The sequence below is a fragment of the Embiotoca jacksoni genome, unplaced genomic scaffold (assembly GCF_022577435.1).
Source record: "Embiotoca jacksoni isolate LCO1_2020_lvr unplaced genomic scaffold, fEmbJac1.0.p SCAF_9, whole genome shotgun sequence".
Classification (NCBI taxonomy): Eukaryota; Metazoa; Chordata; class Actinopteri; family Embiotocidae; genus Embiotoca; species Embiotoca jacksoni.
The window spans coordinates 4,110,170-4,254,348 of NW_027185447.1; the positions used below are offsets into that span (position 1 = coordinate 4,110,170).

Below are 144,179 nucleotides of genomic sequence, written 5' to 3' on the forward strand. Positions count from 1 at the left end.
GAAGGATTATTACTGCCAAAATTGTATACCTACCTATCAGGCCGTCTATTACGTCACGACACACCCCTATATGGTAGGGAGACAGCTGGAAACCGAGCGCGAGACCGACTTGCTTTTTGGCCAATGGGAGCAGACACTGTTCCAGAGCGGAGAGCTCTGATTGGTCACTGGTGGGATTATATATATGTATAGATATGCCTGCCTGCTAAACCGTGGGGGCGGGATTAGAGAGAAACGCTGTCCATCTATGTTGATACAGATCTAAAAAACTGGACTAACGGAGTGCGTGCGCGCGTTGCTCTTCGCGTGGACTAATGTAAGTTTATTTTTTTGCACTTTCCTGTAGCTTTGAAGGTGTCCCGCGTAGTCAGGTGTGTTGTAACACTGTTGTGGCATTAGACTTGTGCTCTTTCTCGTTTCATTTTTTTTTTTTTTTTTTTTTTTTTTTGCTGAGAAGTGCTCCCGGGCCGAGTGGCACACGCGCTCTCCGGGCCAGAAAAGAGTGCTTGCTGTTAACGTAGCGTTAGCTGTTGTTATTGCTCTCCAGCGGGCTGCGATATTTTTGGACATGCCGCTGACACAAACAATGTACCCAGTCAGCCCGGGCGTAATGTCATTGTGGCGAGGCCATTTCGCGGCCGTCCCGCTTCTGTAAGCACAATAACATCCACAATATTATGCACAGCGTGTGGACATTAAAGGCCATGTTATACGCGCTGGCGCCGCCGCTGTCTTTCGCTACCCTGCGTCAGAGCCGCGTTTACCGATCTGTCCGATCGTGTGTGGAGAAAGGAGACTGTAAAACTCCTGGGGTTTTTTGTTTTGTTTTGTTTTTGTTTTTTTTAAAGTGTTGCAGTTGAATATGGCCGTGTGTATTTGGCACGCGGACAAACCTTGTAACATAAGTGGGTGATGGCAGCAAGCGGTGGACAATTATTAAACTCCAAAGTTTTGGTTGAATGAAGTATTACATCATGTTTTAACTCGTGTGCCGATGGCCCCGCACCGCCTTAATGATTCCGGACAAGCTCTGGCGCTTTGAGCGTTGGAGGTGTTTACCTCCGCTTTAGCGAGGGCACTAGTAATTTGCCAGATTTATTCAATGACGTTTGGCGTAACAGTGTGTCCATGCGAGAAATAACGGGACGTCACCGGTGCTCTAACGTCAACCCCCCCACCCCCCACTCCCACCCCCCTTTTTTTTTTTATTTTTTTTTTTATTTTTTTTTTTTACTGACCGTTAGATAGCCCTTCCTAATTCAGCCCTCTTTTCTTCTCTGTTGACAGTTTTGTTTTATACAGAGGGAAAAGTTTTTCTGCGTGGGGGAATTGTTAAGAAGCCGCCTTCAACTCCACTGGTTCGGAAAATCCGGCGACCTGGCTCCCAACATTTGGGCCCCGCTCTGCTACTGCACAAAGTGAAGGTTGATATGCCACATCAGGTAAGGGACAATTCACTGGCTTGGGTTTTTTTTTTTTTTTGGAGGGGGGGGGGGGGGACTCAAACACACCCAAAGACCCCGCTGAGCATGCGATGTAATGAGCTAACCGCTGCACATGAGCAAAAAAACCCCAACAACAAATAATAATAATAATAATTATAATAATAATTTAAAAAAAAATCTATGCAGCTCTTTTCTTTGTTTCCCCGCTGTACCCTGTTTACGTGCGTTGGGACCACATGGCGTTGCACATTGCAGGTTAATGTCGCATTTCAGGGCAACTTCTCCACTCGCCTCGTCCCGGTTATGTTGTGTGTGTGTGTGTGTGTGTGTGTGTGTGTGTGTGTGTGTGTGTGTGTGTGTGTGTGTGTGGTGTTGTTGTTATAGGCGGGTGCTTCCCTCCACATTCCACATGTGTGTGTCCGCCTGCCTCGCAGCGCGGCCGGTGCGAACATCCCGGTAAATCTAAAACCGCCAACAGGGAGGGGAAGGAAAAAAAAAAAAAAAAAAAAAAATGCAGCGGAGGTTGTTCCGTTGTTTTAAATAAACACGTGTTTATGGCTTGGTGTGTAAACTAACAAGGCGGATGGATGCAGTGGCGTGGTTTCAGTAAATGCACGGAGGTGTTGCATGCCTTCCTCCGAGGTTGTCAGTCTCTGATGTGGAGGAGACTGCGGGGGAAGACAAAAGGCACACTATTAGCATGGAGGAGAACAGACACGCATGGACTTCACTCAGTTACTACAATTAGATAGCAGGTTGTGTGAGTCTGCAGGAGCAACTGGCACACCATGTTTTCATATTCTACATGATGTCGTACTTGTGCATTAACAGGTAATAGTAGCTATACAGATGTTGGTGTTCAATGTCCAGTGATGGAAGATGTTCTCTTCTATTTTATGCTTCATACTTGAATCATTTTGTTGTCGTGTAATCTGCAGATCTGATCATGTTCCTCCTCAGTCATCCATTGCCCAACAATAAATGTTATTTGTGGCGTTTATCCATTTCACTTTGATGCTCAAGACCAAACCATTATATCAATAGAAATCGTGTTATTTTGTCAGATGATGTGTTGTGTTGCACCCTTTGTGTGTTTACTTGTTTTTGCCTTGTTCTGGGACATTGTAATCTTAATGTGGTTGCTGCTCCCCTACGTTGTGAGTAAACACACCAGGCTACCCGCTACAATAACACGATTCTTTGACCACATACATCCCATTGCTGTTACCGAATCAGCGTTGACTTTTTACACTTTTATAAATATGGAAAAAGCTGGAAGTTGAGAGCTACTGGCATAAAAGGAACAATCACTCTGTCATGTTGCTGTGTTGACTCCATCATCTAAAGGGTCCTCCCTCCCACCTATTACCTCAGTGGGATACAGAGGGCCTTTTTCTGTAATGAGGTGCTTAGTGGAGCACATTGTGCTCGAGAGGTTTGTACTCTGCTGAGTTACAGGCAGGTTGTAAAATGATAACAGATGCATGGGGGCCTTCAAGGTGCCGGGCACTATTTTGAAATGTAAGTGAATTCCTGGCAATATGGATACACACACACACACACACACACACACACACACACACACACACACACACACACACACACACACACACATTTGCACATCTACGTACAGGGCGACACACACTTTGTTACTACAAGTTATTCTTTTCCAGGGACTTTGTGCTGTTCACGGAGTCTGAAGTCGGCTCTGCTTCTTATTTTAGTGTTGAAGAGATTTGTGAAGTCACTTTACAGCACAGACACAACAATTGTTAAACTGTTCGGCCTTTTTTTTTCTTTCTGCGATCCACCGTGTTGACGGTGATCTCGCGAGCAGGCATTTAAGATTTAAGATGTGCGGTCGTATGTCAGTTGAGCCTTTGCCCTTATATGGAGGAAACTAGTTGAGCTGCCCTCTGAAAGTTGTTCAATCGAGTCGCTTGTCAGACACCCCCTCAGTCCACGGAGATTCTTCAAGTCGGGCCGTGTTATTTTGTTTGTTAGTTGTTGTTCTTTTCAATCTGAGCCCGCTGCCCGATCCTTCCCCACCTCCGCCTCTCTCTGCGGTGGCCGTGCAGCCCGCTCCTCGCTGCCCCGCCGCTCATGTTCGACGGTCGGGCATAACACCAGCCTGCACCTGATCCAACTCGACCCTCGAGCGTCCTCGCGAGCAGGGACGGCAGTAATGGGACATGAGGGAACGTGTGCTTTTCCAGAGTCCGCGGTGAACAACAGCTCTCAATAAAGAAGCCGTTTTCTAACAATCGGTTTGCTTTTCTGTCCTCGGAGTGTTTTGCAACTGTTTCTGCTCACACACACGTTCCCTACACATATGTTGACTCGACTACACTCCGTGTCAGCTGTCGAGTCAGGCTTTTCTTCCCCCTTCATTGTCGTGAGTGAGTTTCCCTCCCCCCCAAAATTAATATATATATAAATATATATATATATATATATATTTATATATATATAATATACGAAAGAAAAAAAAAGGATGGGAGAGTTAAATGTTTGTATTGAAAAGCCAAATTCAATTCGACAGACAAAGTCTTGGGTACAGCCTTAGAAACCAAGGTAGCAACTTTAATGTGAAACTTTGGTCTACTGATGAAAGCTGCAGAGGCGTTATCATTTTAATAATCATACCTGGTAACCAGAATCTTTGGGTTGAAATGCGTCCTGTAAGCATCAGGTGCAGGAATTGGGGATGGAGTACGAGACACATATTATAGTATTACAATGCCGCGGTAGGAATATGGTGGGTTCAACAATTGTTAGTGATTGTTTGGAAGTAAAATAATGTCAATGATTGATTTATTTGTTGCATAGATGGTTTATTTGGCACATTTTGATGGTGATTTTTTTTTTTAAAATTTTTTTTATATTTGGTGTCTTTTGATTCTAATCTGATAGTTCTGTTTACCTAAACTTTGATTAAATACGCATCTCCCACATTGAATTAATAGCTGTAGCTACACTTTGGTTTTCTTTAGCGCCACATACTGATTAAGCTGCTTGAAAAAAAATCTATTTGATGGGACTGGAAGTCTAACTTGGAGAATGTGAATTTCAGAATTTATCTGAATCGATTTGCTCCGCTCTGTTTGAGTTGAGAACTACAAAAACCACTCAGTCCACCCACATTGTACCGTGGTGTCACAGAGAAGGTCCCCCCCCCCCCACAGAAGATTTGCTGAGGGTACTTTAACCAGACAATAGTGTGCCAATTTAACAGCTGCTGCCGTGTCCTGTCTGTCATTTTAACTGGTCAAAGTTAAAAATGATAAGCTAGTGCCCGTGCCATCATTTGTACACAGTTTTTTTTTTTTTTTTTACAAACAAGAACGAAGGAGAAGAGACTGGCCAGCTTCTGAGATCAATGTATCTGTGAATTTTCCCCCCCAGCGCTCGCTCTCACTGCTGCGACCAAATTATTTTTAATATATGCAGCAAAGTGCTCGCAGCACTGTGGAGCCCGGCTGTCATAAAAGAGAGGAGCACTGCAGCACGAGCAGGCCGAGGGACACAAAATACAGTCCGTCAAACATTCGTCATCTTCAGTTCATCTGACGGCAATCCATGAAAATGTGATGAAATCGGCTCCGATAGAGATTCTTAGGATCGACACATCTCTAATAACGTCCACCGTAGAACTCGACAGACAGCGATCAGCATCATCTTTCAAAGATTTCAAACTGAGCACATTTTTTAACCAAAACCTTCTGTCCTCCGCTATTGCAGAAACTGCATGGAGACCGATCCGCGTGTCGGCCGCAATAATCTCACTCTTTCGCATTTCATTTTTTGTCCCCCAACTTTTGTTGTGTGCGGTAATTGCCTTAGTGTTTTGTCTCTGCTCTTCTCTGTAGTGCTGTCAATCAACACAACTGGATAGTCTGTTGTCTTGTCTCTTGATATTTCCCTGCGCCTGTTCCCCGTTGGAGTAGACCGAACAGACGCGGGCTGTTTTTAGTAGCTTCGTGTAAAAGCTTCTGTGAGCCGGCCAGAGGTTGAATCACTGCTGTTGAAAAATATATCGGAAAAGAGGGCTGAGAAAAACAGCTTTGTGTGGCATTCCCATGTAACGGGCTATTCCATTTATTTTTTTTTATTTTTCCTTTATTCCCACAGCCACGGTGTCCTTCTCTCCTCCTCCCTCCTTAATGTGAATGTGCTAAACAGGGGCTAATGGGTTCCTTATGAGAGGTAATTGTGTAGCTACAACATAAATGTAGTTGAGGCTCTGGTGTTGTGGCTGCTGTGATTAGGTCTTGTTTGAAGCCCCTAAGGGGCTTGGCGAGATAAACGTCAATAGTGGCTCACCTCACAGTTTAAGGTCACATGCTACCATACAAGCGGCGCTTACAGAATTGCAGGTTCTCAGGGTTCTACATCTGAAACACTCGTGGTGGTGAACAATGGGCGTAGGCCACAGGGTCCGCGCGCCGTGTTGTGGTCCGGGGCATCTTAGCATAACACTGCTGGGGTTATAGGTTCTATTCCCACAAGGCAGAACTGCATTCACCATTTGAAAATAAAAGGCTTTTTGGATAATAGAGTGCCGCGCAAGATACAGCACAGTGCCTCTGTGTTCAGGGAAACGGGCTCTCGCTTTCGTTTGTTTCTTGTTGAAATCCGTTGCGTGTGATTATGAAGGGCTTCTTCGGGAACCATTTTATCTTTTTGCTTGACCTAATTCTCATGAACAGAGGATGGGTTGAAAATGGAATGTGTAGGACATGTGTAACATGTATGCACTTTGACTTTAAAAAAAAAAAATTAAACCTTGGATTGCATTAATCCATGCAATGAGTCTGGGGATAGGGAAATACTAAATAGCACGGATTTAGTGAAATATTTGGAATATTTCCTCTGACAGTCGAGCTTTACCTTCAGGGATAGGTCTAAGATCAGTCAGCCATTCGTTTAATGCTCATCAGCATCCATTTACCCGTCAGGCTGATTTAAGCTTAAACTCAGACCCACTTCTTTTTTAGCAGGGCCATGCAGGGTTTAACCTGGCCAGGGAACAGCTTAAACGCTTAACAGGGGACTAAAATCATAATCGGCCCATCTTTGCAGAGGTAACTCAAACGGCAGATCTGCATTAGCGTTAAAGTGACGGAAACGTACGCCAGTACCTAAAATGATAAATGCACCGCAAAATTCTGATACAAGAAGCATCATGTATATTATTACAAGAGATAGTTCTTTACCTCTTTAAATACAGAAAAAGAACTTGCTGCCTCATAAGATTAGACAACACGCTGGAGGTAACTAAACACAGAACGAAGCTTTGCAGCGAGATCTGTTTCTCTGAATTAGAGAAAGTGAGCTTTTTCATGCGGTGTTCTCTGTTGTGCTGCTATAGGCTGTTAGAATCAAGCCCGTAATTGCTGGTTCCCCAACACTCCTGATGCCACACAAATTACGCTGTAAGGGCTTCATTATTTGTGTCACTTTTTATGCTTTGAATGCTGATGAGGCTTGAATATGTGCATTAGCTATTTAAATTGGCAGAAAAGCAGTCCATACATTGAGCCTGTTGCAGGTATATTCCTTCTATAAACCAGCTGTCGTCCACGAGGTGTAAAAACATCAGGATATTTCAGAATGGTTCTGTAAAAGTCAAACATTTTTTTTTGTTGCCTCTTTTGTCTCCCAGTGAGAGAAGTGCAATTAGTAATTTGGACACAAGTTGGCAAAAACAACACTGTCAAATTGTATTCATGCAGCTTCCTCTGTACATGATGGAATATTCAGGGCACTGTAACTTGAAATTGTATTGTTGAAAACAAGCAGGAAGCCCAACATTTCCCATGTCACATAAACACAGCACCCCCCCCCAAAAAAAAAAACCAAAAAAACAACAACAACAAAAAACCCCAAAATGAAGCAAAGTCTGCCTGCGTTTCCTGAAATACACTGCTCAATCACTGACTTTGATTTGGTTTAATTAGAATCAGACTACCAAACTCCATGCTGCGGATATTTTCCTAAGCAGCCAAAAGCCTTTTGTAACCGTCACTGCCTTCTGTGTGGATGATTAGACTCACTTTCCATTGATTTAAACTTAGGCTTTTTAATTAGACTGATGTGAGAGTTCACTTGGACGTGTTTTACTGCCAGACTAAAAGCACGACTGGCTCATTACTGTAGCCACTCATTAAACCTGGGAGCATGTGTGTGTTTTTGTGTGTGCGTGTGAGGGTACGTATACCTGGACTTACTCTGTGGGCCATCCAAGAGGAGAGATGGGGAGAGTGACGGACCGCTCTTTACGCCGAGCTTTCAGCCAACAAAGTGGAGCATTAAATTGCCAGAAGACAGATATTTTTCTCGGGAGTTGGTGAAGACCAGAAGAGCTAAAAGAGGCATGAATGTTGAAGTTAACGTCCATCAGGGGGCCAAAAGCACAATCTCCGTTTGATCCGTGTTTCATAACAACAAAATGTGGGATTCTGGTGGCATTTTAGAATTGAATTAATGATAAATATGTTGGGATTTGTAGCCTTTTGACACGTATATTGTCTCACATGTGCCATCATTGGGAGAGAACATCAATTCAGTTCTTAGTGAGTTGTCAAGAAATTGTTACAGCATGTACAATTTTGTGTGTGTGGAGATTTAACAACACAAGATGCATCTTCTTTTTTTTTTTTTTTTTCCAATCTTTCATTTGGCAAGGAAATAACATATGATATGATGCTCCATAAAGATGGTGTTAACCTTTGTGGCTATTGCAGAGAATTGCCCTGTTTGAGTAGGATACTCCAAACACTCTGAAATGGGCTTCAGCTTCTGTCTGCGTTCTTGCTCGCTCGCTCTTTCTGTGTCCGTCTTTGGAGGCCCACCCGAAGGGGCTTTCAGTGAGCGGCTAACCCTCCTTCTCAACCTTTATTTTTTTTTTTTTTCTGCCTCATTCCTTATTTTCACTTTCCTGATGCTACTGTAGCACAGAGAGGGAGAGACAAGCCCTCTGAGGGGGATTGGTTGGAGCTCAACAGGCCCCCCACAGGAGGCTCCACCCACCTTATCCTGTTTGTGGGACAATTAGTCATCCAAAAGTGTAGTGAATGACTGGGGACCGTGCTGCATGCACACACATGCTCCAAATACTCCAAATGCAGTTAAAGTCAATATCCTTTATTACTATTGGCATGAACGTTTCATGCCTCACTGTCTGTCTCTCGTTTCTCCTTCCTGCCTGCATGTTTTTGACACGTGTACATACACACTATGTATCCAGTGTGGATTCACAAGAGCAGGCCGAGGCCAGCAGACAGGGCCAAGCATGTTTTGGCTTAGAGCTATAGCACTTTCACTGTCTAACCTCACAGATACAGACACAGATACAGGACACAATTGCTTACGTGGTATATTTCTTTATCTTCAATTATGACCCCTTTCAAATTGGATACTGTTTTGTCATGTAATTTCTCTTTTTGTCTCTGACAATTTTTAATTCTCTAAAAAAAAAAAAAAAAAAAAGTGACAAAAGGGGGGCAGTCTGGAAATCTGTTAACTTTTCTCATCATGCACAAGCTGGACTTGACAACTTTATGTCTGATTTTGGATTTATTTAATGGTTTTTAAGTCTGGTTCCGGTAGGATTACATATATTTTGGAAAGTCTTCAAACTAGCTTCCTGAAACCTTGTTTCTGTATCCTCTCTTTACATCTCTTTAAATAGAAGACAGCTTGATGTCACCATTCCTGTTTTTATGTATTTCATATCTTACTCTGTTGGACCTCACTCCATCCTTGCAAATACAGAACTAATAAATCATCAGAGATTCACAAGTTTCCCGGATGGCAGATCGATGAAATGATATATCTGATATCAGAGATAACATTGATTCATTGCTTCAGTGTCTAATTGAAGCCATCGCAGTGTGATTTGGATTTTTATTTTGTAACTTTGAAGCTACTTCAGGGGAAATTTTATCTCGATATTCCTTTTTCTTGTCTCTGATTTTCTCAATATGCTTATTAAAGCGATGTCTTGCGCTGATGTCCTCTTTACCTTATCAGGGATCACAGAAACCGTTTGATAAATGCAGAAAAACAAAGCTTTTAAAAAAAATTTTTTTACAGTATGTTAGGTGTTATAATAAAGATTCTGCATTTGGGTCCTTGATGATCCTTGCTGATTTAGTTTGTATTGTGTTGTGTACATTATATACAGTACTATTTCTTAATTGGGGAGCTCACTAAAAATGATTTTAAATAATATGCAATGTTTTAAAAATAAAAACACATCAATTGTGACATTCATAGATATTTATTTAAAGCTAAAGGAAAATTGAATAAGACAGAATTTGAACAAACAGATGAGAAATGGACATGTAGAAATGTAAAGTTTATTTTCCTATGGTGATGTTTCCTCAGTTGGTCGGAAAAATATATTTGCATTCTTGTCCACCGGCAAATGATATGTTAAAAAAAAAAAAAGGGTTTAATGCAATGCAGCTTTCCCCCGTTTTTCCCTGTGGCGTTTTTGGTTTGGTCACAAAGCTGGTCCTGAATCCGATCCCTTGTAGCAGTGAAGTCTTAATTTGCCCTTAAACATGCTCCGTCTCGTTCTTCTTTCAGTCACTCGTTTCCTCGTGTTGTCGTCTTCTTCTTTTCCTTCACCACCCGCATTTTACACTTGTTGTTCTCTTGCTATGCCCCGTTCGCTCTCTCTGTCCCTTGTTTTGCATACTGTTTTTTTTTTTTTTGTGTGTGTTTTTTTGCCTTGTTATGGATTTTCTGTGTTGCTCTGTCCCATTTTTCGTCCTGCTGTGTGCTGCATTATGTACCATTTAAGACTCTGGTTGCTTTTGGCAGCAGCTGGAGTCGGCTTGGGTCAGATTTGTTTTAGTGCTACACTCACCGAAGCTTGTAGTATACGCCCCAGAGTTTAGAGTAGAGGAAAAAACATCGCCACATACACACATACTCGTACGTAGTTCGTTTCTCTCTAACATTTGCACACATTCGGGAGAATGACGCAACTTGAAGACCAGAAACGAGATTAAAATGTGTGTGTGTGTTTGCGCCTTTCTCTTTCTTTAGACTAAACTTACTTCTCGGATTTGTTTCACACATTGTACAAGTATGTGTTCTAGATTTCAATACAATATTCTCCAAATGTTCACCAGATCAATTGAAAACATTGTGAATTTGGCCACAATAAGGTAGAGAAATTACTAAATTTTTTTTTTTTTTTTTTTTTTTTTAATGATGCATAGAAAATTGTATTAATGTCGGATGTTTTAACACAGTAATTTCTTTGAGAGATTAATTGTGTGGTTGGGTTGTATAGCTTCAGAATCTCTAGTTCTATTTTATGGAATTACAATAATACATAACAATCTACTGGATTTTGATGAAAGCCTGTTTTTGTTGAACAAAAGAGCAGTTTAATAACATGTTTTATTTATGCCTGTGTATTTCAGACGTCTGTGCACGAAATTCAAAAATGAAACGAGTGATTCAAATTGAAGGCTGCTCACTGATATCAGGTCGTAGTTCAATATTTCCACAATAAAAGTGAAAGCTATTTTGAATGGCGCATCTGAAATAAGTGCATTTAATAAATGTTTAGCGAGGTTGGACAGAGAACACGACGGAGGAACACGTACAGCAAAGGGAACCAGTGTTATTGACACGAGGGGTAAAAGAACTACAGAACTAAAAACTCATATTGCCCATAATTATCACACTCAATGAAATGCTCTTATGCAGACAAGCATGTCAGTGTGTGTAGCTGGCAGTCTTGTGACTCCAGCCACACCGAACGGAAACACCGCCATCATCCCTAATTTACTTATTACTTGCAGCTGTGGCCGGGCATCGTCACAGGCACTTGTTGTGACCCACACAGACAAAGACCAACAAAACAAACAAACAAATGCAAAGAATTGATCGAAATGTAAATATTTTGTATTTGTATTTATTTCTTTTCTACGTGTAGCCAGCGGCCCCGCAGGTAAAACCGCAGGCCCTGCTGTCACCGAATCAACCCGCACACCTCTTTAGCGATGGCACTGTTGCATTCTTTGACACGACCAGCAGTTACTGGTTTAACTTTCGGGCCAAACGGCAATAACGTGTCGGACATTCGAATAGGTTGTGCAGGCTATTGCTGATATTTGCATTATGCTAACAGCATTTTGGACCTTTTATGAAGCAGAAAACTGTAGCTGATATGTTCCAACCCAGTAAGTGGAGTGTGGCGGAGCTTCCTTCCAACTAGTATTTGTCAGGTCGTATATATCTGCTCCACATACCTGCTTCTCGTCCCGGCTACTCATCTGCTGGTGTCAAAACTCGTCATTTTCACATTTCCACCGAGTTGTCAAAACACAGCTACAGTGTTCGCATTGAATTCTATGTGGGTGACAATTGTGTCGATGTCGGTGGCTGCGGGTGTGTGCAACATGCCACATGCATCTGGCAGCTGTGCTACAGTGTGACAATGTGTGTTTCAGGCACTCTCTGCCCATAACTTTAACAGAATATCTCCGCGAGTACATACGCGTTTGATTTTGTCCGTGCTGCGTGTGCGCGAGGTGTCCAGTAAGTATGCTGAAAGCTGACACAGCTGTTTCACGGTAACCAAACAGTTTCTCCACACTATCTACAGTTACACTCCCTGGTTTTTCCTCCAATCACCTTCTGCCGCTGCCCTCTATCACTGTTGTTCCCCGTTTCATATTTTTCTCTCACTCCGTTTCGCAGATTCACTTCCAGAGTATGTGTGTTGGTGAGTTTTCACATGACCGTCATTGTGTTACTTTGGTCAGTTTGTGTAATGCATTTACAGCTCTGGATGTCAATGCAAATTATTGGCGCATTGGAGCTTCCGGATTCAATATTGCATATCTGAGGTCTTGCTTTCAGGAGGATCACTAAAATGAATAACTTAAACCGTAGAAAACATATCAGACCTGGTGATGTAAAATAATATGAAATTTAGTGGCACAGTTTGTTTCAGGATTCTTTTCAATGGATGGTTTTGTTTGAGAGCGATGAAAAGTAGCTTGTTCCTAGCAAAAAAAAAAAAAATTATATTTCACACTTCTATTTTCAAATATTTGTATTTGGAAGCAGCTTTGAAACAAACATGTCAGTGGTTTGAACATGCGAGCGTGACAAAGACTGGACATTGTGAAGACACTGTTGGCGTCACAATGATGTGGAAGGAAAAAGTTATCAAAATTGCACCGCTCATCAGTTCCAGGGTGCCAGAAGACGATGTTATTACCAGTAAAACATCCTGTTGAGTCTAAAACAACAGCATTCATTTTCTTTACCACACATTTGAAATGGTGCAACAACAAGAATTTCCGGGTGGGATTAATAAAGTCTTATGTTAACTGTTTGAGGCCTTTTACTGCCATACTGGGTGAATAGTGTAGAGACTTGTAGCACTTTTATTATATGTATATTTCTAAATTTTAGGAGAACGCAACTGAACAGTGATATTCAAAATGCAGCAAAAAAGACGTGTTTTTCTTTCTGTTTTGGCCAAACAGAGGAATGTTTTTGACTGGTGAAGTTAGGCTGCCTGACCTCAGTCCCACTGAACATGTTGTTCACTTGCTGGAAACCAGAATGAAGAAAAAAGCAAGCAGGGAGTAGCGATGCCTGACATGGCATCAGCTGGAAGGATTAACGCATTTCTGAGAGGATGTATTATACAGACTACTTTACATCATTACTTATTTCACAAATGTTCTCTATTCACAAAAACTATACTTAAAGCAAGCATAAAAATATAGTCATGGAAGGTTTGACAATATTGCCATGCCTATATTACTTTTCCTAATGCACCAGAAATGTCAGAAAGATCCTTAGAAGGAAACCTAATGATACTCAATCTGGTTTAGGTAGAAGCTTTCAGCCTGAGAGGCCCCTCAGCTGGCTGGGAGCCAGAGGCAGCAAGGAGGTGAGGTATTTTAATTCACCTTAGACAGGAACGGAAATTATTTGCACCAGAGTGAGGCAAACAATGGAAACGACTTTTGTGTCAATTCATATGACATCAGACAAGCTAATCTTAACCGTGGACAGTTCAGGTTGTCTCATAAAACCTGTGAGGCCTTAGAACTGGCAAGGTACTTGTACAAAAATAGATTTAAAGTTGCAAAGTAACAGTACTATGAATGAGAAATTTGATATTGACACAGATGAAATTGGAGATTGAGTGAACACAGAAACAAGTTTACTGTTGATAATGTTAATTTCATTACCCACTAATTGGAAACTGAAGTGAGCGTAGTTAATAGTAGCACATGGAAGAAAGTGCTGCAAATAATCCTCCACAGTGCATGACTATAAGGGACTATATTGGACTGTAAACAGTAACAATATTGATTTTCTTACACAGTGTCGCCCTCCTGTCTGATATTTTGTGCCATCGGCCTGCCGAGGTACTTACTGTATTTGCTCTGCACACTGTTGCACTTGTATGTTTGGTGAAAAAGCCCAATAACAGATGAATTACTGTAGCTACTGCATAGTTTTCCCTGTGGTGCTGCTTTGCAACAGCTGTCATGTTCAGCATCTGCGTCTCACGTGGCTCTGACATCAAATTCAATGCAAAAAAACAAGGAATTCAAGTATGATTTGGTAGTAAGAGGTTAGAAAACCAGTATTTCCTGAGTTCTCGTTGGCTCTTGAATTAAGCAGTGAGGCCAGACATGTTGGTCATCATTTTACATAATCACTGTATATTTATGTTAACAGTGTTGTTATCTCCTCACAGCTGCTGCACTGATTTTAAGGTTTAATGGTTGAGGGTTGCTGTTACTATGGGTGTTGTATGAAAACAACAGTATGGATGCAGTTGCACATTTTTTTCTGTCTCGCTATGTAATAAAACAGTGGGGTAGCACTGGGTGGGGGACATGTTTTTTTTTTTTTAAATAAAAAAATATGCCAATACTTTGTTTGGCCATTTGTACACGTGTAATATGTATTTGTATGATGCTGATGATTTAAAGTAAGCTTATTTTAATTCTACACCCATGGCTAGAAAAAAATGAAAACATTTAAAGGACACAAATTTCACTTGGCCTCATATTTCTTTTCAATCCAGCTTCCTGATGGCAGCTTTAACTGGACTCTCCAACAGTTACATAACACTGTCATTCCGTGAATACTTTAGCTGATCTTTCACACATTGTTTTTTGACTCAAAAGTTTAGTACTTTATTTTGAAAAGACAAGGTATGAAATATGTTGTTGTTCTGATGAATTGGCTCGTTGTTTGTATTGGTTTATAAGAGTTCATTGTGGCCCTCCTGCCGAATGTGTAAAAATAATTGCTTATTACTTAGGATGTTCCTTAGCCTTGAAGGTTTTGCAGTGTGATCAATCAGTCGGACCATCTCTGACGGGCATGACTTTCTGGTTTGTCAGCTTGTATTCTTTAAATATTTGCACTAACTGCCAGCTCATATGATAAACAACACTTTGCTAACTGGTAAACAATGAAGTGGCTTAGCAAATAAAATATTTATCATTTATGATATACATCTCTTTCATGGTGATCCCAATTACTTATTCTTGTGCGGAGCTGAATCTTGTTTGGTCATGAATCTGAGATAAATGCTGTCCGTGTTAATTGGTGGTTTGAGTCATTAACACAAGTGCTGTGTCCCAGATTGTCCTCTCGTCCACTACAGTGGATGTTCGGATTGCCTACTTGTTCACTAGATAGTCCAATGTATAGTGGACAGGTGGGCAATTTGAACACGGCATGGCAGTGATACATATGAGACACCTGGTGATGCATACTGAGTTCTCCTAGCCAAAGGCAGACAAAACCTTCCAGCCAGTTTGAAGTATAAACAGCTTCAGTGTGTAGGATTTAGGTGGGCTTTATTGGCAGAAATGGAGTATAATTGTTATAATCATGTTTTCATCAATATACAATCACATGAATCCAAGATTTGTGTCGTCGTAGGGACAAACCAGAGGCTGGCTTCAGAGAAGGTTTTTTTTTTTAGTTTGTCGCGAGCTTCTTGGCCACCATAGATTCTTAAGCACTAAATCAAGCCCTCCCGGATGCATAACACATAATTAAGTAAAGTCTGATATTACCTTACACATTACAGAAGGATCCATGTCTCTTCCATAATGTGAGGCACTTTGATTATCAAGCAAACACTGGTCTCGGATTAGGCACTCTGCATCTGCAAATACCAAAAATACAGATATCAGTATTGGTATCGGGACTGAAAGTCGAAGCGGTGAATCCGTACCAGACAAACAACAGCCACAGCATGTCTGACTGAGGGAATGGTTTGTCCTCCTTCGGTCCCGCCATCTTGTTTTCTCGGCTCTCCATATGCTGTCGGTTGGTTGTGGTTTTTGTATTCTGCAGTACTGTGTGCATGTAATGGTTTTTTGAAGGCCTCACGCCTGGCTGAGAAATGCGGAGCGTTCAGCTTCTGTGATCCACGCAAGTACAGCAAACATTTCGCATTTGTACGCACACTTATGTATATCCATTAATTCAGGTACAATAGCAGGAGAAAACGGATGAAAGCAGGACTAAATGTCTGCACACGCACTTCTTTGCTGGGCTTGATCGCTCCCTTATTCCACTTGTTTACAGTTGTGCTGGTCACCACAGAGTTGAGGCTGTCACTCACAATCAGATTCTGCTTTCACATGTGGTGATTCAAACCGCCTGTTTGAAAAACAGTCATCATGTTTGACAGACGTGCACTTTATAGTTTCACCAGAGACTTGATTCGTAGATCCTATTTTGACAGCCGCTGGTACTTTGGGTTATGTGTTTCTGTTGTAATTGTGAAAATGTGAACATTTGTGTTGGTGAGGCGTCTTTGTGAGTGCAACCTGACGGACCCTGGGCTATTTTCAATGTCATTTCACTACATTTACTTTTTTATCTTGATCATATATGCTGTATCCTGCTTTTATCAGAACATTCCAGGCTATCTTCCACCATTTGATGTAACAATACTTTTTTATTTTTTTAATTTTTTTATATAAGAAAAAACATTATATCTAATGAAATTGTTGTGGTTTACATGAATCTCGCCATAACATTTTGATAGTAGAGATTCATTTCCATAATTGTGTAGGGGAGATTGTCTAAAATCTGACAATGTCAGAACCGTAGTAGTGAGATACTCTTTGACTCTTAGCAATTTAAAGAAAATATGTGCATAAATGTCATTGTTTTATTCACCGAAGTCCTGTTCCTGTATCATCAAATGAAGAATGGACTTCATTTGAAAAATAATAATTAATATTTATATAAAGTAATTAATATTTATATACATCTTACGAAATTGAAAACAAGTAAATATTGTAGTTGTACAAGTGTGCAAATATGATCTAAAGAACAGAGAACAGGGAATTACTGCCCATGCAAAATACATATTCAAGCCTGGCAGAGAATGCAGAAATGAACTCATTTCAAAACTGGATTACTCGACGACGCTTTGTTGCACATAGAAACAACTAGTATCATCAGCGAAGTCAAGTACTTCTGTTTATTTTGTCATGCAACATGTTGTGAAACGATCAGGACTTTGTGACTTGTACAACTGAGAAGCAGTGCGCGCAATTATGTCTGTCTTCATAACAATGTTACTGCGGTGAACAAATATGTGACCAGTATCGCCACAAAGCTCCCATTCTGCCTTTTCTTGTAATGTCTGTGTGTGTGTGTGCAGACACACAGGGAGGAGGCAGGTCGGGACTCTGGATGTGTTTTGGCTGGTAGCAGCAGGCAGGTGAGCTGTCTGTGGGAGTGTGGGAGGTGTCAACGAACTTATGATGGTGAATCTAAGTTTAGGACAGAACGTTTTGTGAGCAGGACTTAACCGTTTTAGACACCACTCCTAGTGTAGCCGCACTGCCGACTAACGTTAAACTAACAAGAGCGAGTCAATAGCCAAAGCAAGAGCGAGAGAGCAGCAGCGTGGCGGCTATCAGGGCAGACGGAGACCAGGGTGCTGATCGGAGCAGATCTGTGTTTGCAGTACAAACAGTGGATGTATCTGTACATGTCCATTATTAGCCACAGTTTGCGATGAATTATGCCGCCCTTGTAGCAAAGGAGAGTTCATGAGTTTGTGTAGATACATTTTGATGATTATTGTGACACAAATGAACAGCAGTGAGTCCCTTCCAGTCAGCCGGAGATACAGACTAAAAAACAATCTCGCCACATTAAAAGGCTTTGTCACTTTGCATGGCAAGTGTTGCATGTTTTTAGCCTGCTGTATGTACACACTGGCTGAACATGTAGTTTCCAGTACTCTTAAGGTACTTAGTGTATATTAACTAATAACAAAACTTATATCATGAAAATATAACTTATTTTCTGTTGAGAAGCATTGCTGTCATTGTAGGAGTCAAATTTTCAAGGTATTTATAAACTATTTTCGCTTTCAGCGACAAATACCTTCATGTTGGTTTCATCTCTTAATAAGCTCCTGGGCATTTATACATAAATCAGGATGGCAACTTTAGTCAAATGAACCCAGTAACATTTTTCATTCACTGTCACATAAACGTGAGACATGAAGAGACAACTAAAGTAAAAGTAAGTAAAACTAAAGAATAAACATTGTGACTTCATAAACAAGTTCCTTGTAATATCTGACCTGTCTAGAAAACCCGGTTTCCCCTTGTGAAACAGAATTATTGTAAACGCCTTTATTACCACCCCAGTAATCATTGGACCAGCAGCCTCCCCCGATAGCTTGTTTCCATTCATGCCACCTGCATGGATGTTTAGGAATAGGACCATAACATCCTGTCCCTGAATGCTTGTGCACAGGCAGCAGAATCCTTCGTCTAATAACAGTACTGATCAAACGAATGCAGTAGTAGTTCCACTGCTGGAAGCAGCCATGATAGACCTTCGAGCTCATGACAGTCGTTCACACTTCACCAGCAAAATAGGTTTAAAAGTCTTACCAGTGGCGCAGCTCGTGACAGAACGAAAGCAAGGTTCAGTACTATTGTCGTATTTTCTTTCTCTCGCTCTCCCAGCTGACTCTTGCTAACGAGGTGCCAAATGTCACATGAGCATGAGGCTCTTCCTGAATCACAATAAGATATCACTTTCACTTTTCCTTCTATCATGTTCACTTTAATTTCTTCTTAGCTGTACTGTACAACTTTTCACAATGTCTTCACCGAGGGAAGACAATTCTCTCTCTCTCTCTCTTGGAAACCAAAAGCTGCACGTTAGTTGTCCAACACGAAGGAGCGCTGACATGGATGAAGTTATAAAAACTGCCGAGGCTGGAGTCTTGTTGCTGAGGAGCTTTCTCTGCAGAGGCCTCTCACACATAGTGCAGGTGCTAGTGAACACACACACACACACACACACACACACACACACACACACACACACACACACACACACACACGGTGATATTCTGCCGTTTGCAATTTGGAACTCCTCTAATCTATGTGGTGATCAAGATAAACAAACATTTCGCAAGAATCCTTTGTAGACGCTCTTTAAAATGTGTGCACACTCATACGTTTTCTTTTCTCCGAGGAGCGATGTACCATTTTGTAACGGTGGGAATTGAACAATTTGCTTTTATTCTAACTCCTCAAGTCACAGTTTGATTCAGACCCCTTTCTTGATTCAAAACATTTTTCCTGCCCAAAAAACACACGTGGTACTATGTTTTGGCCTCTTTCTCCAGTTCACCGTGTGCCAAATTGTTCACTCCTGTCCTTTGCCCTCTGAGCTGCAAGTGAAATTGACAGTAGAGCTAATTGGGTGTGATGATGGGGCTGCTTTTTTTTTTTTTTTGGAAGCTATTTTTTAAAAGTTATTTATGTAAGTTATGGGCATGAACTTGGAAGCATTTAAGCAGGGGGTGCTGTAATATTCTAAAGTTTATTTCTGCAGCAGTGGAAGACATCAAACAGACATTCCCAACAAAACTATGAACATATTTAGGTATTTTGTTTTCTCTTATTTGTTCTTATTTATCCATTTTGAAGCTCAGTGCAACTTGAAAATAACAAGCAAACACAGCCATACATTTGTGGCTTCTGTTTCTGTTAAATACTAAAAATATGTACGAAAGGAAAATCTTAATTCTCGAGAACTTGATAGATGGGAAAAAGTGAATATAGCATCCGGCACAAATTTATGTAAAACCTGCTGAATAGAAAGTTTTAATGTATGGATGGGCAGACTGATGGCCTTCAGATCTGTTAGCACTATGGTGCTATTTGTATGGAAATGGTCAAATATGCAGTAGTGTACCAGCAATGTTTGCAATTTAGATTCTTGTTGTTCACATAATATCATCAGGGACGTGTCTGATTGATCCCATTTCTCCTTCCCCTGGATAAGAGGTAGAGTTGGAGCTTAAGCTTTATCTCCCTCGGTAGCTTTATTAGAGTAGCCCTCTGTCCTTCTTTGTTGCAATCCCACAGCAATAAACTCTCGTGTATGTTTTGACTCCATATATAATTCTTTTTTTTTTTTTTTTTTTAACGCAAATTGTGGTTAAAGTTTAGCAGTAGTCTGGCCTTCACTTTTGCCCCCAAAGCTCACGAGAGAGAAGAAACTCAATCTCATCTCAGTCAAACTCTCTCAGTAGTTCCTCCATCATCAATTATTCATGACAGAAGAAATCAGTTGATGGTGGAAACAAGCTTCCTACAGCTACATGGAAAACCTTGGCAAGTAATGTGGACACTATAGATATGCCACCTCTATGACTGGTGCATTGAAATAAGATTGAGTACTTCATTCTTATCTTTTTCTCTTCCTGTCCATATTTTTTTTTTTTTTTTTTTTTTTTCCCCCTTTTTTGTTAATTTCAAAATATTAAAAGAACTTGGAAGTGTTTGTGCGTGTGCTGTGTTGCATATCTCATTTGTACACCGTGTTATTTCTTTGACTTTGGTCTGTCTGCCACATCAATTCTGGGAACAGAGTGTGAGCTTGTTGTACAGAGTATTTTCTTTCTATGTTCCCGTTTGAGTTCATCTTTGTTTTTACGTACAGGATGTGCTGGAGCTCGTAACTAGAAAAGAGGAAAGCAGAGATGGAGCGAGAGATGAGTCATTTTCCCTGTCAGACATTGTTGTTTTCCACCAAGCCCTGTTATTTTCGCTCATAAATGGATGCCAGGTAGTGGGTGGAAAAAGACTCTCTTTTTTTGTTTTGTTTTCACTTTTGGTGTAATTTTATAATGGCACAGACTGTGGTTAGACTTGAAACATTTGCATGGACATGTCCCAATGTAACCTTCATCTCACTCTTTATATAGACCTGTAAACATGAATTATGAAATTGTTTGGCATGGAATTAAAATGCATGGTTTGTCATATTTAAATGCACATAGTTTGTACAATACTTCAGTGTGCTGTGAGTTCAGAAAAGTTTGTTCACTTCCAAGAAAACAGACAAATCTCTTGTTTTTCTTCTGAAAACCTGCAACAGCTGATTCTCAGGACAGCCGAGATATTATGACCTTATTAAGTTGATATGGCAAATGTCTTACCAAAGAGTGAAGAGAATGAAACGACGATAATGCTCTATGTCATAAAACCAAAACATTGAGCTCAAAGACGTTAAAGTTCTGTGAGGAGAATTATTCTCCACATAACTGTTTGTAGGTGATTGATTGTTCTTATAACATTGATTACAGCAAACTTTAAGTCTTATTTTCTGAGCACTTGGCTCACCCTAATAACCAGGTTTGACATAAAGATTTGTCGATGAAGGTATTGAGGCTGACTCTAGCAACACATCAGTTGCATTATTAGTCACTTTGCAAAAAGGCATCAGTTTAATATCTAAATGTAAAAAAATTATGTATAAAGTAAAAAAAACAAAAAAAAAAACAACTAAATATCCATTTTTTATATCCTCTTCTCCCATATCTTCTTAAATTGTTTCCTTTATGTAAGATTTGAACAAAGGAAATAGCAGCCTTAATTGGTCTGTTTGCAGACAGAAGTACACACTTGTACAGATTCAAGTCCATGACAAAAAAAAGAACTTGACTGTAGAGGTCCTACAAGGGGACACTGGTGTTTTCAGTTGTCTGGCTAATTCAACCTCTGCTTGTGTTGATGTTAGGTGGAGCTATGCTGATAATTATATACTGAAAGTCTGCCTTGAACTAGGAGCAAGGACAGGGAAATCTGCTGAAATGGAGTACAGGCAGCATATCGGGTGGCAGGTATGTTGAAAACTATCAGCCGATACATAAACATTAGGGGGGATGCTGTGGGAAACTACACTCCTTTTCCACTTTGTTTCAGTCATGCCAAGCCATGTGAAATGTGTGTTTGTCGGTCCGTATAGTTTACAATACTGGCTGTCAGACTATACGAGCTGTTTTGTGACACTGTCATCAGTCTATGTTAGCATGGGCTCTATGTGCTAATTGAAATGCAGTGGAAAGCAGTGCCACACAGCTCACACCAGCACCGTGCTGCTCAAGTTTTACAGCCCCCTAAAGGTCATCAAAATACATGCACTAACTAGAAGGGTTCACAGAGAGCGCAGACCTAAGGCCAATACTCCACTCTTCGATGATATGAAAACCTGCTACTACACCTACTTTACATGTCATTTAACTGGATCTGTGTATATCTCCTCTGTTGAAACAGTTCCGGTTCTCTATTATGAAACCACAGTCCATGGGTGCTCCATAATGACGGCTTGTTTTATTCATTTTGAGCAGTTACATTTACATCTCAGAGGATTACTGGTGCCTGTGAAAGTGGACTGTGATATGGAGTCATTGTATTTCTAGAATTGCCTGTTTATTACTCTTAAACTTTTTTTTTACCATTAACTGAATTTTAAGATGTATAGCTTTAAGTAGGTAAAATGCCCACATTATAGGATGTGCATCTCATCTTAAAGTTAACTTGCGAATATAACAGTTATGCCAATGGTTGTTTGGTTTTTATGTACTCTTTTAACAATGATGGCTAATCAGCACTTTATATTCACATTCATAATTCACTGCACTTAGAAAATAAATGCCTATCAGTTTTAAGGCAAGACATTCTGCTGCTAAACTGGTCAGACATGGTGTGACAAATCTATTTATTAGAGGCAAGAAGACTTTGATTACAGAAGTCCCAAAAGTTGATTCACAATCAGTTTGTGCTTGATTGACAGACTCTGGTGTTGAAGACGCCAGCCTTGAAATTTACTTTGAACCGAGTTGAAAAGAATGTAGAATTAAATTGGCAGCAGAATGCATTGAGCTAAAATGGAAAGACAGATGAAATGGAATTGAATTGGACATTGGGGGTCTGAATGAAAGCTATGCACGTGTTTGGGTCTGAAGGAGCTTTTTCAAGAGGCCATTTGCACCCCATTAAACTGCCTGTGAGAGTTTGTCCTTTTATCACAGCGGCTAATCTTCAGGCCTGGCTGCTGCACCGCTAACCACTTCTTTCCTGCCATGGGTATATATATGGCTTTCATGGCAGAAGGCACTGTAGTGAATTCCATGAATTTGCATTCATTCTTTACTATTCTTTAGACACACACATTTAAACAAATAAACATGTTCCGGCTCACAGTCATCATGTAAATACATATTTACGAATGACATAGTTTCATGCCTGCACGTGCATTTACTTCACCAAACGTTAAGTGATTGTTTTACACACATGTATACCTTTGTAACTTGAATGAAATTTGCCACTGGTGTACAATCACTTTCACAGTGGTGTGAAAAAGTGTTTGCCCCCTTCCTGATTTCCAATTTGTTTTGCATGTCTGTCACACTTAAATGTTTCAAATCATCAAACAAATTTAAATATTAGTCAAAGATAACACAAGTAAACACAAAATGCAGTTTTTAAATGAAGGTTTTTATTATTAAAGGAGAAAAAAAAATCCAAACTCACATGGCCCTGTGTGAAAAAGTGTTTGCCCTCTCCTGTTAAAACATAACTTAACTGGTTTATCACACCTGAGTTCAATTTCTCTAGCCACACCCAGGCCTGATTACTGCCACACCTGTTCTCAATCAAGAAATCACTGAAATAGGACCTGCCTGACAAAGTGAAGTCGACCAAAAGATCCTCAAAAGCCAGACATCATGCTGAGATCCAAAGAAACTCGGGAACAAATGAGAAAGAAAGCAATTGAGATCTATCAGTCTGGAAAAGGTTATAAAGCCATTTCTAAAGCTTTGGGACTCCAGCGAACCACAGTGAGAGCCATTATCCACAAATGGAGAAAACATGGAACGGTGGTGAACCTTCCCAAAATTACCCCAAGAGCACAGCGACGACTCATCCGAGAGGTCACAAAAGACCCCACAACAACATCCAAAGAACTGCAGGCCTCACTTGTCTCAGTTAAGGTCAGTGTTCATGACTCCACCATAAGAAAGAGACTGGGCAAAAATGGCTGCATGGCAGAGTTCCAAGACCAAAACCACCGCTGAGCAAAAAGAACATGAAGGCTCGTCTCATTTTTGCCAGAAAACATCTTGATGATCCCCAAGACTTTTGGGAAAATACTCTGTGGACTGATGAGACAAAAGTTGAACTTTTTGGAAGGTGTGTGTCCCATTACATCTGGCGTAAAAGTAACACCGCATTTCAGAACAAGAACATCATACCAACAGTAAAATATGGTGGTGGTAGTGTGATGGTCTGGAGCTGTTTTGCTGCTTCAGGACCTGGAAGACTTGCTGTGATAAATGGAACCATGAATTCTACTCTCTACCAAAAAAATCCTGAAGGAGAATGTCCGGCCATCTGTTCGTGATCTCAAGCTGAAGCCAACTTGGGTTCTGCAGCAGGACAATGATCCAAAACACACCAGCAAGTCCACCTCTGAATGGATGAAGAAAAACAAAATGAAGACTTTGTAGTGGCCTAATCAAAGTCCTGACCTGAATCCTATTGAGATGCTGTGGCATGACCTTAAAAAGGAGGTTGGTGCTGGAAAACCCTCCAATGTGGCTGAATTACAACAACTCTGCAAAGATGAGTGAGCCAACATTCCTCCACAGCTCAGCTGTAAAAGACTCATTGCAAGTTATCGCAAACGCTTGATTGCAGTTGTTGCTGCTAAGGGTGGCCCAACCAGTTATTAGGTTTAGGGGGCAAACACTTTTTCACACAGGTCCATGTGGGTTTGGCTTTTTTTTCTTCCTTAATAATAAAAACCTTCATTTAAAAACTGCATTTTGTGTTTACTTGTGTTATCTTTGACTAATATTTAAATTTGTTTGATGATCTGAAACATTTAAGTGTGACAAACATGCAAAAAAAATAAGAAATCAGGAAGGGGGCAAACACTTTTTCACACCACTGTATGCCCCATTTGACTGGAGCCCAATGTAAAAACATAAACACACCTTATATTATGTAACTGTACTCGTACCTGTTAGCTGATGATATAATGGGTCCTTGCATTGTTTTTTTTTTTTAAAAAGAAATATTATTTTAATCATTATTTATTCAATTAACGGTCACTCAATCAGAATATAGTTACCTCATCTCCTTCTTTTATGTGCTTTCTAAAGCATTTCCCTTCACAAATGGCAGTGTTACAGCAGATTTGAATTTTTCTGCCATTTTAATGTGACCTTTAAATCGCTGCATGTTCCCCTCCTCTCTGACGCACTGGCTTGCTTAAAACTGAAATGGTAAAATGCAGGCAAAGATAGCAAAACAACCAACAGATATTAGAAATGTTAATTTACATAGTTAAAAACTACAAAGACAGCGGAAAAAAATATATCTTTGTTTTTGGGAAAACAAGGATGAAAAATCCAATTCAAACAAATTCGTTTTTACAGTATGTAATACTTCCCTCTTTATTATTTTGTTGTTGTTGTTTTAATGTACAGCTCTTGTCTGTCTATGTCTGCTTCTTTTTCCATCAACCTACTTAGGGACCAATAGAGTCCCAGAGGCTGGTTGATCCTTTGTCCCCATGTGGGACAACGATTGGGTATCCATGTGCTTAGCTCTGATACCTTTCTTGGATTAGAGGCATTCAAAATTGAGGCTTTGTCTTTACACCTCAAGGTTGTTGTGGGAAATCTGAAAGTGACACTTGACTCTGACTTGCTCTGAACACAAAGCTGCTGTTTTTTATCACTGTTGCAAAGTGAAGAAGCTTCTTTTTTCTTTGGAGCTTACATTTTTGTTTTTTTCATAGGGGCTGTTATTTCTCTCCCATCTCATGGTTTTGTCAACGATGGTACAACAACAATAATAGGACAAAACAAACAGTTTGAACTGAAATATTGAGAACAAGAAGCTGGAATTTGAACTCTCCCTATTATCTTGAGAAAATCTGTCTCTTGTCCTTCAGTAAGAGGCCCGTCTGCTTAAGTGAGTGCCAGGCCCTTCTCCTTCTCAGCTCCTCTTCTTTTAAGAGCTTGCCAAGCCACATCAGGGAATGTGAAAGAGTCTGTTTTCAAGCACAGACTCAAGATCCTTCACTTCAGTTTCTAACATCCTAACCCCTACCTTGACCCTCCGTCCTGCCCGCTGTCACAATCGTCTGATTGTGTTATGTATTTGTTTGTTTTCTTGTTGAACTGAACATTTGTTCTTGTGTCCTAAAGCTGGTTGAAAGCTTGCTGTTAAAGACACTTCAGATTCCAGTGAAGTTTAAATGTGAACTTTGAGTGTGTGCACGGTGGGGTGTTGGTGGAAGGTGTATTGATTTACACCTGCATAGTTGGCAGTCTAGACAAGGTGGGAGGTGTCCCCACACAATACTGCGGTGGAGGACTGATACCTGGCTTAACTTGCCATTATAACTATGATTACCTGCTTAACAAAGGAGCTGGCAGCTGTACACAGAACCATCCCCGTGCTCAGTGTGTTCAGTCCCGGGATGACAAGAAACTGAAATACAAAGGAGCACATGTGAGGTGTGTTTTGGTCTAACGTGTGTGTGTGTGTGTGATTGGGTGTAAATGAATGTGTTTTTAATGATGCTGTACGTGTTTTTGAGAGGGTGGTTCATTAATGTATAACAGACATATATCACTGAACTTTTGACTTTGTTTGCCAGTGGGGCAAATTCTAATGTTTGTTAGAGCGATGCAACAGTGTGACCATTTCTGTGTATCGCTGTCCCCTCAGTCCGCTGCCCATTAACACGTGGAAATAATACGCAGAGGAATTCACCTTTCTGCCTTTAGAGCGAATGAAGAAAGCAATGAATGAGAGTTGCATACCATGCAGGCTTATCCACTTCTTTTGGCAGTTAGTGGTTTCTGCACATATGGCCTCCCCCCACAAAACACTAAGCTTTCAACTTAAGAAAGAACAAAGTTGGATTTCCCTACAATAGTGCAAGTCAGAAATGAAAAAAAATCAAGGATCTTTTTGTAATCTAAGACTTGCAAATAATGCTCGGTGGAGATTTTATTGCTTTTATTTCAAGAGCGCTTCACAACAAGAAGAACTTTTGAGTTTTAAAAGGCAGCGAATGTGATTGGCCATAATTGTCACAGCCTCCAACAGGCCCACCTTTTAACGTAGCAATAACTTTCTAATTATAGACAACATTGTTGTAATTCATTAAACTGGCTAAACAGTGAGAGACAACCTTAGGAAGTATCTGCATGCTTTAGACCTTAATCTTCACAGAGCAACAGAATACATTTCATATATTTCAGGTATACCACACAAACACCAGCTACCCGAACAAATTTTCAGGAACCAATTAATGGTATTGACAGGAAACTAAGACTGCTGTTCTGCTGGTGAAGTGAGAGAAAGTTCCCTTTGAGTGTTGTCTGGCCACACTAAGCACCTTACACTTCAGTGACCTAATATGTTAGTTTTGGCCTGCTGCCTTTTTTTTTTTTTTTTACTTTGACAGATTTTGGCAGAGGGCAAAAAAGGCCTCGCCTTTTTTTTTTTTAAATTTTTATTTTAGCAGGACTGCAGAGAGTTGATTAAATCATAAACATCTCTCTGCTTCTTTGGAGTTTGCTGCAAGTCTGGTTGGCGAAAATGATTTAATTTGGTTACTTTACTTGTTACTTAATTGCCTAAAACTTCATCCACCTGGGAAATAAATGTGGTAATTGCCATTTGTATTACTTGTCAATGCGAAAACTTTAAATTTCACATGCCACAAAAAAAGCAACCAGCTTGTAATTTGACTGACTTACACCTTGTCTGTTGTCATCATGTCAGGCTATGGAATACTTAACCCTTTCATAAACTAAATCGGTATCCCTTTAGGAAACTATTTTAATATACAGTACAGAGCACACTGTAATGCAAATGTATTCCATATTTCTCTAGAATTATTTATTTTGAATCATAATTAATGTAGTCAGGCCAAGCTGACATTTAGATTGTGCATCACTGCATCCAACATGAATTCAAACCATAATTCACTGGGGCAGGTTTTGGTAGAGCTGTTTAAATATTAACATTATATGGGAAATACTGCTATATTGGTGCTACCAGTCTTGTCAAGTGGAATGGTTGGACTTGGAGGACCATACATTGATGATATATTAAACTGTTCAGTTACTGAAATGGTTGAATTTAATTTACTTGGAGTAAATTAGAGAGCTCAATTCCTATTTCCTCTAAGGTAGAGGAGGATTCACCAGAGCATTTTGGTAATATTTCTACATTGCAACCATGTTTATCCACAATTATTGCTCTCAATTTAAATATGGATTGATTTAAATCTGCGTATGTTGGCATGGACTTTCTCAGGCTCTTTGACGCTTAGAAAATTCCCAACACCTAAACTTCGCTGCCCTATGGCATTCCATTGTCATGTGGCTTGCAACCATAGCTTATGAGATTCATTTTACTGAGGTAAAAGAGTCACCAGACCGATCAGCGACCTTTACTGAGGTCAAATGGCTCCAAAGGTGGCTTGAGGAAATGTCAACATCTCAGTGGTTGGGTGTCATCTCATGTTGGTATGCTATTGATACTGCTATTGTTAGCAGGTTATTGCCCAGTATCAGACTGATGCTTTTCTTGTGTTAGAATAACTAAACATACTTTAAAGCTGCACTTATTTGTAATATTTTCTGTTAACAATGCATCAAAAAAAAATAAAATCACTTGGTTTAAACTTTAGCTAGCATCCACCAATAGCTTGTGAACCATTTAGGAAACATTGATAAATTATATAATGCACTCATGGCCTCCTTATGAGATGTTTAGGGGACATCTGTTAATTGTAGCTACAGAAAATAACCGGGGTTCCACTCCCCCCTTCTAAATTGCATGAAACTAAAGATTTGTAGTGTGATGTAACACAATTTACTTTATTTAATTATTATTGAAAAAGTATGATGAATGAAGAAGTATTGAAGTCATGGTATTGGTACCAGTATTGGTATTACAATTTTTTTAACACTGGTCATCCCCCGTTATTTCCTTAGTTCCTTTCAGCACTACAGAGCACATTAGTACGTTTCAGCTTATGTTTAGGGTTTTACCGGGATACACAAACACAGTTAGCAACTAGCTGGTGAACATGGTAAAGAATTTGGCTGCTACACGTTTAAGTAAATCTCTCGGGAGTTACTTTACCAAAACACAGTTACCAGAAAAGGGAATTTTGCAATTTCCATTCATCAGCTGTCCAGAAAGAGTAAATGATGTTGAATGGGTAAAGGCTGTAGGCAACTGTTTAATAACACATGAACCAAATCAACTTTATAAGGTGATAATATGTCAATGTTGCGTTTACAGGTTGTTATACTGCCCCGAGGCTCAATCTATTATTACCGCTGTAAATCGAGTGGTCTGATAACAACTGTTTGAAATTCTCTCATATAAGAGTGCTTTTATTTACACAGAGCCTTGTGGGGAAAGACCTTGATGAACAAAGATGCTGCAGGGTTATTCAAAATATACTTTAGAATTTTATTCTGGATTTGTAATATATCATGTTGGATCTACTTATGTTGTTTACAAGATTGCATTATGTTTATCTTCAATATATATCAGAACAAAAGGTGAGTCAGCTGTTTTACTATTCGTCTCACTATAAACTTGCATTTACTTCTGGCCTCGTGTGGTACCAACAAAACACAGCAGTTCTTTACTTTTTTTTACTTTTTTTTTTTTTTTTTATCTCAAAACAATTCAAAATTGGTGCAATAAATGCTACGTTAAAGACCTTGGTCTGCTTCCAAGCTTTCAAATTGAGTCATCGTATTGATCTTTAACACATCGTTCTGGTTTTACATTCTTGAAAAATTAACTGAATTGCGGGTTGTTAAATAGAGTTGCCAACAGCCTCTGAACTTTTATAACCTTTTATCACACCCTCTTGATTTAATGACATCACACTTGTGATGGTATCTTCATTGGTGTTATTGTGTAAGTCAAAGTGTAGCAATGTTTAGCCAAAGGTTATTTCTGAACAGCTCCCTGCTGAGTTCGGGGAATCCTTCTTTCTTCTCGAGGCCTTATTTTGTTTCTTTTTCCCTTCTCTCGCTCCTTTCTTTGTTTTCCTCTTTTTTTCCTTCCTGCATCTCGTATTGTTTTCTTTTTTTCATATTTTAAACCTCATTCATATCCCTTCCTTCATCTGTTCTGTCCTCTGCCTTCCTTTTTCGTTTTTTACATCATCGTATCCAGTTATATCCTCCTCATTATTTCTCTTCTATTGCATTTGCGTTTTTGTCTTTCCATCTCTCTCCCTCCAACTTAAACGTTATTTGTATCTCTGTCACTCCTTCCACTGACATCTTCTTTCCTTCCTCCTCTCATTCCCTTCCTGTGACGGCTTGTACTATATTTATGAAGTTTACCGTCACCCTGCTGACCCCAATTATCAGGTTAACCATTAACCTTCAGGCTTCACCTTACTGGCCCTTTGCTCTCTTGTCTTGACATCGCTGACATATAGTTACAGGCTACGTTCAAGAAGAGAAACAACGTGAAGGCATTAATGTGATGTGAGTAGTGGGAAGAAATTGTCAAAAGAAAGAGGCAAGCCATGGGATCAAGGGAGTATCAGTAAATATCCGAATCATTGAACCTAGAGCGTTAGGCAGGAAGGCAGAGGAAGAGCGTGAAGTCGGATTTATACCTTTGGTTCCAGCTGGGATCTTGTGTGGAGTGTTGACTGTAAGGTAATGTGTTTGGAGGAAAATGGAGGAAGTGCTCTCGTAGTAATAAAAGGTTCCTGGTAAGCGTCCCTGTTGGATCAGGTCAGGTGTCATATTGTTTGCTTAATATGAGATCTTGTTTATCGTTGTTATTTCTTCCCGGCAAGTCTGTTTATTCTTTAGGGTTTCCTCCGAAAGGCAGCTGAAGGTTTTATTTCTACCAGTAATATTGTTCTTGTAAACAAGTCCAAATAATGAGGGGAGATATGTAAAGAGAAAATATTTTTTCCTAAATTTGTTTTATTTTTAATGATAGAGCCATAAACCTGTTACATGAGTAATGTCTGACTCATGTCTGACTGGGCTTAATTAGGCATGTCCTATTATTATTACTTACTCTGTTTTTGCAAATAAATTGCCATGCCATTTTAAAGGAGCAGAATTAACCATAACCAAACCAGACAAGAAGTAATCCAGACACACTTAAAACAGGGAAAACAGAGATGGATACACAAACAAACAAAAGACTTTTCTCGAGTAATGGCATTATTTGGCATGTTTGTGTTTCTTTTTTATTATTATAGATTAGTAGCCTGAAAATGTTTTATTTTGTCCTAAACAACAGTCCAAAACCAAAAGATATTCAGTTTATTATCATGGAGATACACAGAGAAGAAAATATGACATGATATGATATGAGCATTTTTTTTCTCCAAATGAATTACAATACACATGGGCAACTTTCAAAACTGCCTGCAACAACAGTGCAATGTTACTTTTGTGTACAGTATCTATACTCCTTATACGCTATAGACAGAACCTAAAGTCATCCAGCCAATGAGATCCCTCTATTGGCTGTGCTGCTCAGGGTTACTGCATGAGACTTTTTCAGTCACCATGTCACCAGACCCTCTTTTAGTTTACAGGTCTCCTAGGTACCAAACTGACCTTCTCCCAAATCGTCACTCGTTTTGACTTTTGTTATTCTGCAAACATTAATGAAAATATGAGCAAGCAAACACTTGACAACAATATAAACATATCTGTATAAAAACCATATCTGACAAGGAGTAGGAATGAGAAGTTGAGCAAATCTGCTCTGTCTGCCAAGTGGGATGCAGTGATTCTGTGATTGAAGAAAATAAGCTACTTAACATTGTTCTGTGGTATTATGGTGTGCCATGAGTTATGTGGATGTAGCATAATGCTTTCTCTTGTTTCATCTGGCTGCAGCCAAACAGTAATGTGCAACCTTTTCTTTGTAGTTTAGTGTGTTTGTGCTTAAGCGGTGCTGAGATTATTGCAAAAACATTGTAGTAAACAAGCTTTTCTATTGTCTTCATTTCATTTTAATTGAGTGTAATTAAAGTAATGGAGTAATGGTAGTCTTGGTGGTTGTTGCACGTGGAAATATGAATGCACACATCTAGTTACTTTTGCCACATGCATAAATACACAGACACCACACAGAAACGCTGTCCTGACGGTTTCAGTGGATGCATGCTCAGACAGCCTGTTCTCTCACTTTAATGAGGTTTCTATGCGCTTTCACTTTCTCTGTTGACGAGTTGGGTACAAAAAACATTGAAATGGAGGCTCATATAGATACAAACAAATAACCAATCTTGGTGTTGCTAGACCACGTCTAGCTTATTTAGAGTTTGATGTAAGTTCAGTGTGTTCTCAGACCATATTTTATGTGATGGAAAAGTTTTTGGTGGGATGTGGTTAAACTTGACATTGTTTATCTTTTATATTTATCTTGAAACAGAGATTTATTCAATTAAGTCTGTAATTCTTTTGCTGTGTAATTTGTGTTATTTGTAATTTCTCAGACACATTCTTCATCTATGCGAACATATAGATCTTAAAATTCCCACTCCGTGTCCAGTGCTCGCTGCCACTCTGTGTAGTCAGCAATTTGGCTTGAATTACTGCTTGTATTAAGGCTTTATTTATTTGACTTAGCTCACCTTTTAAAGGAAGACATTTTCAAAGTCAGACAGCCATTGTGCCCATTACAAAATCTAACATGAAAACAATGGCTAATTTAAGTGTCATAATGTCTATGTTGATAATAAGTAATGTGACATTCTCAACAACGTGACAATAGCTCCTCTGTGCAGTTTGTAAATAACACGGTGGCATTAGTTGCATTAGCTCTGTAAACTAGCAGCCAGCATTATGATAGATTCTTTAATCAACTCTGACATGATTGGTCCTACACAACTGTCAATCCCCCCCATCACGATTAAGATGTCTCGCGAGGTGGCATTGTCACAAAAGAGGTCAGATCTGAATTAATGAAGCTTAAGCTTGTAAAACAATGTACACTTGAAAAAGACAGTTAAATATACATCAAATATTAAATATACATCAAATATTAAATATATTTCAGAAACTTTTTATCATTTAAAATCTGGGACTATCATCTTCTGGCAACAATTAGAAACTAAGCTGAAATACTTTATCTTTGTGTTGAATTCATAGCTTGTGTTGTTATCAGTCTGTTTGTGCAATGCTTAGTTGTCCACGCTGTGTTCCTGTTTTGACTTTGTATGACATGACAAGTCAATCAGCTTGTGTCCCTTTGCCCTTATTCACATATTCTAGGCTGGCAATTGATAAGAAAGTATTGATCCGCCATGAGTGACCCTCAACTCATTAGTTTGTGCATGTAGAGAGGGAGCTTTGTCCCTCAGTCTCGTTAATGAAGTCCAGAGAAACTATTGGTTTGGTTTGAAAATTTTACATTATGCACAATTAAAGACAATCTAAACATATTGAAAGTATGAACTACATATCATGTAAATAGGTATAATAGTATTATGTAAATTATCTTTTGTCTGCTTGGATTTATAGTAAACGTGTACACATCGTATGCCTGTATACCCCCTTAATACAGATGAAACAAAGCGAAATAACATATTTAGAAGATGAATGGACTCTGTGCTGGAAATATGTTGTCTGTCTTTAAGTGTGCAGATTACAGCCTCAGTTCTGTCTAAGCCATGAACAGCACTGGACGGATCACGTGACACCCTCGGGGGCCCAAAAATACTTTCTGCCATACACATCCATTAGAAAGAAACAGCTGCAAACTATGAAGACAATTTCCTGACTAATACGTTTGAAAATCTATAAGTTGTGTGGAAAGCTTATGCCACATTTCAGCCTGAGGCTGCCACTGCAAAAAAAGCTCAGTGTTTAATGGAAAGAATTCATCTTCATTGTTTCCTTCTCAGTATCCTCACTTACTTTCCTCCTCATTTTGTTGTACTGTTAATTCTTCAACAGTGTGTATTTACTATCTCCTTTTCCACATTTCTTGCTTCCTCCAGCAGCCTTCTTTACTTTCTAATTTGTTTTCTTTCCTCCTTTACCCCTTCAATCCCTGACCCTCACTTTCTCCTTTCATTACTTAGTTCCCGCCTTATTTTTTTTTTCATTACTTCATTCCTTTCTTTACAAGCTCCTCTCTGTCTCTCCCTCTCTTCCTCTCGCTCCTCCCTCTCTGTCTCCCTGTCAGTCGGCCAACAGCCCGACGGCCTGTTCGTTTTCATCCTCTGCCTAGAAAACAAGGTCTAAAGTTCAAAGCTGCTGTTGTGGATTGGCGGCAGGAGAGGGGACATAGACGGAGGCCAGACCCAGGTCAAAACAGATTTGAATATCATCCTAAATGGATGGAATTTTAATCTAATTAGACACCACATTTTAATTTCAGACCACTTTTGAATCAGATGAATGAAGTAGGGATTCTTTACTTGTATCTTTCCCAGTTTTTGGACAAGATTTTTAGAAAATCATATTTCATTTGAATGTGGCAATGCAAACAAAAATTATCAGATAAAAGAATTAAACGTGTCTTGTTTGATGTTTTTATGTAAATGTTAGACACTTCGTCCAGTGACTTTAATGTGTTGAACATTTTTTTTTTAAATTACATTGACTAGGCTGCAGAGGACAGAAGGTCGGGCAGTGGAGGAGATGTAAAGGGGCTCGGAGCACAAATAATGAATGTTCTAGCTGACGTGTGTTTTGGTATAAAGTTTTAAAAGGGGACGCTTTTGAGATGCCATAAATATAACTGTTTTTTGGGTGTATTTATGCGCGTGTGTGCATTTCTGTTTTCCTCTGAGCTTTTAATCTGATGAGTAAATCATCTAATGTTCCCACATCCTGCCAGTGCTTACTGTAACCCCCAAGGTGTGTGTGTGTGTGTGTGTGTGTGTGTGTGTGTGTGTGTGTGTGTGTGTGATTTTAATTTGATCAACATATTATTCATTAGCACAGCTAGGCTGTTCCAGGCTGTTCTCATGTACGAATCTGTGAGTTCGAGACACAGATGTGTGCATGTGCTGTAATGTTCGTGAAGGAGCCACAGTGAGCCAACGGCCACCTGTATTTATCGCAGCTCGGTTTCCTTCAGCGCCTGTATAAAACAGCCTCCCACTAAGTTGTGCATATTGGCACACTATACAGACAATTAGCAGCATCTTCAGTACTTTTCCTGTTGGTGAGTGGGTGTTTGTAAAGGAGATAAAAGAAACCTGCTCTGGTTGTGCTGTGTGTTCAGTGAGTTGTATTTCCCCACTGTGGGATTAATAAAGTCAATCTTATCTTATCTTAAAAATTGTACAATCGAAGCAGGCAGTAATAATAATAAACTTCATTTGTATAGCACTTTTCTAAACTTCATAAAATAAGCCATTGAAACAAAACAACATGGCAAGTAAATTCTAACAAGTCTTAACAACACAATGATCATGTAAAACAATCATAAAAACAAATTAAAAATAAATTAAAACGGTATAAAATAAATAATTGATCACTAAAATCAGCAAAGGCTCACCGATAAAAGTATGTTTTAAGAAGAGACTTAAAAGATGTCACTGACAGAGAAATGAGCAGGATATTAAGCAACATTTGCAGGATATTAAGCAACATTTGCCTTTGATTATATTAGAGATGTTAATTTTCAGACAACTCAGGAATTAGATATATTTAAAGTAAAACATATTACTCTGACACTTAGCTAAAGTATAAATATTTGTACTTAAATGTTCCATATTGTAAAGATTCAGACTTAAATACATTTTTAGATTTTTCCTAATTGGTTGAAGTGAGGTTCACTTCATTGCGAGTCTGTTTGTGTGTATTTGTGCATGCGTCGGGGGGTGTGTCACATCCCAACCAATCACATCAGTCTCTCTGTAGCATAATGCTGCAGCCAACTGGGACACGCCATTAGTATCCTTCAAACAGACTTGGCACACACACAAATACACATGCAGGCTTTCCTTTTAATGGCCTCTGGCTTATTTGTTTGATATGCAGGCATAAAATCATCATGTTTGATGTCTTGAGACACTGTTGTATCATATGATACTGTACTGAAGCTCAGTATAGCCTGTTTATACTGACATGAATGTGTTGTCTTACTGGCTCTCAGATCACAGTTTCCAGTTTACATAATGCACTAATGTAACTGCATGTTTTAAATTCCTATTTCTTTTTTTTGGGGTAGTTTTAGGTTAAATTATTGTGAAATGTTTTGCTTTTTTCCAAGTCTCATGTCATTCGTTTGTGTACATATTTGCATTTTTCTACTCATTCCTCATATTTTCTGTTTGCTGTAGTCCACTTCTGAAGCTGTTTAACAGCAGATTGTTTTTTGCAGTTTAAAACACTTCAGCTTCAGCACATGCATCGCTACCCTAAATCCAAGTAAGAGTATCATTCACTTACCTGAGATTAGAAAGACATTTCTGATTGGTTTGGGAAAAATAGTATACTTGTGGGTCCACTGGTATGCTATTTTAATCTCTTTCTATAACAAATCATTGAGCACCAGCTCGGAGAAAAAACCCTCCAGCTTTGATCTTTGTTTCCCACGTTGAGGTTTGGACCCAGAATAGGTTGTTGGGGTTCATGTGCTGCTATTCCTCTGGGATTTCTTAATTTACCTTTGATGTCCAGGGTTTATAGAGCCAAAAGTCATTGAAATACCTGAAGACAGACACTTTTAAAGAGAAAACCCACCCTGGTCAAAAAAAATGTTTGACTCGTGGTTTTTGACTGTCAAGCTCGGTAAACAAAACAAGTAAAACCCTAAGATGTCAGAGCCAGAAGTTTCTGTATCATCATCGTGAGGAAACATAAGGAGTGGGATTTTGAGTGTGTGTGCATGTTAAGTCCGACTGCAGATTTGTTATGTTGTAGTGGACAGGAGTTTATGGCGGTTAGCTGTTATTGAGGCCCACCATGAGGCAGCTGGTGGTAAAAGTAGGCCAGGCTCCCTGCTGTGCTGCCTATAGAGCGAACCCCTCTGTTTGCAGCCAAGTCCTTTTTCCTGTGGTACCCTCTTATACTGACTCCTATATAGAGCTAGGAAATACTGGGTTACTGCTGAGCTTTTAAAGAGTGGAAGCAGGGAACGAGGACCCCTTTTGAAATCACATAACATTGTGTCAACCAGAAAGAAAAGCTAGTAGAAAATATTGTGTCTAACTATTCAGCCTGCCATTGTTATTCACCACAGAGAAGAAAGAGGAGATTTCCCCACAGATAAGACAACAACAATGCACTCCAATCCATACACACATTTTCAGTTGTATTTTATTTTTTTTAATTTTTTTTATCTTCACTCTATTTGAGTCATCCCTACACAAGAGATGGTATCTAGTCTTTAACTTTGTCTCGGATTCATCAACATGTTGCTTCACAGCAGATCCGGAACCGCTCTGTTGGTGAGATCTGATTCATACTGCAGCTACAATAGTGGCACTTGAACCAATTTCTGAACCAAAGACAGCGTTACAGTGTGTATTGATGCTTTTCCTTGTTTTCTGTGCTGGGCTGACTATCTCTCCAAATGTTATGCATCTTCACAGCAACTTCAAAAACTCTTAATTTATGTTAGTGTGAGTCGAAAGTCAACTTCTTTTCTTTTAGTGGGTGCTGATTTAAACTAAAGATGTCTTCTTTAAAACAATGAAGTGATGCTTCATTGATCCCTTTGGGGAAATTGACTTTTCTTGCCACCTCCACTGGGAGGTCAGAGGTCAGGGTGATCCATGGAGCAGTAGCTCTGCAGCTGGTAAGCTTTGAGTGCATTAGTTCAGGGACACTTGCTTGCTTGTTCAGTGGTGTGAACTCAGGTCCTCAGTTTAGAAACGTTGGGCTTCATTCACTAATATGCGAGTAGAAATGTTCTTACTTTGCGCACAAAGCGAGTGCGCATGCAAAATCACCATGGGATTCATGACGAGACAATTTTGTTCTCGCCACCATGCGCATGTTCGTGAATCAGAATCATTCTAAATTGACAGGCGTGTGTCCGCACTCTGCAATTAGCAAACTGCCACGCCCCCGTTTCTCCATACAAGGACAGCCGTTTGTCTGGAGCGTCATGAAGAAAGCGGTGAAGACAAGTTGACAGAGATGGCCCCAAAAATGTACAAATTTTTTTTTCCACAACAGTGGAAATTGAAACAATAGTGTTTGAGGTGGAAGACAGAAAAGGAACACTTTTCAAAAGGGTTTCCTCCGGAGTAACTATAGTTAAAAAACCCCCGAATGTAACGAATAATCAAAGTTGAAGTTGCGTCGTTGTTACACTGCATGACGCGCTCCGTCCATCCCCACCCAGCTACTCTTAATTGAATAATTCCCAAACTCCCGATCGCTTCACAACGTACTGGATACATAAATAAACAGCAGAACTCGCCCTTTCTAAAGAAAACTTTTGTTCCTCCGTTTGACAAAGTGTTTTCAGCTAGTCCAGTTTTGAAATCACAGCTGACCTCTGTGCTGTCTCCAGCATAGGGCTGACATTACATCCAACTTTGTAAGAAAATAAATATTAAAAACAACATATTTATGGGCCTACACTACAACTGAGGGATGAGCAAATATCCCAGGAGCATATGATGAATGATTTGTTCCAACAATGACCAATATGAGCTTAAAAGTAAAGGTAGTGAAATTACCCTAAATAAAATAGCCTAGGGTTAAAAAAAAAAAAAAAAAAAGGTTCAATATTAAAGTTGAAGCAAAGAAACGTATCACGGACCAAAAAAAAAAAAAAAGGAAACAGATGGAGGACAAGGAACACCTGATCTGATGGCCGAGGATGACACACTGGCAGCAATTATTAACATCCAACATAAGCGGAATATGTCCTAGAAATGAGGGTGAAAGTGATGACATCCAAGAGTAGCCACAGGTCATTTATTTCAGAATTATGGTATTTGCAATTATCTGTGAATATGTGAATATTTTAATTGAGAATAATTGATATGGATTAAATGGCGCCAATGTAATGGTTAGCCAATTTAATAAATTTGTCAATGCATTAGTAAATTAAACGGTTTTCAATATTGTTGTTTACTAAATCCTTTTTTAATGAATGCAGTTTGTTTTAATATGCTAAAAGGTGTGCGTTTATATTTTCTAAAACAGCCAGGTAGTCATCATTTGTTTGTACGCATGGTCTCGTACTCTGAACAAATTCAGGAAAAAAAATATTGATGAATCCCAGATTTGTGCGTCAAATGTTTAAGCATAGATTTGTGCGTACGCACTTGTTAGTGAACGAGGCCCATTATCTTTAACCTCTAAGCTTCCCTGTCACCAAGTTTAAACCACTTCAGCAGCATGTGGCCACTCTGTAAACACGTGATATGAAAGGTAGGAAAGACACCAGACAAATGTTCTTTTCCACTTTTATGCACATTTTTTTTGAAGAAAGCTTAAGCTTGCTGCCTCAGCCACACGGTGACTGAAATAACTCCCTTCTGGATTCTGGATGGCATACAAGAGTGGTGCTCAAGAAAAATTTTAAATAGTTATTTTCCCTACTGGTCTCCCACATTGTTTTCACAATACTGAAATCCAGTCCAAAGCTAACAATCAACAGTAGAAAAGTCTTTAAGTGAGGCTATGGGACACTGTACACAAACTCCCTTCCTACTTCATGGTTCATTTTTGCAGTATGTCTTCTGTTAGAGCAGTTATTGAGCTTTTGAATGCTTTTCTTCCCAACGAAACCCACAATCATCAGTTTGTCAGGCTGTGGTTTCTGAACTGGGATTGTGAAAACAGCACATACAAGCAAAGGCCACCAGATCTTCATTCATAATCAGACCCGGTCTCAGTATTGTAGTGACAAAATGCTCTATCATCATGATGGTATTCGATAGTACTGGCACAGCTTAATCAATGCATTGACAAGCCCACTCGATTCTCCATTTACCTGAAAGCCCTTACACACACACACTCACACACTCACACACTCACACACTCACTCACTCACTCACTCACTCACTCACTGTCTACTGTGTGGGACACAGTACATACTAGTTGTTCAACCTGTTCAACCCTTACACACACACACACACACACACACACACACACACACACACACACACACACACACACACACACACACACACACACACACACACACACACACTCACTCACTCACTCACTCACTCACTCACTCACTGACTGTCTACTGTGTGGGACACAGTACATACTAGTTGTTCAACCTGTGACATATTTCTCTTTTGCCCTCCCCAGACATGTGGTCTTGCTGTTTTAGAGGCTCGTGGTCTGTATAGGTTTTTCTAACTGGAACATCAGATTTACAACAGGAGGAAAGCATGAAGACAAACGCAGCAGAGTAGTGTGACTGAACTCCGAAGGGGCTGCAGAGAAAGAGAAAAGAAACGCAGACACAGTCACAAGATAATTACATGCAGCTTTGAAGGAGATACGACAGTAAACTGTCCTGGAAGGGCTTTGTTTTTGTTGGTGGAGTACTTTCCAATGCAAGCGGGTGTGTTTATTGGTCATTGATATGGCAATTATTTTGCATTAATACTCAAGGACATTTTTTGCATTTCCATATTGTTAAGTATAAACAATATTATATACTAATGTTTAGGATGTGTAGTTTTTCCTGTCTTAACTAATGTCAGTTGAAAAGCCTCTTAAAGAGCCTCCCGATCATCGTTACCTGCATCGGACAGTTTAAAGAAATTTATTTTATAAGTATATCTCATCATTCATTTGTTGACCAATGTTATCGACACCAAGTTTGCTCTATTTTATGGGCAGAAATTATTAGAAATAATTTATCAGACATACACCATGCATTGGAAAAGCTCCCAAAACAATCCAACGTGACTAAAAACATGTTTCTGCTGTGGACAACACGCATCTCTTCCGTAATGTTTACAGGTTTACTGCAGTGTTGCCGCTCTTAAACTGGCTTGGCTGTATTTTGATACATTTTCTGAATTAAATGTCAGTCATGTGGAAACAGGAAAACAACGTATTCTCCTCAGTGATTCAGTAAAGACTGCAAAATGTCGCTGCACACCGCATGGTGATGGGGTCCTTAGAGCCGGTCTCATGGGACCACGTTTTTATATCCTACGAGGGCCTGTATGAATTTGAACATGACTCGGTTTGCATTCAGCCGCACTGTTCACCGCTTTGTCTGTTTATGCTGATGTTATTTTCCTCTGCAGAGGTGCTCTGCTGTAATCCAGCCTGAGACATGAAGGGAAGAAAGAATGAGGAGTGAGAGCAGAGATTTTTGGGATGGGATAACTGCAAGGATGCCAAGACTGCTGTTGCCATGACACCTAAAATGTAACTTGAGTCCTTGTGCTGCATAACTTTAATGAATACTAGTGCTGTGCATGGGTTTACAAAGAAGAACACTAATGCTCTGTGACTGGTGTCCTGTTAAATATGATGACTGTTTGATGCTGCGTTTTTTATTTTTATTTGATTCGACAGCTACGATTCTGAGTTTTCTGTTTTGGTTAAAAAAATACAGTCTGCTTGTGTACACCCTCAAGATGTTTCTTTGAAATGGAAATCTTGTAGATTACATTTAGTCAAAGTTGGAAAAACTGAAAGTTTGCTCAAGTCAGTGTTGCTTTTTTTGTTTGCGACAAGCTTGATGTAGCATTGGATTTTGTTCTTGTGTCAGCACCAGCAAGGACTGTAGGTAGTGAGTGACAGGAGTCAGTGCTGTAACAGGGAATATGAGCTAAACGGGGGTGGGTTTGTTTAACAAAACACAGTTCCAGCAGCAGCTAATGATTATTTTCATAAACTTAAAATCTGCCAAACATTTTCTTGAGTCATCTTTTGGAGTATAAAACATCATAACAACAGTTAAAACTGACGAACAGCTTTTTCCTAGACTTAAGGTGATTTCATAATGTTGTTAAGTCTGAACAATAGCCCACAATATGAAAATGACTTTAATATTACTACAACAAAAGGAGCATATTTTTATAATTGAAAAGATAAGATAAGAATGACCAAGTAGTTACTGATTAATCTTCTGTTGAGTAGTTGATTAATCAATTAACTACTGCGGATGTAGTTGACCCACAATATTTTTCTGTTCAATATCAGTTGGTAAGACTGTGCAAGTCCTAAAAAAAAAATAAAAAAAAAATAATATATATATATATATATATATAATATATTATATTAAATATTCTCTAAAAATATGACTTTTATTTCCTCTTAGCTAGAAAATGGAAATAGATATTCAAGATGATTTAAATGTTAAAAACCCATGGCACCATTCAAGTAATTCTACCACCATAGTCAGCTGTCCATGAATTTGTGTTTGTGCCGACAGTTTATCTCGTCTTTCTCATACAGAGATAATGTGACCTTAGCTGTGTAATGTGTTTAATGAATCTGCTCTCTGTTGTCAACACAATCGCTCTCTCTCACACACACACGCATGCAAAAACACTGACTTTTATGCAAGTCTTTCATGAAAATGAATCCATGAAAAATCCATTATCCACAACTGAATCCTGTTTTGTCCAATAGCATTACTTGCCTCGCCTCTTCCAATCCAATTATATTTGTTTAGTTGGCATGGATATCACATTATTTGTATCTAGTGAGCATCTAAATAAACATGAAAATGACTTAAAGTAATTCAAAGAAGCAGCAGTTTAGATGTAGTGAGACTGAATTAGTTTTAACTGATCTATTAAATTGCCTAAAAAAACGAATAAAGTATTTCTTACATCATTTATTAATCAGAACACTGCCTTATTTTCTCTGATAACCACACACTCTACTGTTTCCCATACGTAGGTTGGACTTGGGCAGCTCTCCCAGACAGATAAAATCACTTGGTTTCAACTTTGGTAAATCTAGATTAGAACATTTTGTTTCACTCTTTTCAAACAAACTAATGCTTGGTCTGTCTGAGTTGCGTGTGCTGCAGTAACTGAGTGGGGACGAGAGACTTTGCCACCTCGCTAGAGACTGCATATAGCCTGCATGTGAGGCATTTAACCCTCGTGTTGTCCTTGGGTCAAAATGACCCGCAGCTGTGTTCAACCAAGTTCTATTTTATTTTCATATTTTTTTGGGATCATTGGTGACAAGGAGGCTGTGAGGGTTTCTTTAAAGAATGATGACCAATGATCCCAAAAAATATAAAAATACAGAACTAAAAATAGAACTTGGTTGAACACAGCTGTGGGTCATTTTGACCCAAGGACAACACGAGGGTTAAGGGACATCTGTAAATTGCAGCTATGTAGAATAACCTGGGTTACACTTGCCCCCTCTAAATGCATGAGGCTCTCAATGCACATGCTGTGCCCCCCACCACCACCTGTACATTTTCAATTGGTCTGAAACACTTCACTCTCTCCGTCTCTGTGTTTTCTATGATATTCTTTATACCTAATTGTTGTGTTTTAAAGAAAAGATAATGATGATTGTAGAAAAGTGTTTGTACTGTATGAAAAACACCAAACAGATGTTGTTGAAATCGAGAGAATTTGGAGACATGCAATTACCTGGCAGCTAAAATGTCTTTCCTCTTTTCTCTACCAATTAATCATGCTGACTATAAACAAGTAAAAATGCTTATTATTAAGCGGTGTTACAAATGTGAAACAAGTGAGAGAGAAAAACAAAATGACAGAGAAGTGATTAAAAGAGAATTAACATTAGAGGTGATAATTACAGACCTGGAGCCTGATGGCACTGTTGTTAATCAGCACTACTAATGAAACGGCAGGTTGTTTTGGCAGAGCCGTTGAGATGTTTGACACCGTCTACCCATTTCGCCCTCCCAATTATTTAATTATTCACTTGCTGATACATCAGTAAACAAAGCTGTTTTCGTAACATGATGACTAATGGTGCAAGTCTTGTTTTGTGGGCACATCTGTGCTGTCAACTCACTCCTCACCCATCCCAACACTGCCACCTGAAATGCCTGATATGCATACATAGGTACACGCAAGCCCGGCCCAGACGGTCAACACTCATTGCAGTGGTAGTCCAGCAGCATTGAAGTGTGGCTCGCATGCGTTTAAGTTTGTATTTTCCTGTGAAATAGTGTTGAAACTTCCAACTAGCCAGGATGCAATGAGGCCTAATGGAGTCTAACTATGTTTGTCTCCATCTTTCACTTGTGCTCTCCCGCACCCCCTCGTTCCTTACTTCTCTCTTCCTATCTATCACTTTTCAGCACCAGTTCCTTCCATCTCCTTGTCCTCGTTTAACATAATCCGAGTTCTACTTCGAGGCACGTCAACTCCCCACAGGCTAAATTCTGCAGCCACGTGACTCTTGCTGTGCCTTAGTTCATTGCATGCACCCCCCTCCTCTCTTTGTCCTCATTTAGTTCTATTGCCCTCGGATCACCTCTCTCTTTGTGGTGTTATTTGTCATTGGGTTTGGATTTCTTTATTGAAGCTTACCAGTACCACAAACCCACTGACGATGTATTTGTCGCATTGGACATTTTCTTTTTGCTACATTTTTTTGTTTTCCTTTTCTTTTTTTTTCTTTTTTTTTTTTCTACATGTCTCGGTTTTTACTTTCCCTATTTCACTCCCCCTTCCCTTTAATCTTCTTTCAATTAAAACAAACTCCATTCAGTATGTTTCTCATTTTAGTATTGGCTTGACATGAAAGGCAATTTATATTATTAAATATTCTTCACTGTTTTTGTTCACTGGTGTTGACTTGGTCATAAAAGTGTAACCCCCAAGTCAAAAGCAATTTCCTTTAATTTTCCACCTGAAGAAACGGCCCAAAATCTAGTCAGTAACAGCTGCTTAACAGTACGTGTAAACATATTCTGATTTATAAAACCTCCTTTATAAATCACAATCCACGTGGAAATGTGCGCACGTGGATCAGCCTCCCATCCCACCTTCAACACGCCCACATTCAACCATAAGTGGTCGATGCAAAGCATATTTTACAGATTGATGCATATAAAGCTAGCCATGTGGATCAGTGGTTCTTTTTTTTTCTTTCTGAACCTTTATTTAACCAGGAGAGTCCCATTGAGATTAAAAATCTCTTTTTCAAGGGAGACCTGGCCAAGACAGGCACCAACATAAGAAACGCATAGTTACAGACAGAAGAACACGGAATGAGACAAGTTAAAAGAAACTAAAGGTTAAGAGTCCGTTACGTAACCTGGTCAATTTAAAAACATTGACATTTTTGGGAACCTGCCTCTATTTCTTTCATTTTAGATTTAAAAGCAGTAAGTGGTATCAGTTCTTTGAGTTTTAAATCATTCTGCAACATATTCCACGATGAGGGTGCAGAGTACACAAAAGCCCTTTTTCCCATTTCCGTTCTGGCATTTGGGACAGCGAGCATAAAGAAGTCCTGAGAACTTAAGGAGTATTGTCCGGCACTTTTCTGCATGATGAAGACACACAGGTAGTAGATTAATGCTGTAAACAACGGAGAAGAAAACCTGGAAATGAAATTTTTCCGACAGAAATTGAGCTGCTTGTAGACGAGGTGGAGGATATGAAGCGCATGTTTGTTCGGTGGTCACAGCAGTGGAGTCAAAAGCAAAAGAAAACACTGTGAGCGGCAACACGTTGCTGCTACAGTGAAAGAAGTTCCACCGCGATGTCTCCATGACGACACGCTCTGGGCACCTGAGAGCTTCTACTCACACCAACATTAAACTGCACAATGAGAAAACATGCACAAAAAAATGACAGTCTGTTCTGCAGTTCTTTAACCTGATGTTAATGTTTTTTTTTTTTTTTTTTTTTTTTTTTACAAAGGATGATGATGATGAACAGTTTGCAACGTTAATGTGGTGGTGATATAATGAGCGGAATTAAATGTGAGATATAGGTTTGCTTCTATCATTTACAATTGAAAGTTGCTTATGAAATAATTATAGGTCGCGAGCAAAAATGACCCTGCTGGTTAGAACGTTAATAATAAAGTGGACCCACGCCCGAATAAGATGTGATCTGAAGTGAAATTAAATGTGTGGGAGGCTTTGTTACGTATCAAGATGCCTTTAACGTTTTAATTTCTACAATCTGGCTTCGATTCACCTTTTCCCCGTCTCCAAAACATGCGTACGGATGGGTCAGAGTTTGTTTACGGATGCACACTATTCACAGTCAAGTTTGTTCAGGTAGTAAAACGCACCATTGTGTTTTTTAACTGTTTTGCAGAAGCGTCAGGGTGTTCATCAAATCTGCATGGTGAAACACTTCTTGTAATTTAGTATCAAGGCTGATTTGTTTCCCCAGTTTCACAACTTCCGCTGGTGTTTTCAGTCTGAATAATAAAAAAATAATCAAACAAACAAAACAAAACATGCATCATTACACCAAATTACTTCAGACAACCTAAATAATTTAATTTCTCTTTGTGTGTCTCTCAAGTTATTTTCTTACCGTATTCTCCTTTTTGGTTCCCTCAAAGCATCCTCAGCTCTTCAGACTACAGACAGAGGCGTTTGGAAACCGATTGATATGCATTAGTTTGATCACAGTTGCCAGTCGGTGTGTGTTACTCTACTGCTGTTTATCTCATGGGGGATGGCCAGATGGTGTATGTGTGGAAAAAATTGAAAACCGTCAAGAATATTTAATCTTGGCAGTATTGAATGCGTCAGTCATTTCAGTCTTTGGCAAATGGCCCCTTTTCTGTCATTAATTATTTTTCCCGTTAACACTGTTATTTGACAATTCCTAAGATTTTGCGTATATGTGGACTGTGTGTGTGTGTGTGTGTGTGTGTGTGTGTGTGTGTGTGTGTGTGTGTGTGTGTCTGTCTGCCTGCCTGCCTGTGTCTGCTGACTCATTCAGCCAATAGCTGCAGGATGCAGAGTGTGGCTGTCAGTGCCTTTTGCTTAATATGCTAATAGTCTAACACCTGTTTGTATAAGAGGAGGAAAATACACACATCACCATCAAACGCACACTCAAAGACTCCCACATACCACACAGGCAGAGGAAACCAACAGATTTTTAAGCTTTACTCGAGGTTGGTGAAATTCATGGACGCACGCTCGCAGTTTACGTTTCTCCCTTTCACATCCTTTCGGGTTTATACGTTTGAAAACGAGGAGCAGGCCTGGAGTGTCGAACGGGTTTTAATCCCGTCTCTCTTTTCCTTTTCCCACTCAGTGATGGAGCCCATGACGGTGACGACGTCAGTGGTTGGACCGGATGAGTTCGACCGCAACGCCCCGCGGATCTGCGGCGTGTGCGGCGACAAGGCCACCGGCTTCCACTTCAATGCTATGACCTGTGAGGGCTGCAAGGGGTTCTTCAGGTCAGCGGCGTCCCGAGTTCTTGTGCCTTCATATCGTCTGTGTTACGTTTCTGTTTGTATGTTATTGTTTCTGTTGAATGTAAGCAGCCTTTTAACATGTTGAGGAGGTGCTCTCAGTTTCCATTCTGTTGGCTTAATGTTGGGCATCTTATGCCTTTAACAAGATTTCCTCTTTTTTGGGCGGAGGGAGTAGAATTTGAACTGAATCTGCACATTTATAATTTCAAGACTTATTCCAGACATAACTGTTACAGATCCAGAAAGACAAAACACAGAAAAAGTAAACGGTGTAAACGTGTGAAAATGTTAAGATTTCTGTCTTAGTCAGGTTCACACACAAACAATGAATTCATGAAAATTAAGTTACATTTTTCGCCCATGTGAGGTTTCAGAAATTAGGATTATTTTTACTTTGAAGCCAATCTGTCAGACACACTGCACATACTTTTTTGGAGGTCTTTTTTAGTTGTATGTAAAATTAAATCAATAATGCATAATGTTGCCATTGCCTGCACATTCAAAGAGGATGATATGACTGCCTAATGCCAGGATACTGTTGTTCGTGTTGATGTCTTTTTCTGTCTGGCTACATGAACATCCATGCAATGCTTTCGGAACAATGTACATTATTTAGTGGTGTCTGTAATTTTATTTTTCTTCCCCATTTCTCATCTCTCTCATCTCTCTCTCACTGAAACACACACTTTTTTTCTTCATTTATGATTCAAAATAAGATATTGTTAAATTAAATTTGTGCAGTTCATCTTTAGCCCTGATTTATATCTAAGATGGAGGAAAACATTCATATTAAGTGGCATAATTACCAAACTATTTTTGTTACTTAATCATATCCCCTATATTTCAACCACAATAGAAAATAAATGCTTCTAAATTAGTAAATGATTTATTTTGCACTCCTGCAGGCGCAGCATGAAACGTAAAGCCTCCTTCACCTGTCCATTCAACGGAAGCTGCACCATCACGAAAGACAACCGACGTCACTGCCAGGCCTGTCGTCTCAAACGCTGCATTGACATCGGCATGATGAAAGAATGTAAGTCACTTCAAGACATTCTGCCACTGCTGCTGATTTGTTGGAGCTCTCTTCACAGTTTTGATCTTCTGTTGTAATGAGTTTGTAGCTGCGGGTTCTGACAAACATGAAAGCCAGACTGACGAGATAACTGGACATGTTGCAACGCAGTTACATTTTGACAGTTAGTCAAGCGAGGACCCCGTCTGATCGTTGTCACATCACATAATTTGAGAAAATTCTCGAAAAGGTCAATGAGACAAATTGTTTCCCATGTTAACTCCTTCGTACGAAAGGTCAGATTTCCCCGACCTTTCCTTACCTCAAGTTTCCAGCAAAACATTGCTTACTAAGTTACACTGTGATAGTGGTAAACTGTGAAAGTGTCAGAAGTCAGATTGTTGTTCTGAGTTGTTTTCAGCATCAAATCATGGCTAGACTGAAGGTTTCTAAGAGGGCAGTGCATGGAGCTGTAAAACTCTTTGTGGAAACTGGATCAGTTGTACCCAAAGCACGACCAGGCAGACCAAAAGTTAGCTCACCATCAGAAGATCAATACATCAAGCTTTGTTCACTCAGAGACCGAAAAACGGCTTCATCAGAGATACAGAACTCGCTAAATGAAGAACACAACACTCCAATCAGCAAAAGTCCTGATTCCTGTCAGAGGAAGGCCGTCTACTCATCGTCTCAGAGGAAGATTCTCTGGGCTTAGGGTTTGTGAATCTAAGCGAGGTCTAAGTTTTATGTGTTTGGATTGCATGTAGGGGTGGCTAACTTTATTCTAAAGCAGAATACTGTGTTTTTTGTGTTTGTGGTGGCTTTTGTCTACATTGACACCAGTAGAATTGCAGAATTAGGCTTCATCAAAAAGATTAGAGGTGAGATGTAACTTGACCACGCAGTATTGTTGACAGTGCCAATGATGTGTTAATAAGCCAGTCAGAAGAGGGAAGCTCACAGGCCCGATCAAAAAATGATCTTTTCCTTATTCCTCTTTTTTTTTCTCCGGCAATTTAGCTTCAAATTGTATCGGTAAAAAAACAAAAAAACATCCACCGTAATCCAGAATTTAAATCAATGCCATATTCAATATCAAGCCACAAAAACCAGCTCAAAATGAAACCTCGTAACTGTTATTTAGGTGCTGTAGCTGAAGACGTTGGCTGGTGCTAGCAGTAAACTGTTTTTTAATCCAATGTTTAAAGACATGCGAAAGGAACAGCAGCCAGTACAATCAGTGGTTTAGTGTAAATTGAGCTGATTTGCAGCAGGGACACAGGCAGTAGAGCATATGCATAAGAATATGTACCGTATGATGCTTCAGGCCTGGGTCAAATAGTAGCTGCAAATATTTGTTAATGTTTTTAATCCTGCTCTTATTTTAACAGACAGCGGTTCTATCATCAGTGCAGTTTAATTGATGTTAATCAAAGTGTAGTAATTGCTCTTACTGGTACTGACACGGCCTTGTCTCATATGTTTGAAAGGCAGTGTGGCAGCCATGTTGGTTATGCAAACTGTACAAGGCCTGGTTGTAATATAAGACGAAGGTGCTGTGAAGGAAGAATGAGAAATGGCCTCACCCGTTGTTAACACAAAATGTCACAATTGATTCATGACGAGTAGCATTGCGGGGTATCTGTATTCTACATGTTTACAAATGATCACATTATCCAGTGGTTCCTACAACACTGCTCCTGCATCCCATTTATTTAAATAGAAAAGCACCACTCACTCTGCTTTTGCAAGTCAGTATCCATATGAATTATGGCAAACTAACCCACCAGTGGGAGGTGCCATCAGCAGTGCATCAGCATTACCATAACAAGTAGTGGATGACAGGGGGAGCATGAGAAAGGAAGGAAGGAAGCCGGGGGTTAAAATCCTCTTCAACAATGATTCGCTTTCTTCAGAGACAACCAATGGTCAAGCCCACATTTCATTCACAAACAGTGTGTGTGTGTGTGTGTGTGTGTGTGTGTGTGTGTGTGTGTGTGTGTGTGTGTGTGAGAGAGTTCAGACTGATGATAACGACCATGTTGACCACAAATAGCCATATGACAGTGGAGTGTCTGTGCTTCGTTGAGGAGCGAGAGGAGAAGAGAGCAACTCTTATCAGGATAAAATGGTCTCTTTGTTTGTCACAGCTTGTATCGTATATACATTACAGCTGCTCTGCTCGTCTCTGCTGGGTGTAAGTGAAGTCATTTTTTCACACAAAAACCTGTTGAAAAACCTGACCATTTCACTAATGACAAACCTGTTTGAAAACTGTTGCATCAGCGCCAACTGTAATTGCATCATTCCTGGGTGATGCTGAAAAGAAATGTAGCAGGATGATGTTGGAGACATTGCTTGACTCCCTGACTCCCGTCACAGTTGCCCAAAGGCAGCTGGTATGTGTTGATCTGCACTCTGCAATTGGAGTAAAGTAGACTGTCAAACAGTAATTACTCACTGCAGATCTACACGTTTCATGTATTAAATATTGCGCAACAACCACCGTGTAGATTCCAAATAACCGCTCATACTTCTGGGCTCTTCTGCGCATGTAACTAATTGTTTTTATCTGGGCATTGTGCACTCCTTTAGTTGAAGGAGTCTGACATTATTTATCTATTTATGTAAAAAACAAACATATTATGACTGTGGAGATTTTGGCACATCCATGCACTTAGTATGACTGTACCCTCTCTATCCTTCATGTTAAATGTACAGAATGAAGTTGGAAAACAAATTGAGAATGTTAAGCCTTTATGCAGTTATAAAATAGAACATTTTTTATGAACTGGAAAAAAGAAAGGAGCAAGTTTAAGCTTGAATAACTGGTTCAGAGTGTATTGACTGTGATGCACGCCTCTCGTCATAAAAACTAAATAAAGTACCCCTCCACTCGCTTTGTGTTCACGTGACCTTGCTCATCTGCTCACGACCTGGCCTATGTTTATCTTAGTAAATAAAGCAGTGTACAGCCAGTAACAGTCGATGAGCCATTTCCCCTGGTTTTGAGCATGCCAGTGTTCTTTTTTTTTTTTTCTGTGTGCGTCCTTGTTTTGTTCTATGTTTGATGATGTGGCTATACTGTAACAACAGTCAGAGTGGCCTGAAGTTTAAAATCCATGCTGAGGCCAATATGAAAGTGTGGCACTGAGCACTGATTGGTTGAAAGTTGAAAGCCTTGCATTGATTACCTTTGAGTCTTTGTTAGTCAGTCTGAGTTGAGTCTCAACACAATGGTACTGTACAGTATGCACACATTGTGCCACAAACTCCAGCATGTGGAGCTAATAAAGGAGAATAAACATATGTATGGTCATGATTTTCCAGGTTTGTGTTTACTTGTGGTTGCCACTGGGCAACCTTAACCTTTTGAAACTCACTGTTTAAAACACAGTAAGATTGTTTATTTCTGTCGTTTTTCAAAAGCCATTTTCACCATTTTGATTTTCTATTGGTACTTAGATGTATACAAAAAAAAAAATCAATGCCATTAGGATTAGGTTTCAGGATGTATTGTGTTGTTTTTTTTCCACTGTAACTCTTCCGTTTTGATCAAAGATATGTTTTTGAACAATTCAGTAACTGTTTGTTTTTGTGGGTGTGTGCTAGTGTTCCTTTATGCGGTCCTCTCTTTTTATTGGCAACTTTGTCTAAGCCTCACCACCATTCAGATTGGAACTGTGTCGGTGTGTGTGTGTGTGTGTGTGTTTGTTTGTTTGTTTGTGTGCCCTCCGTGAGCTGTGCCAGCTGAGTTCGTAGTAAACACCCCTACACCGTCCTTATTTGACAGAGGCTAGAAAGATGCCAGAAAAAAAAAAGACCTCCCCGCTTGTGTGTGAGTGTGTATTCATGCTTTCAATGTTTGTGTACATTTGTATGCTTGAACGGGTGTTTATTTGTAACAGGATTAGAATCACAGGAGCGATTCTGAAGCGTTTTAGCCTCTAGATGATTGAACTCCCGCCCTCCGTGTCGTTTCATAGCCAAGCTTCTCCGCTGCCCTCCAACTGGCTCCCTATTTCAAATTCCTCCTCCTCTCACTCAGCCTTTTGTATTCTGTCCATTCGCCAACCTTTACACCTATATTACCATAACTGCCAGAAGCTCAGTTTATGGTTACATAGACCAAAAACATGTCACATGGAGGTGTCTGATTATTTAGCATTTATTTAGTATTATTTTGTATCCATTGCACCGTTGCAATATACCACATTTGTTGTAGCAGTAGCTCAACCAACACATGTATTGCAAATAGAAAAAGATCCTGATGTGTTCATTGATACGAAACACAGGCAAATAAGTGGTTGGATTAAAGCCCACATAAATACACAATACTTGCTTTCAGATTTGCTGAGTAAAGATACACCTTCCTGCCCCCCATGCATGCTTCCATTGTGGTCTATTGATAAGCCGTTTTACGTCACACTCAGCATGTGTAGGTGCCCTGACGCCTGGCTGACCTTAATTTACCTCGGGGACATCACAAACCCGGTGCACTGATGCGAAAATCTTGGCTACACAAACTAAATCCAGCTTGACAGATATCACACCAAATCTGAGTGTTAGCAGACTCTTTTGTGTTTAACTGGTTGTTCCACTGGTTAATGAGTAAGCCCGCTGTGAGCTGCTGGCGTCCACCACACACTCTTTGCCTTTCCCTCTTTGCCAGTGTCTCTGGCGTTACTGGTGTTTACCAAAACCTGTTTTTTTTACTAATTCTCACCCTCACTGTTTGCCTTTATTTCTGTCTCTCTTTCTTTGCTCCCCTCTGCCACGCCGGGCACTACATCTAATCAGTTGCTTTCCAAACAGCAAACTTACTTTTGGTAAACTGCTGCATGGCTGCCAAGCACTGCAGGGTGGTCAAGATGTTCCTTTGATGGGCTCTTGTTTTTTGTGAACTCTTACCTTAATTATGGCACCAGTGCTCAAACTTGGCCGGGAACTGACTCTTTCAATCACGTCCCGGCCTTAGAATAGCTGCTATGACGACAACTTGTGCCAAACTTTGACCAAACTGGGCCTATTCATGATCAAGTTATGTCCTTCATGCTTGGATGTTCTCACCACAAGGAGTGGTTCTAGACAGTCTGTTCCTGGCTCGGGTCTGGATAGGTACTGGAGCACAGCCAAAGCCTAATTAATGGCAGTGGTTTAAAAAGAGATGAAAGCCATGTTAAGCCTGCTTAGCTAAGCAGTCAAATTCATTCAATTGCCTTTTTAAGCCAGTAGTAGTTGTTGTTGTTTTTGTTGTCTGCATCACCACATTATGCGGTTATGTCCATGGTGCGATCACTGCCAACCCACTTCACATATAGTTGTTTACAGCTTCCAGGAAAATGAGTAGTTGGTATGAAGTGCATGATCTGAGTACTATTTCATTTACAGTCATCCATGTCATCTCATTGGTCTCTTCGATTAGTAGTTAATGAAAGTGTATATATATATATATATCTGGAGCTATCACTTTGATCCAAATTTGTACTTACCGTTGTTTCAGGTTTCCACATGCCAACATGCAGAAATCTCTGTTCCAGTTCAACCATGTAAATGCTAATTCTTCTAATTTACATTTTATTTGCAGTCGGAAAAAGTAAATATTGTAAGGAGCCTTTAAAAAAAAAATCCCATGCCCTCCCTGTGAACCTAAACAAATGGCATCATTCGCTGAAAGCTAAATTGACTGTCTGTAATGTTTGAATAGTGAGACAGTCCGTCTGTAGCTGCCAGATTGCCAGACTCGTCACTGTATTTGCGCGTGTTGTGACCTCATCACTCTGGGCCTGGGCCATTACAGCCTGACTCTCCTTGGCAGTTGCCTGGTAATCATGCCGTCTGTCTGTCTGCACAGTTGAACACTCCATGGGTAATCGTCTAGTGTGGCAAAGAGATAATATGGGCCAAGGCAATCAGAGGTCAGGGCATTGCTCCTGCAGTGACTACAGTGACCCACAGACTTCACATCGGGATAACAGAAATACTAAGTGGAAAATTCTACTTCGGTAATTCTACTTTTTTGTACTTTTTTATACTTTTGTACAATATAAAGACAAAAAGCCATGTGCAATTACTTAAAATTTAGAATTTGGCTTTGGAAATATTAGGCAGTTTTTGATTTGGTGCTAAAAATGTTATTCCATTTCTGGTATTAGCTTTGCATTTTCTGTAGTTTCTTATGTGTGCTAGGAATATGGAAATGTGTTCTTATTTACAACAGTGGCAACACTCCTCCTGCTTCTTTCTCAAGGCTTAACAGAAACATTATGTTCTGAAACGTGTGGTAGACAAACGCATACTTGAATCCAATAGGCTCATGTTGAATATATAGTAGTTATGTGTGTATATACAGTGTGTGTGTTTGGTCTTGTTGTCCTTTTATAAACAGTATTTACAGGTGCATGTTTAACATGTATGTTTTATGTTGAGTGGAAAAATGAATATGCGCTCAAAGCAGTTGCTTGAGGCCCTGTCTGCCTTCACTGTGAAAACTTTCTACGGCATGCCAAACTTTATTACTTAATTAAACGAATGAGAATGATATAATGTTAAATTAAAGTTCTAAATTGGCTCTTTTAACAGAGTTGTCGAACAAGAACACAGAAGGATTTTTACAGACGTTTTCATCACGGATGTCATGTCTGAACTCTGAATGTTTGAGGCGCCTATTTTCCACTTTATTAAATTTCTTCAGGCACCGCTTGTAATCCATGGTTTCCTGTTTCACACCATCAGGGGCAACTCTGCTACACACATCCAGATGTTGGTCATTCACTCTGTTGCTGAGAGGCCTCTTTTGAAAGGAAAATGTTGCACTGCAGGAATTGTGTGTGTTACAGAACTGAATCAAAGATAAGTGTTGAGTAAAGCCTCTCCACATCCATACCTTGAACTGGATCAGTCAGCCCAAGGTAGCTCTTGGTATAATATTGCTTTTTTGAATGGCAGTGCCTTTTACAGTCACAGGGTGTTTTCATTATTCACTGCGGGGGGACCAGCGTTTTCAGTTCTACCCTGTTCTGCTTTGTTATTTGTTGCAAAAGGCTAATGTTGATGATTATGGAAAAAGTTGACACCAACTCCACACATCCTGCAATTACCATGTATTGGGTATTTTAATGTTTAATGTTGGTTGAAGGCTTCAGGAAATGTTGACAGTGAGGTTCATTTTGAGATTTTATTACAGCTTTAACCACTTGGGTTTTAAATATGTTTTATTATGGTGAAAGCGGTTGGACTTTGTCATTAGGTGGCATAGCATTTGAGCAATTACTGCTAAAATATACAACCATTTAAATGCGCACTATTCATTATGTATATGTATTCATATGTATATTTATTGTGCTTAAAATCCAAAAGAGACGGACATAAATCTGTTGTGATCCGTGATAAATAATGAGTGTTGAGGACATAACCAATGTAATGCTCTAAGACATGTGGAAGTGGCGTGCTAACCCATGAATTCCCAAAGGACCCTCTCATCTAGTTGGAGCTAAAAGAGTCACTATAAACAGTATGTTTAATCCATTCTGCACCACTGTGCCGCGCTGCCTGCTGTCTCTGCTCCTGCAGCATGAATAAGGCAAAAGGCACTTAAATATCCAACACCCGCTGCATCAGCCGTATAAAAAGGCAAGAGACATGACGGGCCTTTTCTGCGTGCCAACCTGAGATGTATGGTTCATGTAACTGGGGATAGAAATATTTGGTGCTTACATTACATCTCCCTGAGCTACTTTTACTGCTGACTTTTTTTTTTGTCCCTGTTAAGACCACAATCTAGCCTAAAGCTGGTCAGTATTCCTGTGATAGAAGCCAATGAAAGTAACACTTTGGGATTTCACTTCTGGGATGCTGAAAGTGAGCAAAGCCTCTATATAATGTTGCTTTTGAAAATGTCGGCGGTTCATTGAAAGTGTTGTTAAGGTACAATATAAGACCTACTCTATTTCTGTGACTCATGACTTTATTTTCAGCTTGTTTTTTTCTCGAGACTCGTCATGTAACCACCATCTACTAAACGTGTAAGTGCACCTGGATTAATTCAAATCAAAAACTCAGAATGAAAATGTTCCAGTTACCTTGACAACAAGCTAAACCCAGTTACAACATAATATGAGCCTGAGACACCATAGTACAAATGGACGACAGGATTTGATGCAAAAATTTTAATATTTAAGTTAACAGTCATTGCTATCTAATTAGAAACAAGCATCAAGGAAGCGGTCTTTGATATATGGTTACATCAGTGTAATGCTGATAGTGTCAGTGTCGTCTGTTTACACTATGATACCATGACTGTGGACCTGTGCGTGTGTTAACTTTCACTGAGGCAAGCCCGTATCCGTTACTACCAAGTGATACGTGGGGTGATAATGGAGTAAGCTCTTGATTAAATACAGGACTTATTTGCAGCTTAACTTCTTTAGAGCTTTATTTGATGGATTGAAACAAGTAAAAGTTCATCATCCAAAATACAGATTATGAATGTTTGAATTCGCATATGAATGCGAACGCAGCTGATTTAATTGAAGCCTACATTTGCATGCATTCAATGGCGATGTTTACTGATTTGTTGGGTACATTCTTTCTATGGCCAGGTTTGACATCAGTATGTGAATGTGTATGTGCTGGTGAATTTGATCATCATTTTACCGTAAGAAGTTTTCAAATATCCCCTGCTCCATCCTCTCTTGCAGTCATACTGACAGACGAGGAGGTTCAAAGGAAAAAAGAAATGATATTGAAGAGGAAAGAAGAGGAGGCAGCGCGGGAGGCGATGAGACCCCGGCTGAACGAGGAGCAGGCTCGGATCATCTCCAGCCTGGTGGAAGCTCACCACAAGACCTACGATGCCTCCTATTCTGACTTCTCTCGCTTTCGGGTTAGTCCACTACAAAATTACTTACTTTACCAAAACCGCATGCACATTACCGTCACTTAATCACTTTGTTCTCCAACATGAATACGGGTGGAGCAGGTCATGATGTCATGTAGCAGAAGGGAGTGCTCCCTGAACCATAGATTATAGTCACAATACTATATCCAACCAAATTTAACTAACCAAACTTTTTTTTTATCAACACAAGTTACATACAATACAATGTACCTGATCTGTGGTTTCAAAGAAAATGTCCGAGAAGTATATGGATGCCATCTGGTTTACCACTACAGATTCTCTCTTTTACTTTGTACATGACTGTAATTTGGCTGAAGTGGGATATAATTATAGCTAAAACACTTCTCCATGTTTGATATTCAGCAGGGAGGGCGGGAAGTGTTAATGTTACTTTACCTAACAAACTGAGCTTTAACTCTTGTGCAGAGTAAATGGACAATGGTGGCCATGTGTATGAGGCATCAAGTTTTAAACTGATGTAACTACTCCAGCAGGGTGCAACCACACCTACATTGTGGTTTCCTCCATTGTATAAAATTAAACTTTGTTGCATTTTTCTATTTGATTTACTCCAGTTCATGCCGACCATTTACAAGTGAATCTGCGCTTCTAAATAAACATCACATAAACACATAAGCAACTGAATACTGGCAAGTTTGATGCCTACACTCCCAGCAGGTCACAGAGGTGTTTGAGGCACAGACATTTTAACTACACTGGACCATGATGGACTCATCTTTAGTTACACATGCGTGGCAGGTGGTAGTGTCAGCAGGGTTTATTAACGTGTGGTTTTCATGTGGAGAAATGCATAGTAACATGACTGTGCTCTGCATGAAAGCGAAGGGAGCCTGCTCTGTCCCTCTGATCTTGAGAAAGCTGTAAATAATGTCTGTAACTCCACTCCTCTGCACTTCACACCGACTCATCAGCTACCATATGCATTTCTAATTTATTTAACACAAGTAACCCAGGCATTTATTCACCAAACAGCAGCTTGAACACGATACTTTCAGAGAACATACTGTGGACAACAGCAATTGGGCTGTCCAGAGTAAATGAGATGGAGGAAAAAAAAAAACCTCTTAGATTTATTTGTGTTTTATTAGTGTCAAGTGTAATTCTTGCACACACACTGTGCAGACAGCCACAACCACACTCCAGCTGGGTGGTAAATATGCGAGTTGTGGGTGTTACATTCAACTGCATGTGAACCTCACATGCATGAAGTCAGGTAATCCTAAAAATAAAACGCACGAAAACCTGACTGAATAAATTGGGTACACATTTAATGAGGACACGACAAAGGCAATAAACTTATGTTGTAGCTGTTTGGAGAACACTTAAAAAAATTTAAAAGGCCAACACAGGAGCATACAGAAGTGAATCACAGCCTGTGAGCTTCAGGCAGCCCAACTCGAGACATATCCCAGTGCTCTGATCAGTCCTCTGCTTACGCACACTCTGCTGCCGTGGCTGCTGTCAGCCGTTGATATCGTCACTCCCTGCTGGGTTGAACATGATGTTTTCTTGTGGGAGCAATGAGGTCAGAGCCGCGACACCAAATGTTGTGCATGTTCTACATGTGCATATTAATCTGTTCCCTGTCAGCTGTGTGTTCATGCACTTTATAAAAGTTGCTGCAAACGTTAAAATGTTTTTCTTATATATGACTTATATAAGATGGTTGGGATACAAAAAAAGGAGTTCTAGTAACCACGCTTCTATTAAATGGCTCTCTGCTGTGTGGTGATTACTTGGACTTGTACATCATTTGATTCTTAACTCCAGGTGGGACCCAGTAGGAGGAGCCCAGCAGTGCGCTGCCTTGTGAGGATATTCATTTTTGTGTTCCTCTTGTGTGTTCGTCGCAGCCTCCAGTCCGTGAGGGTCCGGTAACGCGCAGTGCCAGCAGAGCTGCCTCCCTTCACTCTCTGTCTGATGCCTCCTCTGACTCATTCAACCACTCACCTGGTGAGATGAATAAAGAATCCTTCTCCCGTCCTTGTACTCTTTCATCACTCAGCGTTACGTTTACCAAGGACACAGCCCTGAAGAGAGCTATTGATTAAAACAAAAAATAAACTTTAGCAGTTAATGTGTTCCTCTGCATTCATATAATGTTATTGTATGCCAATATAAGCTTAGCAATGTTTCTCACTTACTGTAATAAACACGCACATGTACACATGATAAACTCATCACTTAATGTTCATTGTGTTTTATATTGTGCTAATTGCTTGGACATTTGTGTGTTTATCTGCTGTACCTGTTCTGTCATTGTCCTTGGTCTTGGTTGCTGTTTAAAAAAAAAAGTATGCAGTATTCATTTTATTGTTGCAAATCCTCAGGATTTCAAACTGTCTGCAGCAATTTATTCCTCTGTTATCAATATTTATTCAGGTTGTTTTTTTTTAAATATAACTTCAGTTTCATTGTTGTTATGGTGCTAATGTTAACATTTAAAGTATGGCTAAAGTTGTTTTGTGTTGCTCACGAGTTTTGTGATTGCGCTTTCTTGAAGTTCTTTATACAAACTCACAACAGGTTTGTGTCTCCTATATCTTTATTTGAACTCCTCTCCACTTTAAACTCACCTGCCATTTTACTTTGCTTAACCTCTCACTGCCTTTTTGCTGTTTCTGAATGTTCAAAATGTCTCCTTTTAATTACTTCCATACTTTTCCCTCTCCCTCTGTCTGTCTTCTTCCTCTTCCCTCATCTCATCTCCTCGTCCCCTCCTCTAACAGAGTCAGTGGACACCAAAATGAACTTCAGCAACCTGTTAATGCTGTATCAGGATGGTGCTAGTAGTCCAGACTCCAGTGAGGAGGACACTAAACTGTCCATGCTGCCCCACCTGGCTGACTTGGTCTCCTACAGCATCCAGAAGGTCATAGGCTTCGCCAAGATGATCCCAGGCTTCAGGTACAATTTCAGTGCACTGCAGTGATTGATTTTCATCCAGGAAGTACACTGTTAGATTTGGAGGTATCGGTACAGTGTAGTCAACAAGGTTTTAAATTTGTCATTGTAAATTATTACGAAACCTATACTGCTTTGATACAACATTTAAATTTGATAACGGCAAATAAACCCGTGTCAGCTTATAACACGTGAACTTTACTGATATTTGCATGGTCCTAATGCATCTAATCTGATCAAATTAAATTTATAGCTCAAACAATTGGTTGACGGAAAAATAAATCTGCTGTTATTTGAGTCATTAATTAACCAGAAATGCCAAAGCTGGTTTTATCTTCCCAACTATAAAGATATGCTACTTTGGCTCGTCTCTATGTCTTCTGGAAGATCATGAAGAACATGGAGACCCCAATTAAACAAACAGGGCTGTCGTTTTAATGATCTGGTGTGACTGTCAGCGAGACACAGCAGACTGCATAAACGGACCACACCTGCAGGTCAGCAGGATGGGCTCAGAAGGGCTTCCATATTGATTTGCGGCGGTGTAATCCTGTGGTACCATAAACCATATTCCTGCAATGTTGGAAATGAAACTTTAGTACCGCTGCAGTTATGTACTGTCTCACTGAGTCCTGGTAATGATTTGTTGCCTTGTAAAATCCTGCTGCATCCGACCAGTAGCACACACAGACAGAATGGCGAGCAGCCTGAATGAGCTCCCCACCCACACGCCGAGCACATTGATTTACTGCCCACATATATGAGGGACGTTACTGGGTGAAGGCGAGATGCCATTATCACTTCCCAAACAAACAAGCTTTTCCAAGAATACGCTGGAACAGGCCGTAGCTTTATAAATACATGCTGGGAGATAAGTTTATAAATGTATGCACGTACAGAGGCCGTGTTCTAAAACAATAGAGATGATACCTGCCAGATGGGTATGCATAATGCATGTATGTGTTTGCGTGTTGAGACACAGAAATTTAAACCAAACAGTTATTATACATGTGAAGATACATGTATATATTTGCTACAGTAACCATATAATGTACTCATTGCACATGCTGTGTCTCCCCTCTCACACACACATACAGTATACACACTTATTCACACTCATTTATGAGTGAAGGTGGTTAATTAGAACTATCTAACTGATGAATACCTGTTCACTGTGAAAAGGATCTCATAAAATAATGCGATGTGTTTGCTGGCAGTGAGAATGAGGATATTGAGATTTTTTTTATTATTTATCTAGAGTGGACATTGGGTGAATTTTAATCCCACTTAATTTGCAATTGCTGAATTTTGTGTTTATTTTTTTGCACACTGCTAAAGGCTCTTTCAGTGGAGACTTCTGCTGTATCTTCATAACAGCACACACTGACTCTCTCTCTCTCTCTGTGAGTGTGTGAGTGACAACCTACTGATTAAAAATCAGGGAGGCTGTGGCTCAGTCGGTAGAGTGGGTTGCACACTAATCGGAAGGTTGGTTGTTCGATCCCCAGCTCCTCCTGTCCACATGCCTAAGTGTCCTTGAGCAAGACACTGAACCCTAAAATTGCTCCCGATGATGTACCATTGGTGTGTTGTAAGTCGCTTTGGATAAAAGCGTCAGCAAAATGAAATGTAAAAAAAAAAAATCTGATCAGTAACTCCTGAGTTGTTTCTGTTTTTTCCAGTTTCTGTGTGCTCTGTCCTTCTAAAGTCCAGAATTAATATTCTGCTCATGTTGCTAGTCAAAAATGTTTTTATTGAAAAATGTATGCTCATCTTGCAAATGCAGACCCCTTAGTTTTTTCATGTTTCTGCTTAATGCTACATTCTTTAAGTTTCAGTAAAACTTTCATAGAAACATTAGAAGCACAGTTGTCTTATCAGTCACATTTTCATTAGCACTAATCTTGCAGAGCACTTTAGTAGTTTTTTGTTTTCTTTACATTTTTGTGTTAATAACCTGGTTGGCTAACTTCCAACTAGATTTGCCTCGCCACCTGCTTATGCCTGCTAATTTGCTATTGCCAGACCAATGTTGGATGTATCCTTATTTGACGGTATATAAAAAAAATTACACAAGCATAACTGTTTTATTTAGGTCCCTTTTTGGGGGTTTTAAATAACCAAGATATAAGTGATTTGTAATGAGAAAAATATGCTAGTTGGTACTTTTTGAAAGGCAGTGTCATGGTCATATGTATGGCCATTCATACATGATGCAATCATTTGTATGATAAGCTATTATTTGCAACTTTACTGGTCCAGCCATAACTTGGATATTTCAATAACCTAAGATAAAATGTGTATTGGCAGTAGTTTTTTTTTTTTTTTAACGTTAATACAGAAGAGACATTTGTTCTACCTGATGTGAAAAAGCAAAACAAACAAAAGCAAGTCAAAGCTGAAGTCTAGACACCACCAATAACATTTTTCTTTGAATCTGTCCCAGCAGGTTAAATCAAATGTGTGAACATGCACTGATTTGCATTGCCTGTGCCCGACTATACTTTAGCCGTTTATACTGTAACTCAAACTGGACCTGTAACTGTGTGTGTTCCAGAGATCTGACGGCAGAGGACCAGATCGCTCTGCTGAAGTCGAGTGCCATCGAGATCATCATGCTGCGTTCTAACCAGTCGTTCAGTCTGGAGGACATGTCCTGGAGCTGTGGGGGTCCCGACTTCAAATACTGCATCAATGACGTTACAAAGGGTCAGTTACATCTCACAGCCGTTCAGAAGTACCACGGTGAAGTGGATCAGATGGGATTAGTGGCTGCATTTCATGCTTTTAATTGCCATAATCACGACATAAATCATCATACTCATGACTACACACGCAGAGCACGTCAGTCTTTGCGTATCGATTACTCATCCTCACAGTACACGCCCTCCTCTTCTTCCTCGTGTACGCGGTGCACTGGAAGTTTCCATGAAGGACACTACCTTCAAGCGCTGCATTGACGAAAACGTAAACGTTCACACACACGAAGTGCTCATTGTTGGAGTTGATGACACAGCTGTGATTATTTGTCTCCCTGTTTATGTAGCCGAGTCTTACAAGGATCACCCACACTCTGCTCCTCTACGCACACTTGCACATTACTATTAGGTCTGACTTCAGGTATTTTCATGGACGCAGTAAAGCAGCCACAAACACACACACACTGTTTATTCACTCATACTTACAGGGCTGGAAGTAATGCTCTTTTTCACCAGCGTATAAATACAGAGAGAGCAGTGAGTCTTTGTAGGGCAGTGTGTTTTTATTCATACGTCAACAGAAAGTTTCCCTGGCTTAATGCATGAAGATGTAACCGAATGTGAAGCGCTAACAGTGTGTTTGTGTCATCCTCCACAGCGGGTCACACTCTGGAGCTGTTGGAGCCGCTGGTGAAGTTCCAAGTTGGTCTGAAGAAACTCAACCTGCACGAGGAGGAGCATGTGCTGCTCATGGCCATCTGCCTGCTCTCCCCAGGTACTGCTGGTGTTTGTGTGTTAGTCCGTGTCCTCGTGGTGTAGGTGTTTCCAGCTGAGCCATTGTTTTAAAGATTGAGGACAGACATTGTTAGTGGGATGACTGGTGGTGACAAACAACACCGCCGCATCAAAGTATGAACAAGTCCAGCTCAAGTTTTGTGTTGGTGTTAAGTTTGCTTTCTGACCTGGATTCTCCCCAAACATTAGTGTGTGCTTGATGTTACCAATAGCACACGTCAAAGCGTTTCCTTGAAGCCAAACCACTAAGTTCAACAGCATGACGTTACAGCACTGTGTGGGAATCAAAACTTTGCAAGCTGTAAAGGACAAGTTGAAACCAGTGAATGAACACAAGTCTCAAATCACAGAATCACCGGTATCAAGTATAGACCTAATCATATTTAAATGAGACACATTGTTATGAGCGGGTGGTTGAATGGACCCAAATGCACACGCACAGCAGATGACGTGATACAACACAGGGTCTGGTCACCTGGTGATCTCCGTGGTTCGATGCAGGACAGCCGGACTGTGTGGTTTCCCGTGGACCGACACAGGATTGCCAACACTCGTCAACTGGTGATCTCCGATGAACAATGCAGGACGGCTTCTTCGTGCAGGTGATCTCCGTGGATCGACACTGGACGGCAGACAAGTATCACGCTGGCACACTGATAGGAACTGCAGTAGGCAGAAGACGGGCAGTGGCTCAGAACCAAGATTGCAGAAACGAGCAAACGGACTTACTGGAAACTGCAGCGTGATCTGACGCAGGACCGAGGTTGATATACTGCCAGGTGGCGATTACAGGAATGAGCCACAGCTGATTGAGGCGTGGTAGTGGGAGGAGTCTGGAGGCAGGCAGTGGATGAATCCACACACAGACCAAAACATAAAGCACATGACAGACAATAATAAACGGGGAGAGACAGGAACATGAGGAAAAGGTGATCGGGGAGAACTGAGGGAAAAACACACAGGGACAGACGGGGATCCTGACAGTGCCCCCCCCCAACTCAACGGGAGCCTCCAGGCGAACCGCGAGGTTTTTCAGGGTGCAGGCGGTGGAAGTTACGGACCATGACTGGATCCAGGAACGTTCCTCGGGACCTTAACCCTTTCAATCCACCAGGTACTGAAAGCCACGGCCACTGTAGGCAGGACTGCCATCGATGAGCCGGAGGGTGGAGGGGGTTCGGCCAGAGGGCTCAGAGGACTCGTGGTAACAGGTTTCAGAAGGGAGACACGGAACACAGGATGGATTCTCATGGAGCTGGGGAGCTTGAGTTTAAAAGCGATGGCATTGATGATTTTGACCATTGGGATCGGGCCGATGTAATGGGGTAACAACTTCCTGGACGGAGAGGGATGTCCCGGGCGGAGAGCCATACTTGTTGGCCAGGGCGGTAGACAGGAGCAGCAGCATGGCGACGATCCGTCAGGCATTTGTTCTGGTCCTTAGTCCGGAGAAGAGCGGCCCGAGTGTTCCTCCACATCCTCCTACAGCGTCGTAGGTTGTGCTGCACCGAGGGAATGGCGATCTAAGCCTGCTGGCTGGGGAACAACAGCAACTGGTAACCGATGGAGGCCTCAAAGGGCGAGAGGCCGGTGGCGGAGAAGGTGGGGCAGTTGTGGGCGTATTCTGCCCACGGGAGTAGAGAGCTCCATGACTATATGTTGGAGGCCATAACGCAGCGGAAGGTGGCTTCCAACCCCTGGATCAGCCTCTCAGTTTGTCCATTGGACTGTGGGTGGAATCCGGAGGTGAGACTGACCGTGACCCCCAGGACGGTACAGAAAGCCTTCCACACCTGGGGGCCTGGTCACCTGGTGATCTCTGTGGATCGACACTGGACAGCAGACAAGTATCACAGGGTATCACACTGGCACACTGGTAGGAACTGCAGTAGGCAGAAGTCAGGCAGTGGGTCAGAACCAAGATCGCAGGAACGAGCAAACAGACTTGCTGGAAACTGCAGCGTGGTACCAGGTGATCTGACAGGACGGACTGACACAGGTGGAGTGCAGGACCGAGGTTGATATACTGCCAGGTGGTGATTACTGGAATGAGCCACAGCTGATTGAGGTGTGGTAGTGGGAGGAGTCTGGAGGCAGGCAGTTGGTGAATCCACACTCTCCACAGGCAGACCAAAACATAAAGCACATGACAGACAATAACAAACGGAGAGAGGCAGGAACATGAGGAAAAGGTGATCGGGGAGAACAGAGGGAAAAAACACAGGGACAGACGGGGATCCTGACAAATAAGAAAAAACATTTATTGGCTTTGCAACTAAATATATAATGTTAATGTCAATAGATGTTCATCGAAATGCCATCGGTTGGATATTAGAAGTTAAGCATTTCAAAGTAAGAGTGACCTTCAACTCTCAAACTGTGATGGAAACATAACGTTTCATCCAGCTGTTTATTCAGAGGAATGGAAACAAGTCATAACAATTACATAAAATTATACCTCAAATAATTGTGATCAGGTGAGTGTGGAATAAGTGTGACAGACATACTTGTGTGTTTATTTGCTTAGGGAGGGAGAGACTGCCAGTGAGGGTTTTTTTCTTTGCTGAGGTCAGCGAGGATGTTCACAGGTTGCAGAAAGAACAAAACGAAATGCATACCCGAATTGAGACTATCTTCCCTTCTATTAATATTATTTATAATATTATATTAACAATTTCTTGAACACATGTAAATAAAGGGAATAGAAGCAAAACAGTATCTGAGTTGCAGGAATTTGGGCAGCCTAAAAGAGTTTTTATAATTCAGGACATGTTGGGAACACAATAACAACAAAATGAAAAAGAAGAACGTAGCTGTGTTGGAAATGTACAAAAGTAAATGTAAAAATAATGTTTTTGTAGCCTGTCAATATGACAATGAAGTGCATCTGGCTCGACTTCTGTTAATTATCAAAATGTAGTTGAGAAAACACCTTGTCTTATATTAAGTGTGACTGAGAACATGTCATTATACCCAAAACTTCCAACTTCAAATTCAGGCTGCAACGTTTTAGGAAACAAAACAACAAAGTTTTCTGACTGGTTCTCTCTTTCTTTCTTTCCATCCATCCACCTCCAACCCCGCCCTGCTCTACTCTTCCCCCTCCTTTAATCTTCCCCTGTGCTCCTTCCTCATTCTGCTTGCTGGCCCACTTGCTTACCTGTTCTGTTCTGTGACCTCCCTCATATTGGTCTGTAATCATCCTCCCCTCTCCCTACCCTTCACCCTCTTGGTTCTCCAATGGCAGATCGTCCCGGTGTCCAGGACCACGCCCGCATCGAGCAGCTCCAGGACCATCTGTCGGAGACGCTGCAGGCCTACATCCGGGTCAACCACCCAGGAGGACGCCTCCTCTACGCCAAGATGATCCAGAAGTTGGCTGACCTGCGCAGCCTGAACGAGGAGCACTCCAAGCAGTACCGCTCGCTGTCCTTCCAGCCCGAGCACAGCATGCAGCTCACCCCGCTGGTGCTGGAAGTGTTCGGCAGCGAGGTGTCATAGCGGAGGAGGAGAGACGTGTGCATTCACACACGCACACGCGCACGCACGCACACGCACACGCGCACACACACACACACACACACACACACACACACACACACACACACACACACACACACACACACACACACACACACACATCACTCACATGATTAACCAACCCTCGCTGCCTTTTCCACCAAGAAAACGGCAGTCCTGAAACATCCCTGGACATGTGGGAGGAAGATGGATAATCAGATAGAAAGACAGTAATCTTCACCTCTTCATCATCTGTCCATCCTCCTCCTCCTCCTTCTGACCTCAAGCAGTTCAACTCAGATGACTCAACCTCTGGATTGAAAAATTGAAGACACCCAAATATGCTGTTGGTTTCTGCAGCACCTGGATAACCAGATTATATTTTGACCTCCGGATTTCATCACATCATGCAAGTATCCCACCTCACTGACATCCCGATCCTCTCCGCATCCACAAATGTCCAGTAATCACCTCTTTTCATCACCACCTTTTACCTGCAAACTACTCTATTCCTGCCATTGTTCCCACCGTGGAGACAGCTCGATGGATGTGACCATCACATCGCTTTAACCATCATCCTCGTAACATCGCTCCATGTTCACAGCATTGCGACGATAGACTAGAATAGATAGAATAGATGCGCAGATTCACATCTACTACCCACGCTGGGTAATACACTAGGTTTAGATAACAAAAACTATTGTTGGTTTACAGTTTAACCACAAAGACATCCAAATATATCAAACATCAGCAGCCATCGGCAAGCTTACAGTAATGTAATCAAAACACTGGGTTTATTGGATTAATGATACTTATCTATGATGGGGGTGGGGTAGGTGGGTTTTCCTGCTGAGACCTGTGTATCTGTGCACGTGCAGGACGAGGTCTCAAATAGTTTAATGAAGTGAAGAAAGATGTTTGAGTGGGAACGTTTCGGTCTGGGAAATGTGGGGAGAAAGATGAGATTCGGAGGAAGAGGAGGTTGAATAGATGGAGTGAGGTGTTACGGTCGTTATTCCCTGTTCACAAGACAAAAGGGAATTTCTCAAAACAAGAATGTATGTATAATGGTATATGGATATAAAAGATATGTATAAGCTGATACATACATATAAATATATATATATATACATCTATATACATATATATATCTATATCTATATAGATATAGATATATATATATATACAAGAGAGCGAAACATGGTTGCTTCCATGGAAGTGTGTATAATGTAGAGGATTTGAAGGCCACTCCTCACTCAGGTGTGTATGTGTGTGTATATTTCATCTTTCAAAAGACAAATGTACACACGCGCACTGAGAAATGTGTGAGGAGTCCTTCTATTTTTGCGATATGTGTACAGTGTGTGAGAATATGGATGGACCACAAGGGGGTGTACGTACGGGCTCTGACTGGGGGTCTAGTGCAGGGAAGCGCTTCTCTGTTGGATTTAGTCATTTTTGGACCCGTGAAGTTTGTAGTGACATAACACAACTTCATGTTTTGTGGATAGTGATTATCCCCCCCCCCCAAAAAAAAAAAAAAAAAAAAAAAAAAAATTGTTCGGCTGGTTAGATTGCTGCTAAGACAGTTCGAGCTCGATAGTTGGACAGAAACCAACTACCAGCTGTTGCCTCAGGGAAAAGTTTGTCTGACGATGTTGTGTACTTGGTGTTTATGGTGTGTGTGGCGTAAGCTTACAATCATGAGACAGAGATTGTTTTTGAAGCTCTAGGCATCACTGTGATTTCTAATCATACTAAATAACAGCATAAGGAAGCTAAAGAGAAACTTTTTGAAATAATGATTACGTCAAGATTTTCATTCCTAAGCTCATCTGATCAATTCAAAACTTATGAAATGGCTCGCATGATTGTACAACCCATTAGAGGTCATCGTTAAAGCTCACATTAAATGGCTACATTTTTAGATACAGACTCATCTGTGTTAAAACATTGATTGATTAATATTAGCCTTAAGTTTAGGGTTATTTTCAGGGTAAAGTAATATACTACAGATGGTAGCAATATATAGGAGTTAAAGAAATGTACAGCCTGTTTAGCAATCAGATCCTTCAGATGCTCTTAACGGTGGGGAAGACATACAAAGCATGAGAACTAACCTTTTTTTTTATATTCAACATAAAATCAAGCCTCATACCTTCCTTGTCACATATATATATATATATATCATTTTAACACCAGCCACATAAGCGAGGTTTAGGATATTAATTTTCAACATCACTACATATCATATCATATGTTTCTGTTGACAGGGTGCATGCTCACCCCTCATGCAGGCCTGGATCACCCCCTTGTGGACAAACTTTGTAAATACCACTTGCTAAATCTGTACATAGTTAGAGATTAATGTAGGTAAAAATACTAAGAGAATTCAATTGTTGATGGCAAGATGCTCTGGAGATACGATGCTATATGCAATTAGGAGATGAACTCTTAAGTTGTATTAGACTAGAATGGACAGAGGCGGCAGTTCTGGTCGAGTTACCGAGTTGTTTCTGGAGCACCGAGGATGACTGACGGGGTTTTGTGAAAGCTGATATTTTTGGCTGAATCTTTTGCCAGCCTTCATTGAGAAAATTTAAATTTGACCAAATTCATATCAACAAAATACTCATTTGAAGCAGTTTCACAGACTAACACAGCTAAACAAACATTAGGAAATAGCTTAGATTACATCAAACTGGCCACTTTAGTCCCTAACAAAAGGCCAGATTTGAAAATCGGATTTATTGTGACTACAAAAGCTTCATATGATGAACATTCCCAGTGGTAGTTGTGATGAGCATTCCAACTGGCTAAAACGTATGCCCGATATAAACGCAGAACATCAGTGTGAACATCCTAAACCCTCCGGCAGCCTTTCGAGGGCAACCAAAAGCTCCGTACGTTCTCACCAGCAGGTGTCCCGTCTGTCCGTTCCAAGCTTATGGATGTATGTCTTTTCTCTCTCTTTCTAAAGTCAATCGATAAGCTTTTGACAATTATACAGTATATCCATAGTATTTTTCATTTTGGTGAACATCTGATTTTTTTTTTTCTTTTATTATTTTGTTCTTTTCAAGATTGTCACTTGTAATGTATGTCAGAGTTTGCTGTCTAGCTAGCGCTTGGCTTGCTGCGCTGGAATGTTGTTTTAATGAAGCAAAGATGAGCAAAGTGGAGCCTTTTCCAAGTGCACATGAACAAGTTCTCCGACCCTTCGTCCTGGATTGCAAGAGGGTGAATACCAATTAGCGAATATCGTGGCTTCACTTTCTTGTTTGGTCAGGGAAGGGACACTGGCACTCGTCCTCCTTCCTTTTTTTTCTGACAGAAGGAAAGAGGACTTGTCAGTGCAGCTGTTTGACACCTGGAGCTCTAACCTCAAGGGAAAGAACGTACGACATGGAAAAGCAGTCCCCAGCTCTGTACAAAAACCATCTGCTTTTTCAGAAGCAGGATGTCAAACACACTCAAGTAATCATAAACTAACACTGCCTCAACTGACTGACACAGGATTTAGCCAATGGCAAACTGTTGCAGAAACAGCATGGGCGTGCCTCTTCATTCATCACCCAACCATCTAACCGCCTCTTCTTCTGCAATAGCCAATTTACAGCAGGACTACTCTTCATAGCTTTAACTAAGCAGCCAGTCAAGGTCTGCTTTGGAAAACTGCGGCGCACCAAGGGCTGATGGGAGGATTTGGGCTGTTTCTCAATCTCAAGGATGGGTCATTGTTGGGCTGCGTTTCTGCTCATCAAATCCCGCCGAAGGACATTTTCGATTTCAAGATCCTTTGAATTTCCACCAAGGATAGAGCCGTTTGTTCAGTGACTCTTCAAGGAGGCGTCAGGTGTCCGGGTGTCCTCTTCAATGACTCGCACTCCGAATAAAAGGACTCTAACGAAGCAGTATGTGGTGATATTGCTCATAATGATGACGCACTAACTCGTCTGTTCCGTCGTGTGTTCTCTCAATGCCATGAAGGAGTCGTGCCTATCCTCCGAAGGTCCCTGCCCCACCAAGGACGCATCCTTGAGCCCTCCTTGAGAAACAGCCGGAGGAACAGGACACGTCACTTCAGTGTGAAAATGACGAAGCGGAAATGGCTCCTCAGTCCTTCTTTTTGATCCAGGAAACCTTTGGATTGGACCTCGAGAGAGAGAGAGAGAGAGAGGACTGCGTAGGATCCGTACGGAAGGTCGTAGGAGATCAAGACGTCGTGACGTGCTGTACAGCAGAGTGTGCCGTGACTGACTGACATGTCGCCTCTTCAATCCAAAGCGTGACATTATCTTTTCTCACTTCTCTGTCTCGCATTGCAGCTTTTAAAATTCAGATTTTTAAAACAATCATTGTTTGTTAAAGACTAGTTGTTGAAAGACTTTTTACATTCAACATCAACTTCTACATCATCTGTTTGAAAAGGGATGCAGGACAGGGTGACGGGGAGAGAGGCTGCTCAGGTTTAAGGGTCAAACATCACATATTTACCTTTGCTATGCTGCTTCTTATTTCTTCTGATGGTATTATTTTTTTTTTGTATAATGGCCATTATTGATGGTAAATCAATTTCAGCTTGTACGTGGAGAACATCATACCTGCAAGACAGATCTGGCTTACACTAATTGTTAACATTGAAGCTGATGCTAGTACAGGCCATTAAATGAACCCAAACAAACGCTGAAGTCTCCCCCCCCACCACCCTTCATCCCCTCAACCCAGGTCAGCAGCTCCACCTCAGTAGCCTTACTTACAGAAACCTCACTCAGCTGGAAACATGTAACAGATACCTCAATCATTTACAGGATTACTTTTTCACAATAGCCTTTAAGGGAACCAAACATGAACTCACGCCACACACACTACACTCAAGCAGACACACACCACAACTCTCTCCTCAGCAACCTTTGCAGTGTTCTGTTTTTATTTTATTTTATTTTATTTTTTTAACTATACAGTACACTAGTTGCCAGTTGTCGTCGTGTAAAGAAGGTTGTCCAGTAGATTCCTGTTGCCGGTAGGCCAGTCAGTATACGAGTGGATCCCAATGTTTCTCAACGTTAACTGTCACTCTTGTTTCTTTCTGCTGTCTCACATTGTTCCTAATCTTCTGCCTCATCCTGTATTTTCTGTCTCTGTCGTCTCTCTCCGTCTCAGCAAACGGATGACGTGCCGCAAAGCTTTGGCACTGCGTTTAACCAAACATACTACCTCTCCCTTCCGCACATATATATATATATATATATATATATATATATATATATAAATGTTTTATTTTTTTGGTCGCAGCATGATTGTTTAATATAAAACATTCATTTTTATTTTAACACTAATTTAGAAGGGTTTTTTTGTGTATATGTACAGTGTATTCCTTTTTTTTTTTTTAATCTCTTTTCAAATGCTGGATGATTTTTTTTTTACCTCAAGTCTCTACATATGCCTACAAAATCTTAAAAGTCACTTAATCCGAGACCTCCTCAGCTCCACTTTCTCACTGACGTGTGTAACTGCATGTTAAAAACTTTGCATGGAAGTAAGGCTGCACGCACGTAGCAGCTGAAAGTGCCCAAATTCTTTTGATTCTTTGATGTTTGACAGGAGACTGACAGTTTATATTATTCTAGCAGCCAAAAAGCATTTCATGTTTCGTTTTTATCTGGACAACTTGGATCTGTGGAACAAAGACGCAAGTTAGCTGTTGCTTCTTTTGCCCGAAGCGTAATTGCTCATTTACGCAACAGCTCGATAAGTGTGTGCGGTGATTTTGGGTTACGGATAGACCTGGTAGAAGCATCCAAAAGAAATCAGCGTTAGAAATGACTGAGAGACATGTTTGCTCTGTTTACACAAAACATGAATCTCCATAAACTTGGTTTATAAACTGTTTGTAGTGAGATTACGGCGTAGACACGCACACAAAAGAATAGCAGAGCCTTAAAGGATTTTTTTTTTTTTTTTTTTTTAAATCAACTTATTTGCTTTCTTTGACAGAGTTAAATAAGGAGATTGATCTGTCCACAAGTTTAACAGCAACACGACATATGTACACTTTCAACAGACAAGATGTAGCATGTTTAATTAGAGAGATTTAAAAGCGACGGTCAGCAGATCTTGTTACGTCAGGACAAATGTAGTCGAGCTGCTTCCAGTCTTTACTCTTAAAGTAACCGTTTCCTGGATGGAGCTTCAGATTTAGAACAAAAACATGGAAGTGGAACTCATTTTCTCATCCATCTGTTGACTAAAACAAAAAAAACAAATAAGCGCATTAACCAAATTGCTGGACAACTCCTTTGTAGCAAAGCAGTTCAAATGGCAAAGTAGTTGAACTTAGTGTCAGTCAGCAAAACACAAAGACTCTGCAAGCTTTATCAGGGAGGCTAATTCAATGCATGCTAAGATTGAGATGATTCAACATCAGCAGTTTGTCTCATGCTTCAGTTTACTGACCCGTTTTCAAATACTTTGAAGCTGCTCGCCGTGTTTGTCTCCACAGACCTACGAGTTGTTTCCTTGGCTTTTCTTTTTTGTTTGTTTGTTGTTGTTTTTGTTTTTTTTGTAGTTTTAGGGCTGAATCTGTGCTCTCAATCAGGCTTTCAGCTTCACACAACTGTCCGGAGAAAAGGGATGGAGGTCCGAGAATTCACACCGACTCAGATAAGGGGAGTTGTAGTCCGACTTTGATAACTGCTCTGCCCTAACATCCAAAATGTAAAAAAAAAAAAAAAAAAAAAAAAAAAAAAAAAATAGTAGACAAAGCCTGGAATTTAACACCCAACGCAGTGACCCTCAGTAAGCTCTTGTTTTCATATTGTTTTCTCTAGTTGTAGCTTTTCTCAAACGTCTGATAAAGAGTTTGCAACATTGGGATCCCATGTTAGGTATTGTATATCCAAATGGTGTTGTTGTTTTTTTTATTTTCCTCTCTTTGTTCAGCGGCCAGCCGGGTCTCACACCGCCGCTGCTGCCCGGCACTCTCAGCCCTCTGCCGTCTTCTAACTCTGGTTCTGTCGGAATCTTTCGTTTATTTGCTGCTCTCACTCAGCTCACTCAGCAAAGCAGGCCTTTGAATGCAAATGCTGCGAACGACACACAAAGCCTTTACTGATCACTCTTGTACGATACGAACTCACGAATCACGTTTCCGGTCGGCGCGCGTGGAAGTTTAACGCTCCTCCGAGCTTCACTCATTCCCATCAGCTGTTGTTGATGGAAAGTTCTGGGCAGATTTGGAAACCCGCAGGTTGATTGCATTCATTTAGCTCTTATTTGGTATTTTAACGATGCGGCTTGTTTTGTCGCATCGGCATATTTCCTGTTCCATGACCTTTTTGTGAAAAACGTAGATGCATTTTACTTAGGGAGCGTGACATCACCGATTCACAGCAGAAAGTCCTTCGAAACGGATATTAGGAAGCTTGTTATTAGTTTGCACTTAAATCTGCTATATTCTGAAAAATCAACTGAGAATCAACAGACTGAATATTGACTTTATTGGTGGAGATCTCAAACGGAGGCGCCGTCGCCCGTGTTTGAACCCGAGGGAGAGCCGGTCGACAGCGAGTCAGCTTCTCTTCTGTCGTGACGGACGGACGGTTTTCGTTCTGTCGCTCTGATCACATTTTCTCTGCTACCTCTTTAACTATGCGCTTATACTCATACACACGTGCACTTACAGCAACTGCCCTCGCAGGTTGAACACACTCTCATTGACTGAAGAGAAAAAAAAAAAGACAAAGACAAAATGAACACAGGACACACACTCGGACGAACACGCGCACACTCGTTGTGCACTTCTTTCTCCCTCACCAGCAGTTTTTTGCCAATGATGCACTTGTGTTTTTGTCTTTTAAATGCTCTGCAAAACGTAGAAACATTATTTGTCATCACCTTTTTGTTTTTCTTTTTTTTAAAAAAAAAAAACAACCTCTAATCTCTGTAGAAACACCTGGATTAGCCAGGCGATTAGAAATAAATAGATTTTTAATTCATCCAGTACATTTAGAAACGTTACATGTCTTTTTAAAAAAAAAAACTAAAAAAAACCCTAAATGCACATATTGCTCAGCTCAGTTGTACCTTGGTGTGCCTAGAACCCACAGCCTTATTTTGGGACAATTATCAGGGGTTTTAAACCAGAATACAGGCCGATCTGTATAAGACAGTTTCAGTAGCTGTTTTTTCCTCTTTATATCCACACATTTGTTAGTTCCTCCAGTTGTTGTGTTGCTGTTACGAGTCAGCGGTAGCTTGCATGTGGGAGGTGCACGCCCTCACCGGGATGTGCAACGTTGTTGTGTTTCTGCTGGTTGTGATTCATTCCGACCTTTTATTTATTCCCCCCTTTTAAGTGAGCCTACCTGGTTGACAAAAAATATTTAATTAAGTGTTGCTAAATCTCTTGGCAAACAAGAGTCTAATGAAACTTTAAATGTAATTTAATTTGACTTAATTTAAGCTCATGTTTTAAGAGTGTCCAGCAGACCGTGACCTCCAGTAGCGTGACGTATTCTCATTAGTAGGAGAACAAAAGAAAAAAAACAAGCTTAAATCCTAGTCGATCTCAGCAGAGTCCCAAGATAAGTACCTTTACCTTCACACATGCGCACCACCATGCAGTAAAACTCACCAGACCTCAGTGCTTCTAGCAGAAATGAATCTTTTCAGAACACACAGTTGCCAGGACGTCGCTGTTGATGACACCATCAACGGCCCGATAGAAAAAGAAATAATGTTTTACGTACAGTACTTTAACCAATGTCTCTCTTCATGGTCAAAATCACCGCCTGTTTTTTTTTTTTTTTTTTTTTTTTTTTTTGTGTGTCGCTCTTTTCTTTTTTGTTCTCCTTCTCTTTGAAGTTGATCCATTGTACTTTGATTACATGCATTGTATGTAGTAAAATACTGATAATGTTTTTGGGGAAATCAGAAATAAAACAGCTGTACATAATGATGCAAAACACCCCCCTCCCCCTCTTGTTCCTGTGTCTGCTTTAAGGTTGGTTGTGTTTTTATGAATGGACACGTGGCGAGAGTGAGGCTAAAGGGTCGGCTCACCCAAATAGTAAAGACACATTTTATTTCTCAGCCATGTACTCAGTTGTACAACTGAAAACCTGTAGTTCTGTCCCAGGTTTTGAGATATCTATCATAATCATTTTGGGATGTTCACAGGCCTTCAAAATATCCAACACCTGGATCACTTTCCAGAAAGAATGCCTGCACTCCTTTTAGTAATCCACAAATTTCATTGTAAGCAATGTTTTGGGACCAAATACAAATGTTCACACAGAGATCTGTGGCTTATTGGGACAAAAGGGGAACACAAATGTTTTCCAGGAATGACACATTGTTTTTGTATAAATATTTGCTATGCTGTGAACAGCACAAGTCAACTTACTTTCACCTCAATTGTATTTTGAAAAATGTTTGAAAAAATTTGTTTCAAGCCCAAAGTATAAAATAGGAATTTCTTCCAATTTTATTTTATAGTAACAAAATAACTAAGATGCTAAGGTGAAATATATTGGCGTAAAAGTATATTTTTTTTCAATTTAGGAAATGTATTGGAGTAAAAGTTCAAACAATACAAGAACTCAAGTACTGTATTACAGTATTAATACTGTTACATCAGATATCACTGATATTTAGTTTGATTTATTGTTAATTGTTTGTTTCCCCACAGACCTTCAGACTTTCCTTTTATTCTTAATTGCAAAGTAGATTACAGTCATTTCTACTCACTGAAGTGAGTTTTAGTGTTTAAAAAGTGCATGAACATTTCTGTGATCAATAGAGGGCGCTAAGATGCTGTTGTAGCCGTTAGACTTTTATAAGGTGCCACTGTGTGTGATAATATACTTGTATCGTAGTACATTATTATTTTTATTGCTTCTTTAAAGTCGTAAATTAAACAAGAATTCTTTAATTTCATATATATGTATTGTTTACAAGGGAACTTTCAAGTATAAACCGATCAGCATTTAGAATTACTGAGCAGTCAGTCGTATTTGAAGAACAAACTTGCAGAGTGATGCACTGTTCAGCAGAAAGTAACGTGGCTTTCTTCACATAAGAAAGCACTAATGTGAAGATATACTAAAAGCTGAAAGAATGGAGCTGCTGAAAGCACAAAAATGAAATACTACATTAAATATGTGCACAAATAGAAGACAGAGTAAACCTCGGTCTGGCAGCTACTCTGAACTGCAAAGCTCGATGCTCTTAGTCAGGCAGAATCCAGATGCTACAAATCCCCTTTCTTCTCAGTGAGTAATCTTAAATACGGTAAGTGAACATTATGTGTGTGTGTGTGTGTGTGTGTGTGTGTGTGTGTGTGTGTGTGTGTGTGAGTGAGTGTGAGTGAGTGTGCGTGTGCGCGTGCGTGTTGTTCGTCCTTTTTCTATTATCCTAAGATTACACAGCCACATCTATGATTTGTTTATTTTTATACAAACACCACTTCCTGCGAAACGTACTATTGAGGTGAATTATTGTTGCTATCAAATATAACTACTTCTCATATTTAAAATGAGAGGTAAAAACATGTCCAATGTCCAGTGCTGCAGGATCATAGATTCGATACAGATATAAATATAGAGCGTGAGGAGCCGGGGGAGGTGGATGGGGGGAGGAGGAGGGGGGTGACTGAGCGGTCGGGCTGCCTGTGATGAGAGTCATCCAAACATCATTAGGACAATCTCCTCCATGTGACCTCTGCAGGAGACGCTTGGCATGCAGATCTGTGGACATCTTGGAAAGAGACAAACAAGGAGGGTAGTGAGAGAGAGAGAGCACATGATGGAGGGAGGAGCGAGAGGTGGAGGAGAAGAGGCTGTGACTCGGTATCTTTTAAAGTCGATCACTCTCGTGGCAGAAATCAGGCAAAGTTTTTGACTCCTATCAGTTCTCTCCTTTGTTTACGTTACTGACACAACTCCTCATGGTTGGACGACCGTGTTCTCAGGCTTGAAATAAACTACAACCGCCATGAATGCTTCCACTATATTGCACTCATTGTGGTTTTTTTTATAATAACTGCTTCTCCCATATTAAGTTCTCTTCTGACCGCCAACCAGAAGCTAATGGCTCACTCTGCATCGTGTTGATTGGCTATTATCTCACTGGCTTTCACGGCTCATATAAAGAGAGTAACAGTTATGGATGAGATGGAGAAGCCTGGCGTCTCCAGTGTTTCTACAGTCACATTCCACCATAATTACTGCACCCAGCCGTGTTGGGAAACAGCTCTGACACATACAAAGACTCGCAATGGCATGAACACACACAGGCACACACGCGCACACACACGCACGCGCACGCACGCACACAAACACACTCACACACATAAACACTTGTAAAATGTTTTTCATATCCCTGCTGGCCTTCCTCAGTCACATCATGCTCATGGTGACCTGTTCAGATCTTCTTTACTGGAATATTACTGTATGTCATAACAAAGTGACGAATCAGCTCTTTGGAAAAAAATATCATGACTCTGGCAAACTGGAAATTCAATTTATTCTGCTGAAATAGACTGTGTAAAAAACAAAACAAAAAAACATGACAGACATGACTGCAGCTTTCTTTAACCAATTTGGTGAAGCATTATTTTTGGATTTATTTAGAAATATACTTCTTAGTCGACAAGGAGGGGGCAGGTTTATTTCCGAATTTGGTTTTGGTCGCGTTTGAAAAGTCTCATTTTATATTTTTAGTTCTGCCAAACAAATCACATAAAAAGACCTAAACCAACAGATGGTTCAGTGACGTCAAAGCGGCGTGTGATACGCCCATCAGTCCAGGACATGATACTGTGTCGCCTTTCGCCTCGCCCAGGCTTGAAAAGTACCTGTATATATCAAGAAGGTGGAAGAACGAAGCGAAGAGGTCAGGGATGGAACAAACACAGGACTTTCACTCAGACAACCGGCGTTCGAGTTCGTGAGAAAGCAAAAGTCAACCTGGATTTCTTTTAACGAACGTAAATAACATGCGTGACGGTATCTGTATAAGTTACGTAGCGCACGTTAAGTAACTTACGTGACCTGTAACATGACTAATTACTCATTTTAACCCAAACCATGAGCTTTTTGTGAACCTAACCGAGTCGTTTCTGGTGCCTAAACCTAGAAGTCTGGAAACCCTGTTGGCATTGACGTATGTCCAGCCACTCTGAAGGACAGACCAATCAGCTTTCAGTGGGGGTGGCTCAGTGAGATCGTGTTGAATTGAATCACTTCTTTTTCTACGCCGGTAGAGTTTTAGCAAATGTTGGTCAATGCCAGTTGGTTAAAGTTGCTCATAGGTGCCATAATTCTGATGATGGTTGATAAAAAAAAAAAAAATGAAACAGTTTGGGGTCCGAGTTTGTTACAAAGCAATATTGGCCCCATTTATCGGTCCAGCCCCAGAAGGTAATCACCTCCAGTATTTCTTACTTGTCTCATTTCACGTCACCATTTCCCAGCACTGTGCAGCTTTTCCCAGCGGAGGAGGAGGGTTTTAGTGAATAAGATTCTTGTTCCTTCAGCCAAGTGTCCGACATTCACAGCTGTTGCGGCAGACAAATGTAGAAGGGGTTGAGTTTTCAGCATGACTTTTATGTTTATGCCTCAAGTTTCTCACAGTTAATCAGGCAGGTTCTTACACGGCCTGCCATCTTTACGCAATAAATGTAACATAGTGCTGAACGGAGCGGCCGCCCAGGTTCCCTCGCACATAACTCCGCTCTCTGTGGGGAATGTGAAACTCGGGACTCTTGCTTGTCTTTGTCCCTCATGTATTTCCATCGGGTGATTCACAGCAAGAAATCGTGTCAGAAGAGCCGGTGGACATAAAAACCAGCGTCCGTGCACCACAACCTGCACAATCGAGCTTTATCTCTTTGAAGGAGCAGAGCTTGACAGAAGGAAGAGTCCACGCGAAAGACGTCGCACGGAGCGTCGACTTCAGGAACTGCATTTGCTTGCGTCATTTAATTTGAATGACACTGAAATTTGCTTCTTGAACATTTCACCGCAAAGCTTTCGTTTTCGTTTTGCTAATTGGAGGCAGTGTAGCTATCTGTCAACAAAACACACAGCATTAGCATTTCATTCAGCATCGTGTCCATGAGTCTTTTAGCTCTGATGTTGGTCTCCACCGACTCCTGAGAAAAAAAAACAATCTTCGTACTTAGCTGTTAAATGTTTGACCGTGTTGCCCAGCCGGTTGCTAACTTTTAGTTTCTCTCCCCGTCGGTGGGACGGGTGATGGGGTCCTACTTTGTTGCTGAGAACCGCTGCGACTGAAGGCAGAGTTGTCACGAGCAGCGGAAACATAAAACGGTAAACTGAAAGAGACCAAAACACTGCAAAAGCTTGAGGGAAATTGCAGAGTCAGGTGACATTTATCCAAACGTTTGTCGCGCCTGCTGTTAACGACACGATTAAAGTAGTGCAGCTTCGATGAGCAAAAAATATGTTGTCAAGATATTTTCTTCAAGACTCCGACGGTCGCCGTCATCCTGGAGAGAAAAATTGGCGCCGATCAAGAGCCTCCATGACGGCATCACGTGATTGATAAGAACATTAACGTCTCTGCACAGCGCTGCATGTCTTTTGCGCCTGTGCATTTTAATTGTTGAATTGTTGCGCAGCCGATGGACCCAGTGGTGTGTTTCTATTTACACATCCTGTAGGTCACCTTTAACATTTGTATTCTGCAGATAGTGTAGCTTTAAGGAAATCCTCTCTGTTTCTATTCTCTTTCCTTTCCGAGCACTTGCAGTCGTTCCACGAACATAAGGTCACCGAGGACGGCATCTTTCTGTGTCGACGTGCTTTCACAAAACTTCTCCTCCTCTGAACTCACTCAGACTGTTTGTTGTCTTGATGTTATAGAGGTGAAATTGAAAGTTTTGGCGGTGGACTGTGTTTTGAATCAGCTGACTTTTTTTTTTTTGTAACAGGAGAGAGTAAAGAGAAAACAGGGAGAGAGGAAAATGAGATAGAAGGGTGGAAAATGAAGAGGAGGAGGAGGAGGAGGAGGAGGAAGGGAAGGAGAGGAAGAGTCTAGCAAGAATACAAGGATCATAGAGGGAAAGAAAGAGGCTGAGGAAGAGGAGGGGAGGTGTCGGCTGAAAACAGGAGGGTGGGGTGTTTAAAACAAGAAGGATCATGGGGTTACGATGGGGTGGGGTGGGGGGGTTTGCGGTAACATTGCTGACGCACATGTGAAACATGGAGGGGAGGGAGGGATGGAAAGGAATCTCTGGTTGGGATCACCAAACCTCGAGACGAGGTCAGAAAGCCACTGGCGACATGACGCGCGCACACACACACACACACACACACACACACACACACACACACACACACACACACACACACACACACACACACACACACACACACAGTGGAGTCAGGGTTGTACTAATACCAGTAATAATAGTACTTTAATGGGTGATAATCATCGATGGTGATGTGATCATGAAAACCGTGAGGAGCGATGGAGCAGAGTGGTTGAACCCAAGACCCCTTCTCTTTCTCTCACTCTCTAATACACACACACACACACACACACACACACACACACACACACACCTTTCCTCTCCGAAGACATGATTAGAAAGAGTCGAGTGTTGTGTTTTTTTTTCTCTTCGACAGCCCGGACAGACAGTAATGTGTGTTTGTGTGTGTTTGTGCGTGTTTGTGTGTGTTTGTGCATGTTTGCTCGTGTTTGTGTGTGTTTGTGCGTGTTTGTGCATGTTTGCGCGTGTTTGTGTGTACATTCATTCAGACGTTCACCAGTGTGTTGCATAGTTCATGTTTTGGCTGTTTGTGTTGCTGTGTTTGACAGTTTCGCTGAACCTTTCAATGTAAATGTCTCGCATACACTGTTTTATGTTGAATATATTCTGTGTTCACACACAGGTGCAGACGCATATGAGTGTTTGTTTGCGTGTGAGAGACTCGACAAGTGTTTTCATTTTAGCCCGGGTATGTGAATCAGTGGATCTCTGTGTGTGTAAGTGAGGCAGATATAAAGTATGGTATGTATACAGGATATGCATGTGTGTGCGGCTGCCTGCTCATGTGTGTGTATGTTCTGGCCGGCCGGAGCGTGGGAATGTGGTGAAGGATTTCTGTGGTATTTTTAATGTTTGTTATTAAATATTACCACAAGGGACCACGACCAAACCCCAGACACTCCTCCTCTGCTCTTCCTCGTCCCTTTCTCTCTCTCTCTTCTTCCTCCTCCTCCTCAAATAACACTGAAACCAAAAACGACTCACCGCTTGGTTTGAATAAATCCGACACTTCAGGAAAAGGCCAAACTATGAAAAGGGGGAAAAGTCAAAATAACCAGGGTAACACAAGAAGGCGAAGCTACGAAGAAGTGAAGAAAAGCCATAAAAAACAGCAGGTGGAGACATTAGTGTGGGAATGATGAACAGATCAGTTCACTTAGAAGCTGTGAAGGAGAGATGGAGAGAGATCTGTTGTGATTAGTGTCCTTAATGCACTGATTGAGGCTGACAGTATGGATCTACTGGAAGGGATTAAATCACACAGTTCAGTTATGAAGACGGACGGGCCATTTCAGACACATCCTTTCAAATTCCCATTTATTCAGGAAGCTCCTGTTCGAGTAGCAATTAGCCAGTAATGTTGGTCAATAAATTGCTCTTTGATTTCATTTCAATGTGCAACCAAGCCTTTTGGTCCTTTTCACATTGTGGTTGTTTTATGTATTGTTTTTGTAATTTTGCATTTCTTTTTTGGCTGTTTTGCATCTCTTTGTGGGGGTTTTGGGCCCCATTTTGGTCATTTTGCATGTCTCTGTGATCGCTTTGCAGCCTTCGTGGTCGTTTTGCATCTCTTTGTAATCTTCGTGTTCCTCTTTTTAGTTATTTTCTGTGTCATTTCTGTTGTTCTGCATTTCTTTGTGGTTGTTTTGCGACTCCTCGTACTCGCTTTGCACCTCACATTTGTTGTTTCATTCAATTCAGTTCAATTCAATTCTATTTGTATAGCGCCAAACACAGGTTATTTCATGGCATTTAACACATTCAAATCCTTACAGCAGAACTTTACACTATTATACAGAGAAACCCAACAATCCAACAATTCATGCCTATGTTTCAATGTCGTTTTGTTTTGTGCCTCATCTTTGTTTTTTGTTGTCTTTTTTCTCTTAATCTTGTTGTTTTGCCTTTCATCTGAGTTGTTTTTCATCTTTTTTTTCTCCCAATTTCTCCACATTTAGATTGTTTTGTATCTCCTTTTGGTCGATTTGTGTCTCCCTGTGTCATTTTAATCTGGGCTCATTTAGGATTTTATCTCATTTTAGTACATTATGTCATTATGATTATTACATGCATGTAAATCTCGTCAAAAGTCACTTGTCGTTTCGCCATGAAGACAAAAAACACTAACTAACACATTTGATCATTCGTTTTCCATTTTCTAAGCTGTTTGGTGAATGTAAAATTATTTTCTCCAAATTGCTCATGAAGTTGGACTATTTTCAGCCCCGTGAATCACAGACAGGGAGTCAAAGTCAGTCGAGAAACCAGACGGTCGGTGATGCTGTGTTGGTCCAGTTGCAGCCATAAGAACAGATGCAGGAGTACTGAGGAAAGTCTGAGTAGAAAACAGTTGGAGTGTTTATCTGATCTGCCCTCCTCCACACTTTTGATCTTTTTACACGATAGCTAACAATGCAATAGTTGTAGCTGAGGAGATGATCATCTTTCTCTTTTGTCCTTATCTATCCATCCTGAGACTGACTGAAAATTACAAGACTCTTTCTTTTTTTTCTGCACCCCCTGTGTGTAAAAAGAAAACCCTCTTCATGAAGATGAACATTTCATCAGCTGCGTCCGATTTTTACATTTGAAAGAGTTCCTGACATTGAAAAGTTTGTCCAACTCTTCATTCCTCTGCAGTTTGAAAGGTCTGGCATTAAAACGACATCATGCTCTTTTGTTAGGAGAGAGTAGTTCAAGTTTTGGGTGGAGCTAACAGATGGAGGGCTACATACCGTACAGTAAACATCTTTTTTTACTTACCGAATGCAGAACTCATTATTTTCTCTCTTTCTCCTCAGCAGATCGCTTCCATCCTTAAACTTTCTCACCATCTGAGTCCGCTGTCCTAACCGGGTGGTATTTGTATTCTTGTGGTGAAGTGTGAGGTTTATATCCAGTAAAGGCAGATATACAGCAGATCAGAGGTCATATAAACAGGAATTCAGAAATACACTGCAGGAGGGGTTATTTTTAGATTTGTATGATGACTTACAAAATTCTTCTGTTTTCCAGAAAGTGGCAATGGAAATCGTCCAATGACATGAGGTAACCTCTCTGCTTCTGGCAAAGTTCATCTCATTGGAAGATGCATTTTTGGGACATTGCAGGGGGGCTTTCTGTGTCATTATATAGTGCAGCAGTTTATTTTCCTTTATATGTGGTGATTTTTTTTCTTCACTTCAATATGAGGACATTTAAAGCATGTGATGCTCAGGATGTTTTCCACTGTTGAATCCACAAACCTTTGACAGAAGTCCCCACATTTCCCCATCAGCCCCTGCTTTCCTTTATTTTTATTTTTTTTATGTCACTCATTTCCATCTGTTCCCAACTTTCTCCCTTCCACTGTTTGTTCCCCTCATCTCCAACTCTGCCTCTCAGCTATCTTTCTTCTTTCTTTAAGAAGTATGTGAGAGCGCAATCACGGAGACTCCAAGCTTTTCCGCACAAGCAGCCAAATTTATCCTTGTGGTTTTTTCGCATGTTTATTTTGGGTTTTCTTGAGGGACGACATATCTGCGGGAAAACCAAACGGCCCGGAGCGGGTGCTTTCCCTCTGGGGATCATGGAGGCGCTGGTTAAAATAGGAAAGTCTTTTTTGGGGGGGGAAATGGAATTAAGGATTGGTGAGCAGCTCCCGAGGGTCCCCCTTCTGTAAAAAAAAAAAAAAGAAAAAAAACAACAAACCGGGAGACATCATCACTCATTTCTTTCTTTGTTTGTTTATTTTTGTATTCCTCTCTTTCCACTCCGCGGAGCATGAGAAAACAACAATTTGGGCCTTGTTTTAGACACAATAGAAAAGCACCACTTCCATGTGTTGTTCGCCATTTTTAATATCACTGTAATTTCCCAGAGCAATTAGCACGGAAACATCACATAATTATACAAACAGTTTTATTTTCAACAGATTAAACAAATCACTGCGTCTCCACCCCCCTGTCTCCTCTTCACCCTCTCTGCTTCTAGTATGTAAATCTCTACTGAAGGGAGTATTAATCTCTGTCAACGCTTTCAGAAACTGTTCTGCACTTTCCCTCATGCCTCATTTTTTTCTTTTCTTTTCTTTTCTTTTCTTTTCTTTTCTTTTCTTTTCTTTTCTTTTCTTTTCTTTTCTTTTCTTTTCTTTTCTTTTCTTTTCTTTTCTTGCATCTGAACTCGATGGCTATCATTGTAGGATGTGTGTGTGGGTTGGGAGGAATTCTGGGATAGGAAAAAAACCTCCTCCGCTCTGACTTCTTGGTTTGACCTGTGTTTAACGCGCTGTCTGCCACGGCGATCTGCTACTACCACTGCTGCGACTGATGCGGCATTCGTGGAAATTGTTGGTCTGCAGGGTGGGCGACCTGCTCAGATTGCATTAAGAGGGGAGATGGTGGGCGAGTAAATTGTTTTGCTCACCCGGATCTTTACTGCAGAAGCCCTCATAATATCTCTGGTTGCTGATGTTGGCCTCAATCCAGCAGCTGTCATTGATATGATGGAGCTTCCTCCCTGCAGAACCTTTGACCTTTGATGATTCATTCTTCAATTAAAGGCAGTGATGTGACTTTTTCATCTGGTGAAGTATGGAAGCTTGCCATGCCACGAAGCTGTCAACACACCAAAAAAAGAAATGTATTACTCCGACTTTCAGTGGAGACTTTTAATGTCCTATGATGAGCTAAATCTAGCAGCTAAATACTGCAATTTGTCAACATGACAATCATCATTTTACATCTTATATCGTCCCCTGTCATGTACTTACCTAATTGTTATGTTCTCAACTGGAACAAGCATACCATGACTACAGAAACCTTAAAATACCAATCACTGTAAATTCTGACATGACAATATCAGGCCGCTCAAAGACAGAAGAGGGTCAGATGAGTCATGATTCATCTGTGGAGCTTTTATTTTTTCAAATATTTGAGAAATATATCTTTTATATTTATCCAATGAGCCCTATCCAGATTTTACACAATTACAAGTTACAAGACAGGAGTCTTCCCCACGTAAAAATAATGTCAGGTTATCTGAACAGAAAGCATTTGTCACAAACTGGGGGTTTAAAGTGAATGGGGATTTAACTTAATTAATGAAAATGGGAAATGTTGGATCCAACATTACAGGAGTTTGACCCACATCCTGACTCAGGATATCTCATCCTCTTCTGTTTTGATTTTGATCATCATTGTCCTCAAACTTTATGATATTGGACTTTGAACCTGACAGCTTGAAATTTGCAAAGAAGAACAGCTGAAAATCCCCAAATCCAGGTGTGCCAGGCTCGATCTGCCATATCCTAGAAGAGTCGTGGCTGTAATCGCTGCCACAGATGCTTCAACTATTCTGAGCAAAATCCCTGAATGTTTATGTCAATGTCATATTTTAGTTTTCCTTTTCAATAAATTAGCAAAAATGTCTCACATTCTGTTGCATTATGTTGCATTATTGGGTATTAAGTCTAAATTGACGAGGGGGAAACATAGGTTTAATCCCTTTTAGTAGAGGTGTGCAACATAACAGAGTGAAGGGGTCTGAACACTGTTTGAATTCACTGTAAATGTCATTAAAGTATGGATGGCTAAGCAGCTATGTCCATCTGTCTTCAGAAAGGGTAATATTGATGCAATAATTTCCCCCTGTCATCTTGTCCTGTCATAGCTGATAATATTTGCATGCGTATATGTGGATGTAAGAACAACAATTTAGTTGGAAGTAGAAAGGGGATGTCTGTGGTTGGCAGCTGTTCTTCTGCTGGCATCGGCAAATAGTGTTGTGATGCAGAGCGGAGATATGTGGTGAACTAAGTGTGATGCAGTGAAAACTGCGGCTTAACTGTGAAAACTTCAGGATTATAATCTTACTTTTAAGACGAGGGAAACAGCTCTCTCCAAAGGTTAAAAATAGCCCTAAATACCACAGAAGCACTAAATTATTGAAATATTAATATAATAATAGTTTTACATGAGTTCTGGTTCACTTTTCTTCAGCCCTGTGTCCACGTCAGCACTGACCGCAGCTTTCGTCACTCAGCTGGTTACTCGGGTGTGGCTGGGCCTCAGCAGGCTGCTGTCACTGTGACTAATAAGAAGCATCTGCACGTACGCAAATATAAACAGATGTATGGACTACTTTATGATGCACTGGAACGCTAGCGTGCACAAAACTCCTTATAGAGGAGGCACGAGTGTTCGCAGGATAAATTCCATGTTCAAAACATTGTTTGGATCGTGTTTGATATACAAAGTGGTTGTGTGAAGGCTGCAGCAGTGATTGGAACCAGAAACCAGGAGAACGTAGAATCAAAACTCCCAGATTGAAGAATCATAGACCTTCATATGGTATGATACGAGCTTCATCAGCACACTTTGAGCAACAAATGGCTGGCTCAAAGGTTAAAAAGAAAAATCCTTTGTCTTGAAGTCACTGTCAGGTTACCAGGCAACCAGCAAACAAGTGAGCGGGAAGTCACTGTTCGCTGCCAAGAAACCATCTGGCACATTACCCCCTTTTATCCTTCAAATAGATAAACAAGATGCAATAAGTCAGTCAGTGAGCTTTAGATGCGCTGGTAGGCCATTTTCTAGTCTTTATGCAAAGCTAACCTAAATACCATTTCAATGGAGTCAGTCTTGTAATCTTGTTATCTAACTCTGTGCAACATTTCCAAAATGTCGAACTTTTCCTTTAATGAAGTTAAACAAACATTGGCCCAAAAACTGAAACAACATAGACTATCTTTTATGAAAATATGAGAAAGAAAAAAAAAGTCTTATGTGTTATAACACATAACAACCAAGCTTGCAACATGAACCGGAGAGGAATGAGACCCCACTTTCTATTTACCCAAGTATGTGAAGAAAGAAGCTAAAAGTCAAAGTGAAAATACCAGCAAATACCAAATCTAGCTAAATCAAACAATGACACAGAGAAAAAGGGCATGAAGGGGGGAAGTTGGCTGAATGTCAGCAGGTGAACTGAATCAGACTGACGAGTCAACTCTGTTTCCTGCAAGAAAAAAAAAACACGGAGGTGGTAAGCATCAACGTCAAGGACTCGTCATCACGAGGTGAGACATTTTTCTCAGAAGGCATTTTGAGGCATCACAGAGGGGAACACACAGGTCTAAATAATTTGAATGAATTGAACTGCATCCGTTTGAAAGGCCTGATATTATGACTGCTGGCTCGCTGTCACACTGTCAGGGCTCACTGGTGAGTCCTCGTTCATGTTATAAATAAAACTTGTGCTTTTCTGTCTGATGATGAAGGTGAAGTAAATTTGACAGAAAAGCCTCCATTTCAGGTGCTTCAGGCCCACTGGATCAATTCATCTGAACAGTCAACATGGTGAGATACATTTGTCTGTAACCACTGTATAGACTACAGCATGTGTCGCTTTGTTCAGAATAGGGGCCTTTGGAAGTCGTCAGATTAGCTCATCCAAGATTTTTTTTTACTTTATCAAAATAAAATGTGTATTCAAAGTTTCCCCAAAGTTTCCCCAATCACTCTATAGGCTGTTTAGCTGTTTTCAACATCTTCAAAACAGAGTAGAGTGCATTCTTGGAGTTCCTTTTTTTTGCAGGTCTAGATAACATACACAGATATAAGCATAAAGAAGTATCCGGCCTCCCACCTGAGCAGATGATGTGTTTATAAAGGGGAAGTGGGCTTGTCACCTCAGCTGGAGCTACTGCTGGGTAGACAGAACGGTGTTGTGTCAATCAGATTTTGTATTGATCTAACTGCATCATATCATTTCTCTTTGGAAACAGACTGGATTTTGGTTTCCACCCAGTCTATGTTGGTCAAAAACTATGCAGATCCCACAATGCACCCTGCTCTAGAGGGTTGTAATTCAGTGTGTGTGTGTGTGTGTGTGTGTAGTCACGGAGTCAAGGTCCCCCATCAAAGAGGAAATGACTTCACAAGACTCAACGGCCTCTGCAGCGCCTCAGGGGGAAGGCTGGTATGTGCACACACATGCACATACTACAAACTTATGCAAGCATGCATGAATGTGCACAACAGGCTTCACACACAAATGCACAATCGTGAGCGTTAAGATACAAGCAAACATACAAACAGCAGGAGCTCACATGCTTTAAATACACACCCTCTGGCCTGTCACCTCTGAGGTTGAGTGCTCGGTGTGTTGTTTATTTTAGCCAGCCTGTCTGAGAGTTAAAATTGGAATGTTTCAGCTACATAAAACACTTCCTGTTTTGACGACTCCCTCACCGAACTGCTCCCTCAGTTAAACAGTCCCAGAGCACCACGTAATGACAGTCTGACACACGGGAAAACTCTGTGTGTGTTTGTCTCTAAATAAACTGTGGACGCTCACTCATGGTTATGTGTTGCTGCACGTCCATGTGTCTGCTCGTTGATGGCGGTGGAGGTCTTGGTCTTGTTTGTGTTACATTATTGCTTCTCTGTCTGCATTTTTTTTTATTTTTTTTTTTTAACGTACATGTGTTTCCAGAAGAACAGGAAGAAAGCACTGTGCTGCATTTGAAGTGTGCCTCAGGGCAGACACTTTTATGGCTCTGGACTCAGAGTCCCCCTTTTTAGTCAATTTTTCTTTAGCCACAGCTCAGGACTCACATTTGAGCTTCAGGTCAGACTCCTGTGGGGCACATAAATGGGTGTCTTGACTCAATAAAACAACGTTAAGTTTCTCCAGATGCATCTACTTAAAAAAATAACCTGTGCAGACTGCATCAGGCAAAATATTATGGTGTGCTCAGGGTCACCGTGATGAGCTGAGTGACTCGACACAGAAAAAGCACGTTACCCTGAGCACACACTCAACACCTCATACAGGTTAGACGTAGTCCAGGTTCTGTAGCTGTGGTGTGCTGATCTGGAGAGCAAAGCTGCTCTTAATTGTTGTCATGTCTCTAGCGCATCGATCTGCATTTACACTAGGAAGTATGACAGTCACGTGTCCTGGCACATCAGTGTATGTCCTGATGTCACTGACATGTGAGATAAAACAGCACACGTGTATTGCTTTGCTGATCATTGGTTGCTCATGTGTTTAGCCCCTGAGTGGGGCAATCGTATGGTGGTCCTGAGAGCTTGATGCAATGCCAACATCTTCAATCAGACACCACGAACACAGCATTCAGAAAAACGTGAGAAAACACAACTAAATACAGAAACAAGCTGCAAGTACACAAAATACATCGACGTATATAAGCTGCAAGTGGAGACGAAAACAGAAATGTTTCCATTTCTGGTAGAGAGTGTAAGGGTTTAAGAATGGAGGTGTTGTTTTCTCTTCTTTTACTCCTGGTGAGAACTCTGGTAACTGCATTTTGAATCAATTGAAGCTATTTAATTTAATTTAGTTTAATTTATTAATCCAGATGGAGTTTGTCAAGTCGTTATGAAATTGTAGATGCACATGTTGTTTTCTGATCACTTCTTGTTGAGAAAACAGTCACATACAAGACCCATTTAATAACTGTTCTGCAGCTTCAAATGATTTCGTATGATCTTCCTCAGCTGATAAAACTCAGCTTTTAGGATGAAAAGTTGTTAAAAAAAAATGGAAATGTGACCATCTACAGTTTCATAACAACTTGAAAACCTGTGAAGATTGTGTGATTATGGTTGGAAGCTCCGGAATAGCTTATTTAATGGACCTTGTGGTGAGAGAACATTTCATTAATATCACCAAACAAACAGTCGTCCAGCTTTCAGCTCCACCAAAGTAATCATTGCTCTCAGATTTATTAAGAACGCAAACCTCTTTTTGTGTAACGTTTGCAATCAAGCTGTTATCGTCCACTCGTCCCGTTGTTATGATTCAAAACAGATAATCGTCTAATGGCAGAAATCCTTGATCCAGATGTTTAATAGTGGGTTTTGGCGAAATCCCTCCCCCGTTCTCTGTTCAGATCTCTCCCGACTTCTGCAGACATTCTGCTGACAAACTAAAGAAAACCCAAACTCCTGCTGAGAGAAGTGAGCTGCTGCAGAGACGATTATGTCTCTACTCTGTGACATTATTGACATTTGGGTGAGTGAAATTACAGGTGTTTCAAACAACAAAGTACACGCGCACACACACACACACACACACACACACACACACACACACACACACACACACACACACACACACACACACACACACACACACACCTCCCCCCACTCACATTAAACCACAACCCCACCACTGAGACAAACCTACATATAGCCATGCACTATAGAGCTGCAGGCTGAGTTTGTGGTGCTGCTGCTAACTGTTCTCATGATCTGCATGTTTGAATCTGCACACACACATGCACACAACATGCAAGAAAACCCTTTTGAATGAACAGTTTATTCTCACCCACAACTCGCCTTTTAGTTATCTCTCTCTCACACACACACACACACACACACACACACACACACACACCTCGCTTTACAACATTTTCGCTCATCCAGGCCCTACACCCCCCCTCCCCCCCACCACCACCACCACACCCTCACAGACACACACAAACATACACTCCCTCTTCCCTTTCCCTCCCTTGCTTCTAATCCCTGCAGCTGTTGCTCTTACTCACACTGCTGCCTCCTCCAGACAAAACCTCATCTGTGCATGCATGTGTGTGCGCGTGTGCGTGTGTGTGTGTGTGTGTGTGTGTGTGTGTGTGTGTGTGTGTGTGCGTGTCTGTGTAAGTGTGTGTGTGTGTTTAGAGATACGAAAAGCTACATTCTGAACTAAGAAGGAGGAGGGACAGAAAGAGCGAGGGTGAGATGTGAATAAGAGGATGGGAGATGGGGAGAGGTGGAAGAAAAATCCCCCTCCAGTTTCCCCCCCTGAGAAAAAGCCTCCGTCTTCCCCGTCTCTCTCAGACCCATTGTGTTCCCTCTTCACCTCCTTCCTCCCTCCGTCCATCCACACATCCTCGGGGTTCTGTGTTCGGATATCACAAATCTATCAGCCACATCTGGCTCCATCGTGGATGTCAAGTGGAGAGTTGGCAGCGCACAGCTAATAGCTAAATATATAACAGGGATATTACATCTCTGAAAGACGGCTGTGGTTTGGACAGAGTTCATTTCAGTCATGTTGTAAGTCAGCAGTCTGATAAAGGAGATTTGTTTCCAAATTCAAGTTACAATGACATTCGGGAAAAAAAAAAAAATTCTGCTCCACTTGTTTTTTCTTTTTTGGCTCAGAAATATAAAATTAAACAATCATATGTATTAAATTCTGACTAAATACAGTTGGCTGATCACAGCCAATGTCCCAACAGATGAAGACCCCCAGCACAGCTTTCTGTCAACCGATTGTCCTCTTTGAAGGGACACTCAGCTGATTTTATATGTCAGTGTTAATTTACAAGCCATGAGCAGTACTACTCATTCTACAGTTGTAAATTCTCCTCCGTGGCTCTGAAGGAGCTTTGCCATATTTAAAAAAATAACCCCTGAAAATGTGGGTACTCGATATCACAACATTTGCAAAAGACGGTGTGAGTTTCAAATTTGGGGTAACGGGACAAGGCATTAACAGGCAGAGAGAATCTGAAATAAGATGTTGTTTAGTTGCAGTAGGAGGAGTGTCGGATCCACAGTATTTGTAGCTTGACCCAAACAGACAAACACCATCTTCCGACAGAAGCTTTGCTTCAAAATCCGCCCTCATTCATTTGATTGACACCCTTCATGCTGATGGAGCAGTAGCTTCCACAGCACAGGGCTCTAGTGAAAAATAAACTTCTGCTGTAACACTATGTCATGTCAGTGTTGTAGCCAATCAAATACATGCAATCACCCATTCCTGACAGATTACTCTGTAACATGATCACTGTATTCTGTTTACTTCATGAGGGTCTCAAAAGACAGAATCATTTCAAATGAACCGTCCAGAGGTGTAAAATCTTTTGTAATAATACTGCAACCCAGTGTTCGGTGTTTAAAAGTCCGATTGGCCGTCAAACACATCAATCTAATGTGCCTCCATCAACAGAGCCCCTCGTATGTTTTCAAAGCTGGGTCTGAATGCCAACTAAGACCCAATTTACAGCTGTTTTTAATAACAATTTGTATTTCAATATCTTGTTTAGAAAAGGGAAAGGGGGCAGGTGAACCAGCAGTACAGCGAGCAAGCTACTTGACTTGCTCTGACTCCCCCCTGCAGAGTGGTGAATGTTAGCTGAGTTGGCCAGCTACCAAAAAGTAGCCATGGATGCTAATGTCCATCTTCATCTGTCTCTGTAGAATATCCTGAAACTTTTCTGCAACTGACATAAAGACTGACGAGTCTTCCAGCTACCCCTAACTGATATGCATGCTGAGATCCAATCACAATACGGACCAGATAAGGAAAAGGTTGACTAATGCCAGATCAGAAGCCAGATACAAAGCGCACAATAAACCCAGGTATAAACAGCTTCTAAGAGTCAGTATATATCAGCCTTTGGCACTTTGATTTGGACCATTTTCAATCCCTCTTGTACATTTACTAACTTTATAGAAGTGAAATAGTAGTGCCCCTGTAACAGATGTTCTTGGAACATTAACCTCACAATGCACAAATCCTCTCTTTAGAGTTAAGTGTTGTAAGCTCCAAATTCACAAATCTATATCACATTGTGATCATCACTCAGCCAGCAAGTCTTTGGGCTTCATCTGTATTTGAAATAACTTCAAAACTATACTTCTTATCTCATAATCCAGCTGGTGAAACTGTCTAAAATCTACTGTCCATCTGGTTTTGTGGATGACTATAAAATGACAGACAGGCTCAATCTGTCATTGCATAATTTATCTGTAAAATCTCTCTTAAATCAGCCACAGGTGCTGTTACATAACAACGTGTCATTTCAATGGACTACATCAAATGTGTCAACCAGAGGTCTGATTCCACGTATGCTAATGAACAGTAGATCTTAGAGTATGCATACACATCAGTTTGTCCAGCTGGTTGACACTATAGTTAATGAATACTCAGTGATCAGTCAGCTGCTGGATGTCCTAAATGGGAAATTGTTGACATTATGGTGTTGTGTAATTTATTACGTGATGCTGAATATGAGCTTCCTTTTTTTTTTTTTTGTATTTCTACACCCTTTCTTGTTCTTTTCTGAGCAGAAAACTTGGAAAAAAAAAAAACTTTTTTTTATATTGACAGTAATTTCTAACTTTTCTTTTTCCCTCTATGACTTTTATAAACAGTTTTAATGAGCTGGACAGAATGAACTGTCCACACAGCGTCCATAAGGCTTGTATACATCACTGGCAGCATCACATACACACTGATGTTTGAATGAAACCAGGCTTTATTTACAGTCAGGTGAGGCCACAAAAACAAGCTGTAAAACACACTGAAATATGACTGTTGAAGCAGACCGTACAGTTTTAATGACATCCCACTGTTACCATCATGCTAATTGCGCCACAAGTCCAAATGGGGCTTTACTTTGAAGAACAGCATGTTTAATCCACATTTGTGAATATCAACATTATTCCCCGGGAGACAGCTCCTTCTTCATGATGTCATCATGTAATAAATCCTTGATATGCCTCATTAAAAGTTCATGAAGGAGCGTATGGCAAGGTGACAGCAGCAATGGGTGATTTGGACACATCCTTTGATTCATAACTCACTCTGTCAGTCAAACATTTACTGTCAGTGCAGCAGCTCAGCACTCCTGATGATCTCATACGTGTTATATGTTCAGAGCTGTGTGTGTGTGTGTGTGTGTGTGTGGGTGTGTGTGTGTGTGTGTGTGTGTGTGTGTGTGTGTGTGTGTGTGTGTGTGTGTGTGTGTGTGAGTGTGTGCCCAGTGTGGTTCACTAGCAATGAAGAAAAAGACATGACCCGTGTTAGAAAGCTGCTGCTTGAGAGGCCAGAACCGCTCCACTTTACCTCTGCAAGACACACACACACACAGACACACACGTGCGGACACACACACACACACACACACACACACACACACACACACACACACACACACACACCGAGTCCTCACCACAGCCATTCAACGTGAAATCCCCCAACATATGGATGCTATAAATTCAAACAGACCTATAAATTATTGCGCAACACATTTAAGTTTTAAGTGGAACTGTTCATGCTCCTTTGGGATTGACACCGGTTTTTATAAGAAGTTCAAACCATAATTCTTTCCAAAAAGACAGCTGGCATGTTAAATCGAGCATGATATTGACGACTCTGACATCAGGGGCTCCAACAGCTCTGTTACAACTTCTGATAAGAGGTGAGAAGTGTGGGCTCACTGTTTCTGCTGAAGAAGAAAAATAAGCTTCGGAAATGTTATTCGTATGAATGAGTGCATGATATTCTGCACACAGGATTTTATTCTTTACTAATAACAGCCAAACTGAACCGTGCAGACGTCATACCAAAACCTCAACTGGCAGGGACAAGATATTAGATATTAGTACACTAAACATGGACGTAAAACTCATGAAAGAGGGTCAGAAATTCAAAACAATTCACCTTGCCAAAGTTTTTCAGGCAGGACTTCAGTTTAAGGCCCAACTTCCTAAATTATGCGGTCTTTCAGCAACTGCTAATAAAACAAGATGACAAAACAATGTGTGTTGCTCTGCGTTGGGTAGGAAGTGAGTGAGTGAGTGCTGGGAAGCCGGGGAGTATTGTATGACATCTAACACTAACATTCTTTAAGTAGGTCAAGTAGAGAAGTGATTCTCAGCCTTTTCCATAAACCTACTGATGTAATGCTGACCTACAAAACAGCAGCAGCTGCTGGGATCAGGGGTCTGGACCCCATCTTATCCCCTCCTTCCTGCTCCTGCTCCTGCTCCTCCTCCTCTTCCTCTTCCTCCTCCTCCTCCTCCTCCTCCTCCTGCTGCTCCTCCTGCTGCTGCTCCTCCTCTTTCCTTTCTTTTCTTTTCTTTTCTTTTCCTTTCCTTTCCTTTCCTTTCCTTTCCTTTCCTTTCCTTTCCTTTCCTTTCCTTTCCTTTCCTTTCCATGTGTTACTTACATTTATATGCAGCTTAAATGTATCTACATCATTGCATCATTGCATAGCATCGTCTTAATCCCAACCTTGACCAATTTGTTTTAGTTGCCTGATCTTACTTGACCATAACCACAGCAGACTTTAAGTTGACTTCCATAGCTGCCCGGCAAACAAACATGGATTTGTTTTCCTTCCTTCTGTTTTCCTTCTGGCTGACAGTGTTGACTGAAGTTATGACCATTAAAGATGTTCGAAAAATCTTGATTTTTATAGATATATAGTACTGGGCCATCTGGGTTTCATTGCAGGAGGTTGGAGAGGAAGTTGTCACCCCTTCATTTAATCACCAGCCGGACACCAGGCAGCAGGTAAGAAACTTTATCACCCTTGCCGGTAATTTTTTTACACACAATCTGATGTGCGCTTTTAGCGACCAAGATTCAGGTCCATGGTGAAAACACAAATGTGCGTGGACCAATAGTCACAAAAATTAGTGTAACACAGGTGCTGATGTTGATCAGGCGATAGAATTCCCCCCTGCTTCATGTGCATTACTGTGCTGCATTCTGTTCATGTGCAAGGTCTCTGAACCTTTTGATTACAAGTCATTTATAAAGGTTATACAGTAATAGTGAGGCTTTCAGGAAAATGAAACATCCAATAAAGGCACGAGTATCCCCTTTTAATGTAAAAATTTTGTCCGTACAGGATGTATTGATAAATATAGTAACTATTTGACAAACACAAAAACAGACATCAGTAAAACACTATTCAAGTGAGCAGCCGTAAGTAACTCCACGGTTTCAACAAAGAGCACCTGGAATGACAGCATATAAACACACTGAACACCAATAAGTTTTACGCCATTGGTAAGCAAAAACTCAACAATGATTTCAACAACAAAAGTACCTTAAACACAAAGGAGAAAAGTTACATCACCTCTGAACTCTGCACAGCCATCGTGTTGATTCAGTTAAGGGATTGAAGAGAATTCCAGCGCAGCCCTGGAAACAGAGATCATGCAATTAACTTACGTAACAGTGTAACCAGTAACTATACATTCAAAGTCTGTATCACTTTGAGTTATACCACAATAATCATTTGGTCCACTGTTGGTATAATAATATTGATAGTGCAGCTTTAATTTGGCCTCTCAGGCAGCACTTACTGTGTCCCACCATCAAAAAGATTGCTGGTTTACTTTGAGTTTTTACATTTCTTTTGTATGCAGACCTGTTTTTCTGAGCAGAACAACGAGCATGGTACAAACGGCAGTCGACAGAAAGGGACAAAATTTTGAACTTGAGACTTCCACATGCTCTCATTTCATAAAATTAGAAATTTCTGTCAAAATGAAGGCCTGACCTCGGCTCATTTTTGTCTCTCCTGTCCCAGTTTTCATCAGTGTGCCAAATCTGGTTTAATTTCTTTCCCCAGAACATTTTTAGCAACATTTTTAAGAGCACAGTTTTCTCCATCAGTGGCAACTCTACGTGATTGACTGACCGACTACTGCCAGTCAAGTACTGGAGGAACTTTATCATATCTTTATCTGCTAGGTATGGTGACCACGTTGATGAATATGGGAATATAATCTAAAAGTCTGGACATATACTGTATGAAGATTCACATTAACGCTGTGACTGACAAGCCGATCCATTGTGTTTGAATTGTTCCGAGCGCTCAGGCCTCAGCTTTGTGTTTCTTCTCCTGACAGCTGGACTGATTAGTGAGGCTTAGCAGACGAGGCTGGTAACCAAAACAGAGGAGGGGAGGTGGAAACACACAACACAGCGCGCTCGCTCACTTAATCACTGTGTACAAGCATCACACCCACATCTGGAGACATCTCTCCACATGTGTGTGCATGAGCAAGAGACAGAGTGAGAACGGGAGTTATGTCAGGGAGAGCGACAGAAAAGGTGTGTGATTGGTTCTGTGTGTGTGTGTGTGTGTGTGTGTGTGTGTGTGTGTGTGTGTGTGTGGTTAGAACAAAGATGTAATTGTCTTCATGTTGCGGTTGCAGTGAAGTCAGAGGGGTTGCTGGTTGGATTCTCAGGAGTGATGTAACCAAAGGTGGATGAGGCAATGTCACCTTGAGGAAATGGAAAGTAACATTAGTGCAGGTCTGCATTAATTCACAGTGTGTGTGTGTGTGTGTGTGTGTGTGTGTGTGTGTGTGTGTGTGTGTGTGTGTGTGTGTGTGTGTGTGTATACTCCAGATATGTAGCTACCCACCCCTCCAGAGGGACCTCACCCTTATATTCAGTCATTTTAATGACAAACACATTCTCTGCTCTTCGACACACACACATACATACTTTCTTTGTATTCTTTAACACACACACACATTCACATTCACACACACTCTTTATATTTGCCATGTATTTGACAGTGACGCACAGCAGTGTTTTATTTGGCCGAAATGAGACTCAGATGTGTTGAACAAGTCCGATAAACAACCTGCAGCGAGCCAGCCGCTTCATCAGGCTGCGTTACACAGAGTGAGTGGAGGAGCCTGCGGAGCTGACCTCGCGCTTCAAATGAAAGCAAGGAGTTTTATTAAAGTATTGCATCCTGGGTTTACTGTGGGACCCAGGATTACATGTGTTCTGGTGGGACTTGCCAGAAACAGGTCTGCAACCTATTTTGAGCCCCTACCCTGAGATTAAGAGACCTTGGAGGGGAACGCAAGAGGCCAAATAACGTTTGAATCAACTGATTCTCATCATATAAAACCGATGGAGCTCTGCATTCTGCATCCACACCCTAATCTGAGTGATTTTGACTTTTCTTTGGATGCTTTAACAGAAACGTCCACCGAGAGACCTCCAAAATGAGGCTCAGCTTTAATTAGTGTTTCGTGCTTTTACAACTGGACTGTAAGGTTATAAATTAAGAGCGTTGATGTCATCTAAAAAAATACTTTGTTTTCATTCTCAGCTCATATGGCTTTCTATACTCTCCATACTTAACTTGCCTCAGAACAACTTAAATAAATGCAGCAGTGAAATCTCACTCAGTATATGTCGTTATATCTTTCAGTGGAAAAAACAGCTCGCAAACATGCAGCGTCACTTAATGAAGTATGAGTATGACATTGTCTCAGGTGGAAAACCTTGCAGGTAGCAGGTTGTGGCAGACGGTTGCATGATGTGATAGATCACTGCTATGGGTGTGATTCAACCATGAGGTGAGTGCTTAAAGCAAGGCTCCGCCTCCTTCAATTATCCAAAATTGGGGTGCTAATGAAGCGTTTTAAAGATAGATTAATTATATATTGCAAAGTAATTGTGAAATAAAAATAGTTTATTCATAATATGAACCAGCAGGCATGTAAACATTCATTAAAATAGCTGTCAAAATGTATTTCTATATGAATACATGTTATTCCTGTGTTAAGGGAAGCGGTTTAAAGTGTGTTTTGGCAAACAGGTGGCCTGAAGCTGTTCTCTAAGTGTTCATTTCCATGCTATACAGCTGTCTGATGGTGCATTAATGAGCAACTGGGAAGTTGGGAAGTTCAAACCCTCTGAGTAGCAAAATACACCTGAACGCCTGTCGAACAAGGAATATCCCATGAGGAAAGTTGTTTTGAGAGCTCAGTGAAGTAGGCCTGATTTCACTTGAGCTGGCAGGGTTTGTGGTCAAAAGTGTACACAGTTTTATCTTGGCTTTCCTGTCAAAACAGGGTTCAGAACTTGCGGTTCAGTGTCTTGCCCAAGGACACTTCAGCATGTAGACAGGAGGAGGTGATTTAACCAACAACCTCACGATTAGTTCGTAACCTGCTCGACCATCTGAGCCACAGCTGCCCCAATATAGCCATTAATACGAGCATTATTTGGGTTTATGACCACATACTTTGAGTCAATCCCCAGCTGCACTTTGTGGTTTGTGCAAATGTTTACAGCAGCATGTTAACAAGCCAAACTATCAATATCGTAAAGTTTGAATGCAGAGTTGAAGATCTGAAGTGAATGTCTGTTTCATTTATCACTACACTGCTTCAGCTTGTACAACTGACATTATCCTCCTCTACATCTTATTTCACCTGCTTGTCTTCCTCTGCTCCACTGCACCATGAGGAAGAGGAGAAGAAGCAGGTGATAAGAGTTAATAAAGCACCATTTGCTTTTGAGAACAAGCCTTAAATGGCTCTCATAAACAACACGTATGACTTGACATGGGGAGCGGCTGATCAGTGGTGTTTTAGGATTTATTATTTCCAACACAGAACAACTCAGTGTATTTTCTTTGTAATCCAGAGTTTGCAATTCTTTGGTATTAATCAATAACCCTGTCACCCCCAACAACAGATCATTGCAGTCAGCTTTAAGTGCACGCAGCTTGTTCTTTTCAACAATTGCTTAATCAGTTCCTCCTCCTGCACTCAGATACACACACACAAACACACACCAAGGTTGACCCAGAGGGGAGGAAATTGAATTAGCGGAGTGTAATGCAGCTCCTTGTGTGTGTAATCAGTGCAGGCTCAGAATACAGGGCCATTGTGAGTTACTGTGGTCGGAGCCCGCAGAGCCAGCAACCGCTGGGGGAAGCTGCCCTTATCACTAGATATGATTACAACTGGGGGAATGTGTGTGTGTGTGTGTGTGTGTGTGTGTGTGTGTGTGTGTGTGTGTGTGTGTGTGTGCGTGCGTGTGTGCGTGTGCGTGTGTGTGTGTGTGTATGTGTGTGTGTGGTGGTGAGATTTGTGTGGGAGTCATGACTGACTGGTTGCATAGGGAGTGTGTGATGGTGCACAAGTGACTGTAACTTCCAAAAAACTTCTAAAATGATGCACAACAAAAAAGCTGCAAAAACGTTTGCATTTTTCCCCTCATGAGATGCAGCAATGCACTTTGGAATTTTTGCGTCCAGTGTTGCACCTACAAAAATAATCCCAGCAGTTTTGACATTCCTTGCTACTGACGCCTCTCATCTTTCTGGATCTGCTGTTTTTATATCCTGCAGTACAGCGACAACAAAAATATGTGTGCTTTTTCTGTCCATCGTTTCCACTATCATTGTTTGGCGCAGGCTGCAGGCTGTGTTTTCCACCGTGGATGTCATTGTTTTTCACTGTCTGTTAATTATTTTTGTGCACGGTATTTCGCCTCCTCCTGATATAGTGTTTCCTGCTATTGTCTTTTTCTACCAGGCTGGCTGCCTCTGGACTCGAGCCAGCTGGTCCCTCCTACCTTAAAATACACACGCACACGCACACAAACACACACACACACACACACACACACACACACACACTGCAATACACATATCTATGACCATGAACACACACACACACTGTGCTCTCCCTTCCTCCTCTTGGCTCTTGAGAGAAAACACAAGAACTCAGTGATACGGCAAACCAACTGTGTGTATGTGTGTGTGTGTGTGTGTGTGTGTGTGTGTGTGTGTGTGTGTGTGTGTGTGTGTGTGTGTGTGAGGGAGGGAGAGAGTCCACCAGTCAGCTCAGAGGGGTTAATCTCTCTCTCTCTCTCTCTCTCTCTTCCTCAGTCTCTCCCTCCCTCTGTTGCCTTTTGTTGCGGCCCCTCACTTTCTCAACACTTGGAAAGAGGGAACTGATACTGCGCCTGTGTGTTTGTGTGTGTGTGTGTGTGTGTGTGTGTGTTGTTTGAGTGTCCTCACCGCTCTCTGGATTGAACTGTACGTGAACATGACTGATGGGACTTTGTGACACGCTGAATGTTCACAACACAGACTGGTAAGGCTCTGCTTGGGAAAGTTTCTTATTTAAAGTGTCTGTGTGTGTGTGTGTGTGTGTGTGTGTGTGTGTGTGTGTGTGTGTGTGTGTGTGTGTGTGTGTGTGTGTGTGTGTGTGTGTGTGTGTGTATGTGTGTGAGGGAAATGCTATGACAGGTTATTTGTGAATGTGGCGTATGTGCCTCTGCTTGTTTTCATGTTTTTTTTAAGACATGTAAAGATACAAAGTTGCTGAATGTTTCTCAGTCGCTCGCTGTCTTCCATTCCTGTTCTCCTCCGTGTCCCCTCTCTCTGCCCGGCCCAAGTTACTCAAGTTACCGGCTTCCTCCTGTTGTTATGAGCCCCGTGGTTTCTCTGCAACTCTCTGAGGGCGCTCCCACGCTCTCTCAAAGAGAAAGAAAGGAAGGAAAACAGTGATAACTATTTCAGACCCACAAAAGAAGTGGGAGAAGCATGCTTGGTCCCCCCCTCTCCCCTCCTTCCACGTCTCTTCTCCGCATCTACATGCATGCTTTTGTCCCTTTAACACTGAGTTATTTGGAAAAATGTGACTCCCTCTTGCATGTCTATTTGGCTACTTTTTCTTTGTTTTTTTTGTTTTCTGGACAAAAGTTTTCTCTTTTCTCCCAAGGTGGTGGGGTGGCTGAGGTGGTGAGAAAATTGGAAACAGAGCCACCCACAGTGGAAGTGAGTCAGCCTGGCATTTAGTGGTGTGTTGACTTTGGAAATGGCAAGGATTGGGGGCGGCGGTGGTCCTGGTGCCGGGGGACAGAAGAAGTTGTCAGAAGAAAAAAAATAAAAACAGAAAGTATTGATTTGTTCATGTTTTCTTCTGAGGGTCCCAGAATCTCTGCAAAATTGCGGAAAAGAAAAGAAGAAGAAACTGGTGATTGAGAGGAGAGTAGTTAGAAGCCAGAGGCTGTTTATAAAGGGAGGGAGCGGTTTGTGTCCATCTGGGACAATCCCAAGTGCTGAAAGCTTCCCCACCCTGATCCCAATCACCCCCCCCTCCCCCTCTGTCTTTCTCGTTGTCTCTCTCTGCTCCTTCAGAATAAAGTGCGAGTAGATACAATTTGATTGCAATCTGCAAAATGCATCCAACTTGTTGCATTTGTGCTTTTTACAGACACAAGCTGCTTCTGTCTTTTTCTTTTCCTGACAACCTCTGTCGCTCTCTGTCTTCATTCACTTTTCTGCTTGCCTGCAGCTCAACTGTATCTGCCAGCAGGCTACATGAAGTCGCCCCTAACAACCATTTAAGGGGATAGGGATGCTCCTCTTTACACCAACCCGTTGTCATGCCAGGGCGTCAAATACTGACACTTTTGTCACAGCTCGCTGGCGTCTCATACACATGCAAGGTGGCACAAAAACTACAGCAACCAACAGTGACGTCACCCATTGGTTTGTGAATAGCCATCATGAAGCTTCGAGTTCAGATTTTGGCCGTCGCTATCTTGCTAGTCCCGAGCGGTTTGGAGCCAGAAGTGACCATATTTGGACCAGCTGGGGGGGACTGAGCGGTGAATACGACTCGATCTGATTTGAAACCCGATGAAACTACGTCCCGCCCCCCAATAGCCGTAACCTGACTGACCACAGAGACTGTCACTCAAACAGACACGGCGCCCAAAACACGGCTTTTTGGAGCCAACCTCTAGTGGCACTCGGTGGTTTTGCATCTTAAGGCACTTCCACATTGGCCTCATTTTTCAGACCCAAAAGCTACGTCTGCTTTTATATACAGTCTATGGTTACATGAAGATCATGAATTTTACAAGTATTTTTATGCAAGTAACCAAATAAATGACATTATGTACTTTTAATACATTATGTTACGGAAATAACTTTCTTACATGGACTCAAACACCAGTCTGTGGGGTGAAAGTCCCATTAATCAATCCACCCATGAACTCCTACCTATGCTGACTTTGTCGGTCTTTCTACTCTGTCCCATGACCTCCTTCTCTGACCTGAGTGGTCACCATGCTGACGCCAAAGGGCAACCTCTGCATATCTATCTGACGCCAACGACTTTGTCAAAACTGCATTATCTGAAAACCTGGGAATGTAAACACCAATAGGTTACTTTACACCAAGTGTCCACTTTAAGGCCTTCATGGCCAACAAAATATGAGATGTTTAATATTAACTACTATAAATTATAATATAAACTAGATATGGTCTCACCATAGCTGCTACTTTAATCTCCCACAGTCCGACATGCAACCAAATGCCAATGATGTCACACATTGGGTGAAGTTCAGGGTGATTTTTCTCTTGGCTTGCATGGACCGCGATGTCATGTTTAATACTTTATAACCAAGTATGTGTTATAGAAAGCTTTAGCCTTCAATCAGTGCATGCCAAATGATGTTTCCTGGCAGTTGAGTAGCTGATATTAACTAGCAAGTAGTAGTCAAACACTGTTGTGTCTCCCAGTGGAGAGAGGATGGCAGCTGGCAAACAAAGCAGCCAAAGAGCTGAGATCATAAAGAAATCAATAACATCAATAACAAATGCAACACAAGCCTGTAGAAAACACTTTACACATGTTCTCCCCCTCCTCATCAGCCTCTTTCTATAATTATTTATTCATTTCTTACTATTTTTTCCACAGAAACAAACACTTTAAACCCTGGTGGACACAGCTCTATCAGCCTCTTAAGGCCTCTCCCTTTGTCTAGCCTGCTTGACCTCCCTCCTGCTCCTCTTCCTCCTCCTCCTCCTCTTCCTCTTCCCTCCCTCCCCGTCTTCCTCCCTGCACGCCGCCTGTGTACCCAGCGATAAGGGGACAGCGACGGTAGCACTTCCTCTCGCCACAGGAAGCAGGAAGTGTTGATTTCCACCGCAGCCTCTCCAGGCAAACTCTGCACTTGGTCCGCTGGGATCCTCATCACATGCACGCTTAAATGCAAGCAGCACACATTCACAGACATGCAATGAAATCAGGACACAGGGACAGAAATGTGTTGTAAATGCAACCTGTCTGCTTACAATGACACCAGTTTACTTTGCAGCTGTGTCCACTGACTGAGTTTGATGGGAAAGCACCTGGTAAGCAGCCCACTTTGTATCTGCTTGACCCCGGGCTTGGCTCATAGGTCAGAGGATGATTACCTAATTATTTCTCTAATCACAGTGCATGTTTTGTTATCCCCGTCTTTGGCCACGAAGGCTATGGGTGGCGCTGTTGAGCTTAAGAAAACACAAACAACCATTCATCAGCTAATGGATTCCAGTTACACTGCAAGGTGGGAGGGCTGGGTGAGAGCGAGAGAGGGAGAGAGGGAGAGAAAGTGGTGGAAGAGAACAAGTTGGGCATGTCAGGGTAAGAATAAATACCTAGTTTCCGTTGTCAAATTAAGATTTTTATCACTATGCTCTTCTTTTCTTGTTTGAGGTTTGCAAATTTGTGAAGCCAAAGGAGTGACATCATGATAACTTGTCTTTTTCAGAGATTTGCTGAAACAATATCTACTTGAAACAAGGCTAAATATGTCAGTACATGGCAGCAGTGCTGAGAAAATTACACTTAATTTAGGAAAATATTGGCAACACGCAATTTCCAGTTTTCCAAGATAGTATTAGGAGAATATATTTCTTAAGCGCATGACGCACATGGTCAGAAGAGTGAGTGGAATTGTGGTGAATGGTTAATTTTTAAAGATGGAGGGAATTGTACAAGTAAGTGGGAACTCTGAAAGGTCAGAGAGAGCAAGTTAAAAGAAAACAAGGACAGTTAACTTTTTCATGTGTGTGTCTTGTGCTTACACATCATATACATTATAAACTCTTGTGAAATCCCTTTGTATTGTAGAAAAGTAGTAAGTGAAAAAAATACTGATCAAAAATGAGGGAAAATGGTGGTTGGAGACTTTTATCACTGAACAAGGCGGCAATACATTTTATGTGAGGATATATTATTGATAAAATGTATTAGTGATCTGTGACTGTCGAGGCTTTTGAGATGATAAAAAAAATAACTAAAATGTTTTCCAGCTGTATCATGCCAGTGTGTAATACAACCATCAGTCCACTGTCAGTGTCACGTTTTGCCTGAAAAGTGAAAAGTACACGCATGTAGGACCAACGTGAAAGAATGAGGATCTGTCATGGAGGCCATGTGATAAAGTACAAAGAGTGATCAATTCTGGGTAGTAACGAGGTTGGGGACAGATGGAGGAAACAAACAGTCCGTGAGAAAGTCAACAGGGAATTTCTTTAAGTTACGCAAGTTAGTTACTTAAAATAAAGTATTTAATTATTCACGTATGCAAAATTGCCCAATTTTATCCCAAACCACAATCTTTTCTGAAACATCCCAATGTAGTGTTTGGTGCCTCCACCACAGGCACCTTACTTGTCACACCTAGCCAATGCAAAACGTGACTTTGAAATGGTCCTCTAGTGGATTGATGGGTGTATTACACGTAATGGCCTGATAATGGCTGGGCAATCTGTTCTTGGGATATGAATTGATGTTAAGATTTAATAGTTAATTTGCATTTTAAGTAATAAGTCATACTGGTTTCACTTTTAGTTTTTCAGTGATGGATATGGATGATGACAGACTCCAAGGATGGAAATATTAAACATGAAAGGAATAAAGAGAAAAGGAGGGAAATGTGACACCTGTGAGTATGATTGAGGAGTTAGGAGGAAGAGAAAGCAAAGAGACCAGAGAAAAGCTTGAAAGCACACCAAGAGATTTGGGCAATGAGGAAACATTGGAGATGTTAGCCTAAACTACGGTTGGGTCAGGGGTCAAGAGGGGTGAGGAGGTCAGAACAGGCCCAGCAGCTCTACTTAGAACAGGATATCCTGCGAGGAAAAGCCATCTGTCTCTGGCTCGCTCTCTCGTTCTGTCTCTTAAATTCCCACAGCGGGCACAGCAGAGAAGAGAGGTATAACCTTTCACCGAAAAAGCCCAGAGAAAACACAAGTTCATCAGTCATCGGTGACAGACAGCAGATACACATTTCATCTTCTCCTTCTACTGACAAAGGAAGAGTGTATAAAGTGGTTCACAGAGTAGCTGTGTGATGTGTTCCTGCCCGTCGCCTGTTGCTGTTTTCTTCCACTCGCTGCAGGAGCTTCAGCAGCCAAGATCCATTTCCCTGCACGGATAATAACGTTTATCTGACTGTATCTTATCTTGAGCGGACAGACAGTGTGGGAAAATTATGAATCACCCCCTCCTAACAACAACTGAGCCCTGGAAAAACATAGGTTTATCCTTATTTATCTGAAGTGCTGAAGTGTCATTGAGCAAGACAGTGAGCTCCTGCCAGCTCCAAGTTGCTGTACCCTCACTGAGCCTGAACCTCTGCCCACCTTTGGAAGGGAGTTACATAAGGATGGACAAATTGTCACATTATTATAGGCAAACAGATCAGTTGTGTATCAGATGTGTTTGTGTGCTAGAGAGTAAAGAGGATGCCCTTTGACCCTTTAAGTGACATGCTAACTCCTATAGTGACAGAAATGTTTAAGCTCTCATAAGAAAACACTTTTGTGGTCTGTCAAGACTGATCTTGGTTTTGTCGCTCCGAAGGTGTTGACATCTCACAGCCTGCTTCTTTGTCACACATTGGTATGAAACCAGCGAAGAGGGCCACTCAAAGCCTCAATAGGGCCCGGTGCAAAAACCCCTCCACCCACACACCATGTGTCAGTGCATACGTTAAACCTGCTCACTACTCTGAAGTGCACACATCAAAATTTAACCAACAACAATATAATCTCCTTAAATAAATATTAAAATAACAGAATACAGAAAATCGTCAGATGATTGATTTGCTCATGTGTTGAAAAGGCAACTGGGTGATTATATAGCAATTAGTGACCTTTTCTGATTCCTGAAGCACATGTAGTGGTTGTATAGCCAGTATGTCTACACAGTAGTGACTTAATTCACAGAGACCTGTACTGCTGGAGCTGGCAAACTAACCGCTAAATCACTTTAGCAGTTGGCCCGGCTGACGGCCATCAGTCAGTCAGCTCCTGCAGGCGCTCTGTAAAAGGTTTCTGCTGTTTGTTTACTTTATCTTGGATGTTGCTCCCCATTGCACATCATGTCATTCAATAAAAGGCTACAGATTGGAAAATAAAGCTGACAACCTAGAGAGTTTGCTGACAGTCAATTAGCCAGCAAGTAAATCTACAAATCACTGTCGCTCCACTGGATTACATTGGATATGCTGCAAAATCATGTTGTTTTAAATGTTGGTGTGACCAAACTCTAGGAATTATTTGTATTTGCCAAGTTAATTGCTGAGGTCTGGAAATGCAAACAAATTACCCAAAAAAATTATTACTGAATCGGTCTGTCCAATTTAAAACATTTTCACAGCCGCTGGTGTCTCAGAGATACATACAAGGTGCCTCAGGTTTAGACACCTTAAACTACATGGTTAGGTTTAGGAAATGATTATTGTTTGGGTTCAAACAGTGGTTCTCAACTGGTCGAAGCTTAGGACCCACAGTTTTCCAAAGTCAGCAATTCTCGACCCGAAGTTATGAACTTTTTGAGCCACTCATTTATTTAACAAAGCAGTAATAGACAGTCTTCATACATTGTTAAAAACATTTCATATATACACATCAATTTAACGAAAGTGCAAATAGGGCCAAAAAAACAGAAATAAAAAAGCATTTATCTAATTTGAACCCTGTTTCCAAATGCTCGAGTGAGATCTAACCACCAATGTTATGACATTAGTTTTTGGTCAATACTGTCATGGCAATAATGGCGACATCATGGGAAATGTATGTTGTTCAAGATAAAAACTAAGCAGCAGAGGTTATGTAGAGTTCAAAATAAAATTTAGACTTTTGTTTTTCCCTTAACGTTTTTTTACATGTATACATCCATGACCCAAACAAAATGACTCATTTTTGAGTCACCACCCACCAGTATAGAACCAGTTAAAGTAGGTAATTTTGAATGTCATGTACGTTTCTTTATGTTTGTACATTAAATATTTGACGTTACAACAGTAATACGAAACATGTTTTTGCTTTTCTCACGGACTCAAATGCTAGTCATCTGACTAAAAAAACCTGTGTTTGTTCCATCCTAGTTCCTCGCTATGCAATCTATCACTCTTTCTACTCAGTCACACGACCTCCTTCTTTGACCCTAAACCTAACCAAATTGCAACCTGGCCACATTTAACCCAAACCATGATCTTTTCCAAAGACTAACCACATGGTTTTTGGTGTCTCAACATAAGGCACCTTTGCACACATCTCTTAAACACTAATCACCTTCACAAAACGGCAGTGTTTAATGCCTTTGAAAGAAGAATGGCTGGTCAATCTGCCTTTTCTTGTGTTTTACCTCCAAGTGGTTTAAATCATCTGATTTGTTTTCAACTTATCTGGTTGTCTGAGCGCACTTTTCTTGCCCCCTCAGGCTTGTTACAGGGATGTCAATAAATTTCCAGCAGTTGCCTGTGCGAGGACGGTCTTATCATAACAGAAAGAGATGATGGTCAAAAACGAAGAAAATGAGGTCCATTTTACAATAAATCAGAATGATGCTTTAAACACACACTCAGTTGGCTTAATATAGCTCAGGACTGCAATTGTGTTTGTTTGAAAATCTCCAACTTTGCAGGATGACAGGTTTCTAAAAATGCCCAGTCAACAAGCTACTTGTGAGTCCATGTGACTTTTGTTTACGAGCCCTGCCTCTCTTGTAATTGGGCATCCTGAATCTAAACAAACTGACAAGGTTGCCATCATGGTTTGGAGCAAAGTTGAATATCCATGGGTGTGACAGAATCGTGAAAATGATGCAGGAGAACACGGCTGAGGAAGATCCACTTGCACGGCTGAATCCTGTCAGGGGTTATTTTATTTGATTCATATTCATTTTTCCAATAAAAAAAAAATACCAGAATTACTTTATCGTATTGTGCAATATTCTTCAATATATATCTCACCGGCTCAGGGTGTCAGACAAACACACCAATTTCTACCGGCTAATTTTTCCCCTCCTGTGAGAAGCTTTATGTTTTCCCCTTGTTCAACAGTTCTGCCAAAATAGTCATTATTCTCTCCACACACTGAATCACATACTCTGATTTTCTCACATTCAAGCACACTCTTAAGTGGGTGATATTTTCCGTATGGGAGCATTAACTTATTTATTTTCCTACCGACGGTTTTACTGCAACACGAGCGACAGACATCGAGAGAGGGGAGAAGACAAGAGCGAGGCATTGAAAGTGAGAGATGGGGAACGAGTGTGTGTGCAGCTATTTTTGGCCTGTCTGGGTGTTTCCTACGCACACTCCCGCTTCTCAGGCTTGTTGTTGTTCAGAATGGTGGGTGTATTAAGGGTGAGTTTTGATTTGATTTGACTTCATGTTTTGAGGGTTAGTATGTGTGTGTATTTGTGTGTCCTCGGGATTTTCCTGCGGTTGCTATGGTTTTTTCGCTGTGTTTTAAACAACTTGCCATAACTCCAAACATCCTCAGGGTGTAAATGATCCTCTGCCCTTCATTATGCACTCTGCTTGCGCTGTCGCTGGGGTTGACCTCACTTCACTTCCAATTTAACCAGATCAAACATCCGAAAGAAACTCTTAATTCATTCAGACAAAGGATCTTTCAATTTAAGTTCTTATCTCCATCATTGCTGTGATCTTTCTGCTGTCAGAGAGCTCTTCGTAGCTGCAGTTCAACTTTCTGTGTGAACATGTATGATGATGTTTTGTGCTATGTGACCGATTGTTATGAGTAATATTCTTCAAGTGAGTGAAATGGATGATCAGTCATTGTACAGACCCCTGGAGAAAAAGTCTCTCTGCTTCTTTATTTTACCTCTGAACACTGGTTCGTGATGACTGCACACAGTTGCTCTGTTGTGGAAAATGTTTCTCAGCGATCCATTGTGTTTCAGAGGATTGCACATGTCACCAAGGCTTGGAAACGTGGAAACATTGTGAATGTGCTTGTGCATCTTTAAAGAAGTTACAGTCTGCTTAGGTATGTGGGATTGTGTCTTGTTTTGGTTTCCATTTATGATTACTCATGATACAGCTTGGTATGTGTCATACACCCATCAGTCGTTAGATGATACCGTGTCAGTGCCACGAATTGCCTCGTCTAGGCATAAAAAGTACACACATGTATTACCAGGGTCCAAAGAGGAGGTCATGTGACACAGTATAAAACTTGATGTCAAAACCTGTGTCAAAAGGTAGTTTGGGGGCAGTTAGATTGGACAAACACAAAACTGTCACCCCAACAACCGTTGTATGAGTCTGTGAGAAATAAAAAAAAAGTCAACAAGGATTTCGTTGAAGTAATGTAAGGTACGTCCATAAAGTAATATATTTAAGGGCGTTAAGTAACTACGTAATGTTAGTTATGTAAAGTTAGCTATTTTTTTGTCTGAACTTGAGTCAACTTATTTTTGATGTCTAGGTGAGGCAAAACGTCACACAAGTATCCTCAAATGAACTGATGGATGTATTGGGGGCACAAGGTTGTCTGATATCTAATGTCATTATAAGTGTTACGCTCTATGCTGTACTGAGCTTATTCATTTATGTTGGCTTGAAATATGCCAGAGTCATTTAAAGATGCAAACATTAATCGGTGTTATCAAAACAACCATAACTGACAAACAAATTGATTCTAAATAAAACTATTGCTTAAACAAACATTCTTAGTTTGTGTCAGGATTATAGACTATTATATATATGGTGTACTTTACAGTAATGCTAAAATACACATTTGTCCAACAAACTCCAATAGAAAGATTGTAATCCTGTTGTGTTAGTCCTTTGCTGGCTGATTATTTTTGGTCTTTGTAAATTATTCAGGGCTACAACTAAAGAAGATTTCTTTTGTGATTCATCTGCTGATTGTTTTCTCAATTGTTTTTTGACATAAAATGTCATAAAAATGAAAATTTCAGTCACAATTTCCCAAGGTGACATCTTCGATACGTTTTGTTTTAATCAACCATTCAACTGCCCAAATATATCTAATTTCCTTTCCCATATGACAAAGAAAATCCGCAAATTTTCACATTTAATAATCAAATGAATTGTCAAATTAGTTGCAAACTTATTTTCCTTTGCTCATTGATGAATCGTCATACCTCTAAAATGATTAACTGAATATAACTTAAATGTAGTTTAACGTAGTTAAGCAGCTACGGTCAGTTTTTTATATTCACAACTGATCTCATAACTATCTGTCTGAGAAAGGGGTTGCTTGTATTGATGAGCCCTTAGCTGTAGCAGCTGTCTTGCTTGAGCTGCTGTATTGTCTGTCTACAACAGGGAGCGCAGTAAGTGTGATAAATTTGGTTCTAGAGACTAGAGATTTCCAAGTAATTCTGGTCTCACAGGAAATACACATTTCTGTACTGTAAAAATGTTTTATTATGTTAAAACAGATGACAAAACTTCAGATCCTGGTCTTCTGTCAGTCTGTAGTCACTGAGGTTTGGCTTCATGGTGCATTACTGCTCTGTAGCTGTAGCTGTGTCTGTGAGTTCAGTCTCAGGGAGGCTAAATGTATAATTTTCTACCATCCCAGCACTGCATATTTGTTACTTTAAATAACCCTGTAGCCTCACGAAAGTATGTGTCTCGATCTCATGATGATCAGCTGACCGCCACAAGACTGAGGCTGACTTTTACTGAAAGAGATGACACACATGGAGAAAGAATATTTTCTGTCAGATATTGCAGGTGTGAAATTTCCAGCACTGAGAATAGAAGCAAAGAGAATTCAGAAAATTTCCGAGTTTCATTCAGTGCTGCAGCTCACCACACCCTGATGCTCTCTTTCACTCACGCACACAGACTCACACATGTAAACACTCATAGACTCATGGTTTTGTGCATACATGAATATCAACATGCAAAAAAATGCACACACAGATCTCAGTTTTTTGTTTTGTTTTTCCTTTCAAATATTTTCCAGCCTTTTTTTTATTTTCATCCTCTTTGTTCTTGTGTTTACTCAGCCCGCTAAAGATAATAAATCTTTTCCTCAGCGTTGACCCCCCCCACCTCCTCATATTACTCCCTGCCTTCACTTTCCCGTCTCCCTCTTTCTGTCTTCATCTCGCTCTGGATTCCCTGCACTCCTCCCTCCTCCTTCTCCTCCTTTCCTTTCTTTCCCATCATTCTCCTCTGTTTCTCCCCCTCTCCTTCCTTTTTTTTCTTCTGGTGCAGCATTCCTCGCATTCCTGTTGGCTTCTTAAGGGGAAGGACCCCGCTGGCAGACCAAGGCCAAACATTATTACAGTGCACTCAGCCTCTTGCTCTCTGTTTCTCTCATCCTATCCTCCTTTTTACTTATTTTACCTCTCCCTTCACGTCCTCTTTTTCTCTTTCTGACTTTCCTCCTCCTCACTGAATCCTTTCAATCCCTTCTGCTTCCACTCCTTCATTCCTTCTCTCTAAAACCTCTATCTCCGCTAATTTTCTTTTACAGATAGCGTCTGTTGGACTTTAACTGTGTTAAAATAGTTTACTGAGACCACTGTCTCTTTTAATTAGTGGAAATAAGGGTCATACCCTTCTGCGTTCTGTAAAACACACTCATTCATGTTTATACAAGCACATGTGCTGTGTTTTTCTAACAATGACACATTGTCCGCACATGGCAGATAAAGAAGCAGACACACAAATGTGCACAGAGCTCAGCAGTCAGCCGATTCACTGCACACGCACACGCACACGCACATGCACACGCACACGCACACGCAAACAGCCAGGCAGTGAAATGTCTTTGGGTACATCGCAGATTAACTTGACTGTACAAATTGAAGTTACAAAATGTGGCCCGACAATCACATTTTGGTACCAAAAAAGCACTAAGACTCATGGGTAATACCCAGCTGTAGTGACTGGACACAGCACCCTCCACCTACTGTTCGGCTTTGTGCAGTCTGATCGTCACTCTGTGAGGATTTCACTTTAGCTTTGCACACTTTTTTGTTGTTTTGTGTGCAGGATCATTATGTTGTAGAAGGAGCACATCTCTGCAGGTGGGAGGTAACTTTCTAGCACACAGGGGACCACATCCTGCCTCATAAAGTACTGACAGCAAGGCTACTTACGTCAGACCGGCTGCTTTTAACCATGTCAGTATAATTTACAACTAAACGATGACTAATCATGTGTCTGAAAACTGATTTTGGTTCCATTATGTTTGCACTGAAGCCGAGGTTGATTCACATTTTCCATGCTGACCACAGTGACTTTATAACAGTGTTGTGTCCTTTAAATTTTAAGTAGACCTATGATTCTCCATAAGCCCTCATATATGTAAGGACTTTTGCAATATTTTGAAATGTATTTTTAGTTTAAAATCTGAATAATCAAAAGATAACACATTCAAACAGGAACTAGTTCTGTAAGAGAAAAATCTTTAAACTAAATGTTGTTTGTGAAAAATAACAACTGACCAGTGCCGGACCATGTGTGTGTGTGTGTGTGTGTGTGTATTCCTCTCCCCTTGTGGGCGGTTGCCTGCTGTGCTGCTTTTCTGTCACCCTGTGGTTTTGTTATTTTCAGCTCGAAACCGGATGTGATTCAGACTCCATGGTAGATTGTGTAATTGAATGGACTAACCACACACGCGCGCACACACACACACACACACACACACACGCACGCACGCACGCACGCACGCACGCACGCACGCACGCACGCACGCACGCACACACACACACACACACTCATATATGCTTGCATGCACAGACACATGCAAACACAAACACATACAAGACACAGACAACTCTCACACCCGGTTATATAGCCGTGTACACCCACACAGCGAGTGTTTCTGGGAACAGTGCTGGGTTCCCCCCTGTTCAAAGAGGCACCCGAGGGTGAGCGAGCGGACGATGGAGCTCCACCAGCAGAAGACACACTTCTTGGTTTCAGTATCGGTCTAAACATCAGTTGTTGACCTGGCTGACGGCGAGATCGGAAAAAAGGATAAAAGGCACACACGCTTGTGCTCAGTGGAAACAAAAAGACGGTTGAAAGTGGGGAAAAATGCATAAATGTCAGTTTCTGACTCAAAACATTCAAAAAATGTAAAAAAAAAATGCAAAACAGGGAGTAGATAGGGATGAACTAAAGTAAAATGACAAAACATACATACCTATGACAGATATAGAAAAAAAAGGTTTTCTTTTAAAGATTACAATTACGACGAATTACAGCAGCTCTTTGTCTATACATTGTTTATTTTTTAACCTGTTCTACATGTAAACATTAGCTTTTTAGTATAGAGATAGTCATTACTTAAAGTTCTGGGTTTTTCATCGAGGACATTAACTGATTTTTATGATACATAATGTAACTTTGTAGATAAACTTAGGACGAGGACTTCTGTATCAGGCTGACCACACTGGAGTGTATTTCATGTTAAAGGGTGTAAGTGACTCAGTGTGTGTCTGACTTTGGAGCAGAAAAACTGATAAGACGACGGTCCTGCGTCAGTAACGTATGTTCTGTAGGTGTAGTGTGTGTGTGTGTGTGTGTGTGTGTGTGTGTGTGTGTGTGTGTGTGTGTGTGTGTGTGTGTGTCTTTGAACACCCTGCACACAGACAGGATGCTTCACTTCCTCATGCACAGGCTCAGGGAGTCCTGTGCTAGGTGGTCCGATAACTGCATGTACAGATTTGAGCCCGCAGTGTCAGAAAATTGTTCATGATTGACTGTAAAAAGTAGGTGGTACAGCTGCAGTGAATTACAGTGTTCATTCTCATTTGATCTCCAGTCTATGATTATAACCAGGAATATAACCAATAATCATGAGCTTATAATTTGACATTTTTACTTCTACTGTAGAAGTCTAATTAACCTGGTTAAAGATTATGTCAGCATACAAAGGTGATAAATGCTGCTGTACTTTCTACCACATCCCCAGTTCTAGAGCAACTGTTGACAACTGATTTCAACCACGTTACCACGGAGCTTCCTCCTAATATCTTCTGTTTAAAGGTTTTCAGTTATTTTATAGTCGTATAATTTGGGATCTTAACTGGCAGCATAGTAAGTTACTGGAAACCATTTACACCAGGTTAACTGTATAATCATTGTAAACTGTAGAATTTAAGCAATAATGTATTGATACTGTATTCATAATCACAATAACGGTATTGATTATATAAAATAAAAGACTGTTCTTTTAAGATGCAACTTGTTGACAACAAGAAACACAATACTGTAAATTAGATCATAGTTAAAGATTACAATATCACTTAAGTATATTGTGTATTCCATATTTACTCCACAATTAGTAAATATACAGTTTTGCTGTTTTTTTTGTTTAATAATTACTGCAGTAAGTAAAACAGTGAAATTTTTTCCCTCTTCATTTTTTAACCCATTATCATATTAAAATGTGTAATACACACAAAAGGATACTGTGTCAATGTTACATTTTGTCCCCTTTAGGCACAAAACCTACTGGATTAGGGGTAGGGAAAAAAAAAAAAATCCTGATTTGGGTTAAAATGAATATTACAAAAGTAACATTTCATATGTCAAATAACATACATGCCTTACATTACATGTGTTACATTAAATCTACATTGCCTTTTTGCTCTCTCATGGACTTAAACATCGGTCTCTCAGGTGAAAGTCCTGTGTTTGTTCCATCCAACCACTCAGATCTGATTCTTATGTGTACTTATCATTTTCTACATTTACTCACATGACCGCCTTCTTTGACCCGTCATACATGCGTCTATACTTTTCATGCCCAGGCGAGCCGAAACATCATCCTGACAGGTATCCTGGCGGACTGATGTGTATATTATAAGCTTTGGTGTGGTGCAGGGTGGTGGAAGGAAGATATACTTTGAGCATTGAGCAACCATAATCTGGCTTTCCAGAGCTAATCAAATGGTTTTGTGTCAGACAGCACACTATAAGCATTAAACACTTAGTTTGCCAACAATATTCTATAATCTCAGATTCAGAGAAAAGGAAAATATAATACATTTATTTCCTCTGAGCCACATGAATCCAAATTTTAAATGTACAAATGTTTCCTCATTACATGAAAATATGATGCCTTAATTCTAGATTTGGTAACTGTTCTACTTTTGCACTGGGTTGCATTTGTGTTTCTTGCTTTTGTTCAGTTTGACACGGTTTTCCTCCCAAGTATCAGAAGATAAAGTACATAAATCACTGTCATCTCATTCATCTGCGCACTGTGAGCAGGCCTAGCCACAGATTCATGGTAGGAAGATGTTAGGAGGCAGACCTGAGAAACTCATGTGACTAAAAAGAAAGTTTTATTCACAGTTTAATCAAAGAGGGTCACATGTATCACAAACATAAAGGAAACAAAGCAGTTCAACTGCAAAGGCTTCATTGAGGACAAGTCCGATTTACATCACATGCACACAGCGATGTTAAAAGACGTGTTGGAGGTGGTCTGGTTTCTATGGGCTGCAGTAAAACCGTCTTCATCTCTTCATCTCTCAGCTCACTGAGGCTGTTTCATCTTCTGCCAATATTCATTTGCAATATTGAAAACTGATCTGCTTAAGAAACGCTGCAGAACATATTTACAGTGTAAACCGGCCACTAACACATGTTACAGTATACATGGGTTGGTTTGTTTCATAATAGACGTGTATTAGCTTGGACTCCATACTGATTACTCTTTAATCCTCCACCACATGAGCAAATCAGGTTCAGTTTTAATCCCACAGATTAGATTACAACTCCACATAGCTTGGGTCATTCAGTGAATTCAAAGTACTGTAGCAAGAAAAGATGTTTGGACAATCAGTTTAACAATATATGACTTTGTTATGAGGCCCTCGGCCCCTATTTCAAACATTTCCTGTACAGGCTTTTTCCTCTCATGTTGTTGGGGACATTAAAATACTGTTCAGGAGCCCTTTCAGAGTCTCAGCTTCAGCCCCCACTGCAGATTAATTAACAAGTATTCAGGGTGTGTTAAAAACATCTTTTTGTCAGTTTTGTTATGTACATATATTACTAATTAATGTAATATATATTAATGTATTTTACCCAGTGAATATTTTGCACAACGTATTTAAATTAATTGGTACTATTTTTTCTGTTGTTGTCTGTTTGCTCAGGATTACCTTGTATTTTGATAAAACTGCAGATGAAGCACTGCTGGCAGGAAATCAAAAGGAAAAAGGAAACCAAATTAGGTTCAAAAGATTTTTGTTTTCTGAGAAAATATTTGCAGTCTGTTTAGATATCCTTTATCGTATGCCAATTTCAATTGGCACGCTTCCAAAATAATAATTTGTTTAGTGCTACTTAGCTGTATTACACATTATGTTAATGATGCATGACTGGAATCACAGATTTTCTTACATTAGACAAACAGTAAAGGGGGTTAATAATCTGAACAGGCACTTGAAAAGAAGATTCAGCTCTCACACTCGCTGTTTACCTTGTGTTACAACCTCTGGAATCAATACAAAGGACAAATCATTATGAGTAGTAATAGAATATAAATTGCAAGTCAGCACTGGAAGTTCCAGACTTCATTTTGGAGGGTTACATGTTTCATCCTGACAGAAAAAAAAAAAAAAAAAACCTTCAGGGTGAAACACTGTGTGGCTGTTTGTAATTTTGGAAACATTTACTCATGACATTTTTTTTTTAATGTGAAGCATCAGCGCAAACTACTTGAGAGTGCGGTGCATTAAAAAAAAAAAAAAAGATAGGAAATAAAAGTCCGAGCACTCAAGAGCGTGAAAATGTAATCTGGCCACATTTTCCCGGGGAGCCTTGAAGGGCCCCTGAAGGGTGTCAAGACCTCAGAACAGCATCACTCTGCTCGGTGCTTCAACAGCACTCAGCTTGGTACCGTTTTTGACAGCAGATGGAGCCACAGTGTTGACTCCATTATTTAATTGGACACAAAGTCCCCACTATGGGAAAACAAAGTAACGACTGTTGGACACATTGTGAGGAGCCAAGCGCGGCGCGTGCGTCCGGAGGGAGCGAGTCGGTGCATGAAAACAATAGTCCTGAAGGTCCGTGTGAAGTCGAGGCTATTTTTGGTGAGACCCGCCTCGCCTGCTATTTCTGTCAGCAGGGGAGCGGAGGGGAGGGAGCGGGACTTGAAGGGGGCCGGACTTTCTTTTCTGCAACTTGTCTCCGAGTAGTCTCTTTTCTGTTCCTCCTCTTCTGTGCTGGCGCGACTGACAACACCAGCGGATCTCTCCATCACCTCCCGTCGGGTTTGGGCTCTCTCGGATGAACGCGGACTCGTTTAGGGCCCCAAATATCGGCTCGATTTCAGCTGGATTTACCTTCAAGTGTTTGGACTGCTTCGAGAGGGTGTTAGTGTAGACTGGCTCTGTCTCTTAAAGGTAGGAAACACCGGTGGTGGTGGTGGTGGTGAAGTCTGAACAGCTGGAAGTTCGATATGTTCTTTACTTCTTCAATGTTGTGCTGTTTCTGTCGGAGTTTTGCATGGTTCAGGAATGACATTGCATGTTGAGCTACCTGCGCAAGTGTTTGCTCTGTTTTAAATGTATTTAATTTAATCACAAAAGTTGCACAAAAACGCGCAACTCTTAAAACTTAAAATTGGATTATTCCCTTCATCTTTTGTCTCTATAGAGATGATTTAGCGGTATTATTATGAAGAATAAATTTCTTCAACTCCCATAAAATCACTAAAAACTCTTCATAACAGACGATGTTCCTAGAGGGATAATATAGAAACAGAGCTGTGATGAAGCAGGAGAAAGTCACTGTATCGCAACGTTTAAAACAAATATCTCACTTTTGTCCGTCTTCTTTAACAGGAAAATAAATGTTTGGTTGAAACTGTTTGAGGTCTGTGAGGGACAAACACTTCTTATAAGTCATTTCTCAGATATGATTCCAATATTTATTTTTTTACTTTTGGCCCTTATGTTTGACCCTAGTGAGCTTTTTTTTTTTTTTTTTTTTTTTTTTTTTTTACCCAGCTGAACAGAGTTTGGCTAGAAACAAGAGAAGACCGATTATTTAAAACTTTTTAAAATGCAGGTGCACTATGTTTCTACCACCGGTATTCACTCATTTGCACGTGTGTGTTTTGCGGTGGTACAAGCAGGGCTGCCACACACCTTTCTTTGATCTTTCTATCCAGATCTGGGTCAAATATCAGACCTGTGCATCTTACATCACAAGAGCAGCTCAGATTGTGACCAGCTGCACACATCAGGTGGTCAGATCTGCTAATGCAGACCTTAAAAAAAAGCTTTTACTCAGCTACAACTGTTACCTGCTTATGTTGTGCTGCCAGCGGACAACGCAACGGCTTCTCATTTCGATTTTTGGGGCTGTCAGTTGCCAGTTTGACCTGTTTTTCATTTACTGTTGGTTCATATGAGTTGCAGTCCACTCATGGTTTTTTTTTCTTGTTTTTTTTCTGTTTGTCTCTGCAGATGGAATCAGCACCTCTGGGGGCATCATAAAGACTGACGTACAGGACAACATATTTCATACAGTGGCAGGTTGGACTTTTCACCTCTAAAGAAAATGTTCTAAATACCAGCTTAATAAGTAGTTGTGTTGTGGTTTGGTAATATTTTACTTAAACCTCTTACAGTTGGGCCGCAGCCGTCAGCGCTCAAACATTCATGTGGAAAAATGTTGCCAGTCTGCAGTCAACCCCCTTCTCCCCGGCATCTTGTCTGCTTAATATCATTTTTTTTTTTTTTTTTACAGCGTACACACACATTACACAGTTTGGGTGACAGCACTTTTTCCAGTGCGGCACTCAGAGTGATCTAAGCTGTTTGATTCTTTGAGAAGTGCAATAAAGTGCAGAACAGGTGTTGGCCTAGTTGGAAAACACGTAACCGGGCTTCAGCACGCTGTGTTTTTCATGTGTGGGTTTTAAAAATGTTTTTCTGCAGGTCATGCAGACATGGAGTTTATTATGTGTCAGGCTGTCCTACAAAAATGTGTGACAGTTAAATTTAACACGAGCTATTTGATGTTTTGTAACACTGCAAAAAAAAAAAAAAAATCTGATTGCAGTTATATTCCAAGTTAGAAAAAGTTCATTATCAGCTCTAATTAGTTGAGCAGGAAATGTAATAATCTGTGTCTGGTGTCAATATATAGTACGGTTGTCGGATTCACTTCACTTTTTTACATTTCACTTCCACGATTGTGTAATTTCTCGTCGGTGCAGTGATCTCCTCGTTTTAAAAGCAATTCTTGACACAAATGACGCAAACATGAGAAACGTGCAATTATCCAAATTAAATCTAATTCTGAATTTGTTCATGGTCAGATCGTGAAATTGCCAGCAGCACTGACCACCAGCATGGTGCAGGATGTGAACTCAGGCTAACCCGCATGCACTTACTTCAAGGAACACCTGACAATGACGGGCATGTTAGATTAGCCTGGGTGCGCCGACTGCGGCTCACAGCTTCAGTTTTCTTTGCTGTGAATACAGTCTGGAAACTCGGGTCGTATTTAGTGTTTGCTCAGCCACTCTGAAGGCCGAACCAGTTGTCTGCGGTTAACTGTGTGTGTCCCACACCTCCTTCACTATGAGCGCGGCGTTAATATTTTTCAACTCTCGCCGACTCGGAAAAAGTCGCAGAACGTTTCGCATTCACAGCAGAATACGCGCTCAGCACCTTGTCAAGCTGCTGCCGTTCATTAAGACTTTCATGGACCAGGGCAGTTGGTAGTTGCCGCGGTGGCGGAGTGTCGGCGGTTTAGGCGCATGCCGATTGGTTAAAATGAAACCGGGGTCTACGCCCAGTGGGATGGAACGACTGCAAACAATTCCCCAAAGAGACCAGACCCATATTCATGCAGTGAAATTGGGTCTGGATCGCACAAAGATAACGTGAGATCACTTTTCTTTATATTCAGCATCAAATTTCAACTTCATGGATAATATTTCTCCATTCTGCCTCCCTTCACTATGTAAGGAGAAGTGTTACCGTAACTCAACTCGTGCTGACTCACATGGGAAACGTAGTTTCTTTAACCTGAGATCAAACTGTATTTGATCCACTGCTCCACCCATCAGAAACGAGCCACCGGGCTGCTGCTGCTTTGTGTCCTGCCTTTTAGTTTAGATTAGCATTCTCCTCTGTGAAGCATGCCTGTGTGATCACACTGTGTAGGATTACAATGCATGACTCTCTGAATGGAAGCCGGCTCTCTCTGTGCCAGGCTCCGCTGACTGTATGCTAACCGAAAGGACCCACTATGTGCCCTGTGTATGTGTGTGGAAAAACCCAGTGAGGTCATGGCCGCTGCTGCAGAGTCTGGTTACATGTGTGTTGTCCATGCAGGGCAACTGACACTGGCTCGCTCTGCTTTTGTCTTCCTCTCTAATCCCTCTCTTTCCTCTCTCTCTCTCTCAGACACACACACACACACACACACACGCACACGCACTGTATAACCTCTCTTTAAATCATTTTCACTGTCGAGCATTGTGCCCTTATGCCAGGCATTTCGGAAGCAGGAGATTGGTTAGCAATCTGAGGTGGCAGCAGTCCGGACCAGATGTGTAAAACATGTGAAACCACCATTTTAAAAGGAAGTGGAGCTCAAACAGCCCTTTAAACTACACATACTGTGATAATAGATCTGCAGGCCACCAGGATTACATCCCACTTGTTCTGTAGTATCCTGGTATCTCATTTTTGTACACACATGAAAAAGAAATCAACAAGTGGAAGAAGTTATATCAAATATCTCCTGTAGCAATTACCTGCAGAGATAATGTACAATGCAGACAGGTTGCACTCCACCATGAAAACTCATGTCTTAAATAAGAACTTCCACATGTTCACATCCCACATTTCAGTCCTTCCTTCCTCTCTGCACACTCTAGAAACGAGCTCCACACACAGACACAGTTAGTAGGGTGCTTTTGAAGTCCAGTGGCGCGTTTGTTATTTTTAGTTTACATTTACTTATTTAACAAGTCATAAAACAGTTATTGTTCTCCTCATGAGTGAAAGGAATCAGGTTGAGTTCAGTGTATTTAATCTTTTTAAATCCTTACAGTATGAGCAGATTTTTCTTTTCATGTGCAGAAAATTGAGACTTCAACACAGTTTTTCATTCTCTTTCTGTCCAATTTCTAAATATTTGTGTGTCTTTCGCTCTGTCCTCTCTGGTTTGATAAGCAGTGTAGGGAGAGACTTCAGGGACAGACAACAACAGGCATGATTGTAATCGCTGCATTGGAGATCACATATCCTCTTCCTGCTCGTGGTTTCCAAACACTTTGGTCAGCTGATCTGGGAGCTTTTATTTCTCCCTGCTACTGGTTCCTGTTGAATTGGAGAGCTGACAGAGGAACAGTTAAAGGAGGATACATACAGGGAAGAATAATTTTTATTAGTAATAACATTTTCATTAATTATTGCAATTATTTGATAGTCAATTGATTGTATTCTTAGTTCATTGATTAATTATTCTAGCCTAAAAAAAAAGTACAAATATTGTAAATAAAACTACCAATAACAATTTCCCGAAGCTGACAATGATACTTTTAAAATGCTTGTTTTGTCTAACCAACCGAAGATATTCAATTTAATATCTGACATAATTTGATTTGATACATTTTTATTATTGTCACGCATGAACAATATGTCCAACCCAAACAGGCTTACAAGGAACTTTTACTTACAACATTTGGAGCCAGAATAACAAAAATAATTTCCAGTGACTCCGAACCCCTGAATGATTCAGTAATGTTCACTTGAGGAGTCAAGGTACCAAAGTTAACTGAAAGCTTTCTTGGATCATTTGCAGCACAAGCACGAGTTTGGTCTCTATTGAAAGGTAACAGTCTGACGTTTCATCCCGAAGAGTCAGAATAGGTAATTCTATAGAATAAAATAGAATAGAATAGAATAGAATAGAATATAGAATAGGTAGGTACTACCGGCATTGAGTTAAAGAAGTTTGAACACAGTAAAGTAGGTTTTTATTTCCACCTACATTTTGTTTTCTTTTTTCCTGACAAATACCTGCAGATGACTGTAGCTGGGTTTTTAAAGTTATTTTTCGAAGGTTGAGCAACAAAGGTAGCCAACTTTTTTTTTTTACAACTTTTCTGTCATAATTAGTATCATAGAAGTTAAAACCAGCCAATTTTCATGCTTGAAAAACTGGAACCAGTGAATTTTTGGGCATTTTTGCTTAAAATCAACAACAATAATCAATCAGTTATGGACGTTACTTGTGTTAATCTCTCTCACTTCTTGACCTCATTTTAACATTTAATCAACAGGTTTCGTCTTCATTGAGTGCAGAGCTAATATATCACTGAACAACATACGAGAGCGGCGTCACCATGGTGCAGCTACTACACTCTATTCGACACTACACTGGGCTCCTTCTTGATTTTCCAGTGTGTGTGGAGTTTTTGTTCCCAGCAGCTGCTCCCAGAACAGAATTATTTGTAGTGATCAACAACCTGCAGATATATTATGGTGATTTTGAACTCCAGGGCCCGTTAAAGCCAAACTGCAGCGCAGACGCAAGCTGTGCGGTAGTTGTGGTGGTGATGGTAGTAATAGTAGGCGGCTATTTTTGACCTGCTGAACAAATGGCTCGATTGTTCTGCCTCTAGGTGCATGAAATCACTTGATATGTCAGGGGTAATGTTATATAATACTCTCTGAGGGGCCCCACATGACTGTGTGTGTGTGCTTGTGTGTGTTTGTGTGTGCGCATTTGTCTACTTTTCATTTCTTTTAATTCTGTATTTTTCTCTTTCTTTGTGACAGTCTGCATATATCTACCGTATTTAGTTGCAAATGGCACAGAGAGACTTTGTGTTAGTGTATGCGGTGTGACCCGAGGTAACACCGTCCTCAACGTTTTATTACTGTGTCAAATCAATTCATGTTGTATTAACCTTTGAGCTGAAGGCCTCTCGCTGTGGTCAGCTGGGTAGCTGCTCTGTTATTGGCCTCCAGCCGCAGCCTGTCTCAACCCCTCGGGACGTCTCCCTCTCTGACTCTCACCCTCACACGAGCACATACACGTAGACGCTCTTAATCCGGCTGAAATTTACTGAAGTCGATGGCATTTTTTTTTCTAAGGATTTATTTCTGTGGCATTTGGGGAGGAAAAACCTTACATTTTCACCTCGGTCCCACGCACCGCTCCAGACCAGAAGCTTTGGATCTAAAAAAGCAGTGACTTACATTTTACCGTGTGCCTCTATCAAAGCAAATTTGCATTTATTTAGGATCACAGCATGAGCTCAAGGCACCTAAAACTGTGAAAATGAACACTGAAGTCACTGATACTGAATAAATCAGATCAAATCCGGTTTTTTTGTTTTGGTCTTTTAAACTGTAGGCCTCAAATGGTCAATAGCTCTTTAAGGCCCTCTAACCAAACCTCATTCAGTAATAAGACAATTTTTGGTTCACCTAATGCAAAAACAGAACAAACATTTGTTACCAAAGATATTTATGTACTTATAAATTGAGACTTGTGTTTCACTGATATCGATCTGTCAGGAGGACCCATCATCTTGCACGTCGATGACACGACGGTCGGATATCTGATACTGTAAAAGACCAGTGTGGGCCACATATATTAGTCTGGCCTTAATCACAAGCTTTCCGAACCAGACTCCTCATTGTACTTTGATATCGTCTGACCTAAAGCGTAGCACCGAGTAATGATTCGGCTCACATGCACTCCAGATCACCGAGGTGACTGACACTGACCTCGGATCAGATAGCGTGTTATGGGCACAGATGTAACAGGATCTCCTCTCATCTGGATAGACTCCTGACTTTACATCTAGCTGGGTGTGTGTGTGTGTGTGTGTGTGTGTGTGTGTGTGTGTGTGTGTGTGTGTGTGTGTGTGTGTGTGTGTGATGAATTGTCTCCAGTGACGTTTACAGCTTCAGGCTGATTTCAACCACTCTATGTAGTGGAGGAGGCGAACGACATGATACATGTTTATTTAATGCGTCTGCACTGGGCCGGTGTGTCTGGGTGTGTGTAGCCGTCAGGGTGTTATGTGGAGACGGGTTTCTCAGAAACTTCTCTGAGATGTTCACACAAACGGTGCAGAAAACAGACAACAGTCCTGCACCAAAACTGGAAAGAGTTGCAATAATCTGTGCAAATCACAACATATTCTGGGTGGAATATGTTTCATATTATAAAGGGGAAGCATACTGGATGCATAATTATATGCTTGATATATGATTTATAAGCAAAAACAACTTAGCTTCTTTAGCTAATGTCTATTGGAGGAAATTAAATACTCAACAAGTATAGCACTTAATTTGTTTGTGGTCTGAAACATTTGATAAACCAGTTCATTACTCACCACTTGCAGACATAAGTCGTATTTGTATCATCTGGATTGTGTAATTACAAATGAGCTGCAAGTAATGTTTGTCAGAATTTCATTTGTTAATTTTTTTGTAGATGAATTGTTTCTTCTACAATGATATTCAGTTTAGTATCATAGAAAACAAAGAAAACCAGCAAATATTCATATTTGAGCTGCTGAAACCAGACAAGAGAACCAGACCCATTTTGTCTTAAGAATATGACAAACAAACATGCAATAGACTTTTATTATCGACTGATTGTTTCACATCTTCAATTGTTTGTGGAGGAACAAGCTGTCTTCACAAATGTTTCAGAATGGATTTGGGTTCGTCCATGGTTGTGTTGATGTATGGATATTTTTGGTCTGTCTGTGTGTGTGTGTGTGTGTGTGTGTGTGTGTGTGTGTGTGTGTGTGTGTGTGTGTGTGTTCATCCCTGACCAGAGTGCAGAGCATGTGCAGGAATGTTAATGTCTTCTTCCTTTGTTGTCCGTGCAGACAGCCGAGTGTGACGGTGCATATTCATGAAGCCTTTTTCTGGAACATGTTAACTTTTGCCGAGATAAAAAAAAAAAATTAAAAAAAAAAATAAGATGGAAAAGAAAGGAAGCAGAAAGAGTAAAGAAATACTGTGCTTCTATCTCTTCACTGCTTTTGCTTCTATTCCATTTCATCTTATTTTGTAGTTTGGAAACATGAAGCAAATAAGAACACGAAGTACGATTCGGATGTCAGAGTCCTGTCAGCAAATCCAGTTACACACACACACTGAGGTTCATTAATGTTTTGCAACTGCAACAGGAACCAAAGCTGTGTCTCTGTTAGCCGCTCTGGCAGTCTGCCACCTCAACAAGTTACGTTCACTCACAAAAATCTCCATGTGAGCAGGTCATGCAGTCAAGCATTGCATCTCGAACTCTGTTATAAAACAAGTGAAAAAATATGTTGGTGTTATTTAGAGAACTAAAATAGAGAAGAGAAGATGTTTGGCTTTATAGACTGGCCATATTGCTGGCTTGCCATATATTTATTAGATGGTCTTTTTTTTAAATTATTATTATTTTTTATCTGATGTTATTGACTTGATCCCATCTTGAATATTTCTCTCTTCATCCAGCAGAAAACATATTTAAAATTGTGTTTACTCTGGACTCCGTTTTGACATCAGTTTGAGTCTGATCTTGCTGAGTTGAATCAAACTGTGTCCTGCCTGCAGGGTATTCAGAGGCTTCAGTAGGATAAGCACATATCTTCTGTCGTTCTTATCTGCAGAAGAGCCTTTGCTGTAGATTGTAGGTTTTCTGTAGCTACCAATCTCTCCACTGCGCTCTCTACCACTGGCTATCATTCACCATTGTTTTGCTGACTCACTGTTTTCACCACTGATAACCAGAAACCTCATTCAGTTCATTTAAAATAATATCCCTTTTAGTGTTGCAAAGTATTTGTGAGGAAAGACTAAAGTAAGAGATGTGTGGCATTAGCATTAATTTCCCTGATCCAGTCTTGTGTTTCTAAGTGAGGAGTGTGTATTCTGTGTTGTCGTGGCTTGTAATGATAAAGGTGGACTGAGATCTGTGTGACTGCGTGCGATGTGTGTGTTAGAAAAGATAAAGGGGGGAGATCCCTTTGAGTGAGCTGCTGTTGAGTGGCTTTATCTGCTTTGGGAAATGTGGAGAATGCGTTTGATGTGAAGGAGAGCAGGAGTGTGTGTGATGGAGAAGGAGGAGGCTCAGACAGATGTGCTGCAGGATTGAAGAAAGATTGACACTTTGAATTTTCGGAAGATTAAGTTCCAAAAGGTTCTTGAAGGTCTTGACTTTTACATCTTGTGTCAGCTAATTCTCAGGGACTTTAAAATATATTGTATTTAGATCTGTGAGAGTGAAAGACACTTTTCCCTGTGAAGATCCCCAGAAAGGCTGACCAAGCAATCTAATTTAAATATTTTCTCGATGATGAAGGGTTTCCTCCTGTTGCTCTGGGAGTCGCCCAGTACAATCAGTGTTGCTGTTGGCTGCTGAGCAGCTGTATTGTATCAGCTGGAGGAAGCATTGATTTGCTTAAGGGCATTTCCACAGTGCTCGTTTCTGTCAGTGTCCACATTCCTGATATGTGAAACATTCCTACAGCACAGCACTGAATGCCCTGCTGCCTCAGGACCTCTGCGTGTTACCAATCATGACCTCTGACCTTCTTTAAAGGACGGCAACACGGAGAAAAAAAAAAAAGACCCACAACAAGCATTGAAGTATCAGATCTTTGCATAGAACAGTGGCTGTTCTGAAACCTAATTGCTCTGAGAAGAGAATTCAGTTTTCATACAAGTTGAGTGTCGGGATATTCCATATGGCATCGTTCACAACAATATCACAGTGGTCTTTTATATGATTAGAAATAAATCCTGTCATGATAATGACAACCTTCCGATTTTTTGGACATAATGCTTAAAGTGGCTCAACAATGGAGGAAAAAAAGAGAGGAGAAAAAAAAGAGGAGTGACTTCAGTAGTTTAGAAGAGTTTAGTTACAAAAGACCAGATGAACAACAAACCACAGTCAGATGTTAGTTTTTACTTAATATCTGAAGGCAAACTGTTACGTTTATACTGACATAAAGAAATACAACACCGATTGTATTGCAATTGTATGTTCTTCAAATTAGTAATAAATTATGTTTCAGTATTTTGTCTGATCATCAAGAATATTTGTATTATTTATTTAAGCCCATGTCGACCATCCCTAGTTTAGAATCTAAAGATCAATCTCTGTTTTTAAAAGATTAAACGATGGTGCATTCATGCAACACAAATAAATACTTGTTCCTCACCTTTGTTCTGATTGAGATGTTGCAGAGCCATCTTATCAGATCACTAAATCACCTGTCAGTCAAACAGAGTACTCATTTTCTTGTCTGTTCAGTCCCTGCTCATGCTACCCAGTTCTTCTGTTTGGTCCAAACAAAGCACCAACAAAATCTATCACTTTTCTTTGTGCCAGAAGATGGCTCAGAGTGATACCTCACCTAATTGTGTAAAACAGTAAAAGAAGAACTGCTGATGATCCGGCCTGAATGAGTTAGATCAGAGCAGTGCACAGCGATTGATCGAAGTAAAAGCATGTTGTGTTTCTGCGTGTTGCGTTCAGGCTGAGTGGGTCTCTTCGCCGTGCTGTTGTCTGTGCAGCAGAAAGCAGATTGACTGTCATTTGTCAAACAGGACAGCACACCTGGTGTCTCCTCTCTGACAGACGGGCGTTCACATAATGAATGAGCTGTTCTGCAGATTCCAGCTTCCAGATTCCAACTTTGGGCGAATTGCAACACCGAGTCAAGCGAAAGATGACAGACACACAATAAATGTTTATGTGTGCGTGACCTGAGTGTGAGTTTTGTAAATGCTGTTTTGTTGGCATGCAGACCCGGTGGAATCCTAGAGCACCTGTTTGGATGAAGCAGAACAGGATGTAATGACTTATTTAAATTCCTCTTTTACAACCTCACACAGCATTCATAAATCTCTCTGAGGATGAAGAAACAGTTGCCAAATTTAGAAACATGTAATTCTGGGAATGCAGCATTGTGGCTCGTGGTCACCTGTCGAACACGAGTGTTGTCCAGGTGTTTACCTCGACTGAAACTAAAGCACCACTTCAAGTTATTAAGACTCCATTACACTGTAAATGTCTTATTTATTGCCTCAGCCGTGAGAAGAATATACACCCTTCTTTTGATTATTATGCCTGTGTTTATTTTAATCGAGACAATGTCATTTTGTTTACCTCATCTGATAGAAGAAGGAGGAAAATTTCCTGTCCAGAAGAGTTTTTTTTTTGCCAAAAGAATACATAGCATTTCCTTTAACTTCCACATTTGCAGTTTTAAGTAAAATGTCAGAACAACTCTTAGATGCATTGTCACAAAAATGTTGTACAGACGTTCACATTCCTCAAGACAAATTGCCATAACCTATATTTTCTGCAACTTTTGCATCGAGTGCCGTCATCACAACTCACATTGTGTTTGTGAATTGTCGCGTTTAATGACTAATGACCTCCGAAGCTAATGAAAGCTGTGCTTTGTGTTTGGTGATAATTTTCAAACGTTAACTTGCCAAATTAAGATGATGAAAATGTTAAATGTTACACCTGCTAAATCATGAGCATGTTAGCAAGCTAATGTTAGCATTTAGCTCAAAACACTGCTGTGTACATCGTCTCGAAGCCGCAAGGGTCCTTTTTGATCTATTATTTTACTAATGTTGCATAAACGTGTTGATTGCAGTGGTTACAAAAAGTCTTTTGAAGATCAGTACATTGTTAATCAGGTCATATTGTTTAAATTAAGAGAAATAATACATTATACAACAATAACACATTATCCACATGTTTCTGACCTCACTATAACAGGTTAAAACCAACTGTATGGGGCTGGCAAATGAGATTCTGAGATAATCAATTATCAAAGTATAAAGTGGAGATAACACTTCATGAACTATTTGTGTATTTTGTGAAGTACTTATGAACTAAACATGACAGATGATTTTGAGCTGTGATTTTCTCTGTACATTATGAGAACATCAATCCGTCCTCTCGCATGATGTCTTCCAGAGACACGTGGATGATTTAGTTGCCACTGGTGTCCTCACTTAACATGTCATGTTTTCAGTTAAGAGGGTCGTCCTCATCGTGCTGTCCTCGTAACGCATACACACACACGCACACACACACACACACACACACACACACACACACACACACACACACACACACACACACACACACACACACACAGCACAGGGTCATTATTAAACTTGTTGACAGCCACACACACTACCATTTACACTTGAACACTCAAGTATGCACCACCACCAGAGCAAGACCGTAAATATAGAAACAGTTTGGCGACGTGTAGGCAGGCGGGTCTACACACGCACACACACACACACACACACACACACACACACACACACACACACACACACATAAACCAGAGTCTGGCCAGCTGCTATGGGAAGAGGTTTTGAATGGGAGCAACAGCTGTGGATTCCTCGGGAAGAAGGAGGAAGAAAGAGAGGTAGGAGATAGAGAAGGGAGCGAGGGAGGGAGATACGTTGCAGATGAGGTTGCAGAGTGTCAGAGAGAGCAGGCGATGAAGAGAGACATCAGTGATTTATTTGTCTTCTTTTATCAACCATATTTTGACACTTGAGTATGACTTTTTCATATAATGAAAAAATGTAAATACCATTGCAGAAAAATCCAGAGTTTCCTCCGTGCAGAAACACGTGACCACGTATATATGTGATTTTGCACATAGGAAAGTTAAAATGTGAAAACATGTTGAAATCACATGCTGCACACGTGCTGCACATGTATTTTGTCCATGGGAAACGTGTGATTTTGGAACATTTTCATGGTGTAATGTGTGAAGCCCGTCTCGTTTCCCATGTGAAACCTACTATTCCGTCATTGAAAGAAGAGGAAGGATTAGAAACTTGGTGTCATTACAAAATTTGAACTCTGGCATGGATCACAGTACCACTTTGCTGACTGTACTTGTCTACAAAACCCTTTTTTATTTTCCTTACAAAAACATAGTTCCGTCAATTATGCACAAGTTTAATAAATATATCAGTTTTAGTAATTATCTATGTTTTTCAACGTTACACACAGTTCAGTCGTTGCTCTAAACTACAGAGAGAGAAGATACACAGAAAACCATGTGATCCTAACTGTCAGTACCGGACTATTCATAGAGATCCTGTGTTGCACAAGGCTCAGTTAGCAACATCCTTCACCTTTTACTCCATTTGATTAATAATCACTGTTTTGTTCTTCACCAAACGTTTATTATGATTAAAGCTTTCATAATCGCTCCTTTAAACTTTGCAGCAAAAGTGCTTCACAGGAAGTGATGAGTTTTACAAATTCAGATGAACAGATCATTGTTTCAAACGAATAAAAGAAGAACTGGGTGGAATCAGCAGGTGTAACAATCGCCATTGTTTGAGCAGACAGAGAAAACAAACAGCACCGCCCACAGAAACGAGAATGTCATCAAAAAGAAAATCCAATGAGTAAGATGTTAAACTGCTGCAACCAGGTTTGAGTAACAGGTGATCGCTCTCAGGAACACCACACCATTGCACTTCTCCAAAACTAAAATAAGCCTCTGGAGGATTGAAAAAGCAGAAACAATCACTTGAAATGACCCCTGCTGAGAGATAGTTTCTTCGATAGGCTGTTAAGAAATAATTATAACCAATTAAAACACGACCGTGTGCCAGGATCACTGCTGTGTGTATATAGAATAAATTACACTCCTCTCAATGCCATTACATGAACACTTTAAAGGAATAGTTTTATATTCTGGGAAAAACATTTGTGGGATGTCCTGAAATGTTGAAATATTCCTTTAATAGTGTGCAAAGAAAGACTGTCTGAGCCCATTCAGTCCCACAAACTATTAAAATAGATGAAACACAACTTAACTGGGTTGTCAATAGCTGACTTAGTAGTTTTCCATGTTCTTATAATGGGTGTGTTTGTAAGCATGTGTGTGTTCGTTACATCAGCGTGTTGCCTTCAGGGCTGCTGTTAGTCATTAATCTGAGTTGTTAATGGATGTCAGAGCCGTCAGCTTCTCACTAATACGTATAGGAACAGTGATTTGGAAGTGGGTGTGTATTTGAGAAAGGGTGACGCTCAGAGGCTGCTTTGGTGTTGCTGACTCTTACGTGTGCCCTAACGGGAAACTTTATTGGCCCGAGGGCACTGCGGCGGCAGCGTCACGACAACAGCACGGGGAGCAGAGGGGAGGAAATGGGAGTCTAAACTGAGCTCTCAAACAGGAAGCCACCCCGGTTCTCTCATTGTTTTTTTTTTTTTAACAGACTCAACTTCCTGCCTGCCCGACCGCCCTCCGTTACCATGGTTACGATCCCTGTTGTTTACAGGATGGGTTCTAATGATCCCACAGTGGCCAGAGCTAACAGCCATCACCGACCAAAGTGTGACACTGACATAGTATGAGGTGGAATTTGACGACATTGTTTCCTAATTTTGCCTTAATTGTCTCAAATACATTTCCAGGCAGAATTTGAAGCGTGTTAAGAACGCTTCAGAAAGGCGTTTCTGTCTGTCGCCTGTGCACACCCTGCAAAATGCTCACGTGCTCCCTACTGGCAAGGTGCAGCTACTGTGTGAATGAAACGATGAAATCAACAGTTTGGTCCTGGACAGTCAACAAATCGAGGCAGAGAGGGAGGGGAGGAGGAGAAAGAGAAGGAGTTAAAGAAAAAGAGGATGTGGCCGACAGTAAAAGATGACTGGAGGGGAGTGGAGCTCTCTGTCTAATTATAGATCCTGCTGTGAGCTGGCTGAGACAGAAGTGCTACTGGGCTTTTCACATAGCCGGATATTTACAAGACAAACCCGGGTATGTGCATTTGACTTTATTTGTAGTTTCCATGCGTGCACATGCACACACGGGTGTTTCTCTGGAGATTTATGAGATGTGAATGAATAGGAGGATGAAACTCCTTGGATGTGTGTTCATGTATGTGGCAAACTGTGATGATCAGCCTAGTTTGGCGATGAGATCGAAGGGCAGCAAGAGATTCTCAACTGTCTGTCCCTCTAATTCTGTGATAGTGTCCTGTGCTGCTACACTTGTTCGAACAGCAGCAACAACACAATGCAGAAGAGATATGTGTTTGAGAGCTCGCTGAACTAATAGACTGCAGAGCTGGATGTTTATGGAAACTCAGTGAGGACTAAAGAAACTGGAACCATGGTGCATTATACATCAACCTTCCTTTGTTACTGTCACACACACACACACACACACACACACACACACACACACACACACACACACACACACGAATACAGATGCTTACCCCTCTTAAACTTTTGTACTCTGTCTTATTTGGTATCGCTGCTGTTTTAGGTTTGTTTAGCACTTGCAGGTTTGTTATGTGTCTATAACTATTTGGAGATTATCTTACAAATGATATCAACTGACATATCCTATATTGACGAAGACTGCCAAAATATACGCCCTGAAGTGGCCATGTCTAACACAGGGCAACCACATTTTAACTTTGGTTTAGTCCCACAAACTTCTTATGATAAATTAAAAAACGTTACATGTTTGAACGTATGAATCTTTCCATCAGGTGTGGTTTTGAGGAGTATATATTACTTATTCATAAATAAGGCTATTGTAATACTATTGTACAAACTTACTTCTAAAATGTACAAGTGTGTGATTTCTCACCAGCAAGTGGAAAAGATAACCTTTGTTAGTAAGTATTTCAAGTTACGTCAGCAGTGGAGTTAGATGTTTTTTTGACCACTGCTTCTTATGCATTTGCGATTTCACCTTGGACCTAAAAATGAGCAGAGAAACATCAAATTTTGTCTGAAATTTATAGGGAACAGAAAGAAATCGCAGGGAGCCAAATCTGGGAAGTATGGTTGGCGGGAAACGTTGATTGTGTTGTTGAGAAACTTCCATGTTTTGAGCTCGTCGTGATGTTGGAGCCCAAGTCCACTGTTCAGGTCATTTGCAGCAAATCTGTTGACAGTCTGACCCTGTGGGACAAATTCACATTGCACAACCCCACGAATGTCAAAGAAAACCCACCTGGTTGTGCTCCTGTCCTCATGCACCTTCCTCGGTCCTGGACGGTGACGTTCTTTCCATTCTGGACACATGAACTCAAACACCTCACACGGCTCATTGCTACATTGCCGTCGGCTTTCGAATGCATTTCAGGGGTCTCTGTTGCTGATGTTGCGACTTTGACACAAAATTGTCCACTCTGTTCAGATTCATGTTGAAATCACAAATGGCAAAATCTTTGTTAACCAGTAAAAAAAAAAATCAGATTTAAGTGTAAATTAAAGTGCAAATCTCCAGACAATATTAAACAGTACATCCCAGAGATTTCCTATCTGTATTGCTCCGCCATAATAAAAGAGACAACTGCCTAGAGAGGAAGGTTTAAAGTGCACTTTCAGCATATTTATTTTTGGTTTGCTCAATAAGGAAGTGAGAATAGTAAGATTTCAACAATATAATCATTCCAACTGTACAATGTAGTATCCATTTATTCAGCGAATTTCTAGTATTGATCTAAACTGCTGCTGTATAATATCAGCTCTCTGATTTACTCAACAAATATTTTACCAGAAGACAGAAATTCCTCTCAAAAACATTTCTGTATTCTGTCAAGCTGTGATCTCAAGAGCACATCCTGCCCCTTAATTGCTACTGCTGAGTCTTATTTAAAGTTTTGCATATGGTCAGACATCTCGCTTGCTTAAGAAAATCCAGCCTTCACCCTGCAGCTCCGGCTGTGCCTTCGTTTGCTTTAAATGAAACCGGAAACGACTTCTTTGGCAAAGAGCTGAAAAGACACGCTCTGAACTTGGATCAGTAACGACACAGTGATTTGTCAAATGTCACAAGTATGTGCAGTCATATTTGAACTGACACTCCCAGGAAGCAAATCACATGTGGATCTTTTTATTATGCACAGTGAGCCAAATAAACAATACAAAGAAGTGCCAGGAGAAGTGTTATATTTCTTTTGGTGCTCACAGCATCCAAAGAATCTTTTCAACCCACACACACACACACACACACACACACACACACACACACACACACACACACACACACACACAGATTATAAAAACACAGATGCCTTTCCAGAGAATAATAGAATAGAGTCAAGGAAAATTGCTTTTTTTTTTTTCTCTCATCTGTGTCTTTTATTTTGGGTTTTTCCCCCTCTGATTTAACAACTCTGCTTCTGACTTTTACCTACATTAAAGGCCCTTCATTTGCATCAGTCTTTTTTTGTGTGTGTTCCTACAGCCTCACAGACACCCTGGCGTAATGACATTTATCTACTGAAAGAAGCTGTTGCCTCTAAAAGGTGTAGTGTGATTCAGACACACTCATGCATGCAGTACAGTCAGAAGAGAAGAACTATATTTGGACGTGTAATGAGACACAAAGTGGTAGCGTCTGCTCCGCTGATTGTTGACTTAGCACGGTGTGTCTATCACTAGTGGCACTATGCTGGCTGTCAGCTGTCTGTCGAGAAGCACTCCACTTATCTGCAGGTTGTCAAAGATTGCTGACCAACTCGCTTTTCTTGTCTTTTCACTTCTTTCGCCCTCTTTTTTTGCATCAGCTTTCCAATTTTTTTTTTCTTTTTTTGTTTTCTTTTCATGGTTTCTGCAGCTCGGAGTTATTGTCCTCTCTTTGTTTTTCAACATCTGTTCCCTCCATGAGACGGTGTGCAGGGAGAAAGGGACAGAGGAAATTACAGAGAGAGAACTTTGTATATCCTTGTCTTACCTGTAAAACCAGTCCTGACTGGGCTGTACCCAAGTTCAGTATAAATGAATAGAAAGGGGAGGAATCAGGAGGAAGGGATTACCCACAATGCCAGGCTGTGGGATGGACTCTTTATCTTGCTCGGTCAGTTACACACACACACACACACACACACACACACACACACACACACACACACACACACACACACACACACACACATATTTAATTTAGTCTGTATGGAGAACATGCAGCCTACCTACCAACCTAATCTGTTTGATTAATCAGCACATTCCCAACTGCTTCTATGAGCAGACAAACGGTATCATACTGCACCCATGGTGATTTCCATAACGACACACTTGACTCTCCCACACACACTCACACTCGCACAAAGTAAACGTCTATCGCCATTGTTTCAAGAGGATCTCGCGGTTTTGTATGCCGTCATTCAATCCAACAGAAAAACACATTTTAATCTCAAATAACTTAAAATTTTGGCAGCAGTAACATATTGGAGTTCTTTCCCGTTTACACACCCTGAACAGCTACTGTGGGCAACGCTCTGTTTTAGTAAAGATGACATCATGTCTTCATTATGGAACATATCCTGTATGTGCATGCATCCTTTTATCTTAATCCCTTTATGGCAATCTGCCGAAAAACGATATACTCTATGTAACTATACAGGCAGTTCAAAAATAGTTTTGATATGATGTAAATTTTAACAGTAAAATAATCAAAATTAATTTTTTAGAGCCCAACGTGTTGTTGTCAAATTTTGTGTGAGACTAAAACAAACAGATTAACAAATATGAACAGAACTGGGACAGTTCGACCTAAATTAAATTGCAGTTTTAAAGTTTTTGCAGTTTAAATTGCAGTCTGTTGCCGAGAATCCCAAAAGAAGTGCGGTGAATCTTGTGAACTGTAGGAGCAACAGAACAAAAACCACGTTGCTGTAAATCCTCCTCGTATTAGTACCGATTAAGTTTTAAACAGGGCATCTGTTTTCTTAATAGTTATTTGACTTCCCTGACAGTTCTGAGCTGTCTCAAAGCAAACGTATCATGTTACCTCCTGCTCCCAAATGGACCTATCGCTTAATTGTATGTTTCTACTTGGATGTGCATGCTTTGTGTGTTATTCTACTGCGTGCCTTCCCAGCTCTGTTCGCTGAGAAAAACTGTGCTATTTAAATGAAATCAACATACAATCACAACTCCACGGTAAAGATTAGTTTTTCTTCTCTGAGTACAACACGCAGATGTAATGAACTGTAATATAATATCAGCTTTTAAGAGAACTAAAAACACTCATAGTACTTGGAGAGGCCCAGGAGAGAGACTGTGGATGGATTAAATGTGGTTGCAGAAGTTTAGAGACAAAATCACGAAATGTTTTTGAGACTTAAAGTCATGTTCTCTACATGGAAGCTGTGTTATTTCCATTCATGCTAAAATACATTATGTATCCACTGGGTAGCAGAGTTAAAGGGATTAGTTTTTATTATTTAGAAAGGGAAGGTCACTTTTTCAAGCACTGCGGAAGTATCGCTAAACATGGAGTAACCAACGAAGGGCTTCAAATGTTCTTAATTATTTAAAATAGATAAATATTGATTACAGTTAGTAATAACAGTAAATGATCAGTACACTCTTTAAAGGTTTGAGTTAGCAGGAATCAATTGGGAAATGTGTCTAATAACATGATCACTATTTGCAAAGACAGAAAATCAGGGAGTTAAACGTCAATAAAAGCCACTTTACTTCGCTGTCCTTTGAGAACGATTGATTTCTTTTGCTAAGTGGTTTTATACCAACGCTTCTTTAAAATCATAAACAAGTTTAGCAACATTTGGCACTGCTGCGAATTTTCTAAACTAAAATTGTCAGTGATAATGACACCATGAAGAAGTGGTTGGGCTCTCTTTGCTCTCAGAATACTCTAAATTACCTCCAAAGTATAAAATCAACAACAGCAAGTGTGTGTTTGCTATTTATAACCCATCGGAGGCAGGGAAAGTAAGAGACACTGGTGTTCCAGACTGTAGTGTGTGTGTGTGTGTGTGTGTGTGTGTGTGTGTGTGTGTGTGCGCGCGTGTGTGTGTGTGTGTGTGTGTGTGTGTGTGTGTGTGTGTGTGTGTGTGTGTGTGTGTGTGTACTGTAGCAGCCTTTGTTTCCTTGTATAAGCATGTTCTCCTCGCCTTTTTCTCAGAATAATAACCTTGTTATTCCTTGCTGTCATTCCAAAGAATATGTGCAGTGTGTGTGTGTGTGTGTGTGTGTGTGTGTGTGTGTGTGTGTGTGTGTGTGTGTGTGTGTGTGTGTGTCTGTCTGTCTATGCGCAGTGTCAGTACTCCTCCTCCATATTAGGAGCTACAAATGCAGAGAGACAGTCTGAATGCCGACCATGGCTGGAATAACAGAAATCGCTTGGCAACACACACACACACACACACACACACACACACACACATACACACACACACACACACACACACACACACACACACACACACACACACACACACACACACACACACACACACATTACTATATCACATTAACCCAAATAGAGATTCTAATGAGACCACAGTAAGTGGTGAGGATCCCAGTGTGTGTGTGTGTGTGTGTGTGTGTGTGTGTGTGTGTGTGTGTGTGTGCGCACAAACGTCAGCTTGTAGGAACAACACCAGCAACATACCCGTCTGTTCTATTCTATTCCCTTTCACCCATTTCCAGTGCTGTTGTTGGCGTCGGGCCGAGTCTCTCTGTGAGTGACATTTACTTCACACACTGCGGCCTGACATCTGAGCGCCAGGCGCAGCAGCACACAGATGATGTCACATGAAGTTATTTCAAGGCCGCCTGCTCTGTGGATATGTGTGTTTAAATTTTGGGTTTCTGCGATAGGTGTTGCTCCAGCCTGTTTGTGCGTGCAGCTGTGTATGAGTGTGCCACTTGTAAAGGTGTGAAAATTGACATTACGTGTCTATATGCGCTCTGAAAGCTTGTTGGGAATGTGTGTTTTTGTAAGTGTGTGCTAACATGCATGTGAATGTCTGTATGTGCTTACAGCTGTGTTTCTGTGTTAATGTGAGTCACTCTGCATTTTTTGGTGCCATGTGTGTGTGTGTGTGTGTGTGTGTGTGTGTGTGTGTGTGTGTGTGTGTGTGTGTGTGTGTGTGTGTGTGCGCGCGCGCATGTGTGTCATAGACAGAAACCACCCCCAGCCTTTTCCCAAGCTGTTCCCTTCCTGGATCCTGTTTTTAGCACCGGATGAGGCAATATTTCCCATTGACTCAGCCATGCAATGCAAATAGCCCCAACAGCATGCAAAGAGCATGGAAATCCGTGTGTGTGTGTCTGTTTGTGTGTGTCTTCATATTGGGCAGACAAAAACAAGCTTAATATTTTATTCACTGTATGTGTTTTTTTTAGATGCAGGATGAGATACAATAAACTATGCAGCTGATATAAATGCACTGAAGGTGCTTTCACACTGACATTGTTTGTTTGGTCTGGACTTCTGAACTTTTCAGTTTGTTCCAAACCAACATAGCAGGTGTGAAAGGCGCCTCGAACAATGGTCCGAACCACAGGATCAAAATTTGGTCAGACCAAAGGAGGTGGTCTCCGTCCGGTTCAAACGGAACTATGGTTACCGAACCGTGGTTCCGTTTGAACCGGACTGAAACCACCTTGTTTACAGTGTGAAAACACTTTTTGGATGGTTCGGACTTTTGGAGCAATCACAGAAAGTTGAGGCAGGCAAAAACACAACGAGATACAAAATAGAAAGATGGAAAAGAACCGGAATGAAAATAAAAATGAGTACTGGTAGCACACGAAGAGAGGAGGAGACAAAGCATTTAATTGTAATTTGGTCCAATAAAGAGATATCAAAACTCGACTTTGGAAAAATGCATAAATATGACAAAACTTTATTATTTTCTGAGTGAAAAAATAGGTTACTAATAGTAATCTCATAATAATAGTAGTGTTGTGGCAACAAGATAAATCTGTTTATAAATTTTCCTCCATTTAAATGGAAAAAGATGACAACACGCTGATGTCAGACGCACGCCCATAAACAAATCAATCAGTGTCACAGAATCGCAATGCAAAACCAAAATTAGCTGAATCAAATGTGTAGAATTTAACAAAAAAAATGAACTTCAGTCCAGACATTCAGGTGTGAAAAATGCTCAAAGTTGATTTCCACCCAGTGTCTGTGCATAAAACCAAGTCATTTAGTTTAGGTTTTTTTTCCTCTCTTTTGGGGTTCAGTATCCTGGATGGGGCTCCTTGGGGTGGTTGCTGAAGAGACTAACTCTCGTCCTTTTTACCCGACTAAATTATCTTAGTAAGGAAACAACACTCCTAGTTATGGATGCTTTTTAACTGTATGACAGACCATCTAATACACTATTATAAGCAGCCGGAGTAGTTAAGTCACACTCGGAAGGTTTAGCGTCGTAAGAGTTTAAGACATAATATACACAATTTACATTTTGCACCACATAGGCCGACAGAAAATACAAATAACAGAAATTCCCATTGGCTATTTTAACATGGTTAATTTCTGTGCTCATTTTAGGAAATGTTATGGCCATAACAGTGAATTGATTTTTCATTGAGAAATTGTGAATTTAGTAAAAAAAATTGTTTACTTAACTAACAAACATCTGAAAGTTTCAAATTGAAAATATGGTTTTCTTTCCTTCATGTAAACCAGATTAGTACAGTAAATGTATGATGTCAAATAGCTGACTTTATGTGAAACTGAATGTTCATGGTGATTTTTGCAATGCGGTTTACATCTGCAAAGAATCTGTCACATGAAAGCATAGTTTTACTTTTTACATGTCATCCCCCAAACATTTCATTTTGCTTTGGACTTCCCATAGAGCCGTTGGGATGTTGGGATGAAGTAAATTTACACCCCTCTCCTGTCCTCTCCTCTCTCTCCCTTCATCACCTCTCTTTTCCCAGACTCCTCGGTGGCAGTGCCGGTGTCGTGCGCCACCTTGTTTCCCATGGACCTCAGGGTGGGAGAGCGGGGGATGCGCCCTGGTTCGGACACGGCGCTCCTCACCCCGCTGCACCCGCCTTTACTCCTCTCCCCGTTCTCCCCACAACCCCGCACCTCCTTCTCCCAACAACAACTGCACCAGCAAATCCGGGTAAAGAATACAAACATATCATCTCTGTAAAGATTAAATGCAGTTTGTATTTTCTTACACACCGATCTTCTGTGACCATTTGCGTTATGTTGATATGATATAAATATGTGTGTGTTTGTGACGTAGTTTAATATGGAACAGAGGAGGCGAGAGCAGGAGCACCATGAGAAACAACAGGAGCTGCAGCAGCTAAAACACAAAGACAAGAGTCAACAAAGTGAGTCCACACACACACAAACACCAAAATGAAACGTCACCTTCTCTGACATGTTACTACAAGTTTCAATTAACATTTAACGTCATTTTTTTGCTGAGCTTTATATAAAACCATTTCCTCGTCTTTAAAAATAATTATGGCCCAGAGTGCCGATCGTGGTCAGAGAGGAAAGTCCCTGCAAAGAAACCCTATTCATCCGTGTTGAGCAGTGTTACTCCACTTTCAAAGGTGTTTGCTTTGAAATGAGAACTAAATATAACCTGACAAGTGGAGGTCCAACACTGGAGTTAAATATAGTTGTGGGTCTGGGCACATAAAGTCACTGGGTCAATATTGACTCGATCACTCCTAGCACCTGCTGTCACCTCTGTGCGCACACACACGCAGAAATAGAAGCAAACAAATGACCTCACATACAAATGCATCCATGCATGTATGCATGTCATACATATTTGCAGAAATTCCCCACAGAATTGTCTAGTTGCCTTTATGACATGTTTTAGTATTAGTCACTGATTATGTCCGGGACAAATATGAATACATTTTTGGCTGGGATTTTTCTTGGTTCTCCTTTCATGCTGTTGTAGTTAGTCCTTCTGTGTTTTTGACTGGCTAGTGTTGTTGATTGACAGGTGCAGTGGCGAGTTCCCTCGTGAAGCAGAAACTCCAGGAGGTGATTCTTAAGAAGCAGAAACAGGCGGCGCTGGAGAGAACTAACTCTCTGACTGCACCTCCCGTACCATACAGGTGACACAACGTGCACACAACTCTAAAATCTAAAGTTCAAACATGTCCGATATGATTATTTACCCGGGTGGTTGAACATATATTTGTTTTTGTGTGTTGTGTTTTCACAGAAATCTTGTCCCAGACCCGAGTGTGTCCTCTCAGTCTGTCGTTTCATCTCCGTCACAGCCTCCGTCAGACGGGTCAGAAGGGACGCCGCTGCGCAGAGCAGGTAAAACATCGGACACCCACCGCACATTTTGGCTTTACGAAGCTGTAATGTTCAGGACAAATATGATGAGGTTGTAAATTCAAGATACTGTGATAAATTACATCATGTTGTGAAAATCCAAAGACAATTGCTGAATAGCTTACATGCAACTTTTTCCTCCAATGTGACTTCAGAGGAGAGCATTTTTTTGTTTGTTTTTATGGTCTACGGATTTCTTTTCACTCACTACTTTATGCAACAGTAATCATATTTACATTCATCTGCAGTGTTGCACTATGTAACCTTTTATGAATTTGATTTGAAACTACTTACAGTAGATAAACAGACTTTTCTTCAAAGCTAGTCATGTATTTTGCCCACTTACATTTACTATGATCAGTAAGTCTGTCTCTAATACCTTTCAATCCCTTTAAAAGACAACCTTTTTCATGTTGTAATACCTAATGTCCATTCATAGGATTTTTTTCATTTGAGATTGTTAATGTTATTAGTTGCACTTGCGCTTTTCTGCTACGAAATGTTAAAATGTTTGCTGTGAACAGCAAGATTTCATTACCTGCAAACAAGTTTCTTGTTGGATTATAATGGTCAGCAACAGCAGGAGTTTTTTTTTTTTTTTTTTACATAATCACAATAAGTAACACTCCTCATGTTGCTCCAATTTGTCAGCATCTGAACCCAATCTGAAGGTCAAACACAAGCTGAAGAAACACCTCAACACCCGCAAGAGTCCGCTCACCCGCAAAGAGAGTGCCCCGCCCACTATCAAACACAGAGTACCCGACGCGCTGGGTAACCTGACACACACACTAACGCAAAACACAACATAATAGTAATGCATTATTGTTGCTTTAATCTTTGATTATTTCAGTGAATCAAACGGAGGATTTTATTCTTACTTGTGTGATAACATGTAGTGTAATTAGAATATAATCAAGATGCATAATCATATATAAACTCCCCCACTGCCTGTCTTTCCCCAGACTCGTCTCCAAGCAGCAGCAGCACTCCAGTCTCTGGCTGCAGCTCTCCGAATGACAGTCTGCCCAATGAGAACGGGCTGCTGCCATCTGCAGGCGGTCTCTCGCATGAGGTCAGCAAAG

General features: G+C 40.7%; 2 protein-coding genes across 8 annotated transcripts in view; both read left to right on the forward strand.

Moving 5' to 3' along the window:
• The first annotated feature begins 227 nt into the window (after window positions 1-227).
• On the forward strand, window positions 228-72,247 carry LOC138192965 (vitamin D3 receptor A). The gene is made up of 10 exons (XM_069140698.1): window positions 228-316; window positions 1,288-1,442; window positions 47,004-47,151; window positions 48,075-48,205; window positions 56,884-57,068; window positions 58,958-59,057; window positions 59,834-60,011; window positions 62,566-62,717; window positions 63,366-63,482; window positions 66,750-72,247. The coding sequence occupies exons 3-10, from the start codon at window positions 47,006-47,008 to the stop codon at window positions 67,001-67,003; spliced, it is 1,263 nt and encodes a 420-aa protein (XP_068996799.1). The 5' UTR covers window positions 228-316; window positions 1,288-1,442; window positions 47,004-47,005; the 3' UTR covers window positions 67,004-72,247.
• Window positions 72,248-101,717: 29,470 nt separating this feature from the next.
• The window catches only part of hdac7a (histone deacetylase 7a), a 65,842-nt gene continuing 23,380 nt past the window's right edge, over window positions 101,718-144,179 (forward strand). The window contains exons 1-9 of one of the 7 annotated variants that reach the window (XM_069140970.1): window positions 101,982-102,001; window positions 102,632-102,687; window positions 120,443-120,511; window positions 141,711-141,901; window positions 142,028-142,118; window positions 142,751-142,865; window positions 142,976-143,076; window positions 143,746-143,868; window positions 144,060-144,169. In XM_069140970.1, the coding sequence (XP_068997071.1) occupies window positions 141,755-141,901; window positions 142,028-142,118; window positions 142,751-142,865; window positions 142,976-143,076; window positions 143,746-143,868; window positions 144,060-144,169 (687 nt within the window). In that variant the 5' untranslated portion in view covers window positions 101,982-102,001; window positions 102,632-102,687; window positions 120,443-120,511; window positions 141,711-141,754. Of the gene's footprint in view, window positions 102,002-102,631; window positions 102,688-110,329; window positions 110,352-118,330; window positions 119,375-120,442; window positions 120,512-133,434; window positions 133,795-141,710; window positions 141,902-142,027; window positions 142,119-142,750; window positions 142,866-142,975; window positions 143,077-143,745; window positions 143,869-144,059; window positions 144,170-144,179 lie in introns of those variants that run through there. The other 6 variants (XM_069140967.1, XM_069140966.1, XM_069140969.1 and 3 more) reach the window with 6 other exon arrangements.

Coding starts and splice junctions, on each gene's coding strand:
- LOC138192965 (XM_069140698.1), top strand. CDS start 47,006: ATGGAGCCCATGACGGTGACGACGTCAGTGGTTGGACCGGATGAGTTC. Junction 57,069..58,957: donor CTGACTTCTCTCGCTTTCGG/GTTAGTCCACTA, acceptor TGTTCGTCGCAG/CCTCCAGTCCGTGAGGGTCC. Junction 63,483..66,749: donor CATCTGCCTGCTCTCCCCAG/GTACTGCTGGTG, acceptor CTCCAATGGCAG/ATCGTCCCGGTGTCCAGGAC.